This window comes from Glycine soja, chromosome 14 (genome assembly GCF_004193775.1).
Source record: "Glycine soja cultivar W05 chromosome 14, ASM419377v2, whole genome shotgun sequence".
NCBI lineage: Eukaryota > Viridiplantae > Streptophyta > Magnoliopsida > Fabales > Fabaceae > Glycine > Glycine soja.
In genome coordinates, this window is record NC_041015.1 from 5,678,501 (window position 1) to 5,813,910 (window position 135,410).

General features: G+C 31.1%; 13 protein-coding genes, 1 long non-coding RNA gene and 2 other non-coding genes across 23 annotated transcripts in view; 5 read left to right on the plus strand and 11 right to left on the minus strand.

Moving 5' to 3' along the window:
• LOC114383274 overlaps positions 1–1,740 on the minus strand; it is a 3,263-nt gene extending 1,523 nt beyond the window's left edge. Inside the window, exon 1 of the long non-coding RNA XR_003660449.1 lies at positions 1–1,740. This exon is cut by the window's left edge and continues 183 nt beyond it. This is a non-coding gene — a long non-coding RNA (uncharacterized LOC114383274).
• Positions 1,741–12,732: 10,992 nt separating this feature from the next.
• On the plus strand, positions 12,733–15,227 carry LOC114383245 (expansin-A6). The gene is made up of 2 exons (XM_028342870.1): positions 12,733–13,306; positions 14,304–15,227. The coding sequence occupies exons 1-2, from the start codon at positions 12,834–12,836 to the stop codon at positions 14,611–14,613; spliced, it is 783 nt and encodes a 260-aa protein (XP_028198671.1). The 5' UTR covers positions 12,733–12,833; the 3' UTR covers positions 14,614–15,227.
• Positions 15,228–16,673: 1,446 nt separating this feature from the next.
• On the minus strand, positions 16,674–25,979 carry LOC114385413 (protein INVOLVED IN DE NOVO 2-like). 2 transcript variants are annotated; one of them, XM_028345483.1, is made up of 12 exons: positions 25,649–25,979; positions 24,448–24,795; positions 23,942–24,292; positions 23,326–23,817; positions 22,766–23,122; positions 21,664–22,605; positions 20,637–20,818; positions 19,751–19,840; positions 19,362–19,649; positions 18,213–18,422; positions 17,262–17,500; positions 16,674–17,001 (listed from the first exon to the last, which is right to left on the minus strand). In XM_028345483.1, exons 2-11 carry the CDS (start codon positions 24,761–24,763, stop codon positions 17,264–17,266), a joined length of 3,465 nt encoding a protein of 1,154 aa, XP_028201284.1. In that variant the 5' UTR covers positions 24,764–24,795; positions 25,649–25,979; the 3' UTR covers positions 16,674–17,001; positions 17,262–17,263. The 2 variants fall into 2 exon arrangements, with proteins under 2 accessions (XP_028201284.1, XP_028201283.1); XM_028345482.1 differs by having other exon boundaries at positions 17,236–17,500.
• A 2,075-nt stretch (positions 25,980–28,054) lies between these two features.
• On the plus strand, positions 28,055–36,873 carry LOC114384636 (AP3-complex subunit beta-A-like). The gene is made up of 11 exons (XM_028344345.1): positions 28,055–28,394; positions 28,651–28,727; positions 28,882–29,131; positions 29,373–29,990; positions 30,974–31,147; positions 31,949–32,075; positions 32,150–32,259; positions 32,498–32,698; positions 33,588–34,570; positions 34,862–35,131; positions 36,266–36,873. The coding sequence occupies exons 1-11, from the start codon at positions 28,176–28,178 to the stop codon at positions 36,627–36,629; spliced, it is 3,393 nt and encodes a 1,130-aa protein (XP_028200146.1). The 5' UTR covers positions 28,055–28,175; the 3' UTR covers positions 36,630–36,873.
• A 1,414-nt stretch (positions 36,874–38,287) lies between these two features.
• On the minus strand, positions 38,288–38,359 carry TRNAK-UUU. The gene has a single exon. It is a non-coding gene; the product is annotated as a tRNA-Lys (tRNA).
• A 596-nt stretch (positions 38,360–38,955) lies between these two features.
• On the minus strand, positions 38,956–43,422 carry LOC114384394. 2 transcript variants are annotated; one of them, XM_028344064.1, is made up of 9 exons: positions 43,260–43,419; positions 42,965–43,081; positions 42,559–42,877; positions 41,340–41,745; positions 40,912–41,011; positions 40,750–40,809; positions 40,533–40,616; positions 39,893–40,000; positions 38,956–39,303 (listed from the first exon to the last, which is right to left on the minus strand). In XM_028344064.1, exons 1-9 carry the CDS (start codon positions 43,329–43,331, stop codon positions 38,995–38,997), a joined length of 1,575 nt encoding a protein of 524 aa, XP_028199865.1. In that variant the 5' UTR covers positions 43,332–43,419; the 3' UTR covers positions 38,956–38,994. The 2 variants fall into 2 exon arrangements, with proteins under 2 accessions (XP_028199865.1, XP_028199866.1); XM_028344065.1 differs by lacking the exon at positions 39,893–40,000 and having other exon boundaries at positions 43,260–43,422.
• Positions 43,423–43,860: 438 nt separating this feature from the next.
• Positions 43,861–43,932, minus strand: TRNAK-UUU. The gene has a single exon. It is a non-coding gene; the product is annotated as a tRNA-Lys (tRNA).
• A 3,253-nt stretch (positions 43,933–47,185) lies between these two features.
• On the minus strand, positions 47,186–49,308 carry LOC114384541 (elicitor-responsive protein 1-like). Its single transcript, XM_028344232.1, has 5 exons — positions 49,161–49,308; positions 48,692–48,757; positions 48,267–48,402; positions 47,684–47,819; positions 47,186–47,459 (listed from the first exon to the last, which is right to left on the minus strand). The coding sequence occupies exons 1-5, from the start codon at positions 49,225–49,227 to the stop codon at positions 47,394–47,396; spliced, it is 471 nt and encodes a 156-aa protein (XP_028200033.1). The 5' UTR covers positions 49,228–49,308; the 3' UTR covers positions 47,186–47,393.
• A 7,621-nt stretch (positions 49,309–56,929) lies between these two features.
• LOC114385394 (serine/arginine-rich SC35-like splicing factor SCL30) lies at positions 56,930–60,502 on the minus strand. The gene is made up of 8 exons (XM_028345452.1): positions 60,339–60,502; positions 59,967–60,207; positions 58,871–59,038; positions 58,718–58,758; positions 57,733–57,811; positions 57,478–57,657; positions 57,261–57,376; positions 56,930–57,173 (listed from the first exon to the last, which is right to left on the minus strand). The coding sequence occupies exons 2-7, from the start codon at positions 60,197–60,199 to the stop codon at positions 57,262–57,264; spliced, it is 816 nt and encodes a 271-aa protein (XP_028201253.1). The 5' UTR covers positions 60,200–60,207; positions 60,339–60,502; the 3' UTR covers positions 56,930–57,173; position 57,261.
• Positions 60,503–63,767: 3,265 nt separating this feature from the next.
• LOC114385510 (probable dual-specificity RNA methyltransferase RlmN) lies at positions 63,768–67,695 on the minus strand. The gene is made up of 10 exons (XM_028345624.1): positions 67,392–67,695; positions 67,229–67,304; positions 66,994–67,091; positions 66,581–66,682; positions 66,340–66,426; positions 65,957–66,073; positions 65,583–65,686; positions 64,718–64,857; positions 64,483–64,619; positions 63,768–64,376 (listed from the first exon to the last, which is right to left on the minus strand). Exons 1-10 carry the CDS (start codon positions 67,581–67,583, stop codon positions 64,179–64,181), a joined length of 1,251 nt encoding a protein of 416 aa, XP_028201425.1. The 5' UTR covers positions 67,584–67,695; the 3' UTR covers positions 63,768–64,178.
• Positions 67,696–69,203: 1,508 nt separating this feature from the next.
• Positions 69,204–73,650, minus strand: LOC114385131 (receptor-like cytoplasmic kinase 176). Its single transcript, XM_028345115.1, has 6 exons — positions 73,260–73,650; positions 72,169–72,485; positions 71,813–71,948; positions 71,572–71,714; positions 71,370–71,493; positions 69,204–69,934 (listed from the first exon to the last, which is right to left on the minus strand). The coding sequence occupies exons 1-6, from the start codon at positions 73,309–73,311 to the stop codon at positions 69,507–69,509; spliced, it is 1,200 nt and encodes a 399-aa protein (XP_028200916.1). The 5' UTR covers positions 73,312–73,650; the 3' UTR covers positions 69,204–69,506.
• Positions 73,651–79,442: 5,792 nt separating this feature from the next.
• On the minus strand, positions 79,443–87,003 carry LOC114385348 (protein AAR2 homolog). 5 transcript variants are annotated; one of them, XM_028345389.1, is made up of 13 exons: positions 86,791–87,001; positions 86,500–86,582; positions 86,081–86,138; positions 85,054–85,113; positions 84,555–84,684; positions 84,235–84,458; positions 84,026–84,118; positions 83,875–83,946; positions 82,677–82,709; positions 81,525–81,650; positions 80,644–80,700; positions 79,967–80,062; positions 79,443–79,873 (listed from the first exon to the last, which is right to left on the minus strand). In XM_028345389.1, the coding sequence occupies exons 1-13, from the start codon at positions 86,884–86,886 to the stop codon at positions 79,826–79,828; spliced, it is 1,176 nt and encodes a 391-aa protein (XP_028201190.1). In that variant the 5' UTR covers positions 86,887–87,001; the 3' UTR covers positions 79,443–79,825. The 5 variants fall into 5 exon arrangements, 4 of the variants coding, with proteins under 4 accessions (XP_028201190.1, XP_028201191.1, XP_028201192.1 ...); XM_028345390.1 differs by having other exon boundaries at positions 86,500–86,626; positions 86,791–86,940; XR_003660860.1 differs by lacking the exon at positions 79,443–79,873 and adding an exon at positions 80,857–80,938 and having other exon boundaries at positions 79,993–80,062; positions 86,791–87,003.
• A 3,351-nt stretch (positions 87,004–90,354) lies between these two features.
• Positions 90,355–94,035, plus strand: LOC114385276. Of its 2 annotated transcripts, none has more exons than XM_028345292.1 (6): positions 90,355–90,653; positions 91,432–91,799; positions 91,983–92,089; positions 92,222–92,354; positions 92,467–92,661; positions 93,467–94,035. In XM_028345292.1, the coding sequence occupies exons 2-6, from the start codon at positions 91,518–91,520 to the stop codon at positions 93,785–93,787; spliced, it is 1,038 nt and encodes a 345-aa protein (XP_028201093.1). In that variant the 5' UTR covers positions 90,355–90,653; positions 91,432–91,517; the 3' UTR covers positions 93,788–94,035. The 2 variants fall into 2 exon arrangements, with proteins under 2 accessions (XP_028201093.1, XP_028201092.1); XM_028345291.1 differs by having other exon boundaries at positions 90,357–90,653; positions 91,502–91,799.
• An 8,650-nt stretch (positions 94,036–102,685) lies between these two features.
• Positions 102,686–104,972, plus strand: LOC114384639 (myb-related protein 308-like). Its single transcript, XM_028344348.1, has 3 exons — positions 102,686–103,163; positions 103,595–103,724; positions 104,449–104,972. The coding sequence occupies exons 1-3, from the start codon at positions 102,734–102,736 to the stop codon at positions 104,789–104,791; spliced, it is 903 nt and encodes a 300-aa protein (XP_028200149.1). The 5' UTR covers positions 102,686–102,733; the 3' UTR covers positions 104,792–104,972.
• An 11,900-nt stretch (positions 104,973–116,872) lies between these two features.
• Positions 116,873–119,931, plus strand: LOC114385462 (uncharacterized protein At1g66480-like). Its single transcript, XM_028345552.1, has 2 exons — positions 116,873–117,579; positions 119,612–119,931. Exons 1-2 carry the CDS (start codon positions 116,998–117,000, stop codon positions 119,672–119,674), a joined length of 645 nt encoding a protein of 214 aa, XP_028201353.1. The 5' UTR covers positions 116,873–116,997; the 3' UTR covers positions 119,675–119,931.
• A 6,028-nt stretch (positions 119,932–125,959) lies between these two features.
• LOC114383342 lies at positions 125,960–126,876 on the minus strand. Its single transcript, XM_028342998.1, has one exon. It carries the CDS (start codon positions 126,701–126,703, stop codon positions 126,302–126,304), a length of 402 nt encoding a protein of 133 aa, XP_028198799.1. The 5' UTR covers positions 126,704–126,876; the 3' UTR covers positions 125,960–126,301.
• Positions 126,877–135,410: the final 8,534 nt, after the last annotated feature.

The window sequence follows — 135,410 nt, forward strand, 5'->3', positions numbered from 1 at the left end:
TCCTAACAAAAATGCATACACCGATATACATCGGAAAACGAAATTAACACTTTCAAACTGGAAAATGGAATTTATAAAGGATGCACATACAGCGGCAACAATGGGTGACAGACAAAATTAACCCATCAAAAATCGAAAAGAAAGGTATAGGAAAAGATAAACTACATTGGCATTGTGAGGGCCTTGTTTGTATCATGATAGATGAAGATGATAGATAATGATATATAAATATATAAACATATATAACCAAATGAAACACATGAAACCAATGGACATCATGGAAATAAAAAAGAAGTTATGTACATTTTTTTTTCTCGCAACTCATTCAGAAGAAAAACATTGCAAACCACGCAAGATCAACACACAACAAAAGCCCACAAAAATTGATCATGACAACAATCCAAAGAGAAAGATAGAAAAGCTGGGTATACGAAAACACACCGTTCGCTGTCGTTCTTCAGGAATCATCTTTGTCGGCTTCTTTGTCATTCTCGACCAACATACAACATAATACAAAACATGAAGAGGGTGTATGAAACATAGGATTCTAAAAAAAAAAATCAGGGTGCAAAGCAGGATTGACAATGAGGTTGACTAATGTATCGAGTCAAGCAGATAGAAAACAATGAGCAACATGGAAATGAAAAAACGAATTGTTCGAGCAAAATGATACATAACAACAAACCATCGAAGAAAAATCCATTAGCTTCGTATACAAAACGATAAAGTCATTGTAGAACAAAAAAAGGTCCAACCTTTTGTACTTTAATCATAAAAATGAACAAAGGTTGAAGCTTTCTTGTTGCGATGAATCAAAAAACCACAGAAAGGTAGTAAATGATGCACATGCAACATGAAAACCCAACAAAAAAAGGTCGAACCTTTTGTACTAATCATAAAAAATGAAGAAAGATGTAAACTTTGTTGTTGCTATGAATCAAAAAACCACAAAAATGTAGTAAATAATGCACATGCAACATCAAAACCCAACAAAGCCCGAGCAAAATGGTATATAAAAAAAATCACCCAAGAAAATCGAAAAGCTTCGTATACAACAAAACAAACTCATGATAAAATCGGAAAAATGCAAAGGCATCAACACTGCAGAGCCAAGCCCAACTCGAAAAGACAAAACAATAAGTGTAGCGTTGGTGGAAACGAAAGGCGCATCGGTAACTGAAGGGTTACCTAGAAAAAACGACAAAAGCATTAATGGCAACGGAGAAGACATTTTTGGGCGGGAATGAGAAGCGCTGGTATCACGACACGTAAGCCCTGGCAATGTACATTTTTTTTTCTCGCAACTCATTCAGAAGAAAAACATTGCAAACCACGCAAGATCAACACACAACAAAAGCCCACAAAAATTGATCATGACAACAATCCAAAGAGAAAGATAGAAAAGCTGGGTATACGAAAACATACCGTTCACTGTCGTTCTTCAGTAATCATCTTTGTCGGCTTCTTTGTCATTCTCGACCAACATGCAACATAATACAAAACATGAAGAGGGTGTATGAAACATAGGATTCTAAAAAAAACAAATCAGGGTGCAAAGCAGGATTGACAATGAGGTAGACTAATGTATCGAGTCAAGCAGATAGAAAACAATGAGCAACATGGAAATGAAAAAACGGATTGTTCGAGCAAAATGATACATAACAACAAACCACCGAAGAAAAATCCATTAGCTTTGTATACAAAACGATAAAGTCATTGTAGAACAAAAAAAGGTCCAACCTTTTGTACTTTAATCATAAAAATGAACAAAGGTTGAAGCTTTCTTGTTGCGATGAATAAAAAAACCACAGAAAGGTAGTAAATGATGCACATGCAACATGAAAACCCAACAAAAAAAGGTCGAACCTTTTGTACTAATCATAAAAAATGAACAAAGATGTAAACTTTATTGTTGCTATGAATCAAAAAACCACAAAAAGGTAGTAAATAATGCACATGCAACATCAAAACCCAACAAAGCCCGAGCAAAATCGTACATAACAACAAACCACCCAAGAAAATCGAAAACCTTCGTATACAACAGAACAAACTCATGATAAAATAAAATAAAATCAAACCTTTTGGCTTGAAATACCATCATACATGCCGAGCCAAGCCGAAAACGAAAAACAAAAATGAGGAAGAAAGACAATGAAAAATGGAAACCATGGAGAGGAAATCCAAACGGGAGAGAATTCAGAGGTCACAATGGAAATGAAAATCGGAAAAATGCAAAGGCATCAACACTGCAGAGCCAAGCCCAACTCGAAAAGACAAAACAATAAGTGTAGCGTTTGTGGAAACGAAAAAATGAGGGAGGTAAGTGAAGGGGTACACACAAAGGTAGTAAATAATGCACATGCAACATCAAAACCCAACAAAGCCTACAACATCAAAACCCAACAAAGCCCGAGCAAAATGGTACATAACAACAAACCACCCAAGAAAATCGAAAAGCTTCGTATACAACAGAACAAACTCATGATAAAATAAAAAAAATTGAACCTTTTGTACTTTAATCATAAAAATGAACAAAGGTTGAAGCTTTCTTGTTGCGATGAATCAAAAAACCACAGAAAGGTAGTAAATGATGCACATGCAACATGAAAACCCAACAAAAAAAGGTCGAACCTTTTGTACTAATCATAAAAAATGAACAAAGATGTAAACTTTGTTGTTGCTATGAATCAAAAAACCACAAAAAGGTAATAAATGATGCACATGCAACATGAAAACCCAACAAAAAAAGGTCAAACCTTTTGTACTAATCATAAAAAATGAACAAAGATGTAAACTTTGTTGTTGCTATGAATCAAAAAACCACAAAAAGGTAGTAAATAATGCACATGCAACATCAAAACCCAACAAAGCCCGAGCAAAATCGTACATAACAACAAACCACCCAAGAAAATCGAAAACCTTCGTATACAAAAGAACAAACTCATGATAAAATATAAAAAAATCGAACCTTTTGGCTTGAAATACCATCATACATGCCGAGCCAAGCCGAAAACGAAAAACAAAAATGAGGAAGAAAGACAATGAAAAATGGAAACCATGGAGAGGAAATCCAAACGGGAGAGAATTCAGAGGTCACAATGGAAATGAAAATCGGAAAAATGCAAAGGCATCAACACTGCAGAGCCAAGCCCAACTCGAAAAGGCAAAACAATAAGTGTAGCGTTGGTGGAAACGAAAGGTGCATCGGTAACTGAAGGGTTACCTAGAAAATGACAAAAGCATTAATGGCAACGGAGAAGACATTTTTGGGCGGGAATGAGAAGCGCTGGTATCGCGACACGTAAGCCCTGGCAATGCCACGTAGGCATTGTCAGGGCCTTGTTTGTATCATAGTAGATGATTATGTGAAAAAATAATAATTTATGTGCACCATAGCTGTGAAATATTTGGGAGGAAATAACTAACTTAATAAGTACCTAGTATCATTTTAGTCCCTAGAAAGAATTAATGAAATAAAAGAAAATATTCTAAAACTATAATTAGTCACTTATTTTAATCTAAAGTTATGTGTAATGTGTGAATTAAGGGATAATAATAGCATGTGGTTAGAGGCCAAAATGAGGGACTAAATTCACTTAGATGAAATGAATTATAATTTTAGATTTTATTTAGGTTTAAATGTATTTTTAGTTTTTGTAATTTAATATTTTTTGTCATTATAAAAAAAAATAGTGCTTCTAAATTATATTTATTCGTCCACATTTTAAATAATGCTTTGAATAAGGAAAAAATATTATAAAGACAAAAAATAAAATAAACATAATTTAGAAGGATTAAAAATAAAAAATAATAATTTTATGAGAATGAAAGATAAAAAAACATTAAATTACAAAGATAATTAAACCTTTTTAATTTTTTTTAACCTCTAATTTAATATGAGAAAGAGATTCTCATCCGGATTTCCATCAAGCAATTTCAGAATTTATTATTCATTTGACTACACTAATGTCAGAATTTGGGATCCTGGCAAATTAATAGCGGTTTATTAAATTATAACATCAACTAGCTAGAAAATAGAAATATAGTCATTTAATAATCGCAATCAAGGTACCCTACGCTAACAATTTTACTTCCTGGTACCTAAAAAGAGCTTAATCACGTGGGGCTTCTTGAACACCATCTCCAAATCAAATCTAGATCTCACGGGCCCAAGTCCTAAAGGTCCTTAAAAAAATTTTAAATAACAAAAGCAAAGTTGTTAGTTGGTCTTCTGAAAATTCCTTGGCCCATTATGCTAGGTAGTTTGTCTTCATCAAGCTTTGCTTACATTGATAGGTGTGGGGGAGGGATAGCTTGGGACCCATGAATGATTAAAAGGAAGCTTGAGTTAAAAAAGAGCACAAAGAAAAAGTTGGTGGTTGTGGGAATGCAATGCATGGGAGAAGTACAAAAGTTGAAGATATGATTCGCACTACTATATAATAATTGCTTGCTTATGGGGGAAACTTGGGAGTTTTTTGGAGATTGCGTAAAGCTCAATAGAGCCTGCTGAATTTGAGCAAGGGATTTCATTTAAAGAAGAGACATGATGGCATTGTTAATGGATGGGCCTAACACAAAGATTGGGTAAGTTTTCAATTAGAGCATGCATGGACAAATGGGATGCATTAAATCAAACTACTAAGTACTAAATACTACCATAACAAATATTCTCAAGTGTATAGGTTTGTCATTAAATTTATGACTCCTAATTGTTTCTTTTGCCGTCGTAGGACATTAATTAATTCCTAATTTTATTTCCACCGCAGTAACTCTCTCTCCGCTACTCCTTCTCTACTGTGGCCATGATCTTGTTTACAATGATACCTTCTTAGATGCATGATGTAATAATTAAATGTTTATAGAGGATCATGACACACCATTACAACAGTAAACTTATTTCTCTAATTATCTATTTCATTGTCAAACATTTTGAATAACTATATATATATATATATATGAAAGTGTTATATCCCACTAAACTTTAGATTAATGGTCTCTTACAAGTAGACGAATCAAATTCTTATTTTATAGTCAATTCAAATCATATATCATATTAATTCATTAATAAATCATCAAATACTTTATATTTCACCAATACAATATGATATAGTTGATAAATAATCATATTTTTTAAGTATTTAATTTGAATTTCGATATTTAAATTTATGTGTATAAAAGAACATATGTTAAAAGGAGATCAATCCTTTAAATAATTTTTCATACCTAAAATAATTAGTCTTTGACTTTCAACTAATAATAACATAAACAAAGGAAAATATTTATATTTATATTTATATTTCTCTCGTTTTATTTTTTTTGTATTTACACATCTTAAAAACAATTTAATTTCCTAATTACTGTCCCAGTATATTATTAGCTGGACAAAAAGTATTTATAACCTGTAAATACCACTTCTTAGCCATCCTACACAATACTCAGATTAATCAACATTTCATCAGAGCAGAGCCCTTATTTTCTTGAAATTTTCGTCCTCAAATCAACCTCGAACGTATTGATTCTGATTTTATTTCAAAGAGTTGACGACAACCATAGTTTCCATATAGTTTTATAATTATTCTTTATGTCCATACACGTAAGTGGTATTAGTTGATTTAGCAGCAGAGACTACACATTTCACCATATGATATATAATAACTATTTAATTATCTGGAGTTGAAAGCAAATTTGCTACTAATAATTGACTTAATTGGATTATGTCAAAGTTAACTTCTCTGGTTGTGTCATTAAAACATTATTTGGTGACTTTAGAAACCAAACTTCAATCCAAAGCTTTATTGCGATGTACAGTGTTGAATGTCTCATGAAGTGAAGAAGTTACTTGTAATCAATTCAAAGATCAATAAAATTTCAGAAATTAATGCAAGTGGCAATATCTAAATTTCAAGGAATAGATTTGGCCTCTCTCATAAATTGGGCAGAGAATGTCTTTTAATCATTGGTTACTTTGGCATCTGTTAGTTAATTGTCGGTGCCAACTGAATTACCTACCACCATATATGATTGAGACTTTTCACTAAAGGAAAAATAATATTCATAATGATGTTTTCGGTTTATGCATTACTAAACCATTTATTATTCTAAATTCAAATTTAGACCAATCTAATGCGTTGTGTAAAGCTATCGATGCTTGTTGCAGATTAGTATAGAAATGTCTGATAATAGAGCTTGTGATTTATCAATAGTGCCTGGCCTCAAATCACTTCAGAAAAATAAAAATAAGCAAAAGGGTAAGGTCAGAACGTGGACATGATGTCCAAATTCGATGCCCTATTAATATATGATTTGTTATAGCTCTGGTGCAGTTGTTATTTGTTGAAAGCCAAATTTATTATTGTTGGTTTTGCTGGTGCTTGAGTCATAATTGAACAAAATCTTTTATTGTAAAGTTGTGAGAATTGCAATAGGCATTATTGAAACACCTTTAATAGTATTAGGTGAAATAATAAACACGTTCACAAGTGCAAAATGTTAGCATCCCTAACTGAGAAGAAAGTGACTGTGACTTAGATTTGTTGTTACTTTGGTAGGTAGTAGTAGGAAAAACGCTAGCACGCATTTCACTTGTTCCTTCCTTTTTCTTCGTTTTCCACGTCCATCACTTGTGGCAAGAAACAAGGCTCTAATTAACACAAAAAACAATAGAGTAATGATCAATGCAAGAGCACAAACTAATTTATGGTATTGAAAGAAATTAAATTATAATTTCAGATGCTGAAGTCAAATAGTATTAGATAACACCGTTATGGATCACATTGTGCATTAGCATTTAATGAGTCAACTAGTAATGGTGTGTGCACGTACGAAGTTGTTGAACTAGGGTTTAATTATACACACTACGTGGTAGATCTGGCTGATTTGGTAGATAATACGATCGAATAATTTAACCAAGTCACGCCTAAGAAGGTGACACAGGAGTAAGGAGTGAGTGAGTAGTCACAAGAGTAAACAAATTTGAAGAATATTCTCATAACAATGAAAAGAGTTTATTTGTTGTACATAATGGGTCGACTTTACCAATCAATTTAATTTATTTTAAAATTAACATTCTAACACGTGTGCGGAAAACCCAAAAGTTTAAATTTAAAATAAAAAGTAGAAAATTGGAAGATAAAATATCTAATGGACGACTTAATATTTATTTTCAATTGTGAATATTTTGTTTTAAATTTCCTTATTTGATAATATTTACTTAAACGGAACAATTTGAAAAATAACCATTAATGATAAAATAAAAGAGAGATAAACAATTGTAAAGCATTTTTATTAGTTCTTTCTCAAACGAGGTAATAAAATTTGTATTAGAGTCCCATACAAACTACCCAATAGCTCAACTAGCTAGGCAAATCCTAATAAATAAAACTATTATTTTTTCAGTAAAAAAAAATATTCTTGTTAATTAGTGGATCAGCTCCTATATCTTAAATTTGAGTTTTCCTTTTGAACATAATAATTCCTCTTGACTTAGTTTACTTTTTTTTGTCATAATATGTCACTACATTAATTTTTTTATGTCATGTCACTACATTACATATTAACATATTTTGTTACTTTTTCTGAAATTTTATTACTTACTTTCAATCAATTCTAATTTATATGGTTTTTAATATTAATTTTTTTACATATATAAATTTGAAGTTTAAAATTTAAATTTTGACGCACCATATACAAATTAGTAATAATTAATCCACCCAATTTATTTTAATATATATCATAAAATTTAAGCTGTAACCTTAATATAATCTTACTTATAAAATAAGTAAAAAAAATTGTCTAAATCTTATATAACTCTAGTTGTAAACAAATTTGGTTGACGTAATACTATTTTAAAATTTAGACTCAATATTTAACTTTATTATACTACTATTGAAATCGTAATTCACCATCCTGTATTGAGCGGTGATTTTTGAATTCTTCCAAACGCTGATAATCTTATTTTATCTTTATATATTTTTTTCTGTCAAACCATATCACCGGTCATACATACACTTCCATGTATTTTTCTCTTAAGGTTTTAACTAACTTTGGTAAAATATAGAAGGAAAAAAACATTTTCCATTATTTTGACCTTGTCAGTATAATTTTGTCATTGATAATAATATTTTTTTTATGATAGTTTTAATTTATATTTTTAGTCTCATATAAAGCTAAAGTGCAAGATTTATACAATATTGAATATTCTTACCTTTTTATTTTTTGTTGCAAACTGAATTGTACGTGAGTGTGATGTTAAAATACGGGAGGGAAGACTCAACGTCCCAAAATGCACGGCGTGATACGTGGAGCGCTGAATGCGGTGGACGGTTCGATCGCATGGGGTGGGACCCACTTTGCTACATCTATACCCGTTGAATTTGTTCCACTTACTATGCATCTTCTACGTTGTTGAGACTTTTGAGTTGAAACATGACTTTTGTAAAAGTTTCAACTCGAATAATCAAATAATCAAATCAATAATATCTATAATAAATGGTTCCTAAAACAAACTACAATAAAAGGAATATTCTCCTCTGATGTTAACTTTTTCTTAAATTTTTTCGTTTTACTATTCTTTGAATTATTCGTAACATAGTTTTTATTTACTCTTTAAATTACTCGCAACACATATAGTTCTTTCTCAGATTCTCATATCAAATCAACCATATTAAACTGAAAAAAAAATTATTAAAAAATCAAATTTAATATTTTTAAATAATAAAAATTTGGATAAAGAGACACGCAGTGCCTATTTCCACTAGTGAGTACAAATTGTGTCTACGATTCTTTACGTTATACATTTATTTATGTTTTTAGTTTCTTAATTTTACTTTGACATGATTAATGTTTTAGAAATCTAAAACTTTTATTAAAAATAAATAAATCTAAAACTTAATTAATATTTTTCCAAGTGTATATTTATTTAAAATAAAGATAATTCATAAACATGGTATAACATGATAAATAAATAATTAACCTTATCCTTTATTCTCTAATCACGTTATTAGAGTTCGATCTCAAGTTTATGTATATGAAAATTAAATTGTTAATATTTAACCTTTTAAATGCATCATATTACCTTTAATGAGTAATCCTTAAGGTAGTATTTGATTTAACTATACTTTGGTGTATTTAAGCTTAAAGTTTCAAAAATTGATTTGGATCTCATATTTTTATACTACACTTTAATTCAAATATTTTATCTCTTTTCGTCTTAATACATTTTCTCACCTTTCAACCAAATGTACCCTAATTGGCCAAGATTAATCAAGTTAAAAAAAAAAAAAGATAGTTACGGTTATATTAATAACATTTGTGTGTGTTTTTTAATACTATGAGTACATGGAGAAAATCAAACTAATTGGAAAAACATGTGAAATAGAAAGATGCTATGTGAGATACACTCTTTTGAATACATTTTCCGGTTGAAAATTACTAAAAATTATAAAATTGAGTGAGTCTCACATAATGTTTTAATAAATTTCTCATAATTTATAATTTTCAAGCATTAAAAATATGTGTGTTTAAGAGTATATTTGTAGCACTCTTCATATATATATGTGATTTTTAATTGAAGGATAAAAATACATAAAAATATTTTATTCCAAATATATACTAATTAATTATTTCTTAATTTCTGTATATTGGTTTTCAATATAAAAAGTTGAGATAGAGAAAATGATTTTTTTAATAATCTCCCTTGTTAACACCTGACATTTCAAGAGCGGTATTTTTATAGCAATTTATTTATCATATTAAAATTATTTTTTTACAAATCACAAATATTATTATGAAGGATAATTATAATTGAGACGAATAAGACTATTATGAATAGTAAATTTTTCCTTAAAATATTTAATACAATTACATGTTAAATACTTATATTTAAAATTATTGATTAAATTAAAATAATTTCATATTAGTTGATTTATGTAATCCATATTCATCGCAATAAAATATTTTTAAACATAATTCATCCCTCATAATCACTAGATAACTTTAGTCTTTTAGGTTAAATAAAGTTCAAGAGAAGTCAACTTCAAAAAAAATTCAAGTCATATATTCAGGCATAGAAGATAATTTAAATTTTAAAGGTTAAGTAGATGACTCTAATCTCTCAGGATAATAACTCTAACAAAAATCAATGCACACATGTTTTCAATGATTCACTTGGTGCTACTACTTCATTAAATAATTTATTTTTAATCTATTCACAAAGTCAAATCTTTTATACTAATGTGCTGGTGTCTTTTAAATTCTAAGCCATTCAACCACTGCACCGTCTTGGTATGAAAGAAAAAAAAAGTACAGTTCATATATTAACATTACTCACTGTAATTATTTTCTAAATGTAAATGTAATTGTTATGTGTTTGCTCTTTACGTTAAAAATCATAAAATATTATGTTTTACTTAATTAGTTTCTCCGACTTTATTGAAAAATCAATGAATATGTTGAACGAGATTTTTCTTCTTCTTTCCATTTTAGTGAACACGAAAGGGAAAAGTAACGGGATATGCATGCTCAATAGCCGTGATAAGTGGCTTGACTTTGACTTTTTAGGTTTATTTTTTTTATTGTACTTAAATTTGATTAAATATAACATAGAATTACTTGAGATTTTAATTAGAATCTACCGACAATGTATGTCAGTCACGTATTGTTATAAATAAAAAAACAGGCTGATTTTTAAAATTGTTACTTTAAAAATTATATTTTCAATTATTTCAGATTAATTGATATTATATTATTTTATGTTAATAATGCAGCAAAATAGTGTAAGTTCATTATTATAAAAGGAATGATTATGCTTTTACACTCCCAAAAATGCATATACTCACTAAAGAAGAGAAATATAAAATAAAAAATATGATAAATAATGTAACAGAAAATAAGAAAGGAAATAAATAAAAATTTAATGTGGGTGAAAAAAAAAATAAGGATTAATTTTTTTTATTACATGTGTCTCTAAGGCTTGAAGAATAAAACATTATTTTATATCTCATATTTATTATGTCAATATATTGAATACTTATACTTTTTATTTAATAAATTATTTTTATTCATTAACTTATTCACATTTGAATAAAATAAAATCAATATGTTCAATAATAATCTTAATATAATAAATTATATATATTATTGCTTATAAATTAAATATGAAAAGCATACAGGGTGATATAATGTCGACTGAAATCTTATTGCATGTGTTACGAAAAGAAAACGTAAAAAGTAAAAATGTATTTAACTAATAATAAATTTTATTTTAGAAAAAAATGAAACACATGGTGAGGTAACCCACTTTAATATATATATATATATATATACTCACAGTGTCTGATGGCTAAAGAAAATTAAAAAATTCAGAGTGTCTGAATATATTTTATCTAAATTTCTTTTTTGTACACTACCACTATGATAATTGTGTTTGATGCACAAGCAACTTTATTAGTATCCCAAGAGCTTAACTTTTTTAGGAATTTAATTCGGTGGTAAATATTTTTATTGGAGGCCAGCACTTCTTAATGATTCATTCTTGTTCTCTCTTCGATTTGTTGTTGGCCATTGGCTCCGCAGTGGAGATTCCTTAAACACCACTCCAGTATCTAGTAAAAATAATCTTTTATTTTTCCCACATAATTATTTTTAATCATCTCTATCCTTTTCTTGATTGAGAAAAAATATATTTAAAATATGTTCGCAAGAAAGTCTATATTTTTTAATTTATAAATGAAGAGATATAAGAAAATAGAGGAGAGATAAAACTGCCACAAATTACATCAATTATTATATTATTAATAAACTAATAGCAAATGTGTTTTTTGTTCATATAAAAATTAAATTATAATGATATTTTTCTTGTAAAACTAAAGTATTTTTCTAACCAGTAGTCTAATACTAACTTATTATGGAGACCTATTTAAGAAATTAATCTTTCTCAATGAAATTTCATTTTCAAGGATCAAACCCTTAACTATGTGCTTAAGAGGCATTATATTATATATCACTGTTAGTGTAAACTTTTATCATATTCAAATAATTATAAATAAATATAAAATAATTATTTTTATATATTGTAAAGTACATTATGTTAATTTTAATGTTTATCAACAGAGTATTAAATAATTTTAAATTAACAAGAGATTTTGTAGATAAAATTTATATTATAAGAATTTTGTTTATTAAAATATTATAAGAATAAGGTTTTTTGTTGTTGTTTCTATTTTTATAACAATAAAAATCATTAAGTAATGCAATAGTCAAAAGTAATGTAAAGTTATCCTGTTTCATTTTGGTCATCCACTGGTTCCCCAGCACTATCCATATTTAGATGGGAAATAAATCACATCCGTACTATACTATATATTCATATTGTGAAGCCATTTGTTATCCAACGCAACCCATCACACTATTGACTCCAGTCCAACCAACAAACACCAAAGTTGAAATATCCAGGGGAACACAAGCATATAGTAACTTAACACTTAACAGTAACATATAGAACAACCCTAAATTCCGAAATAGAAAGAAATAAATAAATGGTTTCGTTTGATGCCACAACTTGCAATTGAAGCAAAGAGATTTTATATCAATTTTGAGGCCCTAAGGTCCCTAACTTCTTTTGTCCCCTACCAATTACCAATTATCAAAACTTAATCAAAATTGTTTCTTCGGTTAAAGAGAAATAAAGGGTGATAATAACAGGGGCCAAAAGAGATCGCAGTGGGGTCCAGTTTTCTCTGCCACTCCCTCAATAAATAGCAACACACCTTTCTCTCTTCCCTGCTCAGAACGCAAACCCCTGAGCTGAGTTGAGTTCCGTGTTCTCGCTCAGCATGGCTTTGGTTAACCTTTCTTACATCGGCATTGTGACCCTTATAACCCTTCTGGCTTCCACCGAGGCCAGGGTCCCGGGCGTGTACAGCGGCGGCGCGTGGGAGACCGCGCACGCCACGTTCTACGGCGGCAGCGACGCGTCGGGGACAATGGGCGGCGCGTGCGGGTACGGGAACCTGTACAGCCAGGGGTACGGCGTGAACACGGCGGCGCTGAGCACGGCGCTGTTCAACAACGGGCTGAGCTGCGGTGCCTGCTTCGAGATAAAGTGCGCGAACGACCCCAGCTGGTGCCACGCTGGCAGCCCCTCCATATTCGTAACCGCCACAAACTTCTGCCCCCCAAACTACGCCCTTCCGAACGACAATGGAGGGTGGTGCAATCCTCCCCGGCCCCACTTCGACCTGGCCATGCCCATGTTCCTCAAAATCGCTCAGTACCGCGCCGGCATCGTCCCCGTCTCTTACCGCAGGTCAAGTTCTAACCTTTCATCGCTTCTCTCTTTTCTGTTTCACTCTCCAAGCTTCACACTTTTCTTTTTTAGTTTGAAAAATATTAACACTTTCTTTTGTTTTTTCCCACCTTCTGTGTTATTTTCTACTCTTTTGAACATATTCTCATATAGTATTATTTATAATTGATTTCATCACAAATGTAAACAGTATATATATATATATATATATATATATATATATATATATATATATATAATATGATTTTTTTTTGTAAATATATATTACTATGTAAAGTTTTTATACTATTAATTAATTAAAAAATGTCAGTGCTACAATTCTTAAGATAATTAATATATTAATTAATTTATCATCAGTGAAAGTTTGTAGTTTTACACAATTGTAGTAGTTTTACTTTTACACTATTGTTATTTCATATAAAAGCATTTGAGGAGTGAAAATAATTTATACTGTATTTCAATTAAATTCATAAGTTTAAAAATTGTATGTGATGGATATATTTGTTTTTCTTCATGAGTAATGATCTGAAAATAAATGATTGAGAATATAATGATTTAAAAAACATAAAATAAATTGAAATATTGTAAAAATTAAAGAATGGAAGATTTTGATGTTTTGTTTTTGTTATTTTTATAGTTGTTATTGAAGAAAAAAAAATATAGACAAACTCGCTTGATTGGCTTTTGGGCATGTCGAAAAGATTCGTAATTCGGAAAAAGTGAAAACTTATCATAACCGTTGATGGTTCATTTGAGTTGAGTAAATCGTTTTGGTGGGTCCCATCTAGAAAGAGTGAACCTGAACCGTTCATCTGAAACCGGTTCAGGATTTTGACAAAGGTGCACCTTTTGGCGCGTAATTGCACGACTCTGGAAACCAACCAAAATTCAGATTCATCTTTTTATTATTTCGCGTTGAAACTCTATTTGTCCTCATGGTTGTGTTTAATTACGAATAGTGCCCTTGGTGAGCGTGATTGGGTGCGGTGATGTGCAGGGTGCCTTGCCGTAAGCAGGGAGGGATGAGGTTCACGATCAACGGCTTCCGTTACTTCAACCTGGTTTTGATCACCAACGTCGCGGGCGCAGGGGATATCGTGAGGACGAGCGTGAAAGGGTCAAAGACTGGGTGGATGAGCATGAGCCGCAACTGGGGTCAGAACTGGCAGTCAAACGCTGTTCTGGTTGGTCAGTCACTCTCCTTCAGGGTCACAGCCAGTGACCGACGCACCTCCACCTCCTGGAACATTGTACCCGCCAATTGGCAATTTGGTCAAACATTCACCGCCAAAAATTTCAGAGTCTAATAATTACTGTGTTTGATGGTTTTTTTGTTAAATTGTTTATTTAATTTTTATAATTTTTTTTTTAGTTTTTATAGTTTAAAAGTGATTTTTTTTAATTTTTTTAATTTATATTTTAATTTTTTTAGTCTCTGGAATCATAAAATTATAAAAATTAAAAAGATCACTTTTAAAATTACAGAGACTAAAAGAGAATTAAAATATAAATTATAAGAATTAAAAAGATTATTTTTAAATTATAGAAACTAAAAAAATAAAAATTATAAAATTATAAGAATTAAATGAATAATTATAATTTTTTTTTGAGTAGTTTTGAATTTACCTTGGGATGTGGATATAAGGGAAACCGCGAGAGAGAAAATAATGGTGGGAAAGTAAAGTAAGTTGTGGTAGTGATTAGTCAAACTTTTTGACTTTTTCCTTTGTCTTGAACGAAGAAATTGGGGTTGTCTTAGTATACGTGTTTGAAGTTTTATAGTAGGATTCTAGAAAATGGAGGGAAACTTTATGTAAGGGGCTGAAGTGGCTTCAAATGCATAAGCCCGCAGCTATGTTTCTTATATTATAGTATATTTATATATATATATTGTATGAAAAGATCAAGTGTGTTTAAGAAATTTTCTCTTTTGCCTCCAACTACGTATATGATTTGGTGAAGTGATAAGCTACTAATTGAGATTTGACAAGTGTGTTTGATGCATGCATGAGATGTTCTTAAGTTGTTAAGCACGCTTGCCTGCGCCGAAAAGCAAAAAGAGAGAGAAAAAAAATTATGCGAATGGGTGCTAATTGACCGTATTTGTCTTTTCATAAATTGGTAACAGTAGATTCTATGCCTTCCGTGTTGTTTTTCCTAACTTTCTTCGATGCCAAAATAAAAGTAGCAAATGGATTAAAAACTAATTACCCTTTAATAAATAGTGGACTTTAGTAATAGTTGGAATACTGTAGAATTTCACTATAATAAATACACGGGCATGAAGAGTTGAAGGGAAGGACAACACAAGCAACTCATAAAAGCCCAAATATGTAAGAGATAGAGGATTTTAAGAAATTTGTTACATGTCCAATGAAACGTTATTTGGAAGTCGGATTTTAAAGAGTTATTTTTAAATTAAGAGAATTATATAATTATAAAAATAAACAAAAGATCAAAATATTGAGTTTGTGTTTTATTCTTTTGTTTCTTTAATATTTCAAAATTTATTATACTTTAACTCCCAAATATATCGTAAAGAGAGGGTTCTAAACTTAATTTGACCAATTAAGGGGAATCTGATATGAATGAGTATGAAAATGCTGAGCTCTGTCTCCTTTGCCACTGATTGCGGGTGACAGTGTTTTTTATTTTATTTTTTTTCTCTCCTTTATTTAACAGAATATCTAAAGGAGAACAAACTTTCATAGCCGTTAAGAAATAGAAATATATGCTGATTTTGAAGGCTAAGGCTCGCACATTTGTCACTATGTGGTCCTTAGCTAATAAGATTTTCAAACTGCAATTTCACATTCCAGTTGGTGGGGTTAAGGAACAGAGACAAAATGCACAGCAAATTTTGCAACCATTGCGATTTTCTTCATTGGGTTTCTCTCTTTAGGAGACATGCACTTATTTCTTTTTAGTAAATACTACCACCGTTCCTATTTATAATAAACAAGGTATAGTGTATTTAAATTGGTTGAAGGTCACATTTTAAGTTAAGTAATTCTGTAACCTCGATAATTCTTTGTTCCAAACTATATAAGGAGTGTGATTCGTTTGATAAATTCTAATTTTTTTATCTATTTGAGATGCTTGGATTTTTTAAAAGAAAAAAAAAAAGTGAAGTAATTTCTTAAATATTATTAGAATAAACGCATAATTCAACTTAGAATAACAAGGAGGGAGAGCTTCACGAGTTGGAGGGAGAACTAAATACGAGTAGTACTGGTAACTGGTCACTCAAATATTTCAACCTACAAAATGTCAATATGCATAAAACTATGTAACAGGTTATTAGAAATGCTGTTTAAAAAAAAAAGTACCAAAGTATATTTTATGTTGAGACATGACTCAGATTCTGTTATGTTGCTGATTTAGGAAATATAATTTGTATTTATCTTAATAGCCTATTTTTATCATATCTCAACATTTCATTGAATGTTTCACGCATTTGGGGACCCGAGTTGGAAGTTTCGGTCTAAGATGGAACCTGACCTAAACAGTAAGCATAATTATTATGAATACAGATTGGTAATAAAAGAACCTCCATGGATGTATGGAGTGCAAAGAGAAAATTAGTTTAAATATAACCTGTATTCCTTAAAAATATTCATTCAGCCCTTTAGATGTGACAGCTTGGCTCCAAAGCACATTTGGCTCTTCTTGGAAAGCAACATGTTTATTTATTCCTGTAACCAAATCAACCCTTCAGTATTATATTTCGTAGTTACATTGAAACAGTTATCAAATAGGTAGGAGAAAAAACCAAATTTTATGAATAATATAAATTTTCTAGCAATATTTTAAGAAAAGATGCAGCCCGCGCCTAAGGTACTATGTTAAATTCTTTGTCAATTACTAAATTGCATATAAGTAAAATTCTTTTATTTCTGAATGTATAGTTTAAAAGAAAATTGTAGTACCTTATTTTAATTACACACATACCGACCTTCACATTGTCCCCCTTTTTTGTTTAGTTAGTTTCCATTGCATCAATAACAATTTTACTCCCTCTTGCAAGGTAGCTCTCTTTCCCTCTTCATAATTCCATAATTCAGAGGTTATATACCGCCCACTTGGATTATATGTATTTATCTCTGTCAAAGCTGTCACCACAGCTTTGTAGACTCCTTCACCCATCTCATTTTTCAGTCCCTTCAACTTTTCATCATCATCATCTATGATTTCCTGAGATGAAAAAAAGCATGAAGCCAGATAAGTTAGAAAAACACATATTAGAGAAATAATGCAATAAATTGTAGATTAAAATGAATATGAAAACCATCGTATACATCAAATAGCTATATTGAAAAAATATTGTCCAAAGCTAGTGGAATGAGCCACGCAAGTTGGTCATGCACAGATGAATAAAGGTTGGAGATGCCCAGTTCCAACCACATTTAATAGATATCCTAATCGACTTTCCTAAATATAGGCATCACATAGCTTAGTTCTAAAATTAATATCTGATGGCATCATTAGACCATCTACATGCTGATCAGAATAGTTAATATAGCAATGACATTCAGAATTATTTTTTCTTCCAATTTGTGGCCATCAAAAGTTCATCTAGGGATAAAGGCAGGTAAATCAATCAGAGCCAAAAACATCTCTAGTTCTGCAAAACATGAATATGAAAATATTATGAAACAATAAAAATAAAATGCTCTTCAGACAACATAAATTGAAAGAAATACATGTTCCAGGGACCAAATAGGTATCAAAGGTTTATATATTAAGCTTCCTGAGTTCCATGTTTCTAGCTAAGTAGCTTTCAAGGACATTTATTATCTTCAGACAACAGTACAATGACATACAAACAAATGCAGTGCTTACAACAGCAAAGGCTAGATTTGATTAAGACTTAATAATGATATCTATAAGCTTAAGTAAGGCACACCTGATGTTTCCCTTCAATCATGGTAATTTTAAATGGATGCCAGTCTGGGTCCTTTATATACTCTTCCCACAACGAACACAGTTCTGAAGCTCTATCTTCTGCATCCTCATCATTATATTTTTTCTTCATAGCTTCAAGGAATGGTCTAATATCAAGCTCCCCCATTCTCTTTACACCAACATTAGCACGACAAGATATCTCTTTAATGCCCTGCAATAGATAAAATTTCAAGAAAGTAAAAAATTTCAAAACATGAGAGTAACAAATGAGTATTGAATACCCCACACTATCATAGTTTAAACATTGTTATCTGGTTTGCACTTTGCAATACTCTTCAATACAGGTCCATGTACGCGATTTGCAGTATGTTACTACATCAAATGTATGGTTTGTGGGGAGGAGAGTAATGGTATACATAGTTCATATGCTATTTAGGTTTGTAATAGTTTTGAAATATTAATTGATATGCTCTTAATATAATTTTTTCAACTACAAGAATTACATTTAAGCGCACATATTTGAAATTTAAGAAATATGAGCAACAGCAAGTAGTGCAGTAATTAAATTTTAAATAAAATTTGTCAATTTTTCTCTTATATGTTCTCAACTATTTTTAGCTTTTTCAATTTAAAGATTCATTTTCCAAGTAGAAAGTCACAAATGTCAATTTTCCCCCTTCCCAATGTGTTTTGGACTTCAAATGTCCCTTCCTTTTCATAAGACCCAATGTGCTTTCTTTCCTCCAATAGTTCCTTTCTTCTTTGTGAATTCAACAAAGGAGAACCCTTTTGCTTTCCCTCCCCTGTTCCTTTCTACGGTTGAGCCTTATGCCCCATATTGGAAATAATTGCATTTAATATAACTACCAAATGGTATGTTCATGCATCCCATGTTTAAATGCATAACACCAACTGTGTACATCAGAGCATTTTTTTTTTCTTTTTCTGGCAATGTGGGATATGCAGGGCAGTTTTATCAGTAAATTAATATCATGCTTCTTATTATATAACAATTTAAATGGACAAAAAAAATCACCATTTAAAACATCACTGGAGCCATATTCTACATACGAGAAAATTCAAAAAATGCTCTTACAAAATCGACACAAAGGGAATAGAAGATAGAATTGGTTAAACAGAAAACACTTACATTAATCAATTCTTTTCGAGCTTCCTGTAGCTCATCATTGCTCTGACGCTCTTTAATAATCAGTGTTTGGTTCAGGGAATCCAAGTCTCGCAGTGACTGTTCCTTTTCTCTTAAATCCTTATGTAAAGCATCCACCTTATTCAGAACTTCTGTGTCCCCATCATCTTCTATGTACGCCATGACATTTAATTTTCCTTTCAGTTGTTGAATCTCCAATTCTAGTTTTTGTTTCACTTCCAGTTGTCTTTCAAGCAGGATGATTTTAGCATGAAATTGTTCTTTTTGCCGCTGGATAAATAGATTGTCAAATAGCATTAACAACCAGCTATCCTGATGTGGACAATGACACTTTCAGTCATTAAAACTGCACAAAAACAGGCTAGACAAACCTTTTGATCTGCAGCCAGTTTCAAAACATTTTCACCAGCTTTTTGTTGCTCCAGAACAGCCATGTCAAGAGAGCTATTTTTCAATGCATTCTAAAAAGAAAATAGACATCAGAATTGCTAAACATAACATTCTACAAATATATTCTTGGACACATCATCATTGTTAACATTAAATGATTACAAAGACAAAAAAAAATATAATGCCCAATTTTTTGTTTTAGATTCCACATCCTTACCGGGAGGGAAAAAATAGTGTGAAAATTGAAAGAAATAAAATCCCAGTGAATTTCTTGGACATACAATTCTAAACTGGTGGATTTTATTTTCGCCCTCCTTCCCCTAAATTTCATCTCATAACATAACTCCTTAGCATATGAAAACTAAATGGAGTTCTGTTACTATTATTATTGACATCCATTTTGAAATACACAACATTCAACATCCTAAGGCTAGAGTAAATCCCCCCTCGCAAAAAAAATCAAAAAAAATAAAAAAAATAGGGGCACACTTCAGGAAATTTACAATACTCATTGACAGAAACCATCTCATGCAGTCCATTTATGACTGGCAAAAAAAAAAGGATTTTTCAAACAAAGAAAATGTGTAGCCTTCAATTGCATACTACTATAATAGAAAACAATTGGATTTTATTCCTAATATTCTTGGACTAAGGTCTCCACAAAGATCATCAAACTTGATAAGCAAAAATGGAAAATTTATTAACTTTGGTGACCAACTCCTCCATTGAAATCACTAAAACATGTAAATATTGATCATCTTAATTAATCATCCTTAAACAATATTTTTTACTTCAATTTCCCTTTCACAGGAATTTCAATCACAGCATGATAGAAGAGATGCAACAATAATAAGAAAAACACTACACCTCCATAATCTCTTCTTCCAACTTTTTTCTTTCACTTTCGTTACGTGCCTCACGTTTTTCCAATTCAATTCTCCTCAACTCAAGCTCCCTTTTCTGAGATTCAAGTTGCAACTTAAGCCTTTCATGACCATTAAAAATATTCTGGAAGTGTTGAGTTGCACTTGACTGTATTTTCTTCATCTCTGAATGCAAGCAATCATGGCATAATACAATATCAATAAAATAGTTCAGCATCATTTAGAAACAATGAAATGTCAGAAATGTATTGTAGAAGATCTAGCAGAACAGTTTCAAACCATTATTTTTACATATATCAATTCTTCAGTGTAACTTCAATGATGATGCAACCAGCAGTTTGCAGTTTCTGGACTTTGATTCTACCAATAAAATAATTGTTTAAATCAGATACAATCCAGACTTAGAATATGAGTTTGAACCTAACTCAACCCAAAAAGCTAACTCATGGGGTGAGGGTTGCACCCCACTATATATATATATATATATATATATATATATATATATATATATATATATATATATATATATATATATATATATATATATATATATATATATCTTTGCCTTGTCTCTAGCCAATGTGGGATTTGGGGTTTTCTCAATACACACCCCCTCACACCCAACTGCACTTTTGGGCTTGGTGTGCAGATAATATGGTGGGTGGCCCGTTAATGGATCTAGAATAGGATTTGATATCATCTTAGAATGTGGATTTCGGCCTAACTCAACCCCAAAAGTTAGCTCGAGGGGTGAGGATTGCCCCCTACTTGTATATTCTATCTTTGCCTTGTCTCTAGTCGATGTGAGACTTGGGTTTTTTCCAATATCTGGTGATCTATAAACTAGCGGCACTGGCAGTTGGACCAATGTAAACAAATTAGTAATTTCATCATAGACTAGGTCCTTTTACGACTGAAAAATAAATCAGAAACAAAAAACACTAACAAAAACAAAAAGTCATGATCCAAATTAGAGAAGAAAGCAACTTAGATTCAACAATAGTAGATACCTTGATTGTGACCTTGAGTGAGCTTATCTATTTCCCCCATTACAATGTCCATACGATGTGAAGTCTCATAATATTTTACTTCCATCTCCTTTAATCGCTTCTTCTTGACCTGAAGAGTATTATTCAAGCTGGACAAAAGTTTATCCTGCATTCGAGCTTCTTCTTCCATAAGTTCAGATATTGTTTTGATATCCCCCATCTTCTGCAGTTGTTCCCCAATGATATTGTTTACCTTGTAGTCGTCAGCTCGAGCAATCCATGCATAAATACCAGACTTATGCTCTGTATTAGCAAACCAGTCTTTTTTCCCATGATGATCTAATTCATATGCTCTTTCAAATGCTAAAGCATTATCTAAGCCTGTCCAATTTTTATTGAATTCCACAACTGCAGTTCCAGAATGACCACAGAAATTTGAAAGAATGCGGACTCTTTGTGGATTAAATCCCCTACTTCGGTATTCATCCCTCAGCTTGGAACCACTTTCCCCAACACAACATCCCTCTTCTGTCAGTCTAGTAGGAATATTAACCACGATCCCAGTCCATGGCCACACAAACTGCTTCTCAAAATTGAAAGGAGGACTGCCTTCATCTGCAGTTTTTGGTGGACCATCCACAATCATAAGATCCTTTTCCAAATATTTCATTAAAGCAAGATGATTAGCCTTTTCAATGGCACTTCTCTTTTCTGAGCTACTCTGACCCACCCCAGAAGCATGTTCAAGGATTTCCCTGTACACATAATCCCGTTTTCTCTTCTTATTGGGGCAGTATGGACAAGAGAAAGTCATTTCTGAGGTTTTCACATTGTGGCTTCCCTTTTTGAGTGCTTCATAGGATTTATGTACATACCACCCACTTATTTGAGATGCCCTTATATTATTGTCATTATGAGAGTAGTGACCCATTACAGTTTCTCCTGGGCTTATTGTTTTGGTACCTGAAAGATAAAAATTAGTGTTAGCAACAAATGTTGTCATGTTGCTTTATAGATTAGTTCTACATAATATTGTTGTGAATTGGCCAATTTCTGCATATTCATTAACAGGGAAAAAGAAACAGAAACATTGTTATAATTGTTTCATTAATAGGGGGATCACCTTGATCCATAGGTTTTGATGGACACGGAGCACCCACATTCATAAGATCCTTTTTCAAATATTTTACTAAAGCCAGATGATTGGCCTTTTCGATGAAACTTCTTTTTTGAGATTTACTCTGACCCACCCCTGAAGCATGTTCAAGGATTTCCCTGTAAACATAATCCCGATTTATCTTTTTATTAGAGCAGTATGGGCACCTGAAAGTCTCATCTGAGGTTTTCACATTGTGTATCCCCCTTTTGAGTTCTTCATAAAATTTTTCTGCATACCGCCCAATTTGAGATGAACTTATATTACTATCTTTGTTAGAGCAGCAACCAATTACAGTTTCTCCTGGGCTTCCTGTTATGGTTCCTGAAAGACAAAAATCAGTGTTAGTACTGACTGCCATCATGTTACTTTGCAGATTTTTAATTTTGATAAAAAAACTCACTTCACAGAATACTTCCATTATACATCATAGTGAATTGAATTAACCAATCTCAGCATAATCAATAACTAGAAAAACCTGAACAAAAATTCTGTAATGATTGCTTCATTAACAACAGGGGGATCACCTTCATTTACAGGTTTTGATGATGGATCACTCACATTTGTAAGATCCTTTTTGAAGTATTTCGCTGAAGGCAGATGAGTAGCGTCTTCTCTGACACTTCTCTCTTGTGAACTAATCTGATGCACCCTGTTAACGGGGGGGTTACCTTCATTCACAGATTTTGATGGATCATTCAAATACTTGAGATCATTTTTCAAATATTTCATTAAAGCCAGATGAGTGGCCTTCTCTCTGACATGTCTCTTTTCTGAACTACTCTGGCCCACCCCAGAAGCATGCTCAAGAAGTTCCCTGTACACATAATCCTGTTTTCTTTTTTTAGGGCAGTATGGACAACAGAGAGTCAGATCTGAGGTTTGCACCATGTGATTTCCCTTTTTGAGTTCTTTGTAAAATTTCTCTACATACCACCAATTTATTGGAGATGCACTCATACCAGTCTCCTTGTTAGAGCATTGAGCCACTACAGTTTGTCCTAGGCTTAATTTAGTACCTGAGACAAAAAATTAGTGTTAGTACTGACTTTGTGAATTGACAAAATTCTTCATATTCAGTAACTTGGGAATTAAAAAAAAAATTGTAAACTGATATGGCCACTTCATTAACTGGAGGATTACCTTTATCCACAGGTTCTGACGGGCCATCCATAATAATAATAAGATCATTTTCCAAATATTTCACTAAAGCAAGATGATTGGCCCTCTCTCTCGCACTTCTCTTTTCAGAACTACTCCGACCCACCATATAAGCATGTTCTAGGAGTTCCCTGTACAAATAATCCTGTTTTCTCCTAGGGCAGTATGGACAGATGAAAGTCACGTCCGAGGTTTTCACACTGTGGCTTCCCTTTTTGAGTTCTTCGTAAGATGTATCAACATACCACCAACTTATTTGAGATGCACTTATATCAGTATCCTTATTAGAACAGTGAGGCATTACGGTTTCTCCTGGGCTTAATAATTTGGCACCTGAAAGACAAAAAATAATGTTAGCGCTGAGTGCTGACTGTTGCCATGTTACTTTATCAGATATCTTCATCATTCCATCAAATATCCTCGTGAATTGGTGAGTTTCAGCATAAGAAACAGATATTTTGTTGCAGTAACTTGATTAACAGGAAGACCTTTATCTACAGGTTTTGATGGGCCATCCATATACGCAAGATCCTTTTCCAAATATTTCACTAAAGCCAGATGATTAGCCTTCTCTTTTGCAGATCTCTTTTCTGAACTACTCCGACCCACCCCAGAAGCATGATTAAGGAGTTCCCTGTACTTATAATCCTGTTTTCTCTCGGGACAGTACGGACAAATGAAAGTTTCATCTGAGCGCATCACTTTGTAACTTCCCTTTTTTAGTTCTTGATAAGATATATCTACATACCACCAACTTAATTGAGATGCACTTGGGTCATTATCCTTGTTAGAACAGTGAGCCATTAAGGTTTCTCCAAGGCTTAATATTGTGGCACCTGAAAGATACAAATTAATTTTAGACTGTGAATACTAGCAGTTGTATTGGGTTTACAAATCACTTCCAAAAATTATCATTGTGAAGTAGCAAGGAAGGTTTTAAAAAGGGTCCGCCACCACAATTTCAGTTGGAACATCAAGGTTTTTGGGTGTCCGCAACCACAATGCGACCGTAACACAACCACAATTGTGGCTGCATCCAACCTCAATTTCCCCATAATATCAAGGAACACAACAAAACCGCAAAACCTTTGTAGCAAGTACAATTTTAGAAATTAGAACTCGCCTTGAACTATGGAATCGTATAATATAGAGAGAGAAAAGTTATGCATGAACACATGCAACTTAGAACCAAAGTCAAGAAAAAGGTAAGCAGCTTCTAATCAAAACGAGAAAATCATAATAAAATGAAATGTTCAACAACGATCAAGCATGTAAGCAAAGAGACATCTCCTTTTTTGTCTTTTCTAATTATTATAAATCCTTATACATCTCCAACCATTCAGCCCAGCCTGGCGTAATCAACAAGAAACTCGTGTCTCATTGTCCGGAAATGGAAATTGTCTCCAAACATCAACCAATGCAAGCCTCGAGAGAAATTTACGAATGGGAAAAATATTAAAATAATATATTTTCAAAAACCAAATAAAAGAAAGCAACGTCGACTCTTTAAGTCTTAACACCACGGCGAAACTCCTAAAAGCATAAAAAACGAAAATGATGATGAAATTCACTGCACAGATATGAAGTTCCGGAGAAAACAGCATGCGGAACAATAGAAATAAAAAAAGGATTCAACTGGAAGCGATCAATGCTAAAGTCTCAAAGCAAAATGCAGGATTAAAAAAATACCGATTGGGGCAAAATGAGAGGAATAAAGCTGAGAGAGTTGTTGTTGTTGTTCTCCTTCAGCGAATTAGCACGATAAAGGTCAACAAGAGCGAAATTGAAGAGGAAAAGTGATCGGATTCGAGGGAGTGAAATTGGCACAATAAAGTCTGCTACTCAGAAGCTAGGGTTTCGCGTTGGGAAGTGTGGAGTGCGTGCTATGAGAAATTGCCATTGCCATTGAGGTTTCGCGTTTCCCTGACAGACGGTGCCAGTAGCCCACATAGGCGTTAACTAGGAGGAGCACTTGTGAAATGGAACATTAGTTGTTTTTTTTGTTTTTTCCTGAATTGGAACATGAGTACATATATGCATCTCTACATGTATTATATAAATATAAATATGAATTTTATGTCAAAAAAATTATAAATATAAAGTGATTTGCTAAATTACCTATACTTCTTTTTTATTATCAGTGCGTTAGCCATGGTAAGTTATAACTTAAAGTTGTTTTTAAATATAGAATTTTTTACTATGAGACACATATATAACAAAGATAATTTTTTTTTACTATGAGACACCAATTGAAAGTTATGTGAAAATCATTTAGACATTGGTGTAGTTGCGTAGTTTGATATCCTAGATGATTCTTTTTTATCACTATCTTGCAACTAGACCACGAATTTCAAACTTTGTTTAATAAAAAAAAATAGAGATTGAAAAATCCTTGGTTTGAATATGGTTTCATAACATTTAGGGGTGATAAAACCGTCTAACTTGTCCCATCATAATGTTGTCTTGTTAAATATGAGTTGATATGTCTTGCTCCTACATAAGAAAAATAAATGAGTCAAGAATTTAAGTTTGTATCATTTTATGCTTGGCTTGATGGGTTGTGCCTGCAAAAATAATAATAAATATATTTTAATTAATTTTATCTTTTACAAATATTAAATAATAAATAAGTATTAAAAATTAAATTAATTATTTTAAATTTTGAATAATAATTTATTTAGACAAAAAAATAAATTAAATAAATATTTATAATTTATATAAAAAATTAAGTTCATTTCTTTACATAAAAAGGGTTGGTGGGTTAATCCATGTCAACCCAATTTTTTGGTGGATCAAGACAGGGTGACAGATTAGAAATCTCAAATTCTAAACGAGTTGATTCGACAAGTTCAACTTATTTTCTTATCCTAAATACTAATAACGATCACATAGAATATTATGACAAAAATTATTATTCTAGCATTAGTCTCAATTGTGATTAACTTTGATGTTAGAACTCTTAGACATATGAAAAGAAGAGTTTGTCAAAGTATTGTGTAAATCAATCTAAATGAAATTTATAGTGCGATGGATTTGATTTAGAAATAATTAGTTTAATATTGAACACAAATATTTGCATGTGATATACGAAAAATATGAATGTCATTGACATATTATGAGGAGTTTTATGAAGCTCTAAATTGTTTCATTGTCAAGGATTGACATAACCAACTTTAGGATGAATGGGTCAACACAAGTGCATGTAAAAGGTCAATATGTAAACCCTAATCCAATCACATACACATGTCATAAAATCATGACAATCATGATATATATGAAAGTTGACTTATAGTTTTGTGACAAAACAAGATAATTACAACAATAAAGAATACAATATTAGGACACTATTAGTAAGATGGGGAAAAAATGGAAAGTAACAATTTTACTCATTTAAATGACAATGATAATATCATCAAGGAAGGAGGGTGGCCACATTTAATATGTCAATGGATGGTAAGGTTAATGAATCTTGTGTTAATGGGAAGTCTTGAAAAAAAGAAAAAAAATTATCATAAAAGCGGGGAAAAATAATATTGTGTTGGAAATCACATTAATTGGCCAAGGTCCATGTGTCCCTATTATTATTCCATGTCTTAAGAAACATTAAATAAAAACTTTCATACTCACTAGCTAGGGCTTCATGTTGTGTGTTTTATAATCAACTACCATTGCCATCAACGTTTCACATCTCCCATACAATCCTATTCTTCTGAATAAGTGTTAACTCAAAGCACTTGTGAAATGGAACATGAGTAATGTTGTTATTAGAATCCGCATACCCCCCAACTCATTGAAGTTATTTCTCCATCCTAACTAATTAATTAACGGGAAAGGTTTTATACTAAAAAAAATGCATAACTAGCCTTTAAACTAAAATAAAATTGTCTTTATTTTGTTAAATTAATAACTTTTAAATACTTTTCTTTGAAAAGAATAATTCATAAAGACAAAAAATAAAGTATTTTTTCTATGTGAAAAAGTGGTAAACGTAAATCATGGAGATACTCCCAATGGCCAATAATACCAAGTAACGAAGGCGAATCTGTTCACCCAAAACGGTGAAAAAAAAGCATTACCGTATGGAATCTCTGTTATTTTCTATTTTCTGAGTATCCAAACGATCAGTAATAACTAGTACAGTTTCAGCCTTGAAAACAATAAACTAAACAGATCAGAAAAACACAGTTGAGGTTATTCCATTCCGAGAGACTAATAAATGATGTTCCCGCAATTCGGAGCAACGGCGGAATCCCTGAGCAAGGCGTCGACGGCGGTGTTCCGGATCGGCACCGACGCGCACCTCTACGACGATCCCGAAGACGTCAACATCGCCCCTCTCCTCGACAGCAAGTTCGATTCCGAGAAGTGCGAAGCTCTCAAGCGCCTTCTCGCTCTCATCGCTCAGGGCTTCGACGTCTCCAACTTCTTCCCTCAGGTTCCCTCTTTCCATCTAATCTAAGCCTCTAATTTCTATTCTTCACGAATTCCATTTGTTTCGCCTTCATTATTATGAAACTGAATTTTGCATCTAGATAGATTCCGCCATTCAGAACTAGTTTACTTGATTTGGAATTCGAATTGATTTTTTGTTCACCTTCACTCACCTTCGTTAGGAATGCGAATTGATTTATGTTCACTTGCGTGCTATTCATGCTCTCTAACTTCGTTTCGATTCTTAACAAAAATTACAGGTTGTTAAAAATGTTGCGTCTCAGTCCTTGGAAGTGAAGAAGCTGGTCTACTTGTACCTTCTGCATTACGCTGAAAAGTAAGTTGCAGCCTTAAGTAACAATTTCGATTTATGTTAGAATTATGCCTTTGGAAATCAATTTATGCTGTTGTTTCCTGAATTGTAGCATTCTGCGGTCTTGAATTTCGTCGGTGTTGTTTGCTTAATGTTTTGTTTTGTTTCTTTTACTTAGGCGTCCGAATGAGGCGTTGTTGTCGATTAATTACTTCCAGAAGGACCTCGGGGACACAAATCCGTTGGTGAGGGCATGGGCGCTCCGTGCCATGGCTGGGATCCGCCTTCATGTAATTGCGCCTCTTGTTATTGTTGCTGTGCAAAAATGTGCGAGAGATCCTTCTGTCTATGTTAGAAAGTGTGCAGCTAATGCTCTTCCCAAGCTTCATGATTTGCGGATGGAGGAACATGCTTCTGCAATCGAAGAGGTCTGGTTAATGTGTGTGCTGGTTTATTGAAGTTATTGAGATTTGTCTTCAATTGGACCTAGATGATGTAATAATAATGGAAAGAAAAAATGTGATGTTTTTCTTTGGGGTTTCCTTGGGCTACATACTTTTGAATTAAAATTTATGAGAAGATAGTTTTATGCTGGATATTTGATTTAATCAATGTATCATTGGAAAGCCATACAGTTTCAGTACATAAATTTTGGTCCTTCTTATGCAGATTGTGGGACTACTTTTAAATGACCATTCCCCAGGAGTTGTTGGAGCTGCTGCATCTGCATTTACTTCAGTTTGCCCTAACAATTTTTCATTGATTGGAAGAAATTACAGACGGTTGTGTGAGATTCTTCCTGATGTGGAAGAGTGGGGTCAAATAATTCTAATTGGGATCCTTCTGCGGTATGTAATAGCGAGGCACGGGCTTGTCAAAGAATCCATCATGTTTTCTTTGTACAATAAAGACATTGACAATTTAGAGGAAGACGAGTCCTACATTACTTCAAAAGAAGATGCTGGCTATTCCATTGATAAGACTGTATCTGAATTAGCCACTATGGTCTTCCAGTGTTACATTGAAGGGCCAGATGAGTACTTATCACGCTCAAGTTCTACAAATAGGGTTGCTCCTAAATTAGATGTATCACAATATACATCTTGCAGTAATGATGTTGTGAAGATCCTGCTGCACTGTACATCACCGTTGCTATGGAGTAATAACAGTGCAGTTGTTCTTGCAGCTGCTGGTGTACACTGGATAATGGCTTCTAAGGAGCACATCAAAAGAATTGTTAAACCACTCTTGTTTGTCCTGCGATCATCGTCTGCCTCAAGATATGTGGTATGCAACATTTCTTGAATCCTCTGTTAGTTTGTTTAGCTTGTTTTACTTCTGTTCTTCTACATTGTCTATTACATTCATTTGTTTGCTATTCGATATATTAAATTATATATGAAATCTTCTTTTGAGGACTATTGGTAAATGTGTACTATATCATTATAGATCTTGTTTTATCATCTAATCTTTAATACATTATCACTTTTTTTATTAGGTGAAGTTTCTATTTTCCCTTTTCCCTCCTTGTCGATTTTATTATGTTACTGCTCATTCTAGCTAGGGTGACACACCACGCTATTTACATAGATGGTGTGGGTACGAATTTAGAACTTTTCATGAACCCTGGGACTGTAGAATTTAGAGGGCTTTGTTTGTGGCCTTTCCTTCAAATGCATGATTTAATTATTATTATTATAAATGAATGAATGGCATTGTTGACATGTTATCAGAAATTCGGAATTGATGGTTTCACTTTTACTCGGAAATTTTATTCAGTTGTGGTGAGTGGCGACAGTTGTCAGTATATACCTTAATGAAGAAATATTTGCTCAGACATCTAAATAAGAATGCTCTGTTTCTAGAATGGACGTAATGTTTAATTGGTAGTTTATTCATTTCAATTTTCAAAGTGTTGATGTAATTAGTGAGTTCTTTACTTAATGCCATAAGTGATGGCATTGTATCTGCAGGGTGTTAGAATTTAGCAAGTTTTTTGTTTTTTATGCCGAATCTTTTGAGGTAATGGTGTTTGATTGTTCTTGGGAGATATCTTGCTTTTACGACTGACATGTATTACTATTGTCCAATTAAAATGTTGGAATTTGTCTCTTTTGTGAATAATAAAATTTTATTTTGATAGAAAAAGATTATTAGGAGAGATGAGGTACATAGAACATATCATTGGATAAGGCAATAAATTTTATATTCTCAATTTCTTCTATACTTGACTTCAATATTAATTATTGTTTCTTCATTGACTTATGTAGGTATTGTGCAATATACAAGTGTTTGCAAAAGCAATCCCATCTCTCTTTGCTCCACACTACCAAGATTTTTTCATATGCTCTTCAGATTCCTATCAGATAAAGGCGCTGAAGCTAGATGTACTTTCTTCTATTGCCACGGATTCATCCATTTCATTCATTTATAAAGAGTTTCAGGTATTTCATATCGAATATGTTTTTTCCCTAGGTTAAGTTATGATGTGAGGTGACTGTTTTCCAGAAAGAACTATATGTCTAGTTTTACTTGGTTTCTGCTGATATACATAAGTAGTTACTTGCCAAGACTTCAAGCTACTTTAATTCTTTCTTGAGCTATTTAGGGTGTGTTTGGATAAAAGTTAAGTTCAACGTAACTGGCTTTCAACTCATTGAGACAAAATACTTGCTTCTCTGTTTGGTGCATTGAAATGTGTGTTTCTGTTTGACAAGCTTTTAATTTCAATCCAAACTCACTTATTAGTTGCATTTATCTTTCCATTGATGTTTTGTTTGCTGAAAGTTCTTCATTTATAAAGAAACACAAACACTAGTTTACGTAAGCATGACAGGAAAGGCCCTATTGTGCAGTGTTGAATTGAATTTCTGGATAATTTCAGATATATTGTATGATAAATGATTGTTATATTATGTATGAATATATAAAAAGGTCTTTTAGTGGAGTTTGAGTTTCATGCATATTTTAGAATTTTCTAGATATTAGAGCTTTCCAGACACTACCACTATAATAAAACAGATACTTGCCAAAGGCCTGGCAGCCTAGTGGCACCTTGCCTAGTCACCATGGGTTTTTGTGGTGTCCATGGTGGGTGCCTTAATCCCCCAACACCCCAATAGGTGTCTGTCATCTGCTCATATTTTTCATTATTTTGTTTGGTTTTTTGCATTTATCTCTTTGCTATGACATTTAAATCATGGAGTTTGGTGCGTAAATTGACACTCTTCTTAGTGTGTTGCTAGGATTATATCAGAGATCCAAATAGGAGATTTGCTGCTGACACAGTTGCTGCCCTTGGTCTATGTGCTCAGCGACTTCCGAAAATGGCAACTTCATGCGTGGAAGGATTGTTGACTCTGGTTAGACAAGGTGTGCGATCTGGTTGTTAAGTCTATTTATTAAAGAAATATATCACATTTCTTGTTTAATATCCATATTTGCAGAATTTTTTTGTGGTGAAATTAGATCCTTGGATGGAGAAGAGGGTGTGCTAACTCAGGCAATTATATCCATCAAATCAATTATAAAATTAGAACCATCCAGTTATGAGAAGGTATTCTTATAAAATCATCTCCTGTGGTACTGTTTTTCCTTTTTTTTTTTAAATTGAATTAAATATTTTTTCAAGATAATATATGGAGTATGTGGAACAAACTGGACCTGAGATTGGACAGCATACTAGTATCTTGTGTTGTGTGGTATTTCAATTCTTGAGTTAGTAGTACTTGCAATTTTTTGGTACGTTGCTTTTGCAGTTATGACTGAAACCTCTAGCCTTTCTATTTTAAAAGGTTATAATTCAGTTAGTCTGTAGCTTGGATAAAATCAAGGTTCCAGCTGCCCGTGCAATGATTATTTGGATATTGGGGGAGTATTGTTCTTTGGGTGACATAATTCCAAGGATGTTGAGTACAGTACTTAAGTATCTTGCCCGGTGTTTTACTTCAGAAGCATTAGAAGCTAAGCTTCAGTTTCTTAATACCACTGCAAAGGTATGCAATCAAGTAAATTTTATACTATTGTATGAAAAAAGCTGATTTTTTATATGTTTATTGATTGATTAATATGATAATTGGATGACTGTTTTCTACTATTAGCCTTCTTCCTGTTCTTCAATTGAACTTTCCAGACCCATTTGGTGGGTATTTGCATGTGGTCATTTTGGTGTCATTGGGTTGTTCAAGGGTCAAATATAAACAAAATATATCTGACTCCTGCATGAGGGTAATTTTATGGGCCTTAGTGTAGGATCTAGTCACAGGTCTGGATGTGGAAGGATCCTTCTTGTTCCCTATCGTAAATAGCGAGAAGCAAACTTGTTCTTGACAAAGCCACTTCTAAACTTCTAAGGCTGACTAAAATAAGAGAATAAATCTGATTGCTTCTTACTGAATAATGACAGCCTTTTAAAGACTACTAATACAAAGGAAAGGAATCTTGCATGACAGGATCTCGACTAACCGATGAAGGAAATCTGAAATTATAGGATCCTAGTCAATTAAGGATTCTGCTGAAGATAAATCTAACGTATAAAGGAAGAAAATAAAATGATGGAAGGAAATGAAAACAACAAAGGAAACAAAATGCTCTTCTGCTTACCCTTGTTTGCCGAGTTTTCTCTTTTGATAACAGATAATATATGGTTTGTTGCTTTCGCAATTTTTAAGTTAGAAAATGTAATTGTTTTATTTTTTATATACTGTTCAGTGTGTATAGGCCATATAATGACTGATGTTAGAACTTAGGACCAATTCTGTTTTCCTGAATATTATATATGCATGCTTCTTATTGTGTTTCTTTTCTTCCTTATATAAGAAAAAAAGGGGAGAGAGAGTTCCATTGAAAGTAGTGAGTTAATGATTTAATGGGTTTCTGTGACAGGTCTTACTGTGCATTAAGGGAGAAGATATTTTGACCGTGAGAAAAGTTTGGAGTTATGTAATTGAATTGGCCGAGCGTGACCTTAACTATGATATTCGTGATCGTTCACGTTTCTTAAAGAAACTTCTCTCTAGTAATTTGGAGTCTCAACATGGGGAAGAAGAAAATAGTGAATCACAAAAAAGAGACCAATCCTATATACTTGCAGAATGCATATTTGGTGGACAGACAAAAGCCATGACAGTTCCATCTGAACCCATTGATTACCGGTTTTACCTTCCCGGGTCTCTTTCACAGTTAGTATTCCATGCAGCTCCAGGCTATGAGCCTCTCCCAAAACCTTGTAGCCTGCCATACACTGATCTTGATCAGTATGATGGAGCTGCTAAGAGTGATTCAGATGAGGAGGATGATACTGGCACATCTGGGTCTTTGGATGAGGGAAGTGCTTCTGATTATAGTTCTGAACAGTCTATTACTGCTTCAGGCGAAGCCAGTGGCAGTGATGAATCTGTTTCTGGCAATGAAGGAGAAGATAATGCTGATCCATTGATTCAGATTTCAGACACTGGCAATGTCTGTGAATATCAGAACAGTGGGGCTCCCTCTGGCACAGCTGGTTTTCGGGACTTGATGTCAACGAAGTCTCTTGAGTCTTGGTTAGATGAACCGGCCAGGTCATCTAAAGGAAGTGAGATAGAGCAAAGTCAAGTTCGTAGATCATCAGCAAGAATAACCATTGGAAATATTGGAAACCGGGTTAAACCTAAATGCTACACTCTCTTAGATCCTGTAAATGGAAATGGGTTAAAGGTGAATTATTCATTTTCATCTGAGACTTCAAGCATATCCTCTCACCTTGTATGTTTGGAAGTATTATTTGAAAATTGTTCTCTGGAGCCCATGTTCGATATAGTCTTAATAGAAGAAGATTATAGCAAAAGCTCTGATTCTACTGATCGAACATCATCACCAACTGAAAAGTAAGTTTTAATCTTTTCAGATTTTGTATGGTGGTTGTCTTCATTTTTCTTGTTTTATGATTTGGAATTTAAATACTTATTTGTGTTATTGATATGTTCTAATAACTTAAAATGTTTTCTTAACTGGGTTTCATATACTAGTACCTATCACTTAGAGGTGAAAATTTGAATTTAGGTTGCCTGTACATTGTGTAAACTTTGGTATATGTACTGTCTAATTTATCCATGTGGAATCTTTACATGCTAGCTTCAAAGTGCTTAATGCAGAATACTTATTTGTCTCTGTTGCAGTACCTTAAAATTTCATGTCAATAAACCAGCACTGGTTTCCATGGAGGAGATTCCTTCTCTGGAGCCTGGTGAGACAGCAAACCGGACTCTGCTTGTTCGTTTCCATCACCACCTTTTGCCACTGCATCTGGCTTTATTTTGCAATGACAAGAAATTCCCTGTCAAGTTAAAGCCTGACATAGGATACTTTATAAAACCCCTTCCCCTCAGTATTGAAGATTTCAGAGATAAGGAATCTCGCCTTCCAGGGATGTTTGAATATGTGAGAAGGTATGACTGTCATTTGTTGTTATATATATATATCTGATAATATGCCTTGTAGGAAAACATATGGTTCATTGTATTATCATACTCGATTGCCCTCCTCCACACTTTATTATGTTGAAAACTTAAAATACTATAATAAAGGATTAAGCATCAGTCAAATTCTTATGAAATGCCATTCATATCCGTATTCAAGATGAGGGTGTGTCAGGGAGGAAAATTAAAATTTGAACTTCAAAGAATAGGAAGCTTCTTATAAGTAAATGGGAGCCATTGATTGAATTTAAAATTTAAACTATTTTGGTCTTTTGACCATTTATTTAGTATTTTGGCTGTTTTTGCATGTCAAAAATAAAGGAGGGTTAAATTTTGAACAGTATGGATATTACTTATTCAAGCTCTTTGCTTTGTTTCTATATCCTTTAGACATCCTTGAGAAAGCATATTTGAAATGTGGTTTTATGTTTTTCTGAATCCATTATTGATTATACGTCAAAAAGAAGGTTAAATCAGTATATCCCATTTGTCTATTTTTATTTACTTTTTAATTGTGTTAGAATCTAGAATAATTACAGGTCTGTTTGTTTAATGGAAATGTTTTCTGTTTTCATCAATTATTACTATTCGATTTACAAAGACGCGTTCTTGTTTATTTGTACAAATCTTCGAAAACAAGAAACAATGTAACATTTTTGTAATTATTGAAAATAGAAAACATTCCCACAAATAAACCCTTATGGTTTATCCATATGGCTATTCAGATAGACTATCTTAGCGTTTTGCCCAACTAGTTTTTCACATTCTTTGTTAAAAATGATGTTAGGATCTATAATTGTCAAACAAAATGATCTTTGCAAGTGTTTGCTAGCTTCAGAAAATTAACTATCTGGCTCAGCAATAAGATAAAGTAACTCTGCAATCTGCATCTTCATTTGAACAGAAACGTAATCTATTTTGTGCATTAATCCACACTAGTTATCTGTTTATTATTATTTGTTGACTTTTTATGTTCCCTGCACCTTCCTGACTCTGTCTCCCTTTTATTTTTTCCAGTTTCATCCTTGGGATAAGGCTTTTTTTTTTGTTGTTGTTTCATCATAGGAGATTCTAAATTTGATTTTCTGCATAATTTGAATACAGTTGCACCTTTACCGATCACATTCTAGAGCTGAACAAGCGCAGCAACTCTTTGACAGAGGACAAATTCCTTGTGATATGTGAAACGTTAGCACTACAGATGCTGAGCAATGCAAATCTTTCTCTTGTATCTGTGGATATGCCGGTTGCTGCCAACCTTGATGATGCATCTGGTCTGTGTTTGCGTTTCAGCAGTGAGATCTTGAGCAATTCCATGCCATGCTTAATTACAGTTACTGTTGAAGGTAAATGCTCCGACCCATTGATTGTTTCTGTAAAAGTTAACTGTGAAGAGACTGTATTTGGCTTAAATTTCTTAAATAGGGTTGTCAATTTCTTAGTTGAGCCGTCTGTTACGCACTTGTAAGATTTGATATCGGATAGGAAATTCACACATTGATTTGTGGGAAAGTATATTTGAAAAACTTTCATGCCATTCAAGTTTTTGTTTTGGATTTTATTTTATGGCTTTTGGCGAGGCATTGGAATTCATGTTTTTCTTTGTTGGGAAGGAAGAAAAAAGGGTGGGATGGGGGGTTGAAAGACTGTAATCTCTTTTATGTTTAATCTCTAATTTTCCACATTGACTTTATGTCTTCTCATTCTTATTATTACGTGTTGCTACTCTTTTATCCACCCTTTCTTATTGAATGAATATGCTGACAATAAAATTATCCAATAATATCGTGTGTTGTGAGCTTTTCTTGTTTCTCCTTTCTCGTGGAAAGGAACTCCGCTGGGTATACTAAATTGCACCATATAGATTTTGCGTAAATTTTCGGATCTCTGATTGTTAAAAAAAATAAAAATTGTTATTCTTGTGTTATGTATGACTAATTGTGTACGGAGTGTTGCAAATTTTAAATAGAAGATAAAGGTATATCATGTGTTGGGTATCCCCTTTCTTTCACAGGTATATCAGTAGTGAAGGAGTGGTTCTATTTATTATGTTCAATGGACTTCTCTACTCTCATTGGTGGATAGAATAGTAACTCCTTATTAGTACCAATTTATTTTCACACTTCTGAACTCAGAAACTATTCATTTTTAAAAAACAAAAGTTTAAAGATGGTACATACATCTTCAATAAAGTCGAGGAAGGCATATGTGCTTTAAAAATGGGTGGTAAATCTACAAGTGTCTTGTTTTTCACCCAGTGGCTTTAGATCATCTTATATCAATAATCATTTATGTGCAGGATGGCAGATGTGCTTTAAAAAGAAAACGAAATTTATATGATGGTAACAAACACTAGCTCAATTTAATTTTAAATGGGCTATGCCAGAGAACGCTTGAGCGGTTAAGCTTCCTATCACCAGAAATTAGAAAGAAAAGAAAAAGTCGAGAACCGGGGAAATTGATCTTTTATATTTTGTTGAAACAGTGAAAATAATTAAAATTTAGAAGAGAAATCATCACATTGTTTCCTGCCTAATACTCGGGTGTTTATATTCTCTTACACAACTCTCAGTCATTAAATTCTTGCCGTATTATATATAGGGGCTCTACTCGGTACCAAAAGGTTGGTGCGCACATTCACGGATAACTTGTGTGTTTAAATTTTGATAATTTATAATAAAATCTAATAATTAATATTTATTTGTTTCATTATCATAAAAATAACTTTCTCATTAGGTATATAGAATTTTTAAGTGAAGCATTTTAGCTGGTTATACTTTGGTTGTATTTTAAGATAATTGAAATTATAAGCTGAAAAAGTGTCTTCAATGACTTTAAACCAAAATATTTGTTGGTATATACAAAATTTCACAAAAAATAACCATATTTTGTTCCTTTGTTTCATTGTATGGTATGTTATTTAAGATATAAATAAACAATTATTATTTAATTGCATATTTATACATATCTAAATTATGTAAAATTATAATTCAATAACTAAGATTGATAAAACTTTTACTAAAATGCATGTCATCTCATCAACTTTTAACTAAAAAAAGTGATAATATAAACTATTGGATATTTTTTTTTATGAAATCTTGCAGGAATAAACAAAACAAACATAAATGCCGCCTGTGGGGATCGAACCTACGACCACGTGGTTAAAAGCCACATGCTCTTCCTCTGAGCTAAGGCGGCTTTGATTGTAAAACGTAAATTCTTTTTGAAAATATAAGATTAAATAAACACAAGTAGACTATTAAAAACATCAGCAGTAAAAGAAAGGACTAGAAAAAACATCGATAACTTCTGACAGCAAGTGTTTTATATACCAACAAATATTTGGTATCACCACTTGAGTTGTTCTCATTATCTATCCGAGTCAATCTTCAATACAGCAATGGCAAAACTTTATTGGGAAATAAAATATTATCACCGAAAAGGAGGTATCAGGTATATATCAAATATCAGTGTTGGATTACAAAGTTAAACCCCTCTCAGTTCTTCAGGAAAACAAGAGAGTCTTTTCTTCTACAATGCCTCTCATTTTTTATTTTCAAAATACTATCAAAACCACTCAGTACAAGACTGTTTTTTTTAACCTCGTTTTTCTTTCTCGTCCACACCCCCTTAACCCTCCTTTATGAACTCTTTTCTGAGTTAAGTGAATCAATCTTTATTCATGTCAAAACTTTTGCACTGAATAGCAATTTTAATAAATTTAAGCTAGTTAACGAAACTTAAATAGAACTATTTAATAAAAAATATATAGACTTTACTAATAATCAAAAAAATGTCAAAGTGTTAAAATTTACTCTTTTTATTTATTTTATTTATATAGGTAGGAGGTAGCGGAATTCTGATTCATATGGCTGGATTTCCACCATTTTGGACACTGAATATTTTGTTTCTCTTATGAGGCACTCCATGGTGGCTCTTTTCAATGATCCTGAGCGTGGCAATTGGCTATATATCCATTCTAGTAGTGATTCCATCTCATCTGCAAAATCGTGCATATGCCACTCCAAAAGCTTAGGCACAAGTATCTTTCTCTTGCTTGTGATACCCACTGAAGCCTCCAAGTACTCCACTTTGGCCCTCCCCAATTGGTTCACAACATCATCTGAAGTGTACACCCTTAACTGCAAGAAACATCATGTGTGTTACATTCACCAAATAAAAACTCTTCATCAACTTGTTTTGTTAAAGGATATATAAGGTTAGTGGTTAGGAAACGAGGATATATAAGGTTAGTACAGTGGTTAGGAAAGAATATAGGAAGAAGGAAAGACAAAGATGTCATGATTTGAATCTTGCAATAGATTAATATTTATCGATAAAAAAATATAAAAAATTAAATTTGTCCTAAAAAGTGTAATACAGTGATAAATTGGTCTTTGAAGATAAAAAATATAAATTTAATTTTGGAGAAAAAGTGCAACAAATTAGTCCTAAAATTATATTTGTGAAATCATTTTATCATTTAGTTATAATGTTTAAGGATTAATTTGTTAATAAATTATATTTTTCAAGAAATAATTTAAAATTAAATTACAAAGTTTATGAATTAATTTATTATCCGTAGAACTAATTTGTTGCAGTTTTTATCCATTCATGAACTAAATTTTAATTTTTTATCTTTCAAGATCAATTTTTCATCATATAGGATCAATTTTACTATTTAAAAAAAAACCAAAACTTGTTTCATTAAAGTTTGGTTAGTGCACTTACTGCTGGTGAGGACCAGGTGCCACGACAAAGAGCAAAGGTGACATTGAGCTCTGGATATCCCAGACCATAAGCATGACGCAATAGCACTTCCTTTTCATCCACAGGACCCTTTTGTGAACTATATAGTTAGTTGGGTGTTAAAGAACATAAACACATGTCACGCGTAAGGATTTGACTCGTCTAAAGTAGTAAGCAAAAAGTAATCTCAATTGATAATTTGAAAATCAACTCTTGATATTTTTATTACATTCACAATTTGTTATATATTAATACCATCAATCATTGATTTTCTAATTAACGACAGAGATTACTTAATTACTTTGTTCTTTGAAGTAACTTGTTCACTTTAGACAAGTCAGATCCTAGGTGCAAAGAGAGAAAAATCTAGATTTGCATAGTAGAAGCAAGGTTCCTCGTGAACACAATGGTTCTCATATTTATGTCACTTGCTTGAATGTTGTCTGAGTTTCTACTAATTGTTTTTTATCAAATTTAAAAATCATTGCATGTTAAAGGCTAAGGGTACTTTTAAGATAACTCAGCTTCCTACGTTAAAAAAGAAAAATAAATTTTTTAAAAAATCTGGCTAAGGCAGTTGAGAAGTTGTTGTGGGATAACTAAATATATATATATCTCGTACATGTTTTGATTCACATGGGTGCCGAAGAATAAAGTGTTCGATAGCCAGAGCATTCAGTACTATCCCTCCTACATTCATTGCAGCCTGTGTCAATACGTAGCTACACAGTTAATATAATACCACAATCACTAAGAAAAAATAAATGTTCATGCTTTACAACTTCCAGAAAAAAAAAAAAAAAAGTTGCTCCGTTTCTATAGATTTCTCACTGACATACCTTATTCATGAGAGACAACAGTTTCTCCTGAGTAGAAGGAAGGCCATGGTCTAAAAATGCCTGCAATTAGATTAAAAAAAACAAAGGTTTAAAGATTTAACATGCAGAGATGTTAGGCAAGTTGATGTTAATGAAGGCTTGAAATGAAAGGCCTTACAGTACATTCATTATGCAGGCATTGTAGATGTTGATCCAGAATGCCAACTTCTGCTTGTATGTCAAGAAACTTAAATCAACATCACATAGCTTATGCATCAACACCCTATAAAAGAGGAAAAAATGAGCTAAAAGATAGTATAACATGTTATACTATAACATGTAGACAATGTTTAAATAGTTATTGGTGTTGCGAAGTGAAAGTCCATTTCCCCGTCTCAAGTCTCAATTCTCATGATGTAATTTATATATCTGTTGAACAACTTTACTTAATATTAATTGATTTTAACTTTTAAGTTTAAATATAACAATCAGTAAACTATTTACTTGTTTGGTTAGTGAAAGCATATTCTATTTTCATTTTATTTTCTGTTTTCAAATATTTGTATTAAGAAATAAAATGAACTAAGGCACTAATAAAGCTCAAAAGGAACCTCAATTTTCTGAATGCTGGCAGGCACTGTGAAAAGCGGTCTATGTCCAATGAGTTCCGGGTGATTTGAATGAAGTCTTTATAGGGTCCTACATCTCTTGTTGTGCAATCCAAATCTGATGATATGCCATAAGGATCAAGACAGGAGGCATTACTATTTGAAGGTTCCTTGCAGTTTAAGGAGGTCTTTGCCATCAAGCCGGTGGACTTCATGCATGGAAGAGTGAGTCTAGGGACAGTTTCTGATTCTTCTCTGTCCAATGATGCCCTGTTCAATTCCAGAAAAATGCCTATCAGACACTTGAGCAGTTCCTCTGACAGTTCATTTGGTTTCTCAATGGCATCTTCTATATGCATAGGGTATTCTCTTGCTATCTTCCCACTGCTCCTTCTTGGCACTTCATATTCTGTTCAGCACATATCCAAACCGCATTGTGAGAAAATTGAGCACAAAAAAAATTACAAAAATGCCAAATGTGTTTTTGTTTGTTAAAAAACTTCTACAAGATTAGGGATGTCTGCAAGTAGGAAGCAAAGTGCACTTTTATAATTACTAGTGAATTAAATATGTTTTTATCCCTAACAAATGCTTAAGTTTTATGTATCTTTTCTAATAAACTTATGTTTTACATTAAGTTTGTAATAAAATAATAATTTTATTTTTGATCATTGATATTTTCTTTTAGTTTCTCATAAATTAGTGAATTTTATGTTTACTTTTCAATAAATTAATAAATTTGGTTTTAGTTCCAACTAATCCCAAATTAAAAAAATTATTCGAGAACAAACATAAAATTCACTAGTTTATGAGGGACTATAAAAAGTATAAAGAATCAAAAACAAAATTATTGTTTTATTAGAGATTCAACGCAAAATAAAAATTTATTAAAAAACAAACTCAAAAATAAAATATTTATTAGGGATCAAAAACATAATTAAGCCTTACTTGTAAAAGATTCTTGAATTTGAATTTGTGTTAACTCAATTAGCTTTAGAATGACTAGAATTATCCGTCGGTTTGAATTAGTTAATACTAAGAAATACATTTCGTACAATCTAACTCGATCTTAAGAATTAACTAATGAAATGAGAATTATCTCCTAGTTAGATACACTACTTTGATCATATCACTATTGGGATCTCCAAAGAAAAACATAAATATAGAAAATGCTTTATGAAAACCAAATGCGTCACTAGAATGTGATGTCTCATGTGTTTACCTGTTGACCTTCTTGGTGTGGAAAATAGGCTATGGAAATCCAGTGCAGAACCTAGAGAGGCCCTTCTATTGCTTGTCTTTCTTCCTTTACTAATTACTTCATAATGGAGTGAACTTGACTTCTGCTCAGTAATCATTGAACCATACCTCGATGATCCTCGGAAATGTTTATATAGTTTAGACTGTCTCCTATGGTGTATTTCCAAGTCTATGTTCTGGTATCTCTCCTGGAACAATCTAAGTTCCAGTTCCTTAACTTTTTTTTCAAGCTTGATGATCTCTTCCTCAACCATTGCCAATTCTTCAAGAAGCCCACGAACCTACAATTTCTTATGTCAAAATAATCCAAAGTATCATATAATTTCAAATTGCTTTTGTCTACGTTATGGTTTGCTTATACTATATACCTGAGGTGGAAATAGTGGGGGAATGAGTGGAAGAGAGAAAACTGGTCCATGAAGTGCACAACGTAAGACCCTATTGAGCGCCTCTTCACATTTCAAGTGTGCTTGCAATTGGACAACCTGCGACAACATAATAAATAAAAGGAAATGATTAATCAGAAATCACTATTCAAACATCCTGAGCTATGTACTAATGTATATCTCTCTTTCTCTTTTGGCCTTTTGTGAATATGATCAGTGGATTTTGGAGAAACAATGATTCAAATGGAAGATGCCAATGAACAAAGTTGTTGCTCACCTCTTTCTCAAGGTTTTGTCTATTGTGAGGCTCTTGTTGGCTTTTCTCCATGAGATAGTCTTCAAATTTCATTGTTTATGTGAATCAAAACAGGCCCCTTTGACTTTTAGGTAACGTATTATATATTTTTGGTGTGGGAAGTTGGTCACAGTCAAGAGGTTCATATATAAGCGTACGGGAGGGGAGGTAGTGATATATTAATATAACTGGTTGTTAGTGGGTGACATTAAAGTGTATAGTTAGCTACAAAATTAGAGGGGGATGGATTTACATGATAGGTATAAAGACCCTTTAAATGAATAGAGTAAAAATAAAGTTCAAAATAGGAGTGGTGAATTTATAATGAGAATGTGCGGTGAATTGGGACGGTGGGGAATAATATGTTTTGGGTTTTGAGGTTGCATGGTCATCTCATGAACTATTTTTTCACTTTTTTGGAAGTGGAATTTTCATTTAAGTTGAATTCGGTGGTGGTGGTGTCGTGAAGCCCATTAATGAAGAGGTGATAACGTGAAGCCCATGAAAGAATGAACTTTTACATTTTTTTAGTTGAACAAAAATTGAAGTTAAATTGGTAAAATGTTACAATTCCATTTAAAAGCGCCGTCTGTGGGGATCGAACCCACGACCACGTGGTTAAAAGCCACGCGCTCTACCACTGAGCTAAGACGGCTTAATTGATTATGTTTGAAACTGAAATATATTAATATAAATACATGTAATATTTGAATGCCAACAAAGAAGCAAAGACCAATTTCAACCAAACAAGACCACTAATTACCTTTCTTTACAAATGGTTAAGCTGACATTGGGAACGTATGTCATTGGAATAATTGCTTAGTAAGCCTTTGATAAAGAATTTAACACCTTCCAATGTAATGTTTCTTTTATTTCTCATTCTCTTCTAAGAAATTCATTCTTAGCTTTTTTTTATATACTTATTTTAATAAAAGAAGATAAAAATAAATAAAAAATGAATAATGCAATATAATTAAAAAAGATAAAATGAGCGATGTAATATGGAGAATATATACAGAAATAATTAAATATTTTTCTTTTTAAAAATACTAATTCCTTATTTTATGTTTTGGGAATATGATTGAAAAGATCACCTCAAAATTAGGTGTGTTCATCAACCATCTAAATCATAGTAACCAAAATGAAAAATTGATAATCAAAGTAGATTTTCGATTTCTCTCTTTAAAATTGATCTGATTCAAATTGAACAAAATATATTGTGTGTTCAAGATTATTTAATAATTTGGTACGTGGTCATGTATTTAAAGATTCGTGTGCTAGATATTTTTTTTTTTTTAAGAGATAGGAAGATTATCTTCAAGTTATAAATTTGAACTTATATTTTGAACTATATCTTACAAGTTATATATAGAATGTGACATTTGATGTTTGATTATTTTATGTATTTCACATTTTATTTTAATATTTATAATTTTTTTTACAAAAAACCAATCCGAACTAAAATAAAATAAATTGATTGGATTTTAAAATCAAACACTCATAGAATCATATGATTTTTTCATCAAAGTAAATGTAATCTAATTTTTGCAAATGCCCCTCCTGAAAATTAGATTAACCATCATGATTAATTACAATTTATATTACTTGTTTTATTTTTCCAAATAAATACAAGTTAAAATTGATGGCAAATAATCTAGTTGAAAGGTGAATTGAGAATTAAGATTTGGAATAATGAAAATAATCTAATAAGTATAAATTAGAGTAATAATACAAACTAATTTGATAGCACAACAATTTATTACATTATCTTTGCATTGTGCTTGCTAAAAAGAATTAAAAAATGAAATATAATAAGAAACTGAAAATGATTAAATCTGTCACAACTCACACGGTACAATGACAATCAAAATTAACCGAAACTACTTCTGATTTGCCCTTGGTTTTTATATCTTGGCCTTGCTAATCTGTGGTAGACAGTGGTCACTTTCTTTCCACCCTCCTATGTCTTCTTTTACAATTTCTTCCTCCACCTGCACAAATTTCAACAAAGACCAAAATCACCCAAGTTAGAATTACATGTGATTTGTATATGAACGTAAAAGTTAGTTTTCTTTACAACTGTTTGAATCATAATTACAATGTAACGTATATGTGAAAGTCATTAAATGTGAATAATACCTGTGGGGTGAAAGTAACACCAACATCAATTTCGCCACAGTAAGAATTGTTTGCACGAACCACTCTATACTAGAGAGTTTGTAGCTTAGTTCCTCCATTATCTATACCTTGGACCAGTAAATCCTTGACATGGATTCTACACAGAAGCATTAAAATGAGGTTTAATTTTTTCTTCTCTTACCATGATATTGATACAAAGTAATCCTATGGGAATCAATGATTAATTTTTGTCAGAGACGGGTAGAACACACAAGATAAATATTCTCTTCCCAACATAATTTATTTCAATGTCAACCGTAACTGTTGTTGGTATGAGGCTTAGTTAGAATTATAGACGACAATTACTATTATGAATTATTATGTGCTTCTTGGGTTTGGGGATACAATTCATGAATTCATTTTCTCACCATTCACAATCATTTCAGATCAAATCACGTATATGTCTTTAATCTTGCTATGCACCATGGTTGGCCAAAACAAATTAAGCATAAAAATTGGGTCTTGTCCTAACCTTTTTTGCAATTAATTTTTTGTTCTATAATAAACACATTGCTTAATCAAATTAGTAGTAAGATAGCTAGTAAATCAGGTGATAATTAGCAACAAATTAATTAAGAAAATAATGAATCATGTTCACACAAGAGCTGGAGAAATTCACACACTCAAGCGAGATGACTCACACTCTGAATTATGAGGAAGAATAGATGAATATTATTAAGTATTGTCTACTTCAAAAATACATAGATGAAAGTTACTTATATAACAAGCAACTTCAACCCTTAACAATTTTTACCTCCCAAAGCGGTTGGAGTAACTAACTCAATCTAATGAGTTAACTAACTTTTTCTTTTCAACTAAGTACTGCACTCTCTTAATCTGAATTACATTTCCTACACGCCCGTATAGTTCAAATTACATTTATGTTCACTACACCTAGCATCTCTCTCAAGTCTCTATATCTTTCTCCTTTCAATGCCTTGGGGTATATATCAGCCACCTGCAACTCAGTTTTACAGTATTCCAATATTCCAATACCAATTTGTCATTGTTGAGTGATTTGATCTCTAAGGAAATGAAATCGAGTCTTAATGTGTTTATTTTTCCCATGTGGTGTTGGATGTTTGGGTAAGTCTATGCGGACCTATATTGCTTTAAGGGTGTGCACTTGCATCCTTTTTTTTTTTAAATTCACCAAATTTTTAAATAAAATCTTATATTTTTATATTTTATTTTATTTATATTTATATAATTGAACCCACTGATTTTATTTTTTATAATTTGTATCTACTTATTTAGGATCTTGGATCCACCACTGATTATAGACTTATTATCCACTAACAGTTTCACAAGTCCAGCTTGCTTCAATTGCAGCTCCTGCATCAAAGTGTCAAGCCACACACCTTGACAAACACTCATGGAAGCTGCTATATTCTCAGCTTCACAAGAGGACAAAACTACCACAACTTCTTTCTTTGAACACTATGAGACTGGTGCTCCTCCACACTAGAACACATAATCAATAGTGCTTTTCCTATCACTTTTATCAGCACACCAATTTGAATCTAAATAGCCAAGTAACTCTATTTCAGATTTTCCACCTCCTTTGGGAAATAGAATTCCATAATCTGCAGTTGTTTATTGATTTTTCTGATTTATATAAAATAATTTATAATGATACTTATTTTGAAAGGAAGTGAATATAAAGTAAGTTAAAATTCATGAAGAGTCATCAATTTAAAAGGTGAACTGAAGATTGAGATTTGGGATAATGAGAATAAAATAAAAAGTATAAATTATAGGAATAGAACAAATTAATTTGATAATACAACTGTTTGTTAAATGCATCTGGCTCATGCTTGTAAAATAGAATCAAAGAATGAAATAATATGACACTGAAAATGATTAAATATGTTACACAATGACAATCCAAAACTACTTCCAATTTACACATGGTTTTTATATGTTAGCCACGCTAATCTACAATAGATAGTGGTCACTTTCTTTCCATCCTCCTATGTCTTCTTCCACAAATTTGTCTTCCACCTACACGAATTCGGACAAAAAAACAAAGTTAACCAAGCAGGAAATAAACAAAAATAAATTTCATTACCATTTATGCGAACATATCATTAACATTTAGTTAATTATTTTGTGGATTATATAATTAAGTAGAGCATGTGGTTTGTATATGCATGAAATTAGCTTTCTATATAATTGTTTGAACTTTGAACAACACGCTTTACAAAGTCATTAAATGTGAAGAATACCTTTCGGGTAAAAGTAACACCAACATCAATTTCACCACAATAAGACTTGTTAGCACGAACCACTCTATACTTGAGAGTCTGTAATTTGGCTCCTCCGTTCTCTACTCCTTGGGCCAATAAATCCCCTACATGGATTCTACACACACAAAAAAAACAATTTCTCTTTTAAACTGTGAACAAGCTAAAAAAAATTAGACTTGATTAAGATTATAGATAATAATTTCTATTTACAATATAAATTATTATATACTCCTAGGGTCTGGGGTTAGGATTCATTTTCTCATATTACACAAATGATAATTTCAAATTAAGTCACGGATATCTTTATTTCTTGCTAGGCCCAATGGTAGCTAGGCCTAAATAGTGTATGGAAATTGGGTCTTGTCCTATTTTCTTCTTTTGCAATTTTTGTTGTTGCATATATGTGAAATAAACATATTGATATAATCAAATTAGTAGCAATTAAGTTAGTTAATAAATCGAATGATTATTAGCAATAAATTAATAATAAAAATCGTGTATCTTATTTCTCCACAAGAGCAACATTAATCATGGCATAACATGAAGTCACTGAAGTACTTACATTGCTTCTCCGACGAAGTCGTCTGTATATAAGTCTTTATCCATAATTTTGAGGATGAGCTTGTGTTGATTGCTTGATCCAGGATATTCTACTTTGAAGATAAATTTCTCATTCCATACCGGATTTTTGCCTTTGCCTAAACAAAACACCATAAAAGAGTTCATTCAGCAAAAATTTAAAAACCATAAGCATTGCATTACAAAACTTCTCTAATGATATATTTTTATGCATCTCCATTTTTTTTTTCAATTCTTCTCAATGCAATAAGGCATTTATGGTCATTATAATTTAGTGCTATGAAAAAGCTAGTTAAAATAAATCAAATTATACTTAAAGATCTAAACTAAATAATGTTGATCGATTCTTTTGATAACATGTTTGAAGCGCGATTTAAATGTAGACTTGAATATTACGGTAAAACGTACCATTAGCGACACCACTCCTCTTCTCTTGGCCTTTGTATTGTATCAGAACATAGGGATCCATTTTACCTATAAAAAAAGTAAAAGAATAAATGACATCAAACCTTGTTAGAATTAATAAGTAATAAGGAGTTAAGTAAGAAAAAACCATTTGGATCTATTATTAATAGCATGTTTGATTCAGCTAAATGCTAAAGAAAAATATAATCGTTTATTTTAAAAACTCTAGAAAACTGAAAAATGTAAACAATGTTGTTTTTTAAAAATTAGCTTAATAAAACATGAACTAAAATTTTTTTATCCACTCATGTGAATTTTAAAAGAAAAAAATAAAGCAAGACGAAAAATCAGAACATATTGGTCTTTGATATAAATAGTTTTATTTTCCATCATTGGTTATTAAGAACAGATATATATAAAGAAGTAAACGCAATTTTTGAAAACAAAATAAGGCAAAGACACTTGTTAATACCAAAGATATCAGTGTCTCGCAGGCCTTTTGCTTTCACAAGCTGCACCTCCATGAACCCAATTGCCATGTCTCTGAAGATTCTAATTCTTGCAACGTGCTTAAGAAGTATCTGATTTAGGGTTATGAGAGTTGAAGTTGGAATTGGAAGGAGAGGTAACCTTGTGGTTGTTTATATAGTGTCCTCAACATGAGCATTTAATAGGACCAAGACCAAGACTTTGGCATTCTACAAATCAAAGTAAGAATTGGACCAAACGCGGTCAGCCACACACAAACCTCAAGCTTGGTCTTCCCATTTCCGAAACCTAAGCAAATAATTAGTGACATTTGGCATTAGTAAATAGTTAAAGGACAACTAAGTGCTTTTTTCTATGAAAATTATACATAATCTACACTATATCTAAATAAATGGCTTGGTAAAACGTTTATTACCCACGACGGCTGCAACCTTGTTTTGAGGGGAGTGGTCAGAAAGGGCTGCTATGTGCTACTTGTACCTTGCTAAGAAAGTTCACGTTATTAAATAGTAACTTCGTGTGGTAAATTGAAAATTAACTTATAATTTTAGATGAGGATGAAATGAAAAAATAATCTATTATATTAATGTTAAAAAAAAGGCTTTGAATTTTGGTGAATATTTTAATATTAGTTGATGGTTTCAATTTAATTTTAAAATTGAAGGTAGCAAAGCGAGTATTAATGAAAATATCAATACCTCACTAAAAATATTAACTAACTTAAAAATATTATATTCTTAAGTTATGAGAATTTTGGTGAATATTTTAATATTATTTATAATATTATTTAACAATAATATTTTAGCTAATAATTTTAAAGCTAAAAGAAATTAATATGAGAATATTGATGAAATTATGTTAGATTAAACCTAAAAAATAAAATTCACTTAAAATCCAAAAAATAGAGCCTTGATATAATATAATATATGTTAATTGAATCATGACAATAATTATATATTGATTGGAATACATTGTTAATGTAATTATTTATAAGTTGTTATATTTAAAAATTGTTGATTTTTATGATAATTAATTTAAAATTTATAAATGTTATCTGATTAGTTAATACAATTATAATGTATCAAATTTAATTTAAATTGTATATAGGATTATCTAGTATTGGTGATAATTTATGTTTAACTTCGAGAAGTATTGAAGAATTATACTTTTTTTCCCCTCTAGCTAGTTCCTGTACCAAACTCGTTTTGAAGACCAATCCTTTTCTATGGAGAGAATCGGTTTGTCTAGAGAAGTGATTAGTGATACACGTTAAACCTATTTTTATTTGGTGCCATACATACCGTTATTCAAATTGTCTTTATCATGTAGGTGTTGATGACCAGTTCTCGTTATATGACTTGTCAATAGTCACTATGAGATCTACTGGTCTATTTTGGAATGAATCAAGCAACTAGATTTTTCTTCCCTTAAAATTAGTTGAGTTATTTTCCTAGAATGTTGTCATTCTGAAACAAGTCTATTTTTAAAGTGAATAAATAAAAATATATTCATTATTTGTTTCATCTAAAAGATATTATAATTTTCATTTTTATTGAATTTAAGTGATGGTGAACCAAAATGATGACCAATTCATGTTTGAATCTTTTAGGAACTTTCACACTCATTTCTATTTTTCAAAAACTTAAATGATTTACCCATAACTACTAGCCCGTTTTCATAAGAAGGTTACTTCAAGTCCGTAAGAACACTATCAAAACAGCCCACTACTAGCCAACCCCAGTGAATTTTTTTTAACTCTTATATTAAACTTTAGCTTTAAAATGACTTTTAGTATCAGTTTTAATTTTTAGAGAAAATAGAAGGAATGATTGTGGGCGTAGGAAAACACCACAATATTTACTGGGTCCGTTCCTCCAAATTTGGGCAGCAAAGATAGAAGGGAAGTTTATGTATGAAGAACAAAAAAATTAGAATTTATATCTTATATTTTTTTTGTTTAGGACATTTATGTTATTTTACGTATAAATTATTTCTTTCCTTTCATTTTCTTTCTTAAGGAACCAAGCTAAAAAGTTATCTCATTCATAAACCAAATAAAGAAAGAGTTTATTCAATAATAATATGTATTAGAAATATCTTAGTTCTTCTTTGATAATTTTACATTAAGTTCTCAAATTTAAATCTATTTGCATATTAGAATTTGAAAATATGTTAAGTACTCCAAAGAATTAATTATAAAGTAAGAATTATTACAATTTTTTTTAATTAGATACAAATCCAGTTCAAAGTTCAATCGTACGTAGATAAATGATTCCATATTTCCAAAAAGGTCCATGAATACATAACAATAAAAGGAGCATTTCTTGGGGAAAATTTGCCACCTAGTTACATTTTAACAAAGGAAGATTCAAGGTAATTGACCTGAAAATAATCTCAGAGTTTCAATCAGAGACCAAATTTCCAAGTAATGATTATGTACATTCACTCCTTGTGCGATGATTAGTTGATTACAAATTGTATGGTTAAACTCATTAACAACAGTCATAATAATGCCAAGTTTTTTCATCACATCATAAACACTAGAAAGGAATTCAAATCCAATGCATATTCAACTACATACAGAAAAGACATAAAAGAGTTGTCTCCATGTAACCATGTTACATTCCAAACTCCATATCTGAAGCACACTGAACTAAAAGCAACTTTCCTTCCATGCTCCAACATCATCTTCAATATATTCCTCTTCCTGTGAATTCCAAGAACAACATTAAAGAAACTCTTAGATATCATATACTACCTTTTTACTAGCCTCATTTCAAATTTATCATTGTGCATCACGACTAGCGTGTTTTTCATATGAAATCAAAACTTATATTCTTTGCAGTTCTTTGCATAACAAGAAATATGAGCACTCAGCTCAAACCACGCTATACTTGTGAGGACGAAGCTCAGCTGCTCCTTCTGCCAATATATCCTTCACATAGATTCTGGATACAGAAAATTGACCCTTTTTTAACAAGAAATAAAAAGTAAGGGTATGCTTTATGATCTTTTTTGTCGTGATCCTAGAGTAAGTAAGGGTGTCCTGATTTTGCATTTTGTGCCACCCTTCTTCATTGGATATAAAGGAATCAAAATGCTTAATTAGATCCGTAACAAAATGTTAACATGTAAGTTTTAGAACCTAAAATTTTCCACTTAGTCAATAAAAGCAACTCATAGGTTGAGCACTTAATTTAAGAAGCTATAGAAGACTTACGTAGCCTGGCCAACAAAGTCATTTGCAGAAAATACGTCCTTGTCCATGATTCTTAGGTTGAGCTTGTATTGATCACCTGATCCAGGGTATTCCATTCTGAATACAAATTTCTCATTCCATACGGGATTTCTGGCCCCCTCTGCACCATTAAATAAAGCCAACTAACCATAAACCTTATTAATGGCAAAAAACTGAAAATTCATTTCAGTTTTTATTAGCATTTTGTTACTTTAAGGCTAGTAATATAATATCCACTATTTTTGTAAGTAGTGCATGTATACGTGAGTTTGATACTTTAAATTGCAGTATTATTAGGCAGTTGAAAAAGGGAAGAAGAAAGCAAACTTTTCTTCTTTGCTTGCCATATCCTTCTACAAAGGAAATAGTGAAAGGACAAAACTTAGATACAATTTCATAAGTGGTTTTTGTGTTATTCTATGATCAAAATCGGAGTTTCACTTTGATAATCTACAAAATAAAGGTTTCCATTAAAGGCCAATAATCAATATAAATTATTGAAGTGAAACTCCAATTCTGATTGGAGAACAGCACTAAAAGTACTTATAGAACTGCATCTAAGTTTAGTCCTTAGTGAAATACACACAAAGGGAGGGGGAGGGGAGAGAAATGAAGGGGAAAAAAAACTCCATGTCGGACAGAGTCCTTAATTATTATTCCCTCTCCTGTGGTGCCCTTCTAGCGTGAGATTCTTAAGCTCTAAGCATTTAACTACAAAAATTTTAATTCTTTTATAAAAAGAAAGAAAGGAAGAAACGGTAGATTGCATCAGTATACCACTTGCAGATGAACTGCATGCCCTTTATATTTCATTTTTCCACTCTTACAATCACAAAACAGAATTAAATGATTCAGTAATTTTACACAACACTAAGTATTAGAAATGCTTGTTACAAGTTTTGAGGTCGTGCATATGAATCTTCTGTTTAGGTAAGTGGGTCCAATATCTTGTATGAACTACACGGTTTAAAGAAGAATTTTAAACTGAGTCGAAATGTGTGTCAAATATATACATCTCTCCAAATTGATCCTTGTTCTCTTTTGGCGAAATTAACTACTATCTTTAAGTAATTCAACTTTGGTTTGGAGAAGCTTACCTTGTAAGTCCAGCTAATCATGAACTACATTAGTGAACCTAAGTACTTTCAAAAAACGGTTTATGAAATCACATCTATCAGATGTTAACTTTCCTTTTCATGGTAATTGGTGACAATTAAAAGTTTCTTTTTCCTATCCCTCCATGTCAAGTTCTACAATTTAGCACATGCAACACAAAAATCATAAAATATTAGTCTGGTCATGATTGTTAATGCTATACAAATTTCTACGAAAATAAACAATAGAACAGAGAACTGACCATGAATTCTCTCTCTCTCTCTCTCTCTCTCTCTCTCTCTCTCTCTCTCTCTCTCTCTCTCTAAGTTGGCAAGGAAATGAATTAGAACCTTCCCTGGTTTTAGAATGAAGAAAGAAACCTTAATAGTCAAAATGAGCAGCCTGTGATACAAACGAGGACGAACGAGTAAACCTCTGAATAGGTTTATTCTATTCCCCCACGTAAAAAAATGTATAAGGTCTGATTAAAATTTATTAGAAAATAGATAAATAAACACAAACTGACAAATTCTTTATATCATGCCTAAACTCACACGTTACTGGAAATTTCTCAAATCAAATAATAACATATTTATATTTTTAATTTTTTATAATACCATTAAATAATTTCCATTTAAAATAATAACAAAATATTTTTATAATACCACTAATTAATTTAAGAATTTGAAAGCAAAAACATAAACTAACTTCATCTAAGTTCCTTTTTTTTTATCGTCTGGAAACCTTCCTATGACCTCACATCACGGTCACTCTGAAATTGTTTCAACTGAAAAAATGAAAATGATAGGACAAGTACTCTGTGTTATTTCCACTTTTCCATTGGCTCTAGAAGATGGCTTGTAGAAATAATCACACGGCTTGCTATATCTGAGTCAACCCAAGATAACACAGAAATGTTAGTTTGACAAAAAAAAAAATTGAAAATTGATATTAAGTATTCTATTCAACACGATATTGTAATAATTCTGATATTTAATACATTTTATTTAATCATCCTAATTACTTAAACATATTATATTTTTTATTTTTAAGATATTAAATATAGAATTCTTTTCATTTAGTTTAAATTTTTGACTCATTTTATTAATTTTAGTTATATATCCAACCTGCTTTTATCAATTGAAAAATTAAGGAAAACACAATAGTTTACTAACTATAAATCTTTTATAACTTCATTAACAATTATTATATAGCAACTCAAATTCAACATTAACTAATATGAGTGTGTTTGGCCAGTTATTTTACAATCTAAGTTAGTTTAACTAGTTTATAAATTAACTAATATTTTATTTTTATTTATAAGACCCACTTACCTAATTCAGTAAGATTAAAAAAAATAATTAATATAGTTGATGACAATAAGTTTATTCTAAATTTATATACTTTTCTAAAAATATTATTATCATTAATATTTTTCTTTCTTCTAACCGTTGATATGACAATAAATTTATTCTAAATTAATATATTTTTTTCTAAAAATATCATTCTCAATAATTTTTTTCTTCTTCTAACTGCATGTTAATATAATTTTTTTTATTTTTCAATGAAGGTTATTCTTAGTCTAAAAAAAATAATGTATAAGACAATATGGATTGGATCTTATACAAAGGAACAAACAAATTTAAAAAGTTGAATTCTATAAATAAAAATGGTGGTAGAACATTTTTTTTGTCTTAGTCCTCCATTGAAAAAAATGACATTAATTTAGAATTCGGCTGAAAATTAAGTAAAATTTGATTAAAAATTATTTGTGTTAAAAATCAAATTTAAATATCACTTGAATGTTGAATCACTTGGTTTATAAATTAACTAATATGATGAAGCGAATAATGATGTCTTCAAGTGGCAAACAAGGGACATTATTTGCACCCTCCAAAACTATTGGTTTTTGCTGGAAACTGATGTTGGACAGAATCCAAACAAGGGACAACGTAAGAAGGAGGAATTTGGTTACTAGCGGGCAACTTCTATGTCCCCTCTGTAATTTGGAGGAGAACTTGGTGCACTTACTCTTCTCTTGGTCAAGGATATACCAAAGGGAAGGTTGGTGTCTGTTCTTCCCTCGTGCCCTTGTACACATTTTTGGCAACATTGTGGTAGATGGAGTGGAAACAAACCGAGAAGAGCCTGGTGGGGAATATGGGTAGCAATGGTATGGTCTATTTGGAAGATACGCGTAATGGAGTCATTTTTAACAACAAAGAATCTGCTTGGAGTTGGCTAAAAGCTATGATGAAGAACATTAACTTTAGCTTTTATTATTGAAGCAATAATCCGGTGTCACGCTCATTCTTGATGGGTCTTCAAAAGAAACAGAGGCTTCTGCTGGGCACCAATGCCACGGCTAGATGACAAAAAGCTGGTGGGATTTAATTGTATAGCTTTGGGGTTCTTTACTTGGTTCAGTATTGTACGTGCTGTTTTAGATGGTCTCGTATCTTAGTATATGCAACAACTATTCTTGTATATAATAAGCTTCTTGGTTCATCATTCTCATGGTGTATTTCTTTGCACTTCTTGTGCTTTAATATATATTTATTTGCCAATACAAAAAATAAACTAGTTTATAAATTGATTCGATTAAAATAAATTTGTTTAGTAAGCAAGTTTATTTTATTAGTTTTTAGTTTATTTTTCAATTAACTTGTAACTTATAAACTCCTTACACAATTACAATATATTTTTTTTAAGTAAAGCAATAACTTCTAGAAAATATATAATTTTTAAAAAAAATTATTTAAAACACAAGTAACTCCATTGTAGTTAATAACGTAGATTCTTAAAGTTAAAGCAACTTAAAGAATACCATTAACAAATGAATTAGAGTTCTTGTAAAAGCATATCTGCTTATATAATATTCCAATAAAAGATATTTTTTTAAGTCAAAATGTGAAATTTTGTGAGTAAAGAAATAAGATAGGACTCAATAAAAAATGAAAAAAAAAAACCACTAAAATAAAGCCAAGCACCCAAATTCAATTCTTCCATTGAAAATATTTTTATAACCACTCGGCCCACCAAAGTATGATGAATACAGTTTATTCAAGGATAGTTATTATAAATTGGAGTTGCTATTTCCAATTAACTTTTCACTTGAGTTACCCCCGCAATAAATAAAAAGTTTTGTCCTATTATTTTTATCAGGGATTGAATTATTACCAGATTTTAACATGAATTCAGAGTCAAATAAGAATTATCTAAGGCAACTCCAATTTATTCAAAAGAATTCTAGTACGCATTTCTAGAATTTACTTAACAGACTTTACCCAAATTAATACTTATTCAAGGTGCTTATCCAAACAAGGTACAAATTTCACTTTCAAATTCCTTCTACGTGTAGAATTTTATTTTTGTTACCAGATAACAATTTAGTTTGCAATTTGTACTTGGTGACAAGCTAATACAACAGCAACAGTCAACTTGAAAACATAGGGTCATAAAACAAACTCAACAATTCATCATTCACGGTTAGTTATGAAAGTTCAAAATATCCAAATATAAAACCCGCACATCAAGTCAATTATTATACATTCATCCATCATATTCGCAAACTTCAAGCAAAATACAGGATTTTGCAAATGTTGCGATAAGTTGCAGGAAATGTACAGAAGCCCCAGCAGCACATTGCCAGCTACCTGCAACCTGCATTAAGAAAACCATCAGAACAAAATCAAACCTAAAGAAAAACCAATCTCCAAATATAAAAAGTCCTACTCTTGAACATTTTACCTCATCTTCCACGCCTTGGTGACAATTCAGCAGATCTTGATCTAGATCCAGGGGGTGATCTCGATGACTTCCACTGGCTACGATCAGCATCAGCCTCAGACTTGTACATAGATTTCCTTTTCATAGAATGATAATACAAAGTGTAAACTCACAAGTAGGGGGGAAAACCAGACACACAGTCAAGTAAAGAAGCTAAACAGAAAATGGATTGACTCACTCAGCATATCCATTGCTTTGATTCTGTTCGATACCATTGCCATAAGCAGGAGAATAAGACCTACGCTTTTGATCACCATCCTTCTCCCTGGGAGGACCTCTTGGTGATCTGGGGTGCTCAGCTTGCCTCCCAGGGGAAACAGAGTAATCGCTTTGTCGTCTTGGAGCAGGAGAATAGGACCTGGCAAATATCAATTAAAAGCATGATTACATGCTTCAGTGGACAATAACATGAAGACACTTCAAAGAATCTTGCCTTGAGCGATATCGATTTCTAGAACCAGAGTGATAAGGTGGCGAGCGTGATCTGGTAATTGAGCGAGATCGAGAACGCCCTGATAAACAAAAGCCACTAGTCTCAATGAGAAATGCAAAGCAATGCCACTTCACATTTGGGCCAACAGAAGAACAAAACTTCAATATTGCACAATTCTTCAAATAAATGAATGCATCCGGTGAAACAAATTAGTTATTGATTCTGATTTAATAAGATGCATGAAAATTGGAATTCTTAAGAAGAGGAACCTAACAGATTATTATATGATTCACCAAAATTTGAGGGGGATGGGAGGCAGAATATTATGAAAAAACATGTCCTCTGGCAAGATTCCCACCAGTGCTACAAGAAAACTAGCATTATGAAAAATTGGCTGCCAGCCATCACCAGTTCATCACCTTGGCAAGTTAGCCATGTCTGGATCCCCGTCATAGCAATCATTGATGGGATCCAGCACTTGAGTAAGGACAGTCTTCAACTCCTTAAAATGGTTTTAAGTAAGCCAACTAAACCAAGTATGTTAATTAAATTAGCTTTTAAAGACAGGAACGTTTCATATACGCTCAGAAATCTTCACAACTAATAGCCGGAGCAATCAATATGTTAATAGAACTTATGGGTACCAAGTCTTGCTACAGAACTACAAAAAATTACATAAATAACACAGGGCTTAAATCCACTGACGCTAATTCCGACTAAAATAAGCAATAGTCTAGACTTTAGATTCATTATTGGAACAAGCCATTTTTTAAGATAACTGATTCTAATCAGCAAAACAAAGATGATCAAATTATCAATTCAATCAGATAAGACATTCCATCCCTCAAACTATAATTCCAATCTCAAAATTCAACCAACAAGGATAGAAGTTCTAATGTGACAGAAGAAGAAAAAATGCATTATAATTGCAGGTGGAACACAATTTTAAATCTCACACGGTTATATATTTTAAAATTGACATTACCGTAATGAGAAGACCTTCGGCCTCCATAGCTTGCTGGTCCTCTGTAAAATACAAAAACCATATAAATATATTTAAAGGGAAACAGTTAAACTAAAAGTTTTGTATTCCATCACATGATAGGGGCAGACACGGATGGAAAAGCAAAAGAAATACCTGAACCTACTAGTCCTGTGGCGCATCTCCTCTGGTCTTTTTCTTGTCTCTTCAGCCACAACTACAGATATTTCCCTTCCAGCAAAAATCTGTCTGTTCATATGGTACTGTGCCTCTGAGGCATCATAAGGATCCACAAACTGCACAAATGCAAAGCCTCGAGGTTCTCTGTATGGGGAAAAAAGTGAAGCTTCATTCCAACATTGCTAGAAAAACATTGGCAGAGACAGATTGTAGAATATGCTTTCTTTACATACTTGAAACATGCACACAGCAGTGGTTGCTGAATTTACTAAATCCTCTAAAAATCCAAAGCTTAGTTGTGACTGGGCCTTTCCTTTACTTACATTCTAAACAGAAGAGACTTCAAAAATTCTTCAACACTCGTTGTACTTACAAGAAGCACTTGAGCACAAAGCTCCCACAACCACAAACTAAAAAAACCTCCTCACGACGCCTTCAATTGGGCCAAGAACCAACCAACCAATCTTGCATTCATTGTGTTGTGTAATTATATAATTTCTCTTGGTTTGAAGTATGAACACTAACAAAATTGGGGACCAATTTGTTAAAAGAGTGAGTAGATCTCCTCTTCAAACTTGGGGCTTGGTCTTGTTTTAACTTGAACAATTTCAAACAAACATACCCCCTGACAAACCAGTCCAAGATCAATTCAACAATCCAAAATTTAAAAAATAAAACACTTAGGTCTATTTGGATAAACTTCTCATAAGCACTTCCAAGAGAGAAAAAAATAAAGAAAAAAAGAAACAAGCTTCTTTGTAAGTTAAAAGTAGAAGCTCTCTCGTTTAGCTTCTCCAAAAGCTGATTTTTCACTTATACATGAGCTTATTTCATTTCATCTTCTTATTTTCTTCTCCTATATGGGCTTATTGAGAAGTTTATCTAAACATGACCAAATCAAAATCAAGGCTAACATCTGCACCCAACAGCGCTTCGACACCCTGAAACAATCAACTACTCAACAACCTGCCTTCAATTTGAAAACAAAAACACAACCTAACCCTAAAAAAAACTCTTAATCTATAATAAAACCTAGTCCTCAAATAAACTATTAATTGAGTGAGTGACTCACCCAGAATAATAATCCTTGGGTATGTAAACATCACGAACAGGCCCGAATCGTTCGAAAGGGACGCGAAGCTCCTCGGGTCTGCAATCGAGGGGAATGTTACGAACCAAGAGGCTCCCATTGCTGTCCCTGCGCCTGCCTCCACCGAATCCCCTCCTGCCGGACCCTCCTCCTCGGCCACCGCCACCGTATCCTCGCCGCGGAGGACTGTAGTATGCTGGACTGTTCCGCCGCATCCCTAACCCTAACAAACAATGAAACAACCAAGAATCATCATAGGCAAATTCGAACGCGCTTAATTAAATATTGTTCAATGATTGTTCTCGGAAAGCACGCAATAACATAGAGAAATTGAGAATGAGAAAGTGAATTTACCTTGAGTGAGGACAAAGAAATCTCGCGAGTTCGTAAGAGGAGGAAGAAGAAGAAAAAGACTTCGATTCGTTTCTTGTCTTCGGAGAGCAACCCGATTTTAAACCCTAGGACCAACACACCATTTTAATGTCTTCTTGTTTATTCGTGTATTTGCTTCTCACGTGCTAGTTAGAAGAGAAAACGGCTTGAAAATATATTAATGATACTAAATGCAAATATTTTCAGCAGAGGTCAAATTGGTTGACCGCGTGAATGTTTTAATTTTTTTTAATAATATTTTTTATTTTTACAGATAAAAAAATATTAAAAATGTTTCTTTTCTTAACTTGAAAAAAAAATTATAAATAAAAGTTGCTACTCAGTTTTTTGTGATATTTTGTTTATTATCAGCCATTATATATTTTGAACATATATGTAAAATCTAAAATTTGAATTATAGCTGATTTAATTATAATTTTTTTTACACTTAACTACGTTTTTAATCTTTTGAAAGGTACGATTTAGACCATTTAATAAGAAAAATATTCAAATTTTGAAATTAAAAATTAAGTTTCTTTACTTGTCCAATTACTAACACAAAATTAGAAAAATGTGATTATCATGTATCGGGTTTGGAATACTTATTCTAACTTGACATCCAACATTAAAGTTGTGTCAGACAATCCAAATCACTGAGAAGCTACAATAACAACAACAAGATGCGGATCAACATGAACATGATGCCAAAACAAAAACCCACTACATAGGTGATATAGAACATTTTATAAAGTTTAATATCTTAATTTTGACTAATATTATTGTAGTATATTTTAAATATCTAATATAAATAGACTAAATATTAAATGATATATTCTGTGGTGTTCAAGGATATTTCCTCATTATTATTTTATTTTTAAGGTGTAAACATGGAAGAAAAAAAATCATCAATCATATATTTAAACAAATTAAAATTGCCAATGAATTCATTAAAAATCTTTATTCGGTAAAGGATCATGTTATGTATGTAAATTGTTGATTACGCTATTAATTTCAAATAATATGAAGGTAAACTGATAGAGATAAAAAGACCTGATTTTAATAATGAAAATTTAAAAAAAAAAATTATTGTTATTAAAAGTTATTAAAAAAATACACACAAAAATGATTATATATATATATATATATATGTGTGTGTATGTGTGTGTGTGTTTTCTTTACAAGAGATGGGATGGAGGAAAGATTCCACCTCCTGCTAATTTTTAAGATACTTTATTATTTAAATATATATTTGTTGTTACTTTTTTAATCTTTTTATTAAATCTTGTAGATATGAAAAAAGGGGATATACAATGTTTTATACATTAGATTTTAAATTCAAAAGGAGTAAAGTTAATGACCGAGAGTGCGACACTACATTTGTTTATACCCTAGACTGATTAAAAAATTACAAATCTCACAAATAAAGAAATATCTCACTAATTTCAGACAACAAATCACTTAGCAGCTTTGTGACAAGATTATATAGGGACTGAGCTTGAACAAGAACTTTGAAATGGTCAATTCATTGTCCAGCCCAAATTTAATGCAAGTTTTTTTTTTATAAAAAAAATAGTTTAAATTATGCTTCAAAATGAATTAGCAAGTTGAATGGTTTAATTCTAACTTATTTCAATATTTTCATGAACTTAGTGCTCATTGGGTTTGTAGCCTCATGGAGTCATGGTTCTTTTCTTACTATGTACTTTTCTTTTTATGTACAAAAATAAAGATGTTGAAGGGATTAAAACGTGGGACAACTCTAAGTAATTCTTTGAAGTCATTTTTGTTTCGTTGTTAAATTATGCAGCAGGTGGATAATTTGAGGCAACAAAATTTCAACTATTTTTATTTAAAGAGGAGAGACTTGAAAGAGATGGTGGAGGTGGTTATTTTGGTATTGGTCATGCTTCAAATAATTATTATTGTAAGTATTCACTGTCATGTTGATGCTGCGAGAGTAATAAAGTTGGAACACAAATATATTAGAGGTGGGAGAAGGATGTAGGTATTGATTAAGGTGCATGTTTGGTGAGACCTAAATCTTGGTGTATTTATCAAGACTCTTATGCGGATCTTTGGTGTAATTTGATTCTACCTGCAATTTGATAGGGTAGTGGTAGCATGTCCTGAAGGCCAACCTCAAAATTGTGCCATATTGCAAAGGAATTGTTCATGAGCAAAATCTAAAATGGGATGCAATAAGCATTTTGGAGTCTTGCATATCGGTGAGATTCTTAATTAAAAATAATCTAAATATAATAGTGTACTATAATGTAATACATGTTTTTGCTAAATGTTAATATATAATGCAATACACACATTTTGTTGATATAGATATATACAAAGTTTATGGCATCAAAGTAAGTAGTAATTGATTATGTAGATAAAATATTACCAACTTGTTTGATAAATAATTAAGGAGTGTTTATTTAATGTATTATTTATTTATTTTTGGGAATATGGGATTAAAAAATTTATTCGTACATTTGTTAAAATATAATAAAATAAGTATTGTCATATATATTACACACTTTTTTAAAAAAATACCCCAAAAAATAATTCCATGTTTTATTCTTAGGATTAAAGAAATATTCACAGAAATTTTGTAAATTAATCTAAATATTTTATGAGAGAAATTTGTATTAAGTAACACAACAATTTACCTATGCATTGCATGGGTCCTAATCTAGTTGGTATAAAGGTGTTCCTCTAGATTTTGAAACCTTAAGAAATCTAATTCTACCCAAGTTGGTAAAAATACACGAGTTATAGTTAAACAGATAGAACTACAATTAAACTAATTTTTTATGATCGATAGTTTGGCTTATAATACAGTAATTAGGTAAAAAAAAAACAATTGAACGTAAAACTTACTATACTGAGAGAGAGAAAAAAGATTAATTTAATTAGTATACTATTAATTTATTTACAACTAGCAACAAAACACGAATTAAAATAAAAATATCTTTAAAAAGCCACAGATTTGAAAAAAATCCTAAAATTTAATTGATTACATTATTTTAGTGATGATTTGTAAAATCTGATTATGTCAATTATTAATTGAAAGAGTTTAAGTATTAATTAAAGAAATTAAATAACTAACTAAAGAAAAAAAAATATTGATTTAATGTAAAAAAATCAAGACATGTATAACAAAATTAGAAAGGCTTTCGACTTTAGTAAATAGAGTATGCATGGAAATTATTTCGCTCTAAAAAAATATGAGAATTTAAATTTATAATCTCAAGATGTATTCCACTTAAGTGACCAAATTATTCTAAAATCATGTCAGTTTTCACCATAATAATGTCACAATCATAATAAAAACAGGAATTTAAGTAAAAGTTTTTACATTTTCATTCAATTATGAATTATCATGTGTGATAATATTGTTGACTTATACAACAATAATTACTTTAAATACCATGTGTTCGTGATTTCTAATTGATTGACGTAGTGTTATACAGAGAGTAAACAGTAGGATTTTTACAAGCGGGATCAATAGTTGCAACAACAATATATACCAAGCACAAGAGGTCCAAAACATAAGAAAATCTCTCCCACTTGACCCCTAATCACTTATTTTTGGCCTAACCCTCTCTACTCTAAGCTGTTTCTTAGTCCATATAGATGCCATAGATTCCAACAAAACTAATATCCCAGGTCAGCATGCTCCAGCAGAATCGCCAACAAGCAATTAGGTGTCTGTCCACAATTTCTCAGATGACAAGTTGATATTACAACTGATACAGCAACAGCAAACACCTTCATCACTTCACAACTGGTAATAGATATATGCTCTTTGGCTCATCAAGCCTCTCATCAACTGCTTACTGCAAAATTGTTATTGTATGGCATAGAAGTGTCGGTGACTGCAAGATCAAAAGGGTCAGTGACTAAAGGAGTTTTCTGGAACTTGTTCCGTAGCTGACCACAAGCTGCATTTGCATCCAGTCCTCTTGTTTGACGTACACTAACAGTTATTTTAGAGGACTCCAAAGCACCAGAAAATGTTAGCACCTACCAAATAAGGAACTTCAGATTAAACATCCAAAATTACAAAGATCACTCAACCCATGAACTAAATCTTGTTTAAAATGAACAAAAGAAAAGAAAGTAATCATACTGCTCTCTTGGAAGGACGCTGATACTCAGAGCCTTCTATTGGATTGAAAGGTATCAAGTTGACGTGATATCCACTGCCCGATCGATGAAGTAACTCAGCAAGTTCTAATGCATGGTCTACCGAGTCATTGACTCCAGCTGCTCAAACATAATGAAGAAAGTGTCATGTGCATTATAAGGATTCCACCAAACTTTTTATAAGAAAAGGAAGTAGTATGTATTGGAACATCCAATACCTAAAAGTGCATATTCAAAGGAAACCCGCCTACTAGTTTGCTGAAAGTATTCTCTGCAATCACTCATAAGTGCATCCAGTGGATAGGATTTTGCACTTGGAACAATTGTCTCCCTAAGTTTCTGGTTAGGAGCATGTAGGCTGATGCAAAGTACAAAAGAAAATTCACATACTAGAATATGCATCTGAAAGAATCCATTTAAAAGCTCTCTGAAATTAAACACAGGAAGAAAATAATGCTATACTCTGCAGCCACAAATCCAAAATAGTTGACAAGGAATTTATTTATTTTGAAGCAGGTGGGAGAGAGATCAGTTTAGCAAGAGATTACCATACATTCTACTCAAAAAAGGGGATGGAAGATAAAAAGATCAATGCTGTTTTAAGGTTTATATCTTCAACTGACTTAATAGAAAGTGCACTTGCAACATTCCAGCAATGTCTGTGGTAAAGCTGCTGCTTTGAAATTTAGGTTCTGGAGAAAATTACGAGGCAATGGAACAAATACATAGACTGATGAAAGTTCAAATTTTATCCCCAATATTTGAAGATGTAATGAAGTTGCATTGAGTAACACCTAATAATATGAAAATTCAAGATGAAGAACTAGAAATTTCTTCACCAGGGACATGAGGTAATTTAAATTTGTTGTCACAATGAACCTGACACATCACCTTCGCCTAACAAACAAAAGAAAAGAACTGCAGCATATTATAATCATAAAGGGTGCCAGTTACTGTGGTTGGCTGGCAGCCCAAAGGTCTAAATACTGGTGCAAATGCCATTTTTCCACCTGACATCTACCTTAGCATGAAGATTCAAATTATTGGCAAGTCGAAATTTCATTTGTATCAAAGGTAATTTACCTCACAGCTAGAGTGGATTGAAGTTTGTGAGAAGCAAGTTTCTTTATTGTATTTGGAACGCCCACAGTGGAGATGGTTATCATTCTTTGCCCAATTTGTACATCCTACAAGAAACACATTCTACATGAGCATACTTATAAGCAAAACTTATTATAATGATTCAGGAAAGTGAAATGTAGAAAGTGAAATAAGGACAAACATTATGCAGACACACTGATTTCTTGAAGTTTTGAAGGAGAGAGCAATGTATGTATATAATTTTATTGCATGTATGCACTTCTATTGAAGATAAATTACATATGCATTCTCAATCCCATGTGGCATAGAGTGCATTTGGAAGCAAATAATGTCACATATCACATTCATTTATTCACCTTATTCAAGCAACGGTGTGCTTCAAGTACTGCCTTCAGGTTTAACATTGGTTCACCCATTCCCATAAACACTACATTTGTCACCCTATTCTTGAAGACCTCCTCAATGGCCAAGACCTGTTCACATAAGATGAATTTTATCCCTGTCTTGTGGTAAACAAAGTTAAGCTTGTTTCAGAACATTTACAATCCTAAACACAATGAGAATGATCCAGAGTATCTTATCTTTACTTTTTACATTCTTTTTCCTTTCTCTTCTGTTTATTTCCTTAAATTAATCTAAGACCTACGAATCTATCTGACCATCTCATCAACCATGCAGGTCATCTAACATCAAACTGCTTTAATGGACAAACATGAATGAGATGAGATATGACACAAACCTGTTCAATGATTTCATGTCTCTGAAGATTCCTTGAAAACCCCCCTTTTCCAGTGGCACAAAAAGAGCAGCGTAAAGGGCAACCAACCTAGAATCCAAACAGATGGCGATAAGAAAACAATGTAAACATCAGAACAAATTTTCACAAACAAAAATTAGATTCCAGATCAAATATAGAAATACTCCAGCAAAGAGCGAAAACAACAGCTAATTATTTAATGATTCAGGAACCAGCGAAACACCTGAGATGAAACACATGCTGTGAGGCGAGTCAGGCCTTTATCAACCATAACCGGAATGCCAACAGTTTCAACCAATCTATTGTCCTCCAACTTCAACAACAACTGCAAAATCAAATGCCAACCCAAAAAAGAGTAAGAAACCAAGGAAACACCCACAATCGCATTCCTTAAAGAGCAAGTCAATATCCTACTTTTTTGAAAGTGCCAAGTATAACACCAAAAGGAAAAATAAAACTCAAACCTTTGCCAAAATAATTCAAACTCGACCACATAATCAATATTACACTTTCACGTGGACATCTTAAAACATAAGATGGACACTAAAACAAAAAGAAACCATCAAAATAAATAACAACGAAGCAGCGACCACCATTTAAAACGTTTTGTCGAATTATGATTATACTACTATTTACCTTAACAGTTCCATCAGCTGCAGTTACAGTTTGGAAAATAGGAGACCGGCCCACCTTCCATCCAGTTTCCTCAAGAGTATTCCTAAATCCCTGAGGCACTGCAATTCAAGAAAAACCATAACAGAACCATAATGCAATGCTAAGTCTCAAACGCTCAATCAACCAAAAACAAAAAAAAACTAAAGGGAATGAAAAATAAATACAAAAAAAAAATAGTTACAAAAAATAAACCCACATTGAGTGAAATCCTGAATTTCTCTGAGCTTCCTCTGGTATAAAAAATGATGAAGTTGTTTGCCCCTATAGGTTTCCTGAGAAAAAATTGAAGCCAAAAAAATGAGAAATTCAAATTATATTATATTTTGGTGCAATTGAATGGGAAAAGATGATAAATTTACCTGATTGAGGTCAAGGGCGAGTTGTTGCAGCTCCTTCTCGGACAAGCCGAGGAGAACCTGAGACTGGGAGTTAGCACGTGAGGAAATGGATGCGTAGGCCACGGCCGTGAAACAAGGTCGCACGTGCGTGCGAGGTGGAGACCGCACCGCACGTGCGAGGGGCATGGAGCAGTTCTGGAGTAGCGCTAGCATTGTCTTATCTTCTCTTCAGTCTTCACTTTCGCATCAGAAGAAGATAATGAAAACTGATCAAAGAGGAAGGAAAGGAACAACAAAACAAAACCCCTTTCACTTAAACCCTTCCCTTCTCTCTCTCTCTCTCTTTTTAAATAATAATAATAATAATAAGGTAATGCATGTGGAAAAAATAAAAATGAATTTCATGTTAAAAAACAGCGTATATTTTGATTTTAGTTGGGTACTTTTAAAGCAACATATTTTTCCTTCTCTGCTTTGTACATTGAAATTTACAATTGCGTGATAGAATTTTAAAAGTATTTTCTCTATTTTAATCTAAACATAGTGACATATAATAAAAAAAAAGCGTGTTTGTCATTTTAAAATGTTCTAAAATAAATTTTTCATCTTTGTTAATCAAATTAATAATTATATTTTAAAAAATATCCTATATAACAGTGTTAAAAATTACAATAAACTCATTAGAGATCATTAATGTCAAAATCAAACACAAATTATTTGGAAACCTTGTTACAATATACATTAATAAATATTATGTATGATAACTACTTTTTATTTTACTATTTATAAATTATAGTAAAAATTTAAAATAAAGCTAAAAATTATTATTATTATTATTATTAAACATGAATTTCAGTTATAATATTTAATACTTTTCTTTTTCTTTTTTCGTTTGTATGTAAAATGTTTTAATAATAAAAATTTTATATTGATAATATTTTCACTATCGATTATTTCCTTTCATCTCTTCCATTATAAGTTATTGAAATTATTAAAATTTTATCTACAATTTTTTTCAATTCAAATGACCTTTAATAAACCTAGTAAAAAAATAAGGTTTACTTGTTGCTATAAATATTTTTCAAAACCCAAAGTGTTAAATAATTTTTTAAATAAATTATATTTAAAAAATTGATCATTTTATTTTCGAAAAGTATAATGTATTGATACACTTATCCCGATAAATTGTATACTGAAATTACTTTTATAAAAAAAAAACTTATCATACGTTATGTTGATTTTTCAACTTTTATGATAATTAAATTATTTAATTTATTATTTAAAGAAAATAATGGTTGAACATGTGTCGTGATTTAACATTTTGAATTATGTAATGTAAACATTTTCTTTTATGTTTGAGTGTATTAAATAGTATATGTCATTTTATTTTATTCAATATATAAATTACATGTTTATGGTAGAGTAGTATTGCTAGCAGAAGTGAGACCTAATAAAAATTGGTGATTTTTTTAAAAATTAATCAATCATTAAAAAATATTAAAAAAGTAAAAAAAAATATGTGGCTAGCATTTCTTATTAAAGTAAGGTTCATATTTTTTTTAACTTGTTTAATGCGACTCTTTTGTGTCCCATTCATTCAAGCAAAAGTTTAATCAAACTAAATATTCTCAACATTCAAAACCATCATCAGTAGAAAAAAAAAAACCATTCATTCGCAAAAAAATAAAAAAGAACCAGCAATATTTCAGTGTCACCATATTAGTCTCAGTGTGCGAGTTGATACAATCTTCATTCTAGTTTTGTCGCATATATCCTTTTAATAAATTAATTTTATATACTATCAATGTAAATCGTTTTTACAGAGACATCCAATAAAAAAATCATCTTTTCAATACATCATACAAATAAATAGGATGATGCATTCATCTTATCACCACATCTGATTAATAAATAGCATGACATAAGAAAATATTCCTATTTTACAACGATAGATGATGGGTGGGAAGGGAAGAGAAGTATCGGAAGAAATGAAGATTTCAATATTATTGCTCAATCAACAACTGTACAGAAATCAGACATCTAGAGCCATGCTTAAGTTCATCATGATACACGTAAATACAATGTACCAACTCTAGCAAAATCAGATGATCACAGCATGAAATCAACATTCACTTTTCACTTCCTTGTTGTTTCATGTTGTCTACCTCTATGTTGTCTAGGCCCACTGCTGCTTGAGCTATGGCCACTCCTTCTAGCAGTTTGATCTCGAGAGCTTCCCACCCCTCCAGCTCTGTCTTCTGAATCCTGAAGTTCCTCTAATGCTCTCACCACTTCATCCATTTTTGGTCTAAATCTTGGTTCCACAGACAGACATTGAATGGCAAGGTTGGCTACTTTCATTGATTCGCGCAACGTGTATTGGCCTTCAATGCGCGCATCCATGACTTGGAAGATCCTGCGCTTGTTGCTGAGGTAAGGTTTGGCCCATTCAATTAAATTGTGCTCCCCACTTGGCCTGTTGCTGTCAAGTGCACGTTTGCCGGACATAATTTCAAGCAGAACAACCCCGAAGCTGTATACATCACTCTTCTTTGTCAAGTGACCTTCACAAAAAGACAAGAAGTAGGAGTCAACTCTGATTCTATGTAATCACTAAAAGAGACTTCAAATATATTGCTTGATTTGGCAAGCTGTTTTAGTGATGACTTATAGTGTGTTTGGAATAGGTTCATGATGAGATAAATCAACTAAATTTAGCAGCAAATAGTTGCTTCTACTTTTTTATGGTATCACCATGATTTAGTAGAGTAGAATCAATTTTGTGTTATCCAAACACACTATTAGAGACCTTATGAAATGAAAACTGGCAACACACCACACACAGTTAATGTTAATTCACATTTTTTCTACACATTCACTCATTTAGCAACTAAAAACTGTCAGGATGAAGATTGGACTGCTCATGTTTTATCTCAGTAAATTAGACTTAAAACATGCATTCTAAATCTGAGCAGTTCAATCTTTATCCAATGGTTATAAATGCGTTGATTTCATGAATGTGTGAAAAAATTGACTACACTGAATCTGGTAGCTGACTGCACACATGAGCATGGAGACTTCAAAATAATAACCATGTTCATGTCATGCTCATGTGGGAGACCGTATTCATCATTAATACTTCAAAATAACAACAACTGGGAGTCAACTCTGAAACTTCAAAACACTTTAAATACTTCAAAATAATAATTGTGCCCATGGTATACTCATGTCCAATGTGTATTTGTCAGACACTTAGAATACTTCTAATTGCATTTGAATACTTCAAAATAATAATTGTGTTCATGGCATACCCCTGTCACACACGTATTTGTCAAACATTTGATGTACACTTAGAATACTTCTAACTGCATTTTGAGTACTTCAAAATGACGAGACCTGGGAGTCAACTCTGATACTCCAAAAATACTTCACAAAAGAATCAAAACACTTTGAATACTTCGAAATAATAGGCATTTTCATGCCATACTCATTTGTCAGACAATTTCTGGACACTTTGAATACTTCTAACTGCATTTTATAGTTTTCTTTTTACTTTTAAAGTTTTAAACCTCTATAGTAACACAGATGAGATTATCTTTAAATAAATTATACCATTCTATTTTGTTTATAATCACTCATGCTTATCTTTCAACCATCAATTCTTTCTTTTGATTTAAGATTTGTGTTTTTATGTTAATTAATACTATTTTTATTCGTTCTATCATAGTTGAAGCATAGAACCTCTAGGCCCAAATTCTAAACCAGTAAAATGTAAGATGTGCTTCTGAGATGAAATGTGCTGCAGTGCTTGCTAATGAAGGGAGAAAAAAAGAAGCTAAAAAGCTCCACCATGGTTTGAAAAAGAACTAATAAGGGTTTCTTCTTTCTTGTAATCTATTATATGGTTGGTGCACAATAATTTAGAAGGCAGGATATGTAAAGAAGTTTGTATGACCAACTAAAGTGTTCATAAGCTGAGTACTCCACAAAATTATGTACCTGTGGCCATATATTCAGGAGCAGCATAGCCATATGTGCCCATTACCCTTGTAGAGACATGGCTCTTATCACCAGCTGGTCCATCCTTTGCCAAGCCAAAATCAGAAAGTTTTGCATTGTAATTCTGTCATCAACAAAAAAATATATATATTAGAAAAGCCAATATGGCTAGTAAAAAATTAGATATGTGAGATTTACTTGCCGAATCAAGTAAGATATTTGAAGCTTTGAAGTCTCGATATATCACTTTTGCTTCATCGCTATGAAGATATGCAAGACCCTTAGCAGCATCAAGAGCAACCTTCATACGGAAGTTCCAAGAAAGTGGTTGAAAGTAAGAAGCTCCTGTTCCAAAAAGATTACATTATTGAGATCTTCAGGTGTCTAAGGAACTAAACAATTTCATACTGTGGATAAACAAGGAGGGAAATAAAAAAACTTACTCCTAAATAAATGATTATCCAAACTTCCTTTGGTCAAAAACTCATACACCAAAAGCCGTTGATCGTCCTCTAAGCAGTAACCAATCAGTTTCACAAGATTAGGATGACGCAGCTGCCCCAGATAATTAATTTCTGTCTATAGCACAAGGCTAATTAATTACACCAACCCAAGAAATCTTCTGAAATATTAACTTTTTGCTACATATATCACCAAAGGAGGAGTTCCCCAGAGAAAAAGAAAACCGCATTAAACTAATTTAACATTTTCCTAAGCTTCAAAATGGAACAGTATCTTAAATTATGAAGCTTCAAGCAAAGTTCCAAATTGTAAATAAGCCCTACTAAGTGACACTCACCAACCATTCACTGTGTCCCTGCAGACCTTCTTGGTTAAGCCTCTTAACAGCAATGACCATGCCAGTCCCTGGTCTAACTGGTGCAAGTGTCTGTTCATCAATCCACCCCTTAAAAACACAACCAAACCCACCTTCACCCACCACACTATCCGGACGAAAGTTCCTTGTAGCAGTTTTTAGCTCACTGAAGTTGAAGCTCTTCATGTTTGAAGACTTCAAGATCTCTCCCTCCGTCCGTGGAGTTGGAGGATCGGAGGGAGTTGAGACCTTGCTGCTTAAGCCATCTTCTTCCTTGTTACCATCCTTTGAACTCAAACCTGCACAAGTCAAAAGAAAACCGGATCCATTTTTCAGGCCATATAGAAGCATTCTAATCTAATTCAGTTTGTGCTTGAATAGAAAGATCAGAATCATAGTAGAGAGAGAAGACAACAATATTTCTACCAATTACACTCTGCACTGTCTGGTTAGCATGAAAACATCAGAAATTACATAAACTTGGAAGGTTTGAAATTCCAAGTCTTATCCCAGATTTCATCTTAACAATTGAAACAAAGCAAGATTAAATTGAAGACAGTGGGAAAAAATCCTGACACAAGGATTGGCTCATTCAAAGTTCCAAAATAAATAAATTACATCATCCAAATTTTTTACTAATTCCACAATCCTTTGCAAGAAACCAACACTGTGGTTCCATTTTTTGTCAATTTTCATTTACAGTGGCAACCTTCACCAAATCCTACATGCAGCAAAACAACCAAACAAACACAGCATAATCAATTATAGCAAGTCTCCTTGTGTTTTGATTTGTGAATCATACTTAAAAAACAGACAAAAAAAATTCCCATAAACTGCTTTCCTCTTTCACACATGAAGCTGCCAACACTAGCACCTCTGTTTCATAGTAGCCACCCCCCCCCCCCCCCCCCCCCCAAATATTTTATTGAAAAAGGAAAACAACAAGAACACAAAAACAAGAGTTATTTATAGCATTGAAGCTGCAGAGATATCCAAAGAAGCTGATCAAAATCAAAATTTGAACCAGAAAACAGTAAAACACCAAAAGGAACACATGCAAGAATGTTAATTACCATTGCGTGGAGGGCTCTCAGCTTTGATCCTGGCACTTAAGCAGCACCCCATGAAGAGAGAAGCGAAGAAGAAGAACACAGAAGCAAGAGAGGGGGAGTAGAGTAATTAGGTAACAAGTTGAAGTTCTCAAAAGGGGTGCAGATGAGAGATGATGAAGCCAGAGGAAAAGAAGAGAAAGCCCGTGAAAAGGAGAAAAAAAAAAAAAAAAACAATGCAAGTGTGAAAGGAACTATTTCCACATGAAGGGTTAGCTGTCAAGCGCGGTTTTTAACAGCCTTATTGAATGCAAATGCTGGCTTCCTGTTCCAAAGTCTAGCTTGTTTCTTTTGTTTTCTGTGTGTGTGAACGTGATTGCCTTGTGGGTGATCTTGGAAGCTTCATGCTTTTTTGACTTTTGACCATCAAGGGAGAGAGGGGGACGAAAGAAAACCACAACTGGTTGACTTGAGAATTTTTCACGTAAAATATATATATATATATATATATATATATATATATATATATATACACACGTAAATAATAAAAAAAATATTTACGTGAATTACGTTATAGGTCATCGATGAAACCCACATGTTGTACAGGTGAAGAGTCTATGTTTCTTGTGTACAGCGTGTCCTCCAAAAATGAGTTTCGTCAGTGTATTGTTTATGTTTTTTTTTTCTTTTACGGGTAATGTTGTTTTATTTTGTGAATGTAATGTTGTTTTATTTGATAGATTACCATTTATCTATTAAGGATTTGGAAAAATAATTTACATCATTAAATTTGTCTAATTTCATTTAAGGATCAATTATATTTTTTAAAACACTATTATAAATTAATTCATATTCAATAACTGATAATTTTACACTAATTCAAACTATCAAAATTAAACATATTTTATTTATTTAATTTATTTTTGTAAAATAATTAGATCACTTAAATATATGTATTTTTTATAAATATTTAAATATATGTATTATTTTAAAATATTATTCATCATAAATTTTATTTATTATAATTTAATATATATAAATTACTGAACTTAAAAAAACAAAAAATACAGTTAATTTTTAAATAAAAATAAAAAAATTTAAAAAACAAAAACAAAATAACTCAAATAAATAAAACATTTAAGTTTTAAATAAAAACAAACAAGATAATGAACAATGTAAAAAATAAAAAAACAAAATAAATCAAACAAAAACAAAAAACAGTTAATTTTTAAATAAAAAACAAAAACAAAATAAATCAAATAAATAAATAAAAAATAAAAAAACATTTAATTTTTAAATAAAAAAACTCAAATAAATAAATTAAAAAATGAAAAAGAAATCATTCTCAACTGAATTTAAAAAAAAAAAAAAAGAGTCTTATGGAAAATCGATGTAGTAAAATGAGTTTGAAAAAAAAAATAAAACGTTAAGAAATTGATTGTCCGGGAATCGATTTCTTAACCTCAAATGAAAAAAATAAAAATAGAAGAAAGATAAGAAATCCATTTTATGAAAGAGTAATTTGTGTCAAGATAAATATTTTATTTTTTTACTATTTGTGTTAAAAAAATCGTCGACCTGATGCCACAGTTTTGGTTAGATTATAGCAAGGGGACTATGATGTCATATATGAATTTATTGATCCCATGCTTGCTTTTTAATATTTTTGGTTTTGTGGGATTCATAGCTTCAAACCTTAGTGTCCTTATCCTTTCCCTTTGTTGCTTTGCTCGCTGTCTCTCTTAGTCTTGGTTATACCACAACTTTGAATGGCCACAACCTTCCAATTAGGACCATTAGGTGAGAGAATTGCTTGTGAATTGTGAAAGTTCGATGCCTTTTTGTACCCCACAAGACAATTCAATGTCTTTTTTATGCTATTGCTGACTAATATCACTCATAAAAATAAGTTGGAAACACACAATTGAGTAATTGACGGTGTGAATACACTAGAGAGTTTTGAAGATAATAACATGATATGATTAAAGTGCGTCACAATTCTTTATGCTAAATGAGGCAACTCGAATTTTTCAGCTAAAAAGTTTGAATTAGATATATGTCTGGTTTCGACAAAGAAAAATAAATTGTTGACTATAAATATTTCAAAATTACCATAGCGTTTGTCTTTCATGATATTTAAATTTTGATTTTTTACTTTCTTAAACATTATAATTTATTTGCCATCCTACCCCAACCCTGTTGATAATTATAATTAATTTATAGTGAATATGTTTTATAATCTATACTATTAATAAAAAGAATATCCATTTTTAGTGTATATAAATTTTAAACAATTTTATCTTTTATAAGTTTTTAAACTTTTATTATTCTTACTCACTCCTTTGGTGTTATTAGATTTTTTTAAAATTTAAAACAGGTTAAGAAGCACGAGTGCCTCTCTCTCCCGCTAGTATTCATAAATTAAATATTAATATTTATACTCTTACATAATCTACTATAGAATAACACAACACTTAGCTAAACTCTTTTAATAATAATATCGACGAAAGCCGCTAAAGCTGACCACGATTTATTATTGAGCAGATTATTATTATTATATAACCAAGGGAGGGTAACGTTAACAGGAAGACTGTCCATAAAATAATTATTAATTTAGGGACTTAGAAAGAAAAGATTCCTTATAATTTAGTATGAAATAATATGTAGATTTTGTCGGACGACGTTGTGCTTAATTTTTATTTTTATTTTAAAAGCGTGTGATGTGCCCAAAAAAGAATAAAATAGAAACAAACGCATCAGGGAAAAGTTTTAACTTTTCTTTCCAATTTATTTTTGAAGAAAATATATATTTTGTATTTCTCATATAAAAAAGACTTATTTACAAAAAGAGTCTTCCTACTTTTTTCATATCACTAAATTGGTTCTCTTATTCTTTAATTTATTATTGGAATTCCTTTATTTTTTTCAAATTTACTATCTGAGTATCCAGAGAAAAAAATCGAATGTTGACGGTTAGTTTAAAACGTTGACCACATAATTGAATCATTTTTTTTGTCTTCGCAATGCTTCGAATCTGAAGATCGTTAATGATTCCACGATAGATTGGTCAATGTCGAAGTTTTTTCTTTTGGCAAACGATGATACCATCCACGGAGTCGAGTTTTCGCCTATGTCATTTGTGATGGCGTCGTTGCAGTGTTTGATGTAGAGGAGGAGGAGCGATGTAAAGGAGATTATGATATGGTTGTTAAAACAAACACCCCACCGTTATGCCTGGTTTGAACAATGACAAGGAGTTGTTGTTATTGTTTTTTAGATAATTTTTAGTTACCTACTAACTGATGAAGGTAAATTGAAAATATCTTTTAAACGATTAATTATATGGAAATACGTGGCAATCAACATTTTAAGTTAATAGTCAACGTTCAATTTTTTTCCTAGAAACTCAAGTAGTGAATTAAGAAAAATAAAAAGACTCAGATAATGAATTAGAAAATAAGGAGACCGATTTAGTGAAATAAAAAAATAGAAAAACACTTTTTACCATTAAACCTAAAAAAATGAAAAGAAAAACTTATTTCTAAAGATTACTTTTTTCTATTTTAATTAAATAAAAAACATTATTATATACTTCTTTTCTCTGTCTTAACCAAATTAATGATAGACTTGGGGGTTTGACATATCAAGCCTAGGCATCATGACTGTACCTATTTTAGTAATATCCTATTGACAAAAGTTGGTGTACATGATTTAGAGGTTGACATTGGGTGTGAGAATTAAGAAACCGTATTTGGCAATTGGCATGGAATAAAAGGACCTTGCTTGGGGCCAATCATGAAAAGACATAGAAAAAATGCCTAAAATAATAGTACTAGTATATTTTCCACTTGCTTGGACAGTGAGGAGTAAAGACCAAACTTTCATTTTCAAATAATGTACTCATACAGGGCAATCCCTAGCCTGCCATAGTAACCATACCATGAAGTGACTTTAGTGCCGACACTTCAATGCCAGACATTGACTTTGGCATGAATCCATTTAAATCTAGTATTAAATCAGTGCAATTAATTTTGGAAGGTCTAAATCCTGTAAAAGATAGGCCTGTAAGGCTGTAACATTCATTATACTAGTACTTGTAATATATTTTTATTCATTTATTCATACTTTTTGGTAGAGCCACTAGAGTAGATACAATGTGTACAAGATAAAGATAAATGATACTTAATGTCCAAAAAAAATATATTGGTTTAAAAGTTATTCCAATTATTTTTTATTTATAAGATTCAATTATTTAACTCATTAAAATTTAAAAAAATAATTAATTTAATTGATAATAATAAAATTATGTTAAATTTATAATTTTTTTTAAATTATATTGTTATTAATATTTTTTTTTCTTTTAATTATTTATTAATATATTTTTTTATCTTCTTTTAATGAAGGATATTTCTAAAATAATTAATTCCAAAAATATTATAGATTAGATTAGATCTGATAAAAAGAAACAAATACAATTTTAAACTTAGGTCTTATAAATAAAAAAGGAGGGAAGGGAATAAAAGTTAAATTTTTATTAAAAATATATTGTTGATGTCTTTCTTTTTTTTTTAATGTGATTTTTAAGAATTAATTAATATTCTTAAGACACATCCAATTTAATTTTATTTAGTGTTACTTACAATGCTTAGCCTTAAGTTATTACTTGTTTGATCAAGTATAAGATGTGCTTACTAAATATCTTAAAAAAAATCTAATTGTGTGTTTTTGCTAATGATATTTTTTTGGACTTAAATATCTGGTAATTATTTTCGCTGAGGGTTAAACTCGGATATTACTCGATTAATTCAATCTTAAATCCAATACACTAATCATTTATGTTCAACCACTTGGTTGATTTACTAATGATATAATTTTGATTGAATAATAAAGAGAAATAATTAACTTTAAACTTAAGCTTTGAAGATAAAGTCTGGAAACAAAAGATTTTTGGTTCAAATAGGAATAAAAGTGAGTATATGCATTGTAACTTTAGGAAAGAGTTAACAATAACATGACTTGAAAGTAAAGATAGGAGAAGATGTCATATCACAAGTTTATAAAGTTTTAAGTATATGGAATCAATAATGCAAAACAATGAGAAAATTAATAAGGAGGTTATAGACAAGATACAAGTAAAATGGCTAAAATGGAGAAAGAAAACAAGGTTATTTGTTTGCAAAGTATCTATCAAATTCAAATACTAAGATTTATTGTATTGGTATATGCTTAATTATACTCTATGACTGAATATTTATTTGGTTTTTAAATGACAGTATATATATATAAGAATAGCATAAATACAAGATTAAGACAGAGTACGGAAGATGAAACATGACGAAAAACAAAGATTTTAGAATAAAATAGTGTTGCTCTTCTTTCAGGTCAGATATGGAGTATAATTTACCCAATAGGCCAATACAATATCTCAAAGCAAAACTTAGTACACGACAAACCTATGTATATAATCCATTATCTTGCTAAGTTTAACTTGTACAAATACGTATTTAAAATACGTTAGCCGGTATGAAAGATTAAAATCTACTAAGTCATAAATTGTGAGAAAAGCAGAAATTATTATAAAAAAAAATACTAAACCCTAATACATAAATACAGTATACTTTCCTTGTTTTTGTTGATTATTATTCGTCTGATGGTCAAATATTACTATGGAAACAAAAAATATATACTGGCCTATTGGGGAATAAAAAACAAGGGATACAAAACTTTTTTCTATTCCCTTTAGATCAGTTTCCAGGGTCATTCCTCTTCACGCGGAGGCTGCTATTTGCAACCCTTTTTCCTCTTCACCCTCAATTTTTTTTCAAATAGTAAATAGAACGAGGTAGCAAACCACCTCCTCCCACTTGATTCTGACCGTTTTGGTTCTTGAAGAGGATTAAGGGAATATGGGCCTACAAATGGCCCCGTTTACTAATATTTCCGGGATTTCAGAATTAGCTTTTTTCTGGCAAGATTTTAGGATTAGCTGACCATGTTTATTAAATTATCTTTTCTTAGGTAAAACTAAAAATGCTACTTGATATAGAGATTTTTTATATGAAAAAAATAAATAACTAAATAATTAATCAACAAAACTCTATTTTCTTTTACTTGTCCCTATATGGTTTCATTACAATTCATTTATACAATTTAACATTTTTCATGCTTATCCCTTTTCATGTTTATCATATTGCCCCAATTTCAAAGGTCACAAAAGGAAAACATGTGCCTCCAATTGGCAGTTCATCGAACATGTCATAATAAATTAACAAACCACAAGTTTCCAAGAGGAGTACCAAAATCTGAGCAGCTGTGTAAACAATATCAATCTCCATCAAAGTTATTGAAAGTTTCCCACTAAAGAGAAAAGTTACTGAACTTCTACTTTAAGTACAACATTTGACTTTAACACAATTGAAATTTGATATATTGCAAATGATCTTCCTATAGTTTGCTTTTACTGTACATTGTGAGGGAAGGGTATGCTTGTGAGTGTAAGTTGGCCAAAGGCCATGCAAAGTGGCGTGACAGTCATGGTTTAGTTCCTCAGAAAAACCTGTTATGGCCAAGTGATGACATAATCCACATTTTTAAACAACTGGAGCTTCATCATCCAACATCTCAACTACAGGAGCGTACTGCAAAGTGAACCAATAAGGTCCATGAACAAACATACCACACAGGCACACACAGACCACAGCAAAGCAACTTAGATAAACTCTTATACTGACCTCATCATTCTCCTCAAAATACATTCCATCAACAGCACTGCTCTGCTGAAACTCCCACCCTAGATTTCTCTCCAACAGCTCCTTAAATTTCCTTGTCTGCAAGGAGAGGAAGATTACAATTTCCACTTCATAAATAAGCAAATAAATTGTAGCTAGCAGCAAATGATGCAAGTCTGCAACCAATTTCATACCAGACAAAATAAAGCATAAGCATAGACAGTGCTCATAGACTTGGCATAATACTCTCAAGTGTAAACCTTATTGCATAATAACCTCACGTTAGTGCATGCGTGTGTGTTGTTTAAGGTGCAAGATCAAAATTAATGCTCCCTACCCTACGTATCAACAAAAGATTTTTTATAAAATCAATTATACATATCACATCAATAAGTTTTCGTTCATAAATGATTTGGAGGACCAACATATCCAGGTATTTTTTTTTTTAAATTCACAAATATATCCCTGCAGAATATTGTATTACTAGTAATGCATTTCAAGCACATTAAGCCCAGGTTAAAGTTACCTTATTCTAATACTTTTTATACCCTTCACTTTCGTGATTTTTTTCCTATTTTTTTAAAATCAATGCCATATTTTGTCTCTGGCAGATTGTGGCTAGAGAGGTAGATATCAATAATAATATTACATTATATGAACACGTAGTTCCATGCTCATACCCATTTTAAAAGATCTCCATCAACAACCGACCCATCAAGCAATGATGAAAAGAAGTCCTGCAATTCCAAAACAGTCAAAAGGAATAAGTTGCACTTGAGCTCAGGAAAGCATATCAAATTTCTACAATGAAAGAAATACTCAAACAGTAATAGCTGAAACAGACAATACTTTGGGCAACTAGTCCACAAGAATCAAAGGCATCAAAATATAACCTGTCTTATAAGGAGGATAACTGAATCATTGAACAAGAAAGGGAAATTTTCTTCTAGCCCCATTTACGTTGATCAAGCCTCCCTTGAAAAGTTGTTTGGAAGTTAGAGTTCCCACAAAAACATCTTTATATTTTATCAATTCTGACATCCTGCGGTAGACTTATAAAGGTAACAAAACACGTCCACTTGTTATTGGCATGCATTAATTGTGTTATTCTGTAAATTGGGATACATATTCCAGTAGGACAGGCAAGTATGCTTGAGTCAGGGGAATTTGATGTGCAGTTAGGAAAGGAAACTTCTTATGAAAATTGTCGGTTTCTGATTTGCCCCTTGGAATGAGTTGCTTATTTAACAGTTTTGGTCCTATGGACACAATAACTACTTAGAGAACACAAAAAGATTAATAAGGATGATAAAGAAAGCGGAGGACAGTGTCAAGTAGAGGGAAACAACGTGAAGCCTAAATGTCTAATATGCTTATCATTATCAATGAAGAACAGCCACATATACGAAGAAATGAACTTCTGACTTCCACTTTCAGAATTTCAAGATCTTAAAATCCATAACTGACCAAAATAGGCACCAATCTAGCTTCTTAAAATTAAGAAAGGTAGGTCACACATCAAATTTGTTCACTGAATATTGAGTTAACATCAGTGGAATACCTTGCAAAGATGGTGCAAAAAGCTATCAGCAGAAATCCAAGAATCGTCCAATAATGCTGATCCTGTTTCACCCATGTGATCTTTCTGTAGTCCGTATTTTAGTTGATTATAGATGACTTTTATGAACTGCGAGAATCCAAAAAGTTTGATGAGGAAAGAAAGCAGCAAGCAAGAGGGAAGGTTACAAGAATTTAGACCGTCATTCAAGTATCAAACAAAAATATCTCAAATATACCGTGAAACTTAAAAGCCATGGTTGCCCAATAAAAAAAAAGCCAATCAAATTAATGTGCAATATGTATCAAGGATATGCACAATATCTTAAATAATAAATTATATATTACAAATAGTTAAGGAAGCAAAATTAGAAAATATAAAATTATCCCAAGTAGTTACCACATTAAACTTCTGGACAAGAATAAAATTGAGATTATTTGCTGCCTATTTTGAATTATTTTGTAGATTTTTTCATTCTGATAAGTGTTGTCTATACATTAAATATCAAAACAAGAGCTGTCTGCTGAACAATTCTCCCTTGTTTCTAGGACTGCACATAGTCTGTTAAACAGAACATATTTTATTTTCCCTGTCTTCCAAGTCCCAAACCCCAAAAGTGTGAAGATGAAAGTTCTGATTTTCCATCATTGAAATGAGTTTGACAAAAAAATATAAGGTGGCACTTGGTTTGAGTGATTATTTTCTGTTTTCATTTTCTGAAAATAATTTTCATTTTCAGATTTTCAAGATTTAGAAAACATGTATCGAGAAGAAAATACTCTAAGGTGTAACCGAGTTTTCATTTCTTCAAAAAATGCTAAAAATGTTGATTTGTTGTTTTCAGTTTTGGGCCTGTTTTTGACAATATTTTCAGAGAAAATATTTTCTAAATTCTAAACAAACATATTTTCACTCTTATTGTCTGTTTTCTTTGAAAATGAAAATAGAAAGCACTTAAACCAAGCGCCACCTAAGATTCAAGATCATTACTCATTTTCTTAATCAAGAATCAGTTGCTTGCAGTTCCTAGACTACATTCAGAAGTCGGAAGAACTACAACAATCAGGGATGAAATTAACAACATTCCAAGTACTAATGCCACTGCTTTGTAACTAAAGGTAACAAAATTAAAAAAATTACATTAATAACGTTTACCTTTGTGAATAGATGAGTTCGTGTGCGGAAAGGCTGCAAAATGGTATACAAAATCATGCAAATATAATTACAAGATATATATTAATGAAATGATACATCATCAAGCTGATTTGAACCTAACCAATCCCACACTAGATATCTTAGCATAATCAATAAGTGTCTTGTATCCATATGCAACATAACCTAGACCCTACCACCATAAAATTTCCTAAGAAAGAAGTCAAAATTGTTCATAGAAAAAAATATTGCAGAAATTCTATAAAATGAATAGAAAATGATTACTCTTATCATATTTATATCTATTTTCTGGCTTGAAGCACAAATCTCAAAAGATGAGGAGCCCTCCAGCAAATGATGCACAGGCAAAATGGTAAAGCCCACAGAATCAAAGTTGGAACAAAGAACTTAACAAACTGACCCACCAAGTTGAAAGACCAAACAAGCATCTAACCAAACACAAATGAAAACACAAGTACTCATTGAATATAGAGAAACAATTGACAGTAAGCACATGTCATAGAATCACTTGACTTAAAGCTTAAGCTGTTTATCAACTAATCAAGAGCCCAAGAATGAGTTTATTAATTTTTAACAAAAATAAAATAAAATTACCGGTTTATATATATCATCTGCACTAAGTCAATTGAATATCTAATTAATGAAAATCATAATGGTAACTCATTTAACTATTGGGATTAATTATATATAGATATCTCATATAGGTTTGAAAGTTGGGTGAAAACATTTTAAAATATTCAATATCAGCAATTCAATACATTTATTTTATGTGGTGGAAAAGCAGACTGATAGAAATGTAATATAAAACCATTCATCTGCCTTCACCCACCAGCTTAGGCTGCTTGGGATGGTTCATGACATCATATCAAAGTCACTATGACCAAGTGGTCTGGAGTTCAAACATTGTGACCCCAATTCTTCTAATAAAAAGTTTAATTTCAGCACTATGTGGGTAGGGATATTATCCACCCTTCAAGTTCAAAGGGGGGCTCTTGTGTGAGGGGGCATGTTAGAGATGCAATATAATTTGCATGTCTTCACCTAACTGCTTTGGGCTTTTGGGATAGTTGGTTTATGAGTCATGACAAAGACAAGTATATGAAAAGAAACCAGAAACTCAAAAGTCAATGTAGAGAGTCTATGAATGCATTATTCAGTCTGGATAAAAGGTAATGCTTACTGCTTCAGTGCAGCCAAACAAAAGGCTAACTAATGACTTCCATTGGAGAAATGCTTCAAGTGATTGCCCCATCTGCGCCATTGCAAAATGTCACATTGGATTGAACAAAATCAACAAGATTTATAAAGAAACTATGTTTTGTCCACAATACCAAAAAGGCAACAAATGCAAATTGCAGTTCTCCAAGAAGCAAGTCTTCAGAACCTCCATAATCTTTTGCCAGTAGAGTTTCTAACAATTGTGTCTGAGATAGCAAACAAAAAAAATATCACAAATCAGCAAACAATAACAGGTAATGATTTTAAGGTTAGAGTATTGATCACAGTAACCTTTTCTCATAATTACTTTTCAGGGACCAACCTTGTCGAGATTCAAAGAAGTAAGTTCCTGCCCACTAATCCCCTTGCATTTCACAACATGTGGAATTGAGGTATAATAACATCCTTTCCTCTGAGACTTGCCAACAGATGTTGCAGAATTACCAACCTTCAGCTGCTTGCCTAGTGCGTCCTCCATTGGCATTTTAGTAGCATTTCTAACTATCTCATTTTCACATTCAACAGTAATTTCACCTCCAATGGGCTCTGCTTATATATTAACAATTTAATACAATATCAAAATATCAATGAAGTGATGAACTGTTTAATACAAAGAACACCTCAGTCAAGCAAATAGCATACCAAGCCGTTCAATGACGCTCTTTGTGATAAAATTAGATAATTGTTTCCAATCTTCATAATGGCTGAGATTGTAAGGTCCAAGTTGTCTGTCAAATTCCAAATTTTTAACAGCTTGACTATATCTTTCTTCCTAAAGGAAAAGGAGAGAAAGCAAATTAAATATATGCCATAAATTAAAAAACATGGTATAAAAGGAAATGAAAGCCGAAAACTTGTTTCCTTGGCCAATAGATGAACCAAAACACAAATTAGCATTTTCTATAACATGCTCGATAAGGGGCTACCCCTATTGGAATATATAAGGGGCTACCCCACATTTTCTATAACATGCTCGATATCAGTGAAGGCAAATCCACAAAAATTATTGTTTCCCAAATACTTTCTGACGATGACCTCATTTGATTAACAGGGTGTAAACTATATCAATCATAACATTTTGCTGCATTATAGACATGTTACGAGTATTATATCTTTATAAAAAATTTAAATGAACACATACCTCTTCCTCAGATAATTTGATTAACCTTTCCTCTTGTTGATCCCATTTACGAACAATTACCTGCATGGCCATGAGACCAAACCACATAATCACTGTGTCACATTTTTCTTATATTTTTTGGCATACAAATTAACCACAAACAAGGTCAAACAGATGAATGTTGATTAACAGATGAAGTGGCCTTCCTAGATTCTCATTGAAATTCTGCTAATGGTTTTTTTTTAAGAGGAGTGTGTCATAAGATTTAAAGAGAAATTGGCATGGTGTGTTGTGTGTTTCTTGGTCTTAATTTCTTTAGTTATTAGGGATTTTATCCTCTAGGTTCTCACATTTCTAACTTTCTCTTAACTGTTAATAATAAAAAAATCATCAGGGAAAAAAAATTCTAATCAATCCATTTTAGATGTCATTTTAGTTATAATTAGGAAGGTTAAAGTGCACTTACACCACAAAATTATTGAAAGACAGGACTGTGGTACGAGTAAGAAAAAAAATTGCACACCTAAAAGGCAATAACTACATGTAATAATTTTAACTTCACCATCATTCAGCAAGGAAATAAAGAGTCACAGGAAAACCTCTAGCTCACTTAACAGGAAATGTTTTAGTCACTTTGCCTTCTTTCTGAGTTACCATCTTCATAAAATTAGTTAGTGGTTGATATTCAAAACTAATTCTTTTCTTAAACCTTTAAGCTTTGGCCATTTTCCATTAGGCCAGTACTGAAACAAAATTGCATGAATCAATTCATTTGAGAATTTATCAAAAAACCATAGCAAAATATCAGTATTATCAAAGATTTCAACAAAATATATTAGAAAGCAAAGCATAAAGGTTACTTAAACCCCATCTCAACCGTGATTCCATAGTCAAATAATAAGTGAGAACTGAACATTAATTATAACATTAAGATATAGAGTCTGTTATGATCTCTAAACTAGAAAAAGATTCAGTCATAGCTCAGTGAACCAAAATTAATGTAGATTTAATTGAATCATTTGAGACACTGAATTTTTTATTTTCATACCTCTGAAGGGCCAGCATCAATAAAAAATCCAATAATTGATGAGAACTCCTTCCCATCCCTGCATAAATAATAAAAGAGAGAGAGAGAGAGAGAGAGAAGAAGAAGAAGAAGAAGAATCAATGCACCAAACAATTTGAAAAATTATGCTACAGGAAAGAAAAATTATTGATTCTAGCAACTGACAGAAAAGGTGAAGTCCTATCTCCTATGCTTAACATTTTTATGGTCAGCATATATAATAATAGAGAGACCATATGCAAGAGATATATTATGAATCCAACTTTATTTCCCACAAAATACACATTGTCACAGTATAATGATAGGCCACCACATATATCCATAGGGGAAGATAGGATTTGGCTGCAATAAGAACTAAACAAAAGAGAAAAACCCTGGATAGTTAGAGAACATGACCAAACCTGCTTGATGAACTATAATACACAAAATGAACGCCTGGAGGAATCATCTTAATACCCTTAAAAGCAGGCCCCACAGAGAACATCTACAAAACCAAACAGAGAAGAAAAACAATGTCGCGTTGCCAATCTGAAACAAAGTTGTAATCATGGTTGGATTTTTCACATCCCACGAACTCCAAGTTTTATTTTCAGATACCATAAAATAAAAATAAAAAAGACAACAACAACAACAACAAGGCAACAACTTGATAATACAAAAAAGGAGAAAGGTTACAGAGGAACATAGCTTACCTGAGTATCGACGGCGACAAGGGTGTACTGAGGAACATCGAGTAAGAGGAGAGTGACACCGTGCTTGACAAGTTCTAACGCTGTTTCGGGATCCATAGATTAGAGGAAAATGAACAATTTCGAGATAGTGCTATGCTGCAAACTGCTTCGCAACTAAGAACAATTGAGAAATGACAACACTCTTCTACTTCAAGAGCGGGGGCGATAATAAAAAATTAAATTAAAAAATATGTATATATTTTTTGGATTTGGATTCACTGCAGTCACACGCAGTTGGATAATCCTAACCCTTGTAATTCATCCTATGGTGCACATTACTTTTTATTCATTTTCCAGTGACAAATTTTTTAAAATAATCAAACTTTAATTTATAAAGTATTGTAAATAAAATTATTTAACTTAATAAACATTATTTAAAAATATTTAAATTTTAATTGTAGAATACAACAAGCGTTTTTCTACCTTGTATATGCATTCACAATAATTAAGTTAAATAATTCTATTGTAGAGGAAAACTTTGTTGTATTTTATTATAATTAGAATGTAAAAAAAATAATTAATTTTTTTATTGTCAGACAATTTATCTATAATACTTTATAATTAAAATTTTGATTTTTTAATTAAGTTATATATATATATATATATATATATATTATGTTTTTAGTCAATATTTTTTTATTTTTTGCCATTAATGTTAATATTACAATATTTATCATTTTATTAATTTCAAATTTACACAATCTAAAAAAACGTACTTAAATAAAGTGAATTATAAAAAATAAATTCAAATAAAAATATATCAAATCCTAATGGATAAATAAAAATACTAACCATATAAATGTAAATCCAGATCCAAAAATCTTTTAAATATAAATATATAATATAATAACTTGTAATAGCTTACTCAACTTTTTGTTATGTATTTTCGTCTATATTCTGGAAATTCATTTTTTTTGTAGAGTGAAAATTCATACTGTGTTCACCCTTTTATCATTAGAAAATGAATAAAATATAATTTGCATCATAGGATGAATTAAAGGGGTAGGATTATCCGACTGCGTGTGACTGTGCCAATTATGTGACTGTAGTCAATCCAAATTTGACTTGATACCACCTGAGGTCTATAGCTCGTTGATACTCAAGATATTCTTTATAAATTTCGATCATTAAAATTAATTATGAAATTCATCTTCCATCAAGATTTAATTACACTTAAAATTTATTCTTCATTCTCAAAAGTTTATTTTATGAAAATGAAACTCAAGTTATTTCTTAAAAATTTAGCATATATTACCAATTTAAGTACACTCATAGAATGTATGTATACATGAAGGGTATATAGTAAATCCTGAAGGCTTGAATAGTACAATTGGATTTTTTCAAAGTTTTAATTCATTTTTTTAAGTTCTTATATCCTGAAGGATAAATAGTAAATACCGAAGGCTTACGATTTTTTTACACATACATTGAGTTCAATTTTCATACTTTATTATTTTTAAAATATGTATATTTATCATATAAACTAATTAAACATTGCTTAAAAATATTTTTAAATAATTATTATAAAAATTAACAATTTTATCAATCATACATAATTTATAATTTAAAAATATGTATTTCCATTTTCTTACACTTAATCATACTTCAAATTAGCTTCATGTATGACGGATTAATCTCTATAGCGTGGAAAAATAATCTTCCAATATTAAATTAGTAAGATACACAATAAGTTGTTTGTTCCATGGGTGATTTCTTTAAGAAATGTCTCATATAATTTCGTGGATGAAAAAAATATTGATTAAAGAAAAAATCTCAATAAAAATGATGATCAATCAAGTTCCCATGACAGAAATTAATTGTAAGTACAATTGATGAATATCTTATATAAATGTTATAATGATCCAAAAATTAGAAAGATGCAGCTCTTCTTATTCTTCCTTTCTTTTTGTTAAAACAATTGTATTTATTTATAATTTTTTGAACTATTTTAATAAAAATTGTAAAATAAAGAGGCATTTAAAAAATATATTTAAATTTATAAAATAATATATAAAATTTTTATAAATTATTTTTCAACGTAATCACTTATTCTAATATTTCCCTCCTCAATCCCAAATTTAGCTTTTTCTACATAAGAAGCATTGGTTGGTAGAAGTGGCAAATGAATCTTTCAAGTTATGGAGTGGGCTAAATAAAGTATAAACATAGGTTAAGTTGAGTCAACTCAAAATTATTAACAGAATAGTCTCCTCCAAAAAAAGTTAAGCACTGCAATTTTATTTATTTACCTTTGTTGTGGTATTGACATTTTTTTCCCCTTTTCTCTAAGAAAGAAAACATAGATAATTTAATTCAAAATAAGAATTTCAATACAGCTAACCACATAATAAAAAAATATAATAACTAGCATATAATTTTGATGTTCTTGTAAGAAAATGAACAACACTGTTAGCTTGTCGTCATATAAAACCTTTTAGATATGATGTATTGCTAAAGTGGTATTGACATTTTCATATACACCTTTGGCTATTAGTTTAAAATATTTTGATCTAATGCCACAAAAGCTTTGGATTCTCTGTCTGTTTATGGTACATAAGCCCCCTACACGTACCACATTTTATCTCCATACCTTTTAATTTTAAACATTGCGTGGACTGTGTTGTGACTCTCTTGTGGTATTTTCTACCATAGAAGGGCTAGTCACGATCAACAAAAGTGATATATCGTACATGTCCAATACCAAAATAAACTAGTACATTCTTCATTTTAAAAAAACAAATTAATTACTTGTTTTGTTTAATATTGAAGAACTAATTTTAAATCTTAAGTTGATTTTAGATTACAACAAATTTGATTAACTTTTACGTTGAATTAAAATTTTATCTCTATCTTGATTTTATAATAAAAATATCGTCATATAAATCAGTTAACATTCATCTAAACACAACTTTAATGGAACATTTTATGATTCAGATTCATCAATGATAATATGAGAGCCAATATTTGGCTTCAATTTCGAATCGACTCTCAAATCTCAATCAAGAGCCACAAGCTAGGCGAATCCTATCAATTTTTAACGCAACAATTAATTAATAGATGTTACTAACCAGTGTCAGTTAAAAAATTTAAAGAAAAAAATATTTATTGCCTAAATTATAAAAGTATAAAAAATTTTATAAACAACAAAATTTCTTGTCTTCTAATAAAATTATTTATACTTTATCCTATTTAACTAATACTATCATTAGTTAACATTTTTCTTAATTAATTAATTACTCCTTGTATAAAATGATAAAGCATCATTTCAAAACTCAAAACTTACACCTTTCTCGTGTTGGAGCGTCATTGATGGCTGGAGAAACAGGCGACCTAACTTTAAAAAACAAGAAAATTCAAAATTCAAAATTGAAAAAGAAGCATGATAGTAGTCTTAATTACTATCAAAATCAAATATTAAAAACAATAATGTAATTAGGAGAGGGGAGAGAAAAAGAAGGGGGTGATTGGTAATTTGAATAAAAAGGATTGAGGTAGTAAACAAAAAAAGGTGGAATTAATTTGGTTCACCTGATTCTGCTGCCAATCACATTCACATGCAAATGCAATGTATGTATGTATATTTATTGTTGGCCACCTATTTTGCCGGCCCCGGTCCGGTTCTCTCATACGGCGTCGTTTTCGGGTGTGCGACTATTGTCTCTTCTCTTCCCTTCGTCGGTTACCATAATTCTCTCTCTCTTTCTTCTTCTCCCTCTTCTTCACACTGAGTTGACTGAGTCTTCGTAACTCGCTCTCTACTCTCTCTGCTACTCATCGCATTCTCTGCATTTCTCCTCCGATCACATTTTCTCTCTCTTCGTTTGGTAATCTCTCTCTCTACTCTCCACTGTAATTGTAGTGATCCGTTAGCGCAATTCAGATTACTGTATCGTTTTGTTTCTCCGTTTTCGAATCGAATGTTGTGGTGTTAGGGTTTAGGATTGAAATGCGAGTGTCTGTGAATGGATATTCGGGGAGTGTAGTGCGGGTGATAACCAGATCTTGCTGTTTTGTTTTGTTTTTCCTTTTTTGCTTGGATTTTTTTTGGGGTGATTTGGCTGCCCGGCTTCAATTTCGCATTGAATCTGTTGGTTTATGGATTTTATCTGCGCTGTTTGTTCTTATTTTGGTTCTGCTTTGATCTCCTTAGTATTGCAATGTTTATCTGTCTTGACGCTCGTGAATCATGTATAATGCTTCGAATTGTGCTTTCTCGTTTCGTGTCTAGAGAGTTGTGTGTGGTGATTTTTAGTGTATTTGGATGTCATGTTTGAAGTGGAAATTCAGTTCTAAGATTGGAATTGGTTTTGGAAATTCGATTTATTATTATTATTTTTCGAATGAATGAGATTGAGAACAAGAAAGAAGAGAATGTTGAATTTCCAAAATTAGGGGAGGGCTGGAAAATTAGGAGGGAATCAGAATGAGAACTAATCATGTTTGTTCTATGGACTAATAGAGTGTATGCTTGTTTAGGGGGAAGGGGATGTTATGGCACTGCACCATATTTTCATGACTGTGTCTTTGTTGTTAAGTTCAGATCTTGACTTAAGAGTGTGCTTTGGATCTTAAATTTATTCTTTACATTGAACTTGTTTTCAGAAGAAATTGGATGGTGTTTTGAGCAGCTCTTATTGTTGAGTTTCATTGGATGTTTTCATTTTGATCTCAGACTATAGCTGACAAGGATGTCGGAGAAAGCTCTTAGGGATCTCAATACAATTCTTGGTACTGAAAGGAAGAATGAGGACTCCAGTAAGGCATGTTTATCCAAGCCTTCTGTTGATAATGCTGATGAAAATATTGAAGAATGGCAAAAGAAAAAGAACAGTTCCTCCTTGGTTTCTCCAGCTGTTAATGGAAATCAGGCTGTGACTGCTAATTCCAGTGCAGAGGTTGTAAATGCAGAAGTAGAATATATTGAATCTGAGAACTTGAATGATGTAGACGATGCTGATACTTGTCTCAAGGTATTTTCTTATCCACTTTTTGGGTTGAGGGACTTGCAGGGTTTGAAAGTTGATAACCATTAAAACTGGTCTAGCTTAAATGTGGGTGTTTTATTTTTTTTAGTTATTTACCTTTGGTTGTTAGCCTTTTAGAAAAATGCAACACTTGTATTATGTGAAAATAGTTATTTGTTTTTGCTACAGACTCTCTTGGCTGGACTTGACTCAAAGGATTGGGTCCTGGTTTGTGACACACTGAATAACGTACGTCGATTGTCTATATTTCATAAGGAAGCAATGCTTGATGTGCTGTAAGTATCAAACTCTATCTTTTTTTGGTTTTCTGATTGAAAGATGGTTTTTAAAATCAAAATAGCATTGATTAATACATTATGGATTTTATTTGGATTTATTAAATTATTCATATGTTATCTGGTAAATAGGGGGGATGTGATCACATCTATTGCAAAGTCCCTGAAAAGTCCTAGAAGTGCTGTTTGCAAAACTGCCATTATGACATCTGCAGACATTTTCAGTGCATATAATGATCGTATACTAGATTCATTGGACCCTCTCGTAAGTTAACTTTGTCATGTGTACTAATAAATTTCCTCACATAAGCAGTATGAAATCTCAAACTACGCTTGATAGTTTTATTCGCAAATTAACATTTATTTGGTCAATGCAGCTAGTACAACTTCTTCTCAAGGCTTCACAAGACAAACGCTTTGTATGTGAGGCAGCTGAAAAAGCCTTGATAGCAATGACTACTTGGATTTCCCCTATTTCTTTATTGCCAAAATTGCAACCATGCCTTAAGAATAAGAATCCTCGTATCCGTGCAAAGGCATCAATGTGCTTTTCTCGAAGTGTTTCACGACTGGTATGAGTACATTTATGATTTTTGCCTATATTGATGACTATTAAGACATGCTCATATTGATTACTTTTGTCATGAAGTGATTTTCTCTTGAGCAAAATAAAAATAAACGTAAATAAAAACTTTAGGAAGCAGATTAATGATGCAGCATAAGAACCTTCCTCGCTGATGACTTTGAAATTCCAAAAATGTCTGCCTTATTATGGACATCTGGTTGAATTTTGAATGGGTTCTGTTTCACTCTGAAATTTGTTCAACAAATCTTCCTATGTCTATGATTTGTGGAATGGTTTATCATGAACCCTATAAATCATATTTTTTTGTTGATATATGGCCAAACATAGCATCATCAAATAGAAGGATATTTTTTTTGCTAATGAGAAATACGCCTTAATTGATAATATATATGGCATGCCCTAAAAGATTTTCTTTGATTATTAGGTAAATGTTTTATGTTTCTGGGTTAATGCCAATCTGCTTGACCTGCTAGTAACAATGACCTTGTTTCTATTTTAAGTCAACCATGCAATGCTCTGAAACTGTTGGTAAAACAATCAATATATATGTATTAGTCTGTCTCTCTTTCTCTAGAATCTTTTCTTTGATTCTTGTTATCAATAGATCCATCCTTCAACAAAATTATTGAAGGGTGGGGTTTTTTTTAAAAAGATATCTAAGTTTACTACGCTGCATTATCTTAATTGGAATTTGGTTGAACTAGTAAGGGTCATGATTCATGAATATGGGCAGCCTACTTTTGCAACTGGATGCGGAGCATTAACATTTACTGATTTGTATCCTTGAACAGGGGGAAGAAGGCATAAAGACATATGGGATTGACAAATTGATCCAAGTAGCTGCATCTCAGTTGAGTGACCAGCTCCCTGAGTCCAGGGAAGCAGCCCGAACTCTACTTCTTGAGCTTCAAAATGTGTATGAGAAATCTTCTCATGATCTCATGCCAGCTACTCCTGTCAATAGTGATCATAATAATGTCAATGGTGATTCTGTGAATGAGGATTCAGAGGTGAGATCTTGGGAAAGCTTCTGTCAGTCAAAGCTTTCTCCACTAAGTGCTCAAGCTGTACTTCGTGTGACCAGTATCGCTCGGGAGGGTCTTGTTTCATAACACGCACATTTTTACTTCACTTAGCGGACTTCATCGTTTCCTGGTTTGCTTATCATTTTCTTCTGTAAATACAGTTCGACAATTGAGCCCAAGATTTATAATGTGTATTCTATTATTTTCCCCCTATTTGTGGTTACCTACATTACTTTTGATTAATACTACTACTAGATAAATGGACCGTGCATCGCACTGGAAAAATTATGAGTATAATCTTTGGTCTTGTAACTGTATTTGGATGATTATGGTTACACTAAGTCCATTTTTAATGAAAAATAGTAAATTTCAAATTACTAATTTAAATGTTCTTTGTTTTTAATTTTTTAAAATTTAAATAAAGCATTTGTAAAAAAAATTAAATAATTAAAATTACTAAATTTATATTTAATTATTTAACCTCAATTATTTCCAATTTCAGTAAAGTATTTGACATTTTAAAAAAAATTACTTTATTTTAATGTGACTTATTTTGTGTAATTAACTATTTTGAAAATTCAACTTATTGAAGATAGTACGTGGAGCTTCAAAAAGTTATCTTTAACCATTATGAATGAATATAATTACCTTTTACATATAAAAAATTAATAGTAACAAAATGCATAAAAAACGTAAACAATGACCAACCAAAAAAGAACCCATCTTAATCCACTTTTTTACATAAGAAAAATAATAAAAGCCACTTTAATATACACTATTTAATACAATAACTTATGTTTTTAATTCTTTAAATTTGAGTGATTTTGTTTTTTTTTTCCCCTCCATTTGAAGTTATTTTTTTTAATCCTTCTATAAAGTTACTTTAATATGCACTATTTTGTTTTTTAATCCTTCTATCTTATGACAACTTTAAACTGTCTGAATTTGATTTTTTATTTAAAGTATATTTTTTGTGATTAAACCACTAGAATTAAGTCAATAAAAAAAATTAAAATAGTTTTAAAAAAGTTAATGACTTTTTTTTATTAACTTGATTGTAATAATTTAAAATAATAAATCAATTTTTGGCTATCGAAAGTCAGCACAAATTAAGAATTTGTTAGTTTTCATTTGACTCAGTGTTGAGAGGGATTAAAAAGAGTATTATAAAATTTTAAAGACTAAAAAATAAATAGTTTAAATTTTAAGAGATTAATATATTTAACTCTAAAACAATTAACCGTTTATATTGTTAAGTTTTTTTTAAGTACGAGATATTTAAAGTAAAAAATGCTTATGAAAACCTACATTAATCTAACTTTAAAAAAAGAAAAATTGAATTCACAATCTAGTCCTGGTAAATATGAGGATGAGACATTAGGTTGACTAAATCCTTGAAAGTCAAATAGCTGAGATGTAAAGTGAAAAGGCTTTGACTCATTGACTCCGTGTCCAGCAATCAATCTCACATCCATCGCCAATGAAGCGGAAGAAATGATCGGAACTGGAAGAGCAAACCCTCCTCTCCAAATACTCCGAGCTCCGCCGTTCAGGAATCCTCGCCAAGCTCAAAACGCGCGAGAAGAAGTTCAAGCCGGTGGCGGAGCACGTGAACGCGCTGCACCACCTCCGCGACCCAGCCTCGTTCCCCTTCAAGTGGTCGTGGCGCGACGTCTCGATAAAGGTGCAGAACATGCGCCACCAGTACCTCGGCGTCAAGCAGAAGATCCGCCTCTCCCTTCACCACTTCAATTGGAAGGACGGTAACAATCATTGGGAGAATTTTCTTAAATACAAAGAAGTCTTGGGCGATGTGCAATTGTTGGAATCCCCAAAACCTATCACCACCGCCAAATTAGGGTTTGATGTTGATTCTGATGATGATGATGAGGGGGAGGAGGAGGAGGAGGAAGAAGAAGAAAAAGATGACGACGGTGGTGATGAAGAGGAGGATGTGTTGAAGGTGAGGAGGTTGGGTTCGGTGGTGGAGCTGAGGGAGGCGGTGGTGAAGCGCGAGGAGAGGCAGCGGGAGAGGGAGTTCCGCCGGAAGAAGGTGGAGGCGGAGCGGGAGAGGAAGAGGAGAGAGGCGGAGTTTCGGCGGGAGAGGCGGAGGGAGTGGTTGGAGGATCGGGAGATGGAGCTGGAGGAGCGGCAGTTGAGGTGGGTCAGGAGGGAGCTGGAGAAGAGGCTTAGGTTGGAGAGGGAGCTTGACGTGGAGCGGCGGTGGCGAAAGCGTGTGGAGGAGAAGATGGAAGAGGAGGAGATGGAATGGAGGCAGAGGATGGTGGCAATGCAGGTCGAGCACGAGAAACAGATGATGCAGATGCACGTCGAGGCCTCCCAGAATCAAATGCAGGTTCTGGGGATCATGGCTAGATTCCTTTGCCAGTTCTTCGGGTCCGGAACCGATGGATTGAATAATGGATTGGGGACATTGCCTCCTCAGGTTTTGCATCATGGAGGTGGATTGGGTAATGTAAAACCCGATGCCAATTCGCCTTCCGAATTTATATAGTTCAGGTGATCTTCTCAACAGATGATAATTGAAAACATGGAATATGCAATTACCTGTCCTGTGCAATTGTATCATATTATTTTGGAAGGGAATGCAAAACTTTGGGGAGGGGATTGTTTGATGTGTTTCTAAGATTTAAGAATACTGTTGGATTGGATCTTTTGCTTGCAGAGATGTAAAGATTAACTTTTAGTACTTGTGATTTGAAAAGAGAAGTAATTGTTTTAAGATTTCAAAGATTTATTTAGCTGCTTCAGCTGCTGAATGTGTTGGTTATTGTCTAGGTGGATTATTCTCGGTGATTATTAGGGGTATTTAGACTTTGTGTTGCTTCTGTATGTTGAAGCATGCCCAAGATATGTTAGAAAGGGATAAAATAATGAGCATATTGACCAAAATAGAAAGGCCCGAGTAATTCAAAATCTGGTGAGTAATAATTAAGATGTGAGTGCAGAAGTATAAATATATGTCTTTCTGAATTTCACTAGAATGCCACTATTGACAGTTCACTGGTCGTATTAGGTTCATTTTTTGGGTGGATGAGTGCCGGGGTCTCTAATGGCCGTTAATTCCATCCAAACTCCAAACATTGTAGGAAAATTGATTCTTTTCTTCTTCTTCAATAGCTGTTGTTTGACAATAGTACAATATACACTTCAATTGGTTCAATATTTGTATTTGTATTCACAATTTTAAGTTTTGTGAGAATATTAGCATATAAAGGGTAGATTTGATCCTTTCTTTCATAAAAAGTGGCTACAGCTTATAGGTTCTATGACAAATATTAAATTGTTGAGTCTGCAAGGAATGGAGTTTAATTTGCTTGTTTGTGCTGCTGTAATACTTTACCATTATAAATTTTGAAATTCTAAGATATCAAAATAAGCATTTTTTAGATATTGTTGATAATGTTTTTTGCTTTCAAGCTTATGTTTGAACAGTTTCTTTCATGTTACTTGTTACTGATGTGTCTCTGATTCTTTTCCTAGAAGTTTGTTGTTGATATTACCAAGGTGCTCTGGTATAAGTAAACTGGTGTTTCTCTGCCCAAAACTATTGCGAGATTCACTTTGATGCTTAATGGTTTTAAAATTATTTCTTATATTGACTAATATTAAATTGTCGGGTTAGTGTTACAAATAGAGTTTAACTTGCTTGTTTGTGCTGGATTGAAATACTTTATCATTAATTCATCATGAATTTTGAAATATTTTTCCTACATATCAAAATGATCATTTCTTAGATATTCTTGTTGATAAAAGATAGTGTTTTTTACATCCGACCATATGCTTTATTCATTTGTCTTGGGTCTTGGGTGTTTGTCTTTGAACTTTGATTAAGCTTCTATAACTGTTGGGTTAGTGGTTTGATTTCTATGTTTGGCTTGTTCTTTTGATCTTTGTGTTACTATTCTTGTTTTTACTCCCATAAGATCTGAACTTTGATTTTAGCTTCTATAACTGTTGGGTTAGTGGTTTGATTTTCCTATTTTTTTTCTAATATTCAGCTGAAAGTATAGCATTTGTACGTGTTCAGCTATGAACCATATTTACCGTTTATGGCAATAACAATGAAACAAGGAGTTTGCTACGTAAAATATGACCCTTTTGCTAAATGCACTTTCATTTTAGAATTTATTGAGAGTAGCTTGAAATACTCACAAAAGTTATGTATCTAGTAAGTTGTGTTTGTAAGTTGTGCACACTTGGACGTAGGATGACAGAGATAACAATTTAATTGTGAAATTTAGAATTGTTTCACTATTGTTTCTAGCAAAACAAACTAGAGTAGTCAATAGCTGTGCTTTTGCGGAGTTGGAGTTGCAGAGAGGAGCGGCGGGCGCCACTCCTGTACCTTGCGTTGCAAGCAGCCAGCTTCTGCAGTGGAATGCGTTATTTAGGTTTAGGGAAGAAGTCGACTCAAATGTTGTCATTTTGCAGCCTTGGGTAGTATTTTTTTAAATAAAAATTATAAGGGTTGTCTTTTGTTACCTTACAAGTAAAAACACTAAGTATTTTACTTAACCTTCTATAAACCAAACGAAACTGCCCTCTCTCAGTCCAAGCTCCGCACCTTCTTCCGACCTTCAACAGCCCTTCCTTCTACAACCTTTTGTTCTTTTTCTTCCAACATTCTTGTTTTTTTGGAGCTTTTAAGCCATCCTCTCAACCCTTTTAATGTTTTGTACTGAATTTGCAAATGGCTCTAGCCTTTAAGGCTTACAGGCTTAAACTTTTTTTTTATATTTGATTTCCTTAATTGTTTATTGTTTTGAATAGGCAAACAATGACTACTTTCTTTCTATTTTGGACATGATGATATGTTGTTATGCAACTTTTGTCGGGAACTGTTATGAATTATGAACTCTGAATGTGTTTAACTTTAGGTATTTTCTTTATTTTACAGTATATATATATATACACTTAGGGATCCAAATAGCAGTCATTCCGCCACCTATTTTGCTATATGCTATTAACTACTATGGAACAAGCTCACTTATTATCAGATTCTCCTTTTCCTCCAATTTTGGGATAAATCTTTATAAAACCTGTCATATGAAATCACGGACTGACTAGAGGGGGGCGTGCAAGGGGCCCTCTCCTCCCTCTCTCTTAGAACTTTTCATATATATTTTTTTAGTTAGTTAGTATAAAATTGTGATGAAATTGATTGTGTATATTATTATTATAATAGTTAAGGTTAATTAGTTAGTGTAAAATTGTGTAGAACTAGTTGTGTACTGTAGTGATTAAAAAAATGAATTTCAATTTTATGTGTAAAAATAGTAAATATTTTAAAAAAATATTATTTATTTGAAGTTAAACATTTAAATAATTTTAAAGGAAGAAAAAAAGGTTTATTTTCGCTAAATTTGTAGGATGTTGAATGACTTGTACAAATTTTAAAGGAAGAAAAAAAGGTTAATTTATGATGTTGAATGCTCTTGGAACATAAATGTTGAATGACTTGAATCCCGAAAGCTGACCGGTTGAGTATGATGTGATTCGTGTGATTCTCTCAACAATCAACATTGGATGCGCATGACTCTTCACCAACCACAAACCAGACAAGTAATTTTGATATCTAATCTGAATGTACTTTAGACAGAGTAAAGCAAGACCGTTAGATGTTATATTGCGTCTAACCTACCAGTCTAAATAAATGTTGTTCGGTAGCTCATAGCTTCGAACAAAAAATTGAAGGGGCAAAGCTTTTTTTTTACCAAGGGCCAAGCTAATTAAGGTTATAATATATATAGATTAAATTAATATCACTACTTACGGGTGATTTTAAACCTTTGATGATATTTTTAAAATATTAATTATGTTCTCTATTAACTGTGTTTTTTTGTTGAGGAGGAAGAGCCCAAAAATTGAATTTTATGATGATAAAATATTTTTTTTTCTATTTTCTCAAAATTTTCTTTTCTTTTTTGACTTTTATACCTTTATCTCCTACTGAATTAAAAAAACTAAAAAAATTATTTGTTAAGTTTTTTTTGGAAAATAATATTGCAAGAAACATTAGTTTTATTTATATAAACAAAATATGTATGAGAATGCATAAAAAATAAATTTTTTCTATGAATTTTCAATAAACTTTAAGGAAATAATTATATTTTTTATATCAAAATTGTACCCAAAAATTGTAAGAAAATCAGAAAATTAATGGCAGAAATTTGCATGAAAGTTCTGCAAGAAAAATTTCACAAGTTCAAGTCGTACTAATAATAATAATAATAATAATAATAATAATAATAATAATAATGATAATAATAATATAGTTCAATAACAAATTAAATTTTTCTACATTTTTTATGACTTAAAATTATTAGGAATATAAAAATAAATAACTTTAAATTAAAAATATTATAAAGATATTATAAGTTTCTATCACGAATATAAATAGTTGCTAAGAGATGTATATAATTTTTTTTCTTAAAAACTTTGGGGCCCTCATTTTTGATCTAAACAAAAGGAGGTCAAAATCTAACTTAATCGTACATAGTTAACTTATAAATGAAAACTCTCAAAGGTTTATAAGGTTTATTTAAGTCATATATTTGTTTGATGTGGGACTAAACCATCCTTTGAAACAAATTTTTTTTAGCCAACATCATCTATTCATGATCCTAACTAACATAGATAAAATAGACTAACAATATATCGATTTGGACTATTTATTCACTTATATTTAATTCTTATCCATTTCCATTTGTCTTATCCATATCCATATTGTCTTGTACGTTATGTGATTAAATCCTAGGAAGGGTAGCTATTGACTAGACAAGAATATGTCGATGAACTAATTAGTGTATGTTAGGGAATCAACCTTGTGTGCGTGTTTCCGAACTAAGTTCTTACTTAATTTCTTCCGTAAACGTGACAACCAAACTATTGTTGCTTCTCTTTTTAACGGGATGCAAATGCAATGATTATACAAACATAACCTTAGAGGTTCTATTTATGAATGTAGGGCACACCATGATGCTGTTACTCAAGAGTTAGTTATAACTATAAGTGAGGTGAGTTATTTCACTAAGAAGGACTTGGAGTCTTATGTTATATAATTGGATATCTCTCCTCTTTCCCATGATGTTGTTTTTCTCTCTTCCCCTCTTCCTTGAGCATGTTAGAGACTACTTATGTATCCTTCCCATTATGTTTTAGTTTTCTATTTTTTTCCCAAAACAATTGATGTTTTAGAATTTTAAAAGTGTATTAGTTAATAGTATTAAAATATTTTGTTATGTATTAATTGTATACTTTTAATAACTGATTGATGTTATCTATGTTAGAGACTTGTCAAATTAATGTGGATTCAATCAATTAACTATTTAGAATAGATTCTTTAAATTATTAAATACATCAATTAACTATGGAGATTATTAATTTAATTATAACACTTGATCATAGAATGCCGTGATGGGTTGGACAGTCACTTATAATGCTCCTTGAGCAATCTCTAGCTACTTCTAATGTGACTAAAAAAATTGTTTCCATTCAAATATTTTTATTAACAATATGGCATAAACCCTAGCAATCAATCAGAATGTAATTATTCTAAAATTATTGGTTGTTGCGCTATGTCCTGAGAAAAGTCAAACAAAGATGGATCCTTTTCCGTGACCAACGAGTACAAAATTTGTCTTTATGTGATTATATATATATATATCGATCACAATCAAGCAGCTACCATGCTTAGATATATTTCTCGCCAATTGTGTAATGACATATATAAACAACAAAGTGCAGATGCGACTCGTAGTTGAGGCTGGTAATATACCGAGTTAGGTATAGGTCGATGATTGTACGAAGTATAATTGACATACGTGAATGCTGTAATTGGTCTTATAGTTTGGTTACTGTATGTGAGGACGGAGGTCAGAATTAAACAACTTTGTTTTGGCGAAGGACCTGATATGAGACACCGTGTGGGGGACATCAGGATCTTCACGAATTACTTTCTCGGCTATTTATGTGGCTAATATAGATGTGGTGATGTTTAGGGTCGGTCGAGGGGATTTATTTAGAGTTATTTTTATTTTTAGAGAAATTACATTTATAATTTTTTGACTACTATCTATATATATAATAAAGCGATAAACAAGAAGAAAGAAAGAAAGAAAACACAATAAAATGAATGTTTTTTTTATCATACTGCAATTAAGACTTTTAGCTTGTCGGCAAGTTTTCAACGTATTTTCATAAGCTATATTTGATTATTTTAGGCTAGTTAGTTATTTATGACATCCAACAATAAACTTACAGCATTCATACTGCTGTTTGGAAGGTGTGGTTCAGGATAGGTGGCAAACAATGTGGGTAGTTTTGACATGGCGTATATGACACCATAGGAACAGGTTGATTTTCTCCAATGAAGAATTCGATGGTCAGAAAGTAAAGTGATGGAGGAGGCGATTTACTTTTGTTGGTTGTGGCTGAAAAACATGGAAAAGGATTTTGAAATACCTTATCACTTATGGACCAACAATACTAAAGTTGGACTTTTGTGCGGAGGGAGGATATATAAGATCTTTTGTGGGTGGGATTTATCATGCTCTTCATCACAGTGTTTTGGTAATCTAATTGTTATATATATATATATATAACAAGTGTGGGTATGAGGTGGATTGAGTACTATATATAACACTTATTCTTGCATTCATCTCATTAAAATTAGGCAAAGCCCATTGCAAATGAGTGAATATTTACTCTACTTATTTAGGGATATTTTTATAGTTAAGCATGGGTACAATTGCCAATTTGCCATCCCTAGTACATGCAAACGCTAGTACATCCATTTTTCTTCTAAAATTTGAAGTATCATGCGTTACTTTCTCCAAATAAAAGCCATACCATACTTGACTCTAGACACCATGCTTTTCGTATAGAAAATTGGAAATTCAACCCAATAAACACCATCTCTATAGTGCGCAAATTAATGTATGACACCTGACAATGACATTTACTTAACGCCTAACGGTAAGCAATGGATTGCTAAGAACACCTAAATGCATGCCCTTAATATTATCCTATCACCAAAAAATTAAAAAAAAAAAAATACAAACAAAAGAGTCATCACCAACAACAATACAGCAAAACCACCAGTCCAAGTCAAAATATATCCCACCCTTCATCCTCACTCCTTTACAAGTATATATCTTACCTTTCCTCTGCATTTTGTCAGGGCTTCTACTCTCTTTTCCCCTCTCTCTCTCCAGATACATTTCTAGCCTTTCGTTTGCCTCAAACATGCACCCACACGAGCACACCCAGCAGGTACAAAAGGTGGAGTTCACAACAAAAAAGAAAACAATGAGAAAACCTTGTTGTGACAAGGAAAGCATAAATAAAGGTGCTTGGTCCAAGCAAGAAGACCAAAAGCTCATTGACTACATCCGAGTTCATGGTGAAGGCTGTTGGCGTTCCATTCCCAAAGCTGCTGGTTAGTTAATGAATTCATATCATTAATAGAGAGCTGTTATAGTATCTAAAGAGGTTTTTATACAATTGCTTTTTTTTATTAGTTAAATGAATTTACTAAAAGAGTTGATTGATTCAGCAGAGGGCATGAATTATATTGTAAATATTTGTTTTTTATTTTTATAATAAAAAATTAAATGAATTTGGACATTTTTTTATCCGGAAAAATTAAAAATAATCTTAGGAGATTTACAATAACTCTAACCTAGACACCTTGCTTAAATGAATTTGGACATACTAAAGAAGAAAGAGTTTCATTAAATGGAAATTTGTTCTACTATTATTAGTTAAAAAAATAATACTAGCTAGTACCAAAACCCTTAAATAAATTTCTTGCTATACCATAGAATTTCTTAGAGTACCATTAATAACCATACGTCATTCCACATATAGGGCTGCATCGTTGCGGCAAAAGCTGTAGGCTGAGATGGTTAAACTACTTACGACCAGACATCAAACGTGGAATCTTTGCTGAAGATGAGGAAGACCTCATCATCAAACTCCATGCCCTCCTTGGTAACAGGTATCTTCATTAGCCATCTATCAACTACCTATTACTTCCTCTTAACACATATATAGACAAAAGTAATTAGTTTTACACAGATTAAAAAATTTAGTTAAAATTATTTAATTTTTTTAATCTTAAGTAAAAAATAAGATTATTTTTAAAATATTTTTCATTGAAACTTGATATTATAAATAAAATAAGAATCCTTAAAAATAAAATTATACTTAAATAAAGAATATTTTAAAAATGATATCAGAGTAAAATTAGTTAGATTTTAAGTTCGGATATAAAATAACTTTTCTTACTTATATATGAGTCTTGAGGGCCTATTAGTTGAAAAAATTGAAATAGAAATTTTTTCTTAACAAATATTATTATATCCGAAATTCGGAATTCACAATTTATTCATTAAGTAATTAAAAATTATTATATTTAGCAAGGGTCTTTAATGCTTCATAATTAATATTCTTAAATCTCTTATTAGAAAGACCTTATATTTGTTTTGTCGACCATTATCTAAGAGAAATGAATGGAGAATTAAAAATAAAATAATTTTACTATAAAACACAATATTTAATTTTATAAATACATTCTTATCATGATTTATAATAAAAACTAATTTCATTTTTTAAAAAAACTACTATATGTAACATGTATATTTTAACCATATTGTTATATTATCAGAGCATCTTTTGGTAATGAATTCAAGTTAATTGGATGCATATATATGTAAATATAGGTGGTCACTAATTGCTGGAAGGTTGCCTGGGAGGACAGACAATGAGGTGAAGAACTATTGGAATTCTCACATCCGAAGAAAACTAATAAAGATGGGAATTGATCCAAATAACCATAAGCCACACCAAAGCTTCCCTCGTTCTCATGCTTCAACTGAGGGTGCATCAACATCTGAGTCCATGAACAAAGTCCCTTTCTTCAAATCCAGTGGTGTAGCTGCCAGTGATCATAGGATTTCGTTCACAAAAGAAGAAACAGCAATTATTTCATCTTCATCACCCCCTTTGAATCTTGATCTTACAATTGCTTTACCTTCGCCTATGCTTCGTGCTGCGGAAGAATAAAAGCCTATACATTAAAATTCTGAGTCCGCCAAGACATGGGGCATGGATGTATAGATCTAGATCTCAACTGTTAGTTCGTACTTGTTGGCAAGACTGTTACCAGTATTGCATGTTTGTTACAAATTAATTTTGAAGAAATAATCATTTTTTAAAGCACTTCAAGAAAAAAGTTTTTTTTTTATTATCTCTTTAAAATAAGTTGAATTAAGTTCACAAAATGTACTGAAATGTTTCTTCCAAGATCTTGAGGAGAGATGCATGGATGAGAAGGAGAGCCCAGGGAGGATATTTAACATGAGTTATTTCATGTAATGGCAAACTATGAAGCCCCCATACTTCAAAATCCAACAAGTATCCGCGGTGTCGTACCCGTGTGGGACACCTATACCTCCGAATACATATTGGACAACTTGAGTCACTTTTTTAATTTTTTTAATAATTTTATTGCTTTAACTTTAGTTAGAATTTTTAAAATGAAAGGTCCAAAAATAAATAAAACACAACTCTTTATCTCTTCTCAAAACATATATATATATATATATATATAACACGTCCTTTTTCTTCTTCGATCTTGACAACTCTTTTTCGATAATTTTTTATGTTTTTCTGATCTATGAAACATCGACATCGACATCGACACAAACACTGGACATGATATAGACACGTAGACATATGTAATATCCAAAATATAGAACGTGATACGGGTGTTGTGTCGGTGTAGACACTGACACGGACGCGTATCGGACACCAAACACGATAAGAAACTGGAGTATCCGTGTTTCATAGCTTTCGACGAGGCAGTTTGTTTTGTGGCAAGTGTGACTAGTAGATCTCTCTCTCTCCACACAATGCACAAACCATAATTTTATTGAATAAATTTATTTTATCACTCATCAATTGGGTTTGTTAAAACGGAATCTGCATATTGGAGTGTTTTAACAACACACAAGATCATTTGCATAATTGCGTTTTAACATCAACACTATTGTCTTTTATTTGCATATTCATATATGATATTTTTTTATAAACTTTTATTAACATATTCAGGACGTATTGTATTTTTAAATTTTTTTTTAAAATGTTGCATTCTCGTATCCATGTCGTGTCTTACCTGTGTGGTATCACGTATCTTCATGGCAAGTGCTTAATTTCTGTGTACATATAATGATGACCTAAATTCGGTTCATGTGCATGTTCCTGCAAGCTAGACCTTGATTATAACTTATAAGTATTTCTATTACTAATGCGGCGAAAAGTGATGCAAAAGTCATTATTGAGTTTTATTGTTGATTGGAATTTTCGGACACGTATTCATATACAGAGCCAAAAGCATTAAAGCAAAGAATCAGTGAAGCACTCTCAATGAATGCATGATTTCCATTAAGTTCGGAGTTGAGTAGTGGGTGCAATTTCCATTCAGTTTCCAAGTGATGATGAATCCTATTTTAAGAGTGGTGGTTGCAGCTACCAGGAGACCCATGCAAAACCTGTCTGACAGTAGTACTAGCTAGATATTCTACAAAATGGGCCAAGCTTCTAGGTATGATTATTTTTAGAATAACATTTGAAAAAAAGAAAAGTAACGAACTCTAGAGTTTTTTTTTTTTTTTTATAACCATACTAATTAGTATCACATCTTAAGGTATTTTTATATATTTGGGTCCTTTAAGTCAATTATCAGATTAATTATTGGTGAGAAATAAAAACTTAATTACATTTAAAAAAAAATATTTTTTAAGAGTATATTTTGTATGGATTAAATACAAATATTTTCTTACAAATTTAACATATATTATCAATTGAGTTACATCTATTAAATACTTTAAAGTCAATTTGACGTGATCATGCCATAAATATATATATATATATATATATATATATATATATATATATATATATATATATGTGACTTTTCTCTTTTAATCAAAAGAGATACAAGTAATTTATATAGTTTCTAAAAACACTTTTCCAGCTTTTCACACTTCTATAATACATTCATGATTTTTTTCTAAAAAAAATATTAGATTTGTAAAGAGTACATGCATGTTGAAGATGCCTCCCCTATTCCCAATCTTAACTATATCAAAAATTCAAATTTAAGTAGTATTAATTTAATAACTTTAAAAACAGTAATTTTTATCAAAGAAATATTTATGAAAAATATGAGAGATATTTAAGCCCACATTACAACCAGAATTGTTCAAAAGATGTTGGCAAGACCTATTATAATGCCCACTAAAAAAAACTCGGGAATTATAAGGGATTAATATAACATAAACAAAAAGAGAACTCTCCAATTGTGAAGTCAACTAAGTTCAACCTTTATGTAATCCACAACTTTTGATAAATCTACTTGTTTTTTTTTTCCGTAGAGACAATTCCATTTTTATGCGACCAAGCAGACCAAACAACCACCATCGGGATGAGCATCCAGAACCTCTTAAAGTAATTTATTGTGCTAAAAGTTTTTGTTCGTGTACGTACCTTTTTTTGGTTTCTTCTCCATTATGCAGAAGTTCAAAGCACAAGACTTCAAGCACAACGCATAATCATATACATGCCAACTGACTTGGCTTCGAAATCTTCTCTTGATGGGGCAAGACCTTGTTTGTATTAACGTTTCTAAAATTATTTCTTGCATACATATAATAATATAATTTTCAAATAAGTTGAATTTAAATCTAACTAATCTATAGATTTATATTGAGAGCAACAATCAGTTCGCTTATGATACCATACAATCTTTAAGACCCTTCAGATATATTATCCTGACAGCTAGTAAATCTTGGTTGAAGTTTTGTGGATCATATATTCTTGTTTATCCATAATCTCTTCATTTATTTTTGTTCGTATCAAAAAAGAAAAACTAAAAAATAAGTGTTTCATCACCAAACATGTGAATCAGCTAATATGAGATTGTTATGATAATCTCACGTTTAAACTTGAATTTATTATTGTGTTTAATACTTAGAAAGAAAATTTTGTCATTAATAATTTTAATATTAGTTTACCAGAGGATGATTGCTTTCTTAAAAGAGAGTACATGAGGTTTATATCAAAGTTTCGGCATTATTTTCCATATACCGCACATAACGTATTTCAATTTAGCCTCTAGAAAATAATTGATTTTGAATTTGCATTTGTAGCTGCCAAGAGATCCAAATTGCACCCTTTAGATGTACTCTAGGGATTCAAATCCAACAGAAGTGCCGCTACATACTACTAGCTATAGGATGAATTAGCTTAAACTTATTTTTTTTTAAATGTATTTTTTCTTAAGAAGCATATAAAATTTATTTCTTAAAATAAGTAGAAAATTATTTTTTTATGGATAGATGATTTAGACAAATATATTAAAAAGGCCAAAAACTATTTATTTATTAAAATAAGTATTTATTTCAACAAATAAGTTTAAACAAACTTGCTTATAGATGATGGAAATGAATTATCTAGCTTGTGCCAAATTAATTTTGACAATTAATATGATCATATTTAAATTTATGTTTATTTCTTTTCCAATAAAAAATAAATGAGACTTATTTAATATTTATTTGAAGAAAAATATAAATAAAATTTCAACACAAATTATTATTGACAAAAATATATAATAGCCTTAATCAGAAGTAAAATTACACCAAACCTCTTGGTCATGAATCAAACTTCAAGTGTCTAAGGTTTGTAAAATTTGGAATGCAGTTTGAACGAGCTTTTCTTAGCGTCATCTCATAATGAAATTATCACTTTAAAATGAATGAGCAATTTTAAGGTGTCAAATTGATATATCTAACAATTTGGTGGAAATGATTTTTCAACAACGTACAACAATAGTGCAAATATCTTTCATAGTTATCCCTTCATAAGTTCACCATCTACCATTCAGATATATATGTCACGATGTGGTAGTTCACACGCAATGGTCTCAAATTCTTTTGAAAATATTTTTGTTCTTTATACAAATATTTCATTTCAGAAAGAAAAAAAAAATGGTCGGAATTGCTTGTCACATACAATAGTTGGAGAATGGATAATGACATTACAACGTCAATTATAACGAGTATAATTAGAATCATTTTAAATACAAATCGCACAAATATCATAAATCAATTTGTTGTTATCAATTTTAATTGTTATAATTCATATCACTAATAATATTATTAATTAGATGATAGAGAAATATAATAAAAATAAAGTTAAATGTTAGATTGTTTAGTTTAAGAAAAATATGTGACAGATAGAATAAAAATAAAATAATGAGATTTGTAAAATACTATCATATCCTTATTTATTCAACAATCAATTATTTTACTCGAAAAAATAGAAGGATAAAAAATTCATTCATGTATGATCACATCAAAAGTCATTGTGAGTGAGACCCACACATATGTAACTTTTTTTTACACAAAATAACCTTTACCAATAAGATACTTTTGGTCTTTCCTCACTTCTTAAAAATCACTTGCATCAAACATAATGTAAGACTTTGTTTGGTCAGAAGAAATTAAAAAAAAAATTGAATTGAGGGAAAAGTATATTGAAAGAGAAATTCTCTCTCTGCTTTCAATTTCTCTCTAATCAATTGAAGAAAATATATTGTTATTTCATACGTAATTCGCTTTAAATTTAAGTTAGTATTATGTAGTGAATCCGAACTATTTTTTAACACTATTTATATAAAATTATATTTTCTTAAATATGACTTAAACCTTTTAAATAAAAGAATAAATATTATTTCTTAAATATAAATTATTTAGGTTTTATATCAAAAAATAATTGTGTGGTAATTGTAAAATAAGAGTTCCCTTTCTAAAAATTAAAATAAAAAAGTAAGTCATCTTCTATAAGTTTTCTAAAAAAATTACATAAGTTTCATGTTATGATTATCGAATAAGGTTTATGTAATTATATCATATTTATGAAATATAACTTTTTTGATTAAAAATAATAGAAAAAAATTATTTTGCATTAAGTCGCATATTATATATACTCTTGATAAGTTAAATATTAAAATATAATATTTTTCGTAGAATCTTTTTTTTTTCAAATATGAGTTGCCATTTAGTTACCACTTTGGACAGGACTAGCTATGATATATATATATATATATATATATATATATATATATATATATATATATGATCTCTTAGAGATCCATAGTTTTAGGCCAAATTCAATAAGAACTTGTTAAAATATCTCTTATATTTTTTAATTTTATAAAATAATATTTTCACTTAAAAATTCATCATATATTTTAATCTCTCTTTATAAAAGATGTCATGGGAATAAATTGTCAAAAGAATAATAACATTTATTCTAGGCCCATTATGTGTGCATGATAATATTTTGACTTTGGAATCAAGAACTCCGTGTTTAGAAGGATACTTGCATGTGCTTGTTTGTGGTTAACTGGCATTGCGTTTACAAAGCACGAGTTAGTCTACGTATTTTATAACGTACGCGGTTTAATTTCGTGATATTTCAGCTTTTGACCAACAATTTTTTTCTTAAAGTTGATCTAGATGCTTTCATTGATTTTACGTAGTCCTATGTGGATAATACTTTGCAAATAATAATTTAATTCTTTTTATTTCAACTTAGATAAAACAAATTATATTTAAACAAAATTAACTAAAACTTATTAATTTAGATTATATGAGATCATTCGAGAAGTATGCCTAAACTATTATTCAAACATAAGGAAATCTAAATTCAATTGGCTGTATCTTCGATTTCTACCCGTAAAAAAAATTATTATTCAAACTCGTTATTAATTATTCATCAATTTGGAATCGTATGATTGTTTAATCCCTTCTTTGATAACCTTTTTATATTATTTTGCTAAATTAATCACCATATGAATTATTGAATGGGAATCAAATCTTCAAATTTTATCAACAGTCAACACTTGAATAATGTAGTCCGAAATCCACAAAATTGTTATACAGGTCCCAATTGAAAGGCTTTCAAATTTCTTGCATTGGGCCACCTTCGTTTGGAATTGGGTTCTCACTAAACCCGAATAACGTGGCCATTCTTAGAATTTTGTTTAATAATATCATGTCTTCTGTTTCTTTTCATTTCACCACTAATCTTACATTTCTCTGTTAGTTTTCCCCCCTATTTTCCACGTGATTGTATAAACTTTTGTACAATTTATGGTAGAAAATTATTTTCTCTTTTCTGATAGTTATAGAATTATATAGACACTGGTTAAAAAAAAGAATTACATTGATACATTAATTAATCTAATTTCACCTGTCAATTTTTTTACAATATATCCTACTAAAGTCGAGAATTTTGTTTAAATATGAAAATTTTAAATTAAAAATTATCCGAGTATTAACTATAGGTACTGTATGCAATTTTTGTTTTTTTTTCTAATTTTGTTTCAGAAAAATAATAAAGGTTAAGATTGCAAGTTTAATCGAATATTTAACAGACAATTTTGAAGGAAACAAAATCCTTTATATATATATATTTGTAACTGTTTTACTTCGTTGCACTTCAGTGATGAAGCTTTTGACATAATAACAGCTAGATTTTCGAGTTCAGATAATTCGTGATGATTTTAAGCTAAGGCTATGCAATAGTTTTGCTTTTCGAAAAAAGTAAAAGAAAAAAGAGAGGCTATGCAGTAGTTCCTTCTCAATGCTTTAAACCGGTTTTTGTTTGTGTAATTGTGACTGCATCTAAAGTGGCATAATAGCAATTAAGCATGCTATGAATGTTGTGAAAATAGAGAAATTTCTTGTACCTGATTGATTTTATTACATGGAGATGAAGAAGCTTATAACATGATGAGTTGAATTGAATTAGTATAAAACTTTAGATGCATTGAATTACTAGAGGATAAGAAGAAGCGTAGTCTTTATTAATTATTAATACTATAACAATTGGAATTGGACCAAAACAAACTTCTGAATTCTGCTATCCCAGTCAGCGTGTTTTAAATAAATCATCATATGAACTTTTTATTACCACAGTCAAATGTCAATTGACACAAACTATTAATGGTAGTCTCACTAAGCTGATGAAAGTCCATTGACTGATTAACATATTCAAAGTTCTAACCAACAATTCAAACGAACTACAATTTAGGAAACTGATTGCTGATTAGATTAATTGACATCCATATATGTGATGCCAATTCAATTTGGTCATTTTTTTTAATAATAATAATAGGTCAAGCATGTCTGTGCAAGAATTGGAGAATCAAGAACGCTTTGTCCTTGAATCCAACTTCTAATACCTTAGTGATAACTTGACGACAAAGGAGAATGCAGAAAGGATAAAGTGCAAGGGTTAAAAAAAAAAATCACAAGTGAAAATTCATTATATGCTTTCTTAGATTAGAATGACAATTCAGCACCATTTCATCACAAGTGAAAGGGAATCAATCAAATGGTGAAAAAGTTTTTTTTTGTGTTTTTTCCCCTTCTTTAGGCTTTATTGATTTCCATCAGTTTTCCATTAATCCAAACAAAAGAGTAGTGTTGTCTTTTCCTTCTTCAATTTTACTACTCTAAACACGTTTTATATCAGGATCTCTCCCTCGCTTTGATTAGGCCTAATAGTAGTGTTATACAGGACATTTTATCTCTCTGTCTTTCCATAATGTTTTTAGTACTTATGAAATAATAAATACAAACCACTAATAAATAAAAGCTATGAAGTCATATAGATATTCAAAATGTTTAAATTTGTGGGAGAAAAAACAAAGTTATTTTTTTATTAAGTTAAAATTAACTTACTTTCCACATCTTTTTCTAAAGTTCCATAATTTAATTTGTCCAAAATTAGTAGGAGTTAACTTAGTTTTAATTTATGCAAAAAATTTGATTCATTTTATTTTCTTATTTGTTATCTTATAAATGCTTATTGAAAATTAATCAAATGATTATCATAATAATTAAATATTTTAAATAATAATATTCAAATAATAAAATAAAAATACACAATTTATTAATAAATAATTTATTTTTACATTTCTTATTTTTATAATTCATTTTATTTTTAAAATTTTATATATTGAGATAATTAAAATGAAATTAATGACTTACTATATGACTTATTTTAAATTATATGCAAGAAAATTAATTTTTTAAAGAAAGGTGAGGGGATGCTCCATAGATTTCTCCCATCCCAACATAAATAAGATTATATTTGATTTTTTTCTCTAAACTCATTTCGCCTTTAATAGTAGTCAGAATGAAAATAATCAAACTCGTTCCAACCTAGTTATCAACATATCATTCTTAACTATTCACTCTTCATCTTCAATAACCAAAATCTGAAAGGATTGAAAGGAAGAGGAGGAAAAAAAAGCATTCAAAGAAAGAAAGGAATCTAAATTTGGTAATTGCTCAAAGCTATAATATTCCCGGCCACTTTTGCTAATTGGTAGATAAAGTTTGGAGAAATATAGATCTTAAAGTCTTGAAAGAAGTCAATGTCTTTCCTAACTGAAAACTACTTCATGAAAATTATTGGAAGGAAAATTCAAAAAACTTTTGGTACAACAACACTTCCTTTAAATTCTTAATAGTGTGTTGTTAGCTTATTAATCGGTACATATTATTCAAAATTAAGAAAATGTTAACGAGCGTTGTTAAAGTAATAGAGACTAACATCAGAATAGGAGTAGTTGTTAATAGTGTGTTATTAGCTTATTAATCAGTACATATTTCGTGATAATTAAAATGAAATTAATCGGTACATATTCATTCTCTACAACTTCTTTCTCAGGTGTTATCGGGAACTCATGAGCTCCCCACATCAGAATAGGAGGAACATATTCATAGAGACTAACATTTAAATCAAAATTTGACAAAGAATCTATATGAGTATACGAATAGTGTATACATGATTGAGATTGTCATAGAATATTTTATAGACATCATGATGCCTCCGTATTTGGTGGCTCTTTCATCGTGAGGCTCTATCGCATCTCTTAGAAGATCTGCTATGCAATGTGGTAGGTATCTTTCGTATTGAAATCATGATTTTAAACTATGGTTTGCAATCATAATTATGTAAAGGTTTTTATTTTTATTTTTAACTCACCACAATTCTAATTGTGATTGCATCAACTGCATTTTTGTTCACAATTTCTTGTAATGTCAAGGTTTGAGATTAAATCGCATGGCGCAACAATAATTAAGAACCATATATGTGTGGAATCATAAGGCTTGCAAGGCCGATAACGATAATTGTGTCATTAATAATGAATGATAATTAGGCGACGATTATTCAAAGTAGGTCACATACTTTGGTTGATACATGAGAGACAAAATGAGTCAATAGGTGAAAAATTAAGTTGAGGGCACAACCTTAATATACATCTAGAACTATCAAACCTAAAAGTGGTAGGGTAACTTCAATTACAAAGGAAGTTTATGTGTATTTATTTTATAAGATGAACAAGTCGGCTAGTAAAATATCAAGTTGAACACTCGACCTTGTTAGTTGTTATACTATTGAAACAATAACAATTCCTTTTAAGGTAACCTTCATCTACAAAGGGAGTTTGTAATGTTAAAATAATTTTGATTAATAAAATACCAACTAATATTTAAATTATATAAAATGTCATAAACATGATTTTTTGGATAGAAGTTTGCCATCCAATGTTCATAAAATATTATCAAGTCAAATAAGTTTGACAACATCTACGCGTAGAGTTAGTAGATCTCTAACTCATCAAAATATACTATTAATAATGAAGATTAAACTATATCTGTATAAATGATGTGTTAATAATTATTTTCATTTTGTTCCGGAACAGTTTCATATTGTTGCTCTTTAATATTTACCTACAAAGTAGAAAGAAAAGACATAAAGAATTAGAGAAAATAATATATATATATATATATATATATATATATATATATATATATATATTAGTTATACAACTTTCATTTTTGTATAAATAATTAACTAAAAGTATAAGTATATTAATAAGATGTTAAATAATAATAAAAATATGATGTCGTCATCATAAAAAGTTATAAAATAATATAATATACATGTAGGCGTCGGATTATTTAAATCTAAATAGGACAAAAAAACAGCATAAACCAATACAAATATTGATATAAATGAAAAATGAACACAAATTTGGAAGTTCATGTGGTCAACGTTAGACAGAAGCATCTTACGTATGGTGTGAGTGTGAACAGCACCTCTCCAACGCCAACAGCCCGTCACCCATTGTTACGAAAAGCAGAGCAATTTTAGTTTTATACTTTTATAAAGTAAAAAAAAAAGGTACCCTCGAAGTCGATGTTCTTATCCATTAAGAAAAATTGTCTAATGGGAATGCCTACTACCAACTTGAGACTAGAGACTGCAGCAGCATGGGCACACTATAATAAAGTAAAAACCCAAAAGAGATTGCCAATTGGAAAGAGATCTTTGAACACTCGAAGGAGTTTCTACATCTGAATAGTTAATATATTAATGATGTGAGATGATAAAAATACTAATAAAGTAATAAATAGAAAAAATAAAGTATCAATAAAAATGTTTATACCTTTAAGGTGTCCCAAAACTCCCTAAAGTCTTAACAATAATGATACAGTGTAGGGCTATGTTAACGATGGAGGAACCATTTCCACCATTTTCCTTTTTTTCCATAAAAGGCGTGAAGCATGTTAAATACGTGTAAATGTGTAATGAGTATGGTGGTGCAGCCCGTGGGCCGTGATCGAGCCACTTTCTGCCTCAAGGTCTTTTCATAATCATGTTCGGCTTGAATCCACACTAGTGCAGTATTTCATACAGCTTAAGATATTTTACCACTGATCAAATTAAGTTCATTTTGCCCTAAAGAAAATAAGGATTTGTTCCCCCTTCGTCGAATTTAATTCATTCTTTTGCGTCTATTTGTATTAGTCTTAAATTATGACTTGAAATACTAGAAGGTGTGACTTTCTAAATTGTGTATATAAAGTTAAGAATTTTACTCTTTTTTTTTTTACCTTTTAAAATAGATATTTTAAATATTTTTTAAAGTTATATTGCACATATTATTTGTTTTCTATTTTTTAATTTATATTTCAAATATTAATTCATTATTTTATATATTCTTAACTGTAATCCTCCTACTTGTATATGTATACATGATCTTCTCTTCTCACGTTCTTATCCCTCTTAAATCTATAATATTTTATCTCTATTTTTAAGTGAAATTTCAATTGCTTTTCTTTTAGAAAAAATGTCTATAATTGTACAATTTTTTTATCACAAATTAAACTATTTATTATAAATTTAAAATATAAATTTTAGATTTAAAATATTTTTATTATAAATCTTAATTACAATATAATTTTTGCAATTAAAAATTTCAATTATATGCATCATGAACAATTTATGATTTATCTCGTGGCTTCCGAAATTGAATAAAGCATTAAGTGTTTCTCTTTTTTGACAATATCCAACGTCATCATCTATCTTTTAAACGCAACTTCCCTTGACAGGTAGATAAACCACATATGAAAAGAATATGAGGGTACCCCACTTCTTTTTCTCAAATGGGTAGTACAATACTACAATGACATTGATTAAGATTTAAGCTTGGTTTGGCCTAACCCACAACTTTTGTTATAACCCAACCAAACTAGTGCTTATCCCCTAACAACCACAGTTTTTCCACTACTATTTACCTTTTCATATCACTAAATTAACCGTTTTTTATTTTATTTTACACATATTTCTTTTGATTTTAAATATAAGAAAAATATGTATTTTCTTGATTTTAAACATAATTTTTTTATTTAATGTTATTATCTTTAAATTATATTTAATTTAATTAAAAATTTAGATTTAATGATTATGTTTTGTTGTTAATATTAAATTTTAATCAAAATAAATTTAAAAACTTATTTTTTAAATAAAATTGACGTAATTAAATATGATTAATTTATTTTTTAATTAGTGTGATTTTTTTTTTCTTGTATAGGAGAACGTAGGAAATAAGAATATTCCACCAATTCAGGCATGCAATCCCATAATTTATAATTATTTTGAAATTGTCAACCCCTTGCTACCAAAGCATCCCTCCCATAATCCCAATATAAATACACCCCACAAAACTCGGTGAGGAAAAAAAAAAAAAGAAGAAAAGAACACGTACCTTAATTTCGCAAAATCAACCAAAGACAGAGAAAAAATCCAAAGAGTAAAAGGAACAGAAGAGAAAGCTTGAAGCTATGGGGAACACCATGGGAAGGAGTAAAAAGACCAAGGTGATGAAGGTGGATGGAGAAACGTTCAAGCTGAAGACTCCAGCGAGAGCAAACGACGTCGTAAAGGACTACCCCGGTCACGTTTTGCTGGACTCCGAAGCGGTGAAACATTTCGGGCTTCGGGCCAAACCCTTGGAGCCATACCAGGAATTGAAGCCCAAAAAGATTTACTTTCTCGTTGAGTTACCGAAGATTCAGCCCGAAGAGGAAAAAACGGCGCTACCGAGGAGGGTGCGATCCAGTGGGATACGCGGCATGAACGCCTCGGATAGGCTCGAGCTTCTCATGCTCTCCAAACGCTCCGTTTCGGACCTCCCTCTCGCCAGGCAGGGCCCGAAGATGGGCTCCGATGGGCCCATGAGGGTCAAGATGAGGCTCCCCAAGGCCCATTTGGACAAGTTGATGGAGGAGAGCACCGACGGGTCCGAGGTGGCGGAGAAAATCATGAGTTTGTATGTGGGAACCAATGCCGGCGAGGGTGGTGGCGTTGCGGCGGTGGCGGAGGAAGGTGGCGCAAAGACGGTGTACAATCACAAACCACGTGGGGTATGTGTTTCTTTTGCTATTATCTTGGTTTATTTATTATTTTATTTTACGAAAAAATATTTTTTTTCATCCCGTAGCTGGAACTCAAGACTTTCGTTAACAAAATTGAATTGAGTCTAATTTCATTCACATTAACTATGGTTAGTTGTCAAATTTTGTTTTAATCCCTTACTTTATTAATGAACTCAGTCTTATAATTTTTGTCTTTTTAATAACTAATTCTGATACCTTCATAATTGGTAGAAAGGAACAAAAACCATACGCTTTATCGGTAGGATTCAACATCAGATACCGAGGATCTAGTTAATTCGTTGAGCTGAATACGTGAATGACCGTAAAATTTCTTATATCTATTTTCAATTTTTATGAATAAAAAACAAAAGAGAATTGATTTCATCTACCAATTTGAAAGTAGACTAAAACTAAGTTTAACGTTAAGTACAGCTACAAAAACATATTGTTTTCTTTTTTTAAATTATTACTATTATTTAAGATATTATAAATATAAAACATATTATTCTTGAATCTTTGAAAATGGGTTGAACTTTCGTATTAGTTTGGCCGTTTGCGTTCACGGGCGCTAATTAAGGCGTCGATTCATGCTGATGTCGACGTACGCGAAATGGCATGTGGTTGCTTAGACAGGGTCGTTTTCCTGTACCGGATTTCATGGGATCATAGTTTACTATTTTAAGCGTTTATACTTCACAAGTTGAACTTTTCATTACCTTTATAGTTGCTTTTTCTTCAAAAAATCTTCTTACAAAGTTGTTTTTTTAAATAATCTCTGATTAAGTACCTACTTATTATATATATGTTCTTTTTATAATGTCTGAGGAAATAGAATCAAACTATTTTAATACAAGCCATACTTTGTTTTAATAAGTTGACTTATAAGTTCAAATAAGCACCGTAACTCAAATTCGTATTAAATGCTTGTTTAGTTCTACTAATGTGTTTGGTAACATATACATAAGTCTAATACGTTTTGCACTGAACGTGAATTCTTGAAGTCGTTAAAGTTGATTTTGATGTGATTTTGTACTGAATGTGGATCCTTGTCGTCTTACCAAACATTCACTGTATCCGGAAAGATTTGCATCAAGTTAGAAATCACAAATAGTAGTTTCTGCATTTTTTTTTTCATTTGATGTGAAAACACGGGGAAAATGAGTGTTGAAAACGCGTGTCCAAACACTCCATAAGTCTAATATGTTTTGGCTTTTTAATTAATTGCGAATGCTTTTTTAAATGAGGACAACAATTTTCTACTTTCTGATATCTAAAGTGTAGAGAGTATTTCAGTGTACATTAACGTTTTACTATTTGCTTGAATGTGATGGACTTGCTTCGATAAATTAATCTCAGTTAAAGGAAAATTTGAGAAAATTAATCTATGTTTAAAATCATTTATTTATTTGAAAGTGATTTTAATATAGTATATGTAGTTTTGATAGTATTTAATAAAAAAATATTTTTTTGGTTTATACTTCTATTTTTCCCCAATTTAAATATTAAATATGACTAAAATAACAATATAATATTAAATGAAAATTATTTTTTTGAATACATTTATCTATTTGTAGCAAAAATAGCGAAATGTTGGTTTTAGAATAAAGAATTAGAAATAAGACTTCAAATTAAACTTGGTCTGAAACAAAACAATACCAAACATAATAGCGGCACAATGGAAAATGAAGTCGCGTTGAGGGAAACAAACATGATTTTGGAAGTTTATGTAAAATCAAACACGCCACTAAAAAATAATTCACATTTTTGTTAGTATTACATGTGCGCTCAATTATAGTACTCGTCGTTTACTGGTTGTGGCCATATAAATCCACAAAAATAATTATCGGAGACGTAGACTTGGTGAGAGTTGGTGTATTAAAATAAGAGTAAAAAAGAAAGAAAGAAAGAAACATTTCAAATGCATGTAGTTTCCTAGCAATACATTTAATTTTCTGAGTAATATGCGATTCTTCAGGGGATTGTGCTAATGTGTTATTTTTTGAATGTTATGGTTTTGCAGAAACGAGTGAGTTTTAGCCCAATGGAAAATGAAGAAATTCATGTAGTAGGAGCTGCTCAATAGTTACTATAGTCAATAAGGGTACTTTCTTCCTTGTAATTATTTAAGTAGAAGCAAAATCGTGACCAAGGGAAGAACTCAGAAGCAAGAGGCAAGGCAGAGCAATAACACCCTCATAGTTTCGTTCTGGTGCTTCTGAAGTATGTTAATTTTGTTCTGTAATGTGTAGCCTACTTCACTATGAGAGCTTAGATATGTATATACATGCATTTATTTGTAGTGATATGGTTAGAAGATTATTGCTTCGAATTTTATCCTCATTGCCTTGGTTGTTTAGAATTTTTTTTCTCACCGCAAAATCTTGGTATGATGTCATCACGTCTCCTATTGCCATTTAACAAAAAAATGGTAGAATTTTTATTAAACTATACACCCTCTCTTTTATTAAATCTCAATATACACGCGTTTGTTGGGACAATTGTACCACTTTGATGGGACAGTCAGAAATCAGGATTTGGCAACCCCACTTTTCAAGGGGTTATTTTTTTATTTTTTAAAAAATAAAAATTTTTTAGTTAACATTTTAATTTTTAAAAAAAATTGTTGACTTTTTTTAAATATTATTTTTGCATTAATAAAAAAATAAAACTTTTAATATTATTATTTTATTAAATATAATTTTTTGTTTGTCATTCAATTTTTTTTAAAAAATAATAATATTTTTTGTTTAACAATTTATTTATAGAGAAATATTATATCATAAATAAAATACATAAACAATAATATTTATCCGAGGAAAAGCTAAAGATGAAGGTATGTTGAGACAATTGTTTCTGTTATGCTCTTGTTCAGATTTTACGTTACGTTTTTCTCTTCTAGTTTTCCATTGATTTTCGTCTTCGCTCGTCTCAGCATGAAAGTGAAATCGGATGCTCCTTTTCCTTCGATTAAAACCCCGCTAATCTCCTTCATAGTCTTGCCAAAATGTTTTGTGAAGTGAATAGCGACGGCACATAATTCATGAGATCAACATTGACAGATACATGTAGCCATGACGTGAGAACATGATAAATGTTTAACCTGATATTCACCACATTAATTCATGGGATCAACATTGACAAATATATGTAACCATGACGTGAGAACATGATAAATGTTTAACCTGATATTCACCACATTATAATTTTGGGATTGTAACATGACCCACATTCCAAGTGATCTGATGTTTGAAGTGTGACTTAGGTCTCTGTTACAATAAATGTGTGGTTGTGTATGTCAAATTCATTAAGTATGTCATGATTCTTGCTAATCATTATTCATTGCCTCGGAGCTTCGGAATACTATGAGCCAGAGTTGATCATTGTGTGGGTTTGTTGACTTCTAATAGCAAAGAGTTTTATAGTCTTGAAATACATCTCCTCAACCAACCAAAGATGACATCGACAAATGTCTTGTGCTTTTGAATATGGAATTGACCTACTCAAACAAATTTGTAGTCATATGTCCCCAACTTTTCCGCTCATCGAAACATTGTACATTTGTACCCAACATTTATTGGGTGACCTATCAAACCATTCAGTTGCATTTGGCTTAAAGATGTTGCTAGTGCATCTTTTCTGTGTATGCGTATCCGGTAAATATTCAATCAATTTAATACCTTATGAAATTTGATTCAAAGTAAAGTTCAACGAAGAAATAAAATATTATAGATTCTCACCAGCCTGCATAAGTGGTTTCTTCAAATGTGCAATTTAAGTCAGCGTGAAGGAAATTTTTTGCAATGTGGCACAGACAAAATAGGATGTGTCCTGGACGTGTAAGTTACTTGGATTGTTGTAGGCACTTAAAATCAAGGGTTGCCTATCTGAAATGAGAGAAATGTTACTTTGCGGAATGCCTTCTCAACTTCTTTAGCAAAAACCCCAACAGGAAGTTGTCTCTCCTTCTACAATGGCGTAGGCAATTGGGAATATATGGTTAGCATTGTCGTGTGCTGTAGTTATCAATAATGTGTCAATATACTTTTCGTAAAGCCATGTACCATCTACTTGTACTATGAGATTCTCGATGCATGTGAGTGAACAATGTGCAACAATTGCATACATTATAGACGACAATATGTCTGTTGCATGATAATGGTTTATCGCACTGTTATGCATCATTCATCAAGCCCACACGGATTATTGAGAATCGTATTAATGCGATTATCGATGCATGTGAGTGAACAGTGTGCAACATGTCCGTTGCATCATGACGATTAACCACACTGTTGCGCATTATGCACCGAGCTCTTACATCAATTATTAAACATTCAAATTGTAAATGCTTCATTTATTTATTTTAGTAGTAAAATTTACTTATATTTTAATTCAACATTTTCTATTTTCATTTTCATAGAATTTATTAATATTTTTTGCATGTAAAAGTTAAATTTTTTTAGTTTAAACTTCTTTCTGCAAATACATGACCATTTTTTTTATATTATATTAAGTTTAATTATTATTTTAATCCTCTAGTTTATTTTTAGGTTTAATTTGGTCCTATTTTTCTTCAGCTCCTAACATCTAGAAAAATAGGATTAGTTTTGGTTTTAAATAATTCCAAATTGATACCATTATAAAAAAAACTTAATTGAAAATTTTTAAAATAAAATGACCACATCAAACCTAATAAATAAAATAAATATTAAATTGAATCTTTAAAAAATGAAATGAGTATATTAACACAAGAAAAAAAATTGAAAGAAAGTTTTGTATCATTCAAAGAAATTTTGGATTGCCAATAGCCCCTCACTTGGACAGAGCTTAGTCTGATATGTTTCGAGCGGCCGGGAGAGGGCGAATTGGGTCAGGCTTTACGTGGGCGTGTAGTGGACCGAGTAGACGAAAAATGATAGGCCCACTAAAACCCTTAGTCCCTTACACAGTAGTTTTCCTATACAACTTGTGAGAATGATTTTTAAGATTTTATATTTTTTAAAATTATTATTATTACTATTATTAAAATTTAAATAAATTTTATTTATTGATAAATTATAAATAATATTATTTTAAATTCAAATAAATTGTGTTAATTATTGTTATAACCATGTTATTATCTCTAAATTCAAAATAAATTTAAGTAAAAAAATCAAAATAAATTACATTCATTTTAATTTCTCAGAAATTTTATTGTTTTCAAAATATTATTATAATTATACTATCATCTTTAAATTTAAATTTAAATCAAATTAAATGTTATTTTTATATTTTTGAAATAATTTGATTTGTTGAAAAAATATGATAAAGTTATTTTAATGTATATAATTATAAATATAAAAATATTCTCCTCATTCATTTGTAGAAATTAAAATGATAGCACTTAACAATTTTCACTACTACACAACACCAAAGAATCACATTTTTTAAAATAAAAATGATTGGTAGGCATTCTTCATAGAGAAAATATAAATATAATAAATAATATGATATGGTAAAGAAAAAAAATAAGTATATCAATAAACTATTATATGATATGGTATTATTTTATTTTAATTAATAATTTTAGTTTGAATGTTAAGTATACAATTTTGTTAAATAATGAAAGAGTTTTATTATCATAATAATCCTATGAGTCAATTAGGTTAATCTCCCATAAAAAATGTTTAGAGTAGAGAGTTCTTAATATAACATTGAGAGTTACTTGTACCATCCAATTAAAACAATGGAGAGACTCATGGGGCGGGGATCATTCAATGTGTGGAAATCTCTAAGTTTTTTAAATGGAAAAAAACACTCAAAATAAAAATAAAGAAAAAAGTGGAATCTATTAATTTTACTTTTTTTCTTCATGCAAAACTGTCATCTAAAGTCATTTTAACCTATTTATTAACATGTTTGTTGATTAGTTCGTTCACATAACTAAAACCTCTATTTTCTAAGTCTTTCTATTTTTTAAGCTGGTAGTTAAAACAATTGTAACAAACTATTAAAATTGTGTATTGTTCATTTGTAAAAATCACTATAATAGCTCAGCTACTTTTTAAGTTAGGCATTGATTCTTCTTCAATTCTCTCTCTAAAAAAATTCTCTGTAATCTAAAACTCATCTTCAGAAACAAACTTTGAGATTGTTTTTATCAATTTTGTGATATAAATATTTTAAAAGCTTACAATGAATGAAATGTCCAGAACAATGGCCACATTCTACAACCACCAAATCAAACTACAAGCATATGGTCACTACTAAAAGAAAATCAAAGCTGCAAAGGTACACATAACAGATTCTAAATGTTTAATCGTCAAAAATGGAAAAAAAACCCTTAATCCTAATACATTAAGCAACAATTACATGATAGAAAGACTTGCACAAGTCAACGGTGTAGAGAGTGAGAAAATGAAAGTTTTTTTCACCGTTCACACAAAACAATCCCGCTTCAGTTAAGTGTGTCTATGTAATGTTAGAGATATATATTACTAGCATTAATTAGTTTTAATTAATTACAAATTAGTTATTAATTTAGTTAGTTACAAATTAATTACTCTTGAAATCAATTATGTAATAACTCATTAGCATTAATAACTCACTAGCATTAGTTATATAAGGCACAATATATATTTATGTAATAGTAAATTTTGCTCATTTGAGATATTTCCTTCTTTCCATTCTCTCTCTCTTCCATTTGCATTCATTAGTAAACATGAGATTCAGAGCAATACCACTTTCCACCCATAATTTTTCGACTGCTTTGTTCATCTTTATTTTATTATCTACTTTCCATTTTTTTCTTTCTCGCTCCCAAGAAAATCAAAACATAAATTTGTTGGTCTTTTTTTTTTCTATTTCAATTCTTTTTCCCGATCTCCAACTCATGGCTCTTCACTGCAAGTTCCTTTTTGGTTCAATTGGCTTCAGAGAAGGGATTCTTTCAATTTTTAAACTTAATGATCGCCACTGCCTCCACCTGTAATCGTTAATTGAAGGCATGTGAGGTGGTCCAGAGAAATCAAAATCTCCTTCAACTTCGTCTTCCCTTTAGGAGTAAAAATCACAGCTAACGATAAAGAAATGAAATCCCTAACTATTAATACTGAAGATTCTTTTTCCAGTTTGCTAACAATGACATTGAAGGCTTCAAGGGGCTTTCAGAGAAGGATTTTTCTTCGATCAATGAGGTTGGGCTCTGGTATGGCCAACAAAACGGATCGAAGCAATTTGTTCTTGAGCACAAAACCTATTTGATGGTTGCTGCAACTTATGGTAGCATTAATGTTATGAAGATTATACTGTTGTACCCCGAGGCAGATGTGGATTTTGGCGTGTGGGGCCAACAAAAGCACTGCCCAGTTTTTGCCTACAAGGTGTTTGATTAAATGCTTCTAAAGATTTGGAAGATATTGACTATTATTTGAAGTCCTGCACTATTTCAGAAAGTTGCACACCAATTGTCTAGTGATTCATCTTTCATTGTTTCATTGATATTTGACCTGTTTTGACTTATTGTTTTCAACCTTTTAGGCTTGTTTTGATTATTTTAGTTTATGTCATGTGTTTCTGTCATGTTATGACATGAATACAAATTTTGTGTTCTTCTATTTTTTTTATGCTTTATGTTGATGTAAGCTTTTGTCCATGGTGATTAAGCATTGTTTGAGTTTTTGTTATGGATGATTAAGCATTGAATTGTTGTTTTGCTTCTCCCTTGAGGGGTTAAGCATTGATTTTAGCTTTTGCTCTTGATGGTTAAGCTTTGATGTTTTGAGCTTATGCCAAATGGTCTTGTTGTTGCCTTTGCTTGCTTTGATGCTTGCTTTGAACTCTTGGAAGAAGATTGAAAAAGCAAATGTTGATCGAAGACTTCTAGGAGCTATGCACCATTGCCGAACCTATACTTTGATTTGTTTCTAGATTTCTATTTTGATTGATGTATTTTCGACATGTTTAGTTATATTTCAATTTTTTCAGACTTTATTTTCATTTTCTATGATGTAGATGTATTATCTTCTCCAAGCTCGAAGTGTAAACACCTTCCCACTTGCGGGGTATTAAAGATATAGATGACTAGCATTAGTTAGTTATTAGTTTAGCTAGTTACAAGTTAGTTATTAATTTAATTAGTTACAAGTTAGTTATTCTTGTAACCAATTATGTAACAACTTATTAGTATTAGTTATATAAGATACAATTGTATTCATGTAAAGGTGAGTTTTGCTCATTTAAGCATTATCTAAAATAATATTCAATTTTTTCTTTTTTTCATTCCATTTGCATTCATTCATTCTTGATAGACAAGAGATTTATCATGGCAACTTGAGAGCTGGGCAATTAATTTGATCAATTCATTTCGAATTATATGGCAACAAACTCAATCAACAATGAAAAGTGTCAGCTAGATACTTTTATTTCTACCATTTCCTTCTATAAATTATAAAAACCCAAGAACATAATTAAAAAGAAATTTAAAGAAGAATAAGACCAAGAAGAAATCATTCCCATTATACGTCAAGGAAAAGTTTCTAAATTCTGTGTCTAATCCTGCAAAGCCCATACTTCCACACCAGAAAAAGTTGCTAAGTTTATTTCCTATGTTACAATATAGTAGCAAACTCTAGATACCGTGCAAAATCTGAGCAATTAGTTAGCAAGTTCTAATTGAAGCCACACAAATACAATTTCTAGCCATACTCATCTCCGAAACACAAATCAAGAAGTGTTAACTTTTCTCTTCAGAATCATTCTCAAACTTCCCAGAAAAGTTAAGAGGACGACACTTTTCTCCCATCAAGATGTTCTTCCTCCAAAGGGCTTCTTCATCTTGGTCACTGTAATCTCCCTCCACTTCTCCCTCCCGCACTTTCCTCCAAGAAATCATCTTCACCATGGAGAGTGCCCTGTTATTAATATTGCTGTTCAGCTTCGAAATCAGTTTGTGCTCCTTCGAATTCGATGATCTTGTTGTTGCTTTCTCTGCTTCTTTGTGGAGGTTCTTCAGTTTGTCAGAACCACAGAGAAAAGTGATGATGGAAAATACACACAAGACTGAGAGTATAGCTAAGAAAAGTGTGGAGATGGGCATGGAGGAGAGTAGAAGATTACTGAGAAGAGGCCTCGCCATGTGTGAGAAATGAAATGAAGTTGGTCACTTAGAAGAGAAGGGTTGGATGGTGCTGCAATAAAAAGAGAGACAGTGCAAAACGTTGGTGTGTAGTGTGTACTATTTGGTTTAAGAGTATCTCACACGCTCTAAATGCCAACTCTTATTTGCCTATGATTAAGATTGACAGGTTCATGTGGTGGAATGGAAATCTTCCACTCCCTCCATTACCAAGCTATGAAATAAGTGTGTAACTCTACATTATTGCAATAACAGTTGCAACCTCAACTTCAAAGTATTTTGATTCACAATAATTGCATTGTAATAGTAATGATAATCGCATTAATTATATTTTTTCATAATATAAAAGTTTTATAACTCATTGCAATTTTAGTTTAAAACCATACTTGCACCATCCATCATAACATATATATTTATACAGTATTCTTATTTTTTTTCTAGAGAACATAGAAATTTGAAAAGCAAATATATCTTTACCTTTTTTACATTATAAAAAGGATAAATAGTCACTTTTGTTTCTCAATGTGTAATTCCCTGATAAATGTGTTCTTAAAAGATGAAAATACAAAATTTAGTCCCTTAAAGTGTAACAAATATATCCGGTCATTAACTTCTGTCCGTCACCGTTAATAAAATAGCCTACGTGACATGAAGAGAGACAAATTTGTCATTAAAATAATTGTCAACGTGGATTGCCAGCATTGGGCATATTTGTTATAATATTTTTTTGACTTTTCATCTTCTCACTCCGCTGACAAATGCGTCCTTAAAAGATGAAAATGCAAAATTTAGGAGATGTTTGGTTTGATTGTTTTCTGTGTTCGTTTTCACTGGAAATAAAAAATGGTGAAGTAGATGTGTTTGGTTGGATTTCTGTTTTCATTTTCAGTGAAAATATTTTTCCAAACGAATCAAAAACTGGAAACAATAAAATCTTGTTTTCAATATTTTCAATTGAAAACGCGGTGGCAATGAATGCAATTTTAAGCAAATCTAAAAATATATTTCCTTTTGAAAACGCATTTTCAATGTTTTTATTTATTGAAAACAAAAAACAAGAAGTCAAACCAAACATGTTTTTAGAATTCTAATCTTTTAAAAATGAAAACAGTTTTCAAAAAATGAAAACAGAAAATGAAAATGCAAACCAAACACACCCTTAGTCCCCGAAAGTATAAAAAGTACAATAAATATATGTGGACGTTAATAATGAATTGGGTAAAAGAGAAACTACGAAAAAAGGTATTAAGAAAAACAATAAAATATAGCTTAAGATTTGAACTCTTATACTTTGATTATCTATCTATTTATTCATCTATCAAATTGTTAATTAGTTTTTTAATTAATCAATATAATTACTTATTTTCCAAAATAAAATAAATTTTTTTAGTTTTATGATATAAAAAAATTGAGTTACCATTTAAAAAAATAAAAGCCTTTTATTTCTTGAAATTTTTTATTTTTTCAATTAATTATTAATCTTTATTAAGTACTCTATCACGATATGTCAAATGGAATACAAGGTCGCTGCAACCCTTAAATCAACGAGAAATAGAACTCTATGTCTCAAAAGCAAAGAATAAACCTCTGTATTAATTTTTTTATTTTATTTTGAAGTTAACCTTTGTATTAGTTTGGGCATTATTATATTTTTTATTTAAATTTATTTGGGTTCTTTATTTGTTAGTAATTGTTTTCATTTCATTCATATAATGTATAATAAGTATTGTCTAGAGTAGAAGCACATAAGATTTATCCAAAAGATTCTTTCATATTTGAGGTATATATATACATTTTATTGATTAAAGAAAAAGACTTATAATTTCACTTTAGCTTTATCTAGTTTAAATTTTGTGAGACTTTTTTTTAAAAAAAAATAGTTGATTAAATTATTATTTTTAAATAAATAAATAAATAAATTTGGTCCCTCGATCGATTGTATTTTTTCTACTCAAAACTCCTGGCATATTATTTTCAATCTAAATATAAAGATACTTAAGTTGAAATTGAGATATGAAATAATTTTAAAGATTAAAAGTGATAAATTTAATAGAAATTTGATAAAATTATAGGATATAAGATTTTTTTTTAACAACAAAGATTTAGGTTTGACAAGGAAATTAAAATAATACTTTCGGGATTAAATTTTACATTTTTCATCTTTTAGGGACATATTTATCAGCAGAGTGTGAGAAGACGAAAAGTCAAAAAAATATTATGACAAATATGTCCATATGCTGACAATTCAGGTTGGCAATTATTTTAGTGACAAATTTGTTCCTCCGTGCTACGTAAGTTATTTTATTAACACTGACGGACGAAAGTTAATGTTTGAATATATTTGTCGCACTTTTTACATTTTCAATGAACTAAATTTTATATTTTTATCTTTCAATAACTTATTTATCACCGAATTATACATTGAGACACAAAGTGACTATTTAACCTAATAAAAAAACTTACTTTGGAATAGCCGTGTACTAATAAAATATAGCAATTTCGCTTATTACAAAATACAAACGAACTGGTATTTTGGCTTGTTATGTTTTTTTTTTTTCATTTTGAGTCACTATGTTTATTTATTCAAAATTATAAAGGGTGATATTTCTATAACAAAATAAAATATATTTATTAAAAAAAATATATCATCTTATGTCTAAGGAATTTTTCTTACTTAGCCCCCCACCCCCATGCGGGTGTACCCATCTTAGCCGTTTTTTCTGTCTTTTTCTTTTTTGAACAAGTCAGATCATATACATGCCTCACATAAGTTGCACAACTTTTTTTTATAAATAAATTCTATAAATACTTTTCTTATTAAACAGTGTCTAATTCCAAACGCTAATTTACAATAAATTATTACTACGTTATTCATTATAGAATTCTTATACTAAATTTTATAATAAAAATAAAAATACTCATTCAAATATACTTTTATTCTATAATAATAATAATAATAAAGTGTAAAAGATAATGGATAATTATTTTTTGGCCGATTAAAAAATAGATAATTATTAATGACCAAATACCAAAATTCCTTAGGAGGGTATGTAAATACAAATGGGTAGAGATTTGGCACCATACTGAGTGGCAGGGGCAGGGAAATGGGCATTGCTTGTCTAAAGGGTTTACTTGACTAAAAGACTGGTAGACTTCGGTCATCGTTTTTGTCAGTATTAGGTTTCCATTTGTTAAATGTCCTCTAGTCGATTTTTTTACGTTAATAAACATTTTTATTTTTTATTTTCCCAACTATCCTCCTTTTCCAATTATATACAATAGTAACCTCCTTTACTATTTACGTTTTGAGTTTTTCTATTAAAAATTAAATCAAAATTACATATTGAATAAAATATAAGATCAAAATTGTATTTGAACTTATTAATTTTTACACTAATTATCTAAATTATGCATTATTTTAAATTACTATAAAATTAAAATAAAATATAAAACAGGAAAAAAAATAAAAAATCCATGTTGAGAAATCGGGTCCTCAACGGCCGCATTTCCAACTGATTTTGAAACTAAGAAAAATAAATCACAGCTAAGAATTAGGGTCCTCAGAAATCGAATTCAAACATGAACAGTAAAAGGGATTACTTTTGTATATAATTGGGAAAGGGAGATAGTTAGGAAAATAAAAAATGAAAAAGGTATATTAACGTAAGAAAATCTCTACTGGTCATACACTTTTTTTTTTCGCTTTTAAGGGGGTTTTGGGTTTTTTTCTCTCCATATTAACTGTTTTTTTTATTTACAAAATTCATATTAGTAACTGCTAACGTAGTTCATTTAATACTTTATTTCTTTAATCTATGCTCTAATTGCCTAATGTTGCTTTAATTGAGAAGGAGGAAAAGTGGAGAAGCTTCTGAGCAAAGATAATTTCTCAAGTGGTTCAAGTGGTACCGACAAAAAATATGGATGAGAGGAAAAAATTTCATAAAAAATGGTTAATTAAGTTGTTTGATAAAAATTAATTATTGATAAAATTTGATAAATATTTTATATCAAAAGTAAAAAAAAAAAGTCACAGGACCTACCCAATATCATGTACGAAATTTTAAAATAGTAGTAGATGGTAGAAGGTTTTTCATTATTTCATCTCTGGCTAATTAATTAATTATGATTGTTAGTTACTAGCACCTTTGGAACAATTGTCTTGGCTAGTATTTATATTGTGCTTGAACCACCGTGCTTGATTAATTGCAGAGGTTCAGAGTTGGCCAATTTATGCACGAGGTGACCATTTCCCTTTTATGGACGTGAAGAGGTAGAGATGGTGCTGGTGGCTACTAAATTTTGCAATTCTGTATTTGCAGGAGCTGTTATGTACTAGATGATGATGTTGGTTTGAGTCATTTTGTTGATAAAATAAAACTTAGATCCTCCTATATGATAAAAGGGGAAAAAAATTAGATGTAGTATTTTAGGTATTGTTTGTATGAATAATAATTTTAAATATTCTTATAACTTCCTCAAACTAATGCTCTTATTTTAAATGTGTTTTATATTTTTAAGATATCAGATACTTTATTTTTATTTAATATTTTCTTTATAAGATAACAAGAAGATTTGTAGGAGAATTAATTAGAAGATATAATATTAATTTTTTTGTATTAAATAACAATATAGATTAAAGAATTTAAATTTTAATTTCAATTGAAAAACACAAAAATATTATGTTTTCTAAAAACAAAATCACTTCCACCAAAATTCCATTTAAAAAAGAGGCTCTTACCTATTTAATTGATAGGAGAAGGGACCACTGAAGGAGTTTTACTAAATGGTCTTGTAGCCAAATCTATTGGGTTACTGCATACTTTAAAAGAAAAAAAAGTAATTTGTTATAAATAAGTAGAACAGCTAAGATTTTTAATTAATGGCTCCAATAATTATTTTGGGTTTGAGGGAAGAAAGATTAGTAGTGGCCGTTACAGTCAAGGTGTCAATTTATGGCCATGAACTCCTCAAATTGCCATTCATTTGTCACATTCATGGACGTGACCAGTGGGGATCCATCGCTATATTTTATTGATTCAGTCATCGCTTTATTTGCTCCATGTATATCTCTAATTGCATAAAGCTAAGAAATAATAATAATAATAATAATAATAAAATCTTGCTAACATGTGCCCTTAAACACTAGTTAAGAAATCAATTAATAGAAAGTTTTTATTTAGAGAGTGTAATGGAAAGAGAGTCTACTGCTACACTTCCCAATAAAAAAAAAAATTCCACTATTGATTCTTTAACCCATTCTCGTAAGACACTAAAAATATTGGTTACTAACATTTTTCTAAAAAATATTTGTTTGTTGTACTGATAACTAATTAAATATTCCAGTTAATTCACAATTTAATTTCTGAAAGTGTTAAATTATTTACTTTTTGTTTGATCTCTACCTGTACTATGTCTTTATACAATTTATCTTTTGAAAGTTGAGTTTAAATTTCTTTTAAAATGAACTCTATCACTACTTAATATACATAGCATACATTTAGATCATCATGCTATACACCACCATCCCACTCACATTACTAAAGATCAAAAGTTACAAAAAAAAAAAGGCAGGATCAAAAATAAATTTTGTGGTATATATAAAAACTAATTAAAAATATATTTATCATATTTGAAATTCATGTCTCTTTAATGTAATGATGTTTTAATTAATTAATTAATTAATTTACAAATATATTAATAATTTTATGATTAATATAAGTTTTATATGTCTTTTTTTTTGGATTCATTTGATAAAATAATGTTTTATGCATACATAATTAGATTTCATTTAATTAATAAAACATTTTCTTTGACCCAATTATATTTAATAAATAAACTCACTAAGGTTTTTAATAAAATATTTACTTAAAAAAATGTATTTATGTCTACTGGATGATTCATATAAAAAATATCTTATACCAATAATAACGATCGACATAAGTGATGATATCTTATGTCCCTTAATCAAGTGATCATTCCTGATACGGAAACTAATTATTAATTCCAGTGATGATTATTTTATATCAATATTATGATCAATAAAATTTTTTATTGAAAAGATCTTATTTTCTCTTAAACAAGATATTTTAGTTTCATAAATGAAAAATAATGTTAAAGAGATTAATGTCATTAAGTGGTTTCATCTTTTTTTTTTTGACAAAAAAATGGTTTCATCCTATTCAACTCTCTTTTTAGTTCCTTTAAAAAAAAAAAACTCTTTATAGGTAAAGTATAGTGTAAGTCCTAAACAATAAGGAAGATACAACTTTTTTATAATGCTGGATTGATTATTTTTTCTCACCATAACATTAGTGCAGAATATTTATCAGCTTTGTTAATAATTAATTTGCGTCAGAAAATCTGATGGGTTACTTTTAGTGAGATTCTCCTTTCAATTAACTCGAGGCCTTACTTGAGAACCGAATCCAAAATTATTTGAACCAACTACTTGTTGATAATGGATTGATTCATTTAAAATCATCATCATAATTGTATTCAACATTTTCTTAATTTTTTCTAATATATTATATCATAAAACAAAATCTATTTTCTTAAGTAATTAAGAACAATTAAACAGGATAATATTATATTATTTTATAATTAATTATTATAAATATATTTTATTTTTTAAAACATATTCTCACTTTTAAGAAAAACAAATTAGTCAATATATATAATTTTGTCCTTTAAAGTGGCACGTAAGTAATAGCCCAATTAATAAAAGTCCTCTAGTCAAGTCGATTTGTGGCTTTTTTCCTCTTTCGGGTCTAGCAAAGCTCAATACATCCTTCTCTGTTGACTGCAGTGGGCCATGCGATCCACTAACACTTACCAAGCCAACCTTTCTGTAAGATTTTCACTATGTTACGAGACTAATTCCTCACGAAGTAGAGTATCCGTAAAGGGATAACTCCCTCCCAAAAAATGTTGTATTCACACAGAGGATTTAAAAGTTAAATCTTGTCATATGATAAAGAGTCTAAGCTATTAATTACTTGTGTCACTTCTTATAAGTTACTGATATTTAAAGTTTAATTCAAATTTAAGTTGAGATTAGCTAAATGTAATTGATACTGTTTGAAAAAGTAAAAAAAATGTAGATAATAATAAAATGAGACAATTAATGAAGAAATCACACGACTTGATACAAAATAAATATATCTTCTAAAAATATTTTTGTTCAAGAATAGTGTCTTTGATTTATAATAAAAAGATCAACATCATTAGTTTTAATTTTGATTTTCATAAAATTTATAATCCAATATTTCTATACATATTAAATGTTAATATATTTATTAACTTACATTTAATTGCATACAATTTAAGAAATTATAACAAAATATATTTTTGACGATTTACCTAGAGGTGCCCATAGCATTAATGCCCTATTGATAGAAAATAATAAAATAAAATCATTGTCGTATAATATTGTAGCAAATAATATTACCAATTTTAATTTTCTATAACAGCCTCCATTGTTTAATTAGATTTCAATTTAATCATAATTTTTGAGAGAAAATATACATTCTTGAACATCATTTCTTATGTAGACCACACACCCCTAATTAGATTGCCACCTAATCCCAAGCTATACAAAGCCAAGCACAACAATAACACCAAATTTTGGAAGCCTCGTGGCATACTCTAGCAATCCATGCCACTACTGGAGGAGGAAATTGGTTAAGCTATTTTAGGAATTATCTTAAAGTGATCTACTTTTTTCAAATGTAAGGCATATGTTTGTTCAATTTATCTGACATTTCCTTAAGTGTAATATTTTATTATGGAAATAGGTCTAAGACAGAGAGATTAGTTGTCTATTTTCCTATTTAATGTAGCAATGGAGGGTATTAGTTTTCTTATCTCTGAAATCTTAAGTGCCTACAAATTAATTTAATCAAGAAAAAAAATGAAACATTGGAAACTTACAATATTTTAGAACCAAACACCAAGTTTTATACATTCAATAAAAAAAATATTACACGTAACTACTCCTTTTCTATTTTCATATTTCCCATGGCACCTTTGCTGTCTATGATTTTTAATTTTTTTTAGCAAGGCTATTTTATATTAATTTTTACAGCAAAAAGAGATAAAAAAGAAAGAAAGAAAAAATCATATAAAAGTAACATTATTCAAAAACTTCTTTCCTGTTCATGTTCCTTTTTAAATTTGTCTCTGGATGCATCTGATGTAAATGTAGAGTTTACTTAAAAGGGTTCACATACAACTACGAGGTGGGCAAGAATTTTCAAGAGACAAAAGGCAATGGTTCTGGCGTCAGGTTGGAAGTGCACTTTCTTAATCCCCTTCCACAACATCTGATTCCTTTCTTAATTTCTTATGCCATTACAATCTTTTACTACGACGCGTCAAATGTTGGCTTTTAAAGAAGGTACAACTTAAATGTTACACGATTGAATAGAAAATCAATTTAGTCTTTAGATAAATTATTCAAAATTTGCTAAAGGCTAGTGTAATTCTATCTCCGCAGAATATTTACAAGGTTCATACTAAAAGAAAAAAAAAAAAACAGAATAGTGAGATACTTATATGTTAGGTGCAAGCTACATAAAATGAAGATGCCAATAATTTGTTCACGTATGGGGAGGAATAATGCCAGCTTTACACTTTATGCAAAGTGAAGTAGCCATTCTCTTCTATTGTTTACTGATGCAAAGCCAACTAATAAAGAATTTTGTGT

Coding starts and splice junctions, on each gene's coding strand:
- LOC114383245 (XM_028342870.1), top strand. CDS start 12,834: ATGGCTTTGGTTAACCTTTCTTACATCGGCATTGTGACCCTTATAACC. Junction 13,307..14,303: donor GTCCCCGTCTCTTACCGCAG/GTCAAGTTCTAA, acceptor GGTGATGTGCAG/GGTGCCTTGCCGTAAGCAGG.
- LOC114385413 (XM_028345483.1), bottom strand. CDS start 24,763: ATGGCTCACTGTTCTAACAAGGATAATGACCCAAGTGCATCTCAATTA. Junction 22,606..22,765: donor ATCAAAACCTATGGATCAAG/GTGATCCCCCTA, acceptor TTTATCTTTCAG/GTACCAAAACAATAAGCCCA. Junction 20,819..21,663: donor CACTCAAGGTCACAATCAAG/GTATCTACTATT, acceptor GCTTGCATTCAG/AGATGAAGAAAATACAGTCA.
- LOC114384636 (XM_028344345.1), top strand. CDS start 28,176: ATGATGTTCCCGCAATTCGGAGCAACGGCGGAATCCCTGAGCAAGGCG. Junction 32,260..32,497: donor AACCATCCAGTTATGAGAAG/GTATTCTTATAA, acceptor CTATTTTAAAAG/GTTATAATTCAGTTAGTCTG. Junction 34,571..34,861: donor ACATCATCACCAACTGAAAA/GTAAGTTTTAAT, acceptor TCTCTGTTGCAG/TACCTTAAAATTTCATGTCA.
- LOC114384394 (XM_028344064.1), bottom strand. CDS start 43,331: ATGAAATTTGAAGACTATCTCATGGAGAAAAGCCAACAAGAGCCTCAC. Junction 43,082..43,259: donor GACAAAACCTTGAGAAAGAG/GTGAGCAACAAC, acceptor ATGTTGTCGCAG/GTTGTCCAATTGCAAGCACA. Junction 41,012..41,339: donor CCAGCATTCAGAAAATTGAG/GTTCCTTTTGAG, acceptor CCTCTTTTATAG/GGTGTTGATGCATAAGCTAT.
- LOC114384541 (XM_028344232.1), bottom strand. CDS start 49,227: ATGGCAATTGGGTTCATGGAGGTGCAGCTTGTGAAAGCAAAAGGCCTG. Junction 48,403..48,691: donor GAGGAGTGGTGTCGCTAATG/GTACGTTTTACC, acceptor TGTTTTGTTTAG/GCAAAGGCAAAAATCCGGTA. Junction 47,820..48,266: donor GACTTCGTCGGAGAAGCAAT/GTAAGTACTTCA, acceptor TTGTGTGTGTAG/AATCCATGTAGGGGATTTAT.
- LOC114385394 (XM_028345452.1), bottom strand. CDS start 60,199: ATGCGGCGGAACAGTCCAGCATACTACAGTCCTCCGCGGCGAGGATAC. Junction 59,039..59,966: donor CCCAAGGATTATTATTCTGG/GTGAGTCACTCA, acceptor TTCCCCATACAG/AGAACCTCGAGGCTTTGCAT. Junction 57,658..57,732: donor AGAAATCGATATCGCTCAAG/GCAAGATTCTTT, acceptor GATATTTGCCAG/GTCCTATTCTCCTGCTCCAA.
- LOC114385510 (XM_028345624.1), bottom strand. CDS start 67,583: ATGCTAGCGCTACTCCAGAACTGCTCCATGCCCCTCGCACGTGCGGTG. Junction 66,427..66,580: donor CAGCATGTGTTTCATCTCAG/GTGTTTCGCTGG, acceptor TTTGGATTCTAG/GTTGGTTGCCCTTTACGCTG. Junction 66,074..66,339: donor GACATGAAATCATTGAACAG/GTTTGTGTCATA, acceptor TTATGTGAACAG/GTCTTGGCCATTGAGGAGGT.
- LOC114385131 (XM_028345115.1), bottom strand. CDS start 73,311: ATGGGGTGCTGCTTAAGTGCCAGGATCAAAGCTGAGAGCCCTCCACGC. Junction 71,494..71,571: donor CAAATATCTTACTTGATTCG/GCAAGTAAATCT, acceptor TGTTGATGACAG/AATTACAATGCAAAACTTTC. Junction 69,935..71,369: donor TCCTGAATATATGGCCACAG/GTACATAATTTT, acceptor CTTTTTGTGAAG/GTCACTTGACAAAGAAGAGT.
- LOC114385348 (XM_028345389.1), bottom strand. CDS start 86,886: ATGGATCCCGAAACAGCGTTAGAACTTGTCAAGCACGGTGTCACTCTC. Junction 84,459..84,554: donor GAGCGTCATTGAACGGCTTG/GTATGCTATTTG, acceptor ATATATAAGCAG/AGCCCATTGGAGGTGAAATT. Junction 80,701..81,524: donor TTTTGCACCATCTTTGCAAG/GTATTCCACTGA, acceptor TTGGAATTGCAG/GACTTCTTTTCATCATTGCT.
- LOC114385276 (XM_028345292.1), top strand. CDS start 91,518: ATGTCGGAGAAAGCTCTTAGGGATCTCAATACAATTCTTGGTACTGAA. Junction 92,090..92,221: donor GAAGCAATGCTTGATGTGCT/GTAAGTATCAAA, acceptor TCTGGTAAATAG/GGGGGATGTGATCACATCTA. Junction 92,355..92,466: donor TAGATTCATTGGACCCTCTC/GTAAGTTAACTT, acceptor TGGTCAATGCAG/CTAGTACAACTTCTTCTCAA.
- LOC114384639 (XM_028344348.1), top strand. CDS start 102,734: ATGCCCTTAATATTATCCTATCACCAAAAAATTAAAAAAAAAAAAATA. Junction 103,164..103,594: donor TTCCATTCCCAAAGCTGCTG/GTTAGTTAATGA, acceptor TTCCACATATAG/GGCTGCATCGTTGCGGCAAA. Junction 103,725..104,448: donor CATGCCCTCCTTGGTAACAG/GTATCTTCATTA, acceptor ATGTAAATATAG/GTGGTCACTAATTGCTGGAA.
- LOC114385462 (XM_028345552.1), top strand. CDS start 116,998: ATGGGGAACACCATGGGAAGGAGTAAAAAGACCAAGGTGATGAAGGTG. Junction 117,580..119,611: donor ACAATCACAAACCACGTGGG/GTATGTGTTTCT, acceptor ATGGTTTTGCAG/AAACGAGTGAGTTTTAGCCC.
- LOC114383342 (XM_028342998.1), bottom strand. CDS start 126,703: ATGGCGAGGCCTCTTCTCAGTAATCTTCTACTCTCCTCCATGCCCATC.